This window comes from Lygodium microphyllum, chromosome 29 (assembly GCF_053477565.2).
Source record: "Lygodium microphyllum isolate KBCC chromosome 29, Lygodium_microphyllum_v1.1.10, whole genome shotgun sequence".
Lineage (NCBI taxonomy): Eukaryota > Viridiplantae > Streptophyta > Polypodiopsida > Schizaeales > Lygodiaceae > Lygodium > Lygodium microphyllum.
This window is the reverse complement of record NC_141163.1, coordinates 94,338,261-94,482,439: the sequence shown is the minus strand read 5'-3', so window position 1 is coordinate 94,482,439 and position 144,179 is coordinate 94,338,261. Positions and strand designations below refer to the sequence as shown.

Below are 144,179 nucleotides of genomic sequence, written 5' to 3'. Positions count from 1 at the left end.
AATTTAGCGTGTTTGGGATGTGTGAGTACAACCCGTAAAAGGAGAATTCACTGAAAGTCTTACATGCAAATCTAACCCTAGAAACCGTAGTCGAATGGCCAGGCATGGTGCTGGCACTGATATTAGCATATTTGGTGCACTTAGAGCCACAAGCTAACCCCAGCACAGACCCCATTTTCCCCTAAGCAAGCTAAAGACGTAACACAGACTCTAGAGACCAGAGGAAGCAGCCAGGAATCAAGCCTAGAGTCCCGTTAGGTTGAGTACGTAGAGGAGAGTGCGAGAGCTGCAATTGTCACTTTGTATTCACACTCACATTGTTTTCCAACACTTGAAGTGCACTTAAGAAAAGCTGAAAGCCGGATTTCACACGGTACACAGAAGAGAGCACGCACTCACACACACACACTGAGTGAATGTAAGTTGAGGAATGTTTATAAATAATAAGAAACTCGCTCAGACCTAACAATCAAAATGAACCCACTAATAGGAAGGGTGGATCTACCCGACTTGATCAATCTCATCGACAACCCAGTGGAGCACAAAATCGCAAACATTGCAAAGTCATGCACTAACTATGGGTGTGACAAAGAGCTTGACCTAGGCAATTTCCTGACAAAAATCCAGTGGCTAGTCGCCAATTACAATCTACAAACCCAGATAGACCACCATGGTAGGACATCTGAGGATATCATAGTGGACCTCAAAGAGGAGAGGAGACTAGCGCGGGAAGCTTTGCATGGCATAGTGGCCTACAATTAGGAACAACAAGTCGAAAAGCCGGAAGCTTGCAACAAAACATAGAAATGCACGAGATTCAGTGAGTGCTAGCCCTAGCAAGTAGAATTAGGACAGGCCTTGCACAAAGAGGGAAAGAGCGCTGGAAGACGATGAGCAAGCTTCTTACAAAGAGATACTAGACAAATTGTCAGCAGAGAGTAGAGCACCTCTGCAATGGCAACCTCGTTGCTTGCAGGTTTAGGAGTTAATTAGGGCTCTGAGAGCTAATCATCAAGAATCCCTATCATGGCTAAGTAACTAGACAAGTACCAGCCAAACGATGACACATATAGCTTTGTATAGTAGTTTGAGTAAGTCTGCGAGGCCAACAGCCTCACCAATCTTACTTTGCACTCACAAGCTTTTGGTCTATGCTTAGGAGATAAGGGTAGGACCTAGTACACGAGTCTAGACGCTGCTGAATGGATTGACTTTAACAACCTCAAGAGTCTCTTCATTAAGAGATTCTTTGAGCATGGGTACTCCGATAACCTTCTAGTCCGACTAATGAATGTCAAGCAGAAAGACAAGGACGACATCAGAGACTACGTCACCCATGTGTGAAGTCTCTTCCAACTAGTGAGCAGCCCACTAAAAGAGTGGTCTCCACCACAGTCTTCATCAATGGAATACGTAGTGAGGAACTCTATAAGGCCTTGGCAAGCAATTCAAGCTTGCATAGACTCAAATTATGTAGGACATGCAAATAGTAGAAAGCCCACCTCTGATTATGTCTTTAGTTTTACTAGAGGTGTTGTTTCTTGGATGTCTGGGGTGCAAAAATTCATGGCCTTGTCTACTACCAAGGTTGATTATATTGTTGCCACTAAGGCTTATAAGAAGGCCATATGGTTAGGCTACAAACCTTGGTATGACTATGACTCCTACATTACATTCAAACTCTATAAGTTTCATTCAATTGGCATGTAATCTAGTCTTCCATACAAAGACCAAGCACATTGAGGTCCTACAAGGGTCCTACTTCATCAAAGAAGTGATTGAGGATGAGTAGAAAGAGCTTGTCAAGATCTCGATTGATGAGAATCTTGTAGATCTACTCATTAAAAGTCTCTTAATGGAACATTATGCCTTCCTAAGCAAGATGATGGGTATAGAATGAGATAACATCTATTCTTGTACTTTATCACTTTTTTTCTTATTTTTGCCACACTCAAGTATATTCACCTTTAAGTGGGATGTGTTGGGGATTAGAGACTGCATGTGCCTAGTCGCTTACATTTACTTGTACTTACTACATACACACTTGTACATTGTAGGTGGCGACTACTATTATAAGATCCGAGATACATGCTCGACCTTCTTATATACTTAAAAGATATATGGTGAATATTATGCTGATGTAGAGAAAGAACAGATGATAGAGAAGAAATATGTAGAGAGAAAGAGAGATTGATAACACACTAGGGAATGGAAGATGGGCCATTCCCCCCCTCATGGAGTTATATTATTGACAACGAGCAAGCTCCTCCATTACACATAAACCAATTCTTAACTTATAGATCTTGGGAACAAGATCATGATTCCTTGCATGATATACAATTGGCTAACACTCGCAAAACTTGGAAGCTGGCACCTTTTGATCCTTCTTGAGTCTCTCCTTCTCTCCTACACAATATGTGTAGGGATCTCCTCTTGGAGCTTGATTTCATCAAAGCTTTCGTAGCACTTACACAACTTGAGGGTTGGCAAGCTTGAACTTACACGGATCCTTGTACAGTATACAACTGATGAGCACTTGCACAACTCAAAAGTTGGCTCCTTTGATCTTCTTGATTTCTCTTCTTCTCTCCTACACAATATGTGTAGGGTTCTCTTCTTGGTGCTTGATTTCAGCAGAGCTTCTGTAGCATTTTGTGAGCCTCGAACCGCCTTCTCTCCTTCTCTTGCATGTATGCAAAGTGATGCTTCTTTCACCTCCTCCACACCCAAGTAGAGCCTCCCTTTTATAGGCTCCAAGAGCTTCTCTTCTTGGAGAGAGACTTGAGTGCCAAGATTGGAAAGGTTGATCATCATGCAAGATGTGGCTATTCCAAGACCTACTCTACAACACCAATTTTGGAATATCTCTATGTGCATTGCTCGGATGGAAAAATGTCCAACACAAAAGTTGTAGATCTCGTCGTTTCTAATAACCTTGAAATACCATTTTAGAGATTAGCTTTCTATCGCAATATATTTTAAAATTTGTTTCATCGTGTCTATTATAAGATAATCAACTTTTTAAACTCTATTCTTAACTTATGGTCCATGCAACCACCTTGAGCCATAGATAAGGAGAGTTCATTAGATTTCCTTGGGCCTCAACCTTAAGATTGACTTCCACACAAAAGCTTGTGTCATATTAGACCTTAGAAAGAGAAAACTACTTCTCTCCTCACTTCCAGAGGATCACATCTCTTGTCTTTCTTAGTGAGAGAATTCACTTGTTTTTCTTAGTGAAAGAATTACTTCTCTCCTTAATTCATTAAGAGAGAAAAGACCTTAAACCTTGACTTGTAAAGGAGAGGATGACCGCAAATGAATGCAATGCTCATTACACACAAGTAAACGTTCCCAGGCGTCCCCGAATGTACACATAAATACATATACACAATGCTAATGCACTTCCTTTTCTTAGAACTCAATCCATCTTCATTTATGTGTAACTCCTTGGTTCTTGTATACACTCTTACACTTGGCAGACACTTCCTTCCCCCTTCATAACTTGTACTGCATGTACTAGATATCCCCGTCACAATGCTCTAATCACCCCATTAAGTGATACACTAGGAATACTAGAAAAGTGAGTCATTAATTTATTAACATAAATTTACTGAATAGAGAATGTGTAATAAGCAATCAATTTAGTAACAACTACTAGTCACAATCATTTTATTCATTATTCTTTACATGAAAATAGAATGGAAATGTAGGTTAGAGTTTTCACATACTATCTACCTCTCTCTTGTTTGAATCTCTATAGCTCTTTCTTCTCTTTTGCTTCTGCTTGTGCTTCCACTCGTGATCCACCTTTCACCTTATGAATATTTTTCTTACATTACTTCATGAGAGCTACCATCTTCTCTAGCTCTTCTTTAGTTTGAGGATCCACATCATCATGTAAAAGAGCTATATTACTTGAACCTTGTAACAATAAAGAGATTTGACAAGCGGAGATGAAGATGGAGCTAGCCAAATTAGAAGAAATGATGAGACGACCAACATGCCCTCACAACCTTGTTTTTAGCATGTCCTGTAGTGGAGGGGGTGGTGGTGAGGCTTTCATAGTCATTGTTGTTTTCTCAAAGTTGCAAGGGTTCTGGGTGAGGTCTATTGTGCAGGAAGGCTGCAATGTAGGTCCATTTCCTTGTTCTACAAGATAGTCTTGTGAGACCAAGGTGTCTAGAACATATACCTATCTAGCCTTATGGTCATTGCTACAATGGATTAGTGTGCTTTGTATTTGACAGTTCACATGGGTGATAGCAAGAACATGATAGCCATTGCCATTGCAAATGTCTTGCTCCTTCAACATTAAGAGTCGACTACTTGTGTAGTTCATAATAGGTTTGACAGAGAGGGAGGCCACATATATGTGGATCTCTCTCTCGATATTTGGCATAGCACTTGATGATGGGCCCATTTTCCAAGCTATCTACACATGTACATATATACATGTTAGATATGGGTGACAGTGAGAGATAGTGTAGGTGTGGGTATCAGATATGTGTGTGTGTGTGTGTGTGTGTGTATGTGTGAGAGAGAGAGAGAGAGGATGCGGGTGCTAGATATGAGAGAGAGAGAGGGGGAGATGGATAGAGAGAGGAGGGAAGACGGAGATAGAGAGAGACATGAGGATATATAAAACATGAGAGAAGAGTGAGAGGCATATGTACTTGTGGGATTGAGTAAATATTCTATAACTTGAGGGGGCAATGCCATAGGGGGTGTATGGCCTTATATAACCACATTGAGATAGTGGTGTATTAAATGCATATCAAAGATGAGAAAGAGAGAGAGAGAGAAGGTATGCATATAGAGCCTCGAGGGGGGGTGTTTGAAATATTTTTACTCACCAGATATGGGGAGATTGGCATGGTGACAAAATGATCCCATCCTATATGCACTCTCTCTCCCATCCCCCTCTATTAAAAACCCAAATAACTCTGCATCACATTCTCTCTATATCTCCCCCCTCTCTCATCTACCGTCTCAATCCCTGACATTCCATAAATCTCTTCAATTGTTGATTGTCCCCTTTTGTAATGCATGAAGAGAGAGCTATTGGGTAGGGGGTGTGTTCGACATATTTTTCTTTATCAGATATGGGGGCACTAGCGACCTCTTCGTCAATGACACAATAATTCTAGCCCACACAGACTCTCGCTCCCATCCCCTCTCTAAAAAACCCAAATAATGAATATATTAATATACTAAAATATTAATTAATAAATATAAAAATTAATTTATACTATAAATTAATATTAATATACTAATGAAATTGATTTATACTAATTAATATTAATGTATTAATTAATATCATAATTGATTCATACTAATTAATATTAACAAAGATTCACAAAAAATGTATTAAAAAAGCCACCAAAAAGCTTTTTTAATGGTATGTGAGAGAGAGAGAGAGAGAGAGAGAGAGAGAGAGAGAGAGAGAGAGAGAGAGAGAGAGAGAGAGAGAGAGAGAGAGAGAGAGAGAGAGAGAGAGAGAGAGAGAGAGAGAGAGAAGTCATTGGGGGAGGAGGGGGTAAATTTTTTTATTGACGCCCTCTTCTAGGGGTAAAAAAATTTGCCCCATCCCCCTCGCCCCTAATATTAACTAAGTAATATCGTACCCCCTTTTGGGGTGAAAATTTTAATATATCAATTGACTAATACTAATACTAACTAACTAACTTATAAATTATTAATATGCTAGTAAATTATTAATACTAATACTAACTAAATAATTATTTAATAACAATACTATAAATATATTATAACTAACTAAGTAATATTAACACATTATTAATATATTAACTAATTAATACCAATACATTATTACTACTAATACTACTAACTAACTAATAAATTAATTATTTGGAGAGGGGGAGAGAGAGAGAGAGAGAGGTGCTTTTTTTTGTCGAGAAGGGATTGATGATAGTCTCTTCTTTGGTGAAAAATGATTCCACAAGTCCCCTCTCCTAGACAAGGGAGGATATGTGAAATTATCATTATTTATCGATAGTCCTTTCTCAACAAAAAAAATACCACAAATCCTTCGAGAGCAAAAGGATGGGACTTGTGGAAATTTTCTTTGTTGAGGAGGGATTGTCAGCAACCCCCTCCTAGGTGAAAAATAAATTTAGAGGCAACCTCTTTTATATAGTGGAAAAAATATATACACATTGCTCTCTCTCTATTTATCTCTCAACCTCTCTCTCCTCTGAGAGATGAAGGATTGGACTAGTAGAATTTTTATTCACCAAGAAGAAGCCACACTTTATTGTCTCTTAGTAAAGAGACTATGGCCGATTTACGAGAAATTAATACTAGTAGTGAGGTAGTTGAAAAAGGAAAATAAAAGAGCAAGAGAACACCTGGTGTTATCAAAGAAAGGACAATAGATCGGGCCTCGTTGCCAATTAATTTGGTTTCTCCACATTCCAAAGGTTTGATGTTTTAAAGTACTATAGTCGAGACATCTCTTGTATTCCTATAGTGAAAATATATTACTAAACATGAATCATAACCACATGACCATGTAATCCCCATGATTGGTACATTGAAGAGCATATCACAATCCTACCGATGCAACAAACAATGCACTCAAGTACTAGAGATATGAAGATAATTGGAAGTTGTAAGTTTGCCATCTATTACATATTCATCCACATTATTCCAAAGGATCTGTATTATTCCAGCTCTTGACTTGCTTTGTAGTGGAAGGCACTGCGTTGAGGAAGTCTGTATAGTTGTCATGGATAGAAGAATAGAGTATGTTTGTTTAGATCTTGTGATGGAGAGGCTTTCCTTACATGCCATTGTAGAGAGACACATGATAGTGTGATGGAAAGCAACAAGGGGATAGCCAAGGACACAACATCACATCCAACTGCAACACATACTTCAAAGCACTGAGATAGTAAGATTGCTTATGTAGCAAACTTGTGATGTGAAAGCATTTATACCTTCTTTATCATTGAAGTAACAACAATAATGTTTTGTATTGTGTAGATGGTGAAATAATTGAAGGTCTTGAATTTGTAGTGATAGCAAATGTGGCATGCACACATAGAGGTAAAGAATGATGCTCATGAATTTCACATGCTAGGATCAAATGATGTGAGAGCTTATAAACATTCTATAATTACATGATATCAATAGTGATATTTTGTCCTATGCATGGAAGGAAAGAATGTAAGAACACGGACTAGCAGTGCTAAGGGATGTGGCTATCGATAAACAGGTCTGACTCATGGGTTTTTTTTTCAATGTTGCATTATGTGAAAGCTTTTGAACCTTCTCCCACAATATAATGTCAATAAGGATGATTTGTCTTTTGCAAGGGGGGATACAATTCAAGATTATGAACCTACAATGGTGGTGGAGGATATGTCGGCCACACATATAGGTGAAAAAAACATGTCTCAAGAATATTATCTATAATAACATTCAGAAATGAGAATATATTGGTAATAGTGAGGCCTCTTTGTAGAGGTCCATATTGACAATCATGTGGAAGCCTCCTTGCAAGACATTATCTCCCATCCTGGTACGATAGCAAAGGTGGAGTCGCACGTCATTCTCTACCACCCATTCAAGACAAAAATTTGCATTACAAAGTGATAAGTCAAGTGAGGCATTCTCTCAATTGGTAGAGGCTTTAGAGGAGGTCAACCAATACAAAATGATCGAGGTTGACAAACTAACCTGTTAACCCTCAAACGAACGAAGGTGGAAAATCTGGAAAAGCTAAAGCAGAAGACAAAGACAAAGGCCAAGGCAAAGAGAAACGGAAGACAAAGACGCACAAGGAGAAGAGTCCTAAATAAGGGAGAAAGGCACACAAGGAAAAACGCAAGTCAAAACTTTTGTAAAAGAGCACAACCGCATCATGTTTTAATTCAAGCAGCACCGGGCTCTCACCCGTGCAATTTGTAAATGTAGACGGGCAGTGGAAAGGAAGCTAGGAAGATAGAAGGACAATGGGAAAAAGGGCCTAGGCTATGGCCGGCCATGTAAAAAAGGGGAAAAGGGGATGACCGCCCAAAAGGGATTTAGGGTTTTGTATATAAAGTTGAAAAGTGAATGAGAAGCTCATTCTTGTGTGTGGCCAAAAGTAGCTCTCCTCCTCCTCTTCTTCTTCTTCTTCTTCTTCTTCTTCTTCTTCTTCTTCTTCTTCTTCTTGCTTGCTTGAGCTTGTGCTTGAGAGAGGGAGTGTGAGAGTGTGAGGAAGTGAGTGTGTGAGGGTGAGGGACCATGGGGTGGAGAAGCTCTCCATCTTCTTCTCTCTTCTTCTCTTCTCTTCTTTTCTCTTATCTTGCTTGTGGTGATGGAGCTTGGAGCTTGGAGTGGGAGGATCGAGCTTGCTTGAACCTTGCACTTGGATCGTGGAGCTACCGAGGTGTGTGAGAGAGGAGGCAACTCGTATCGGCATCAAGGTAAGCTCACTACACTCATAGGATTGACGGCGCGTCGGCTAGGTGAGAGATAGCCATTAGAGCTCGCTTGAAACGCTTGAAGCAATAAGCGGTTTATGGGTCTTGGCGGTTGAGCGTAAGCTCCCACTACATTTTGGTTCCATTGCCGGGACCAACGGATTCAAGCTTGAGCACTTGTGTGCCTCATATCGAGCATCGAAGTAAGGGATTCATCCCCAAAATGAAGCTTGAGATAGGTAGGAAGTTTGGGTGTTTTTTATCTTCAAAACAAGTAAGTATTTTGGGATATTTTCTTTGTTTGATGATTGGGAAACATGGAGAAATTATTTCAGTTTTTCTCTTTCGATTCTTATTGCATTTAGTGTAGATTAGGATTAGGAAATCACATTAGAGAAGGTTAGGGTTTACTGTTGCAAAACATAGCAAAACAGGGCAAAGATCGTGCAAAAAAATGGTATAAAGCTCGCTTGCAATGCCTAAGATCAGCAAAAGTCCGTGATTGGGGGCATCAACACCATACCCGGGAAGGGATATAAGAGCCAAGAGGTCAAGGAAGAGCTCATTTGTGACCATTTTAGTGAGAGAGAGAGAGAGAGAGAGAGAGCCATCGCACGATTCGATCCGATCTCACCATCGACGAGCCTACCGCTCTATTCAGGTATATGAATCCCTTCCCCTATCCCCCTAGATAGGATCTGGAGGTTTATGCTTGCTATGATTGATTAAATCGCAAGAATTGAGAAAAATCGACCTCTCGCTGTCGTCGTCGTGCCGCGTTCGGCCCGTCCGAGTGGTCGCTTCTGGGCCGAGTCCCAGAATCGACCCTCGGTCTAGACCTACTCGGCCCATTCGAGCCAAACCGTCCAAGCCATAGAACTTGGCCCGTCCGAGCCAAACCGTCCAAGCCATAGGAATCGGCCACGTGTCATATTCGGCCCTCGACCCAAGTGCCTCAGCCCGTCCAAGTGACCTCGCCCGAATTGACCATTCGGCCCGTCCGAGCCAACCTGTGCGAGCGACTTTGTTCAAGTCTATGACTTGGCATGTCCGAGTCACAAATTCAGCCCTCAGCCCATGTACCTCGGCCTGTCCGAGTAACCCACTCGGACCTTGCAATTCAGACCAGCTGGGTCGAGTGTAAATTTTTATCAAATTCTCATAAATTTGACCTGACCCGGCTAGAGCTCAACAATGCAAATTGTCGAAAGTCCTTCTGACGCTCAAAACTTGATTCTGGCACACAGAATAGATGAAATCGTAAGGAGCAGTCGCTTAGCAGCTTGAAGTAGGCAGCAGCGAAACCCAGAGACCTAGACGCAAAGCGCTGAGCAGTTAAAACCTGATTGGCCAAAAATAAACGAGGCAACATATTAGAAAAACCCTGAACCCCGAAATTGACCCCAAAGGGTACGTAGAGCTAAAGGCACATCACAAATCCATCACTGGGCTGAAACTTAGAGCAAGTAGTTCAAAATTTGGCTAAAGAGTCCTCCAAATTGCGTATGGTGTTTATCGTAACGGCCCTTTGGGCCGGCGGGGATTGCCCCCCCGGACCCCCATAGAGGGGGCTCTGCCCCCTGCCCCCTCCGCACCTCCCCCAAGTAGGTTGAAGATAAAACGTGCGCCATGACAGGTCCTCCAAATTAGACCCTAGTGTAGTAATGGCTCTACATGAACATGGATTCTCACTGACAAAAGAGCAACCAAAAGCCCATACCCGAACCAAGAGAAACAAAGACCCTAGAACCTCAATGGGCCAATCTAGCCAACAAGGGCAAAAAGGCCACGCTGCAAAAACACATATGTGTTGCATTCGGACTGCATCTAGTCAAAGCGGAAAGCAACAATATCAAGCTACAATAACGAGAATGACTAGATATGACAGTCCTGACAATAGATGCTCCTTGAATAGCACTGCACTAATGAGCCAAGACATCAGTGGTGGAGAATCCACATCTAGTTGTGCAGTTGGGGACTCAAGGGCATTTGTCAGAAGGCTTAAATTTACAAGCCAAGACCTGGAAGATGAAGACATAGTACCACCCGCTTAACTTAGGGTCAAACTCACTGCAAAAAGAGAGCATACTATCGATGCTCTGATTGATGAAGGAGTAGATTTTAATGTCTTGACCTCTGAGGTATGGACCCTACTAGGCCAACCAGAGCTAACATTGACTAATGCAACTCTTAGCCCTTATGGGGGACCTCCACAAGCACTCATAGGGAAGTGCAATATCCTTGCAAAAATTGAAACTGAAAGCTTGCCTATCCTATTTCATGTTCCTCCAAATAGTGCTAAATATGGTAAGGAAACCCTCCTAGGAAGACCCTTCAAAAGGGTGACCAAATGTGAGGCTGACTATATAGCACAGAGGATACACCTGACACTACCGGGTGTGAGGATAGTCACAACCTTTAGCAAGGGTGACCTCATTGAACCTCGAAGGAAAGGCAAGGAAGGTGCTGACGTAACAGTCAAGCCTACTAACAAGAGCAAGGACTTGTTGGAAGAGATGACACAAGCACAGGTCGAACAACGAGAACCAATGAGTGAGGCCATTTTTGAAACAAGAAGGTCAAGAGACAATGCCAAGGACGGGATTTGGACTTACAAATATCGTAGAAGACCCCAAAAGAAGCCCAAGCCTTATAGACAAAGTCATCAATGGAGGGTCAGCACAACGCAGCGATGGATATCCAAAGCGTTGCTATGTGCTCAAGGGTATTACGCAGGTAATCGATGGATTTGGGTACCAAAATCCCCTGTTAAACCATCTCTATCAGCTGAAGGCAAGATTGCATCAAAAGCAATGAAGCACAGGAGGAAATCTAAGAGAAACTCTAGGTCTCGAGGCAAGAAACCAGACATGAGTGTTCGAAAGAAAGAGCCTCAGCCTAGCATGCTTAATAAGCAGATGTCATATATAGCCATTGAGCGTGCACAAAAGCCATTAGTGCCCAAAAAGCCTTTGATTTTCCAAGAGGATAACAGGCATCATAGGCACAACATTGCTCATGGCAAGGCCGATTGCTCAATAAAACAAATGGCACAATCGTCTAATAGTCTTAAGCAAATCATTCAGCCAGTGCCAAGTCCACCTAAGAGTCATGGATCTCCTAGATCCTCTTTTTCCAAACGGACACAGGAAGCACAACAGCGGTCGTCAATGGCGGTTGCTCACTCCCAATCTCTATCTCCATCAAAGCTTCCAAATATCCAAGAGGGGGGACATGACACTAGCCGTAGCTCTCGGCCCAAGGATATGCCTGTGCAACCCAATGTGACTAGATCAACTCATGTTCAATCTACACAGATGAATGCTCAAAGGGCAACAAAAGACGCGACCACTTCCGATCGCCCTAGGGACCTGACACTGCAATCCACCAAGAGTAGCCAGCCCACTGGACTAGCCACTACTACTTCCAATCAGGGATCACAGCAGTCACAGCCCTTGGCTGTGACAATGCCCCTTGTGGAACGTGTCCTTAGTAGTTTACCTAAGAAGGAGGTGTCACAACCAACTTCCTTGACAACTCCAGCACTTCCAAAGTTCCTAAAGCCTAGGTTGGAGGAGTTAAACACATGGGAATTGGCTGAAGAGCTAGACTCTCCCAAAAGGGAGACAGTTGTACCCTCACAACCTGGCGAGGCTATTCAGCAAGCCTCGACTATGTCCCATGAGGACACACTAGAGAAAGGAAATGTTGAGGCCCAACCAGGCACATCAATAGTTGACCTAGTCCAGGGTCCTGAGTCGTTGAGAGATGCACCTTCACTGACCAAGAAAAAGAGGAGAAAACAACGAAAACAACAATAGTTGCAGGTGGTTGTGGACCCCAAGAACATTGAGACGAAGAGCACTAGAGAGCTGATGAATAAAGCATCGAGTCCATCCACCAATGAACCCATTAATGCCTCTCCTAATAGCAGTGAAACCTCAGACACATCCATATGCTTTAAAAAATCAAAGCAGCCGTTACCATCAATGGCTGCTTGCAAGACTCAATCCACCGACAATAAAACTTGCATTGACAATCACGAGTGGATATAACGCTGTCACAACAAGGAGAACCATGACTCAATAACGAAGCCTCAGGAGAAACATGGAAACCCCAAGAGCATAAGAAATCCTAGCATTGGCCAAACTTTCGTGTCTAGGCCTGAGCTCCCAGCTACGCTAAAGCCCAGGCAAACTCCTAGAACCTTGCATGAGATAGCAACCGAGCAAGCCCTCGTTGAACATAGAAGTGTCATAGAGTGCTTAACTGAGTTGGATGCTAAGCTCAAAGTGTTTGCATGTGTCTATGTCCTGGCAGACATGCGCGCATTACCTAAAGAGCAGCTCGAAGAATACTTGCCATTTTCCTTAACTTGGGAAGAGCAAGACGAGCACTATAACAGGCTCCTATATGAACGCATGAGACTCATCTCTGGCAAGGAAACCGACGAACTGCGCTTAGCTGTCACATTCAATGATGCGCTCTGCCAACCAAATCTCTTAGAGATAGAGCAACTAAAGTGACTATGAGAGGGCCAAAGTCAATTTGAACAGCATTGGTGTAAAAACCGCATTGCAATGGCCGAACTAGGAGCCCAGATCATGACAGTCGCAGAGGAGCGATTGGCCAAATGGCAGTCTCAAAGAGACCCAACCTATGTGGCACCAACTTCCCTTCGAGTGCTAAGTGCCATTCGGGATACGAACTTAGCTGAACCTAGCCAAGAGAACTCTCTGTTTGATAAGGTTCTCACTGAGGAAGAGTTACATGTTGCCAATAGACTCGGACAAGGTTCCATGCTACTCGATGTTGCAAAATATCTATCAGTATTGAGTAAGCTGCCACAAGTACTAGATGTGTGTGCCATGCTCCACTACAATCCAGAGTTCTACAATTGCCTTTTATCCTCATGAAGTGACATGGATTCATGGATATGTATGTAAATAAACAATGACTTTTGTGACCCTTTATAGACACTATCAAAACACACAAGCAATAATAGTCAAGCGCAGGGAGAAGAGTTGGGGTCAACAGGCTAAGCTCGTCATGTCCTCCTCTCTCCACATATTTAGAAGTTGTGTGACCATTTCCACCTCCGGGCGGAGGGCATGCACCCCTCATTACCACCATAGGAAGCCCTGACCAACATCTCTGATGGTGTAGACAGGGTGCAGTCCCTTTCTATACACCTTTTTCCCTTTCCGGTCTATCCTTCCAAGGATGAGCCCTGCCCCAATCCATGACCACCAATCCACATAACTTAGCATGAGCCAAGATCTGCTAATGGCTGGAGGCTAAATGAACATCATCATGGGGGCCATCCCTCTACAACAAGCATTGCATGCCTCACCCCTCCCCTTCTTACCATATGCGCTTGATAACCCACACTATAATCCCTTACATGCGAATGGTTTTATCCTGCATCAAGGCCTAATCCTTGGTTCGCGTCTTGCATGTCCCCCTACGAGGAAGACATGGAGCACCTAGGGCAGCTGGCTTGCAAAGACACTCTTCGCTATCGACGGGAATATGCAGCACACGCCCCTTCGCTGGTACGTTATGTGCCTACCCTCAAAAGGTATGCAAAGAAACGAGGTCCTAAATGACACCACCCCGAATGTAGGCCGAAGAATCCATAGGTCAGGGGAGTAGAAGCTCAAAGAAGCACACAAGGTGTGGCAACACCGATTGTGCAAGCCGCCACCAGGCGCTCAGGCACCAGGTGCTCAAAGGCTGAAAGGGCAGCTCGAGACAAGGAAGAATTCGATGCATTGTTTAAAAGCATCTTGGAAACGATTGCGGCAAGGGACTACACCATTCAGGTCCCAGTCGACATCTTCCCTGCCCAACCTCACAAGAGCCCCTCACCAGTAGAGCCTCAGTCGCCTAACCACCCGGACTCACCCCGCCTTGTGCAAATCGAGTAGCCCCTATGATATACAAGCAGCTTAACAAGCCATCCTACCATAAATTTTTGTCTTTTGATGATTAAAGGGGCAGGCTCCCCACTTGTACACACTTCCTTCACCTATCGTTAATATATGCCACGTCTTTAACAAGCACTAGAATAGGCATTGCAATCAGCATCATAGCATTTTGAAAAGTTATATCTTAATATGATTGCATTTGTTCATTGTGCTTGATGCATGCAACTTGCATATACTCTCATGAAGTGACAAGTGGATGCAGGATGACACAGGTCTTCGTGCAAACGTGTTCAATGCCCAAGTCATCGCAAGACCACCAACTACACAAAGAACCTCGACAAAGCCACACGCTGCTGAACACGAAAAATCGCCATTGCGAGTGCCCACATCGCATGAACCAAAGCATAGTCATGGGCTAGGCTTTCTTCTTGGGTCAAGCTCTACAGTGAGCTCACGACGGTTGTTACCTCAATCGTACCAACATCACAACAACGGCTTCTCTAACAATGAGGCTAGGGCACAATCATCACTGTCATATCCATTTCCTGAGCCTTCGAAGCTTGACATTCCCAACCCATTGAAAGGCTGATAGCCTCAACATATTGCAATGGTTGTACTCATGCAAGTCAAAAAAAAAAAGAGAGAGAGAACGAAAAGATAAGAAGCACCCAAAATCACAGCACCGCACCTCGAGGTCCTCAAATTAGGTGCGTCCAATGACCTTGGTCGGCTGGCTCCGTCCCTAGTCCCCTAGCCCCCTATCATCACCCACAATAGTTCAGGGCACATCAAGGGCAGGACAGACCTAGGGAGCTTGTCTCGCCTATGGTTAGACCTATCACCCTGACCCATTCATACAATTCCCTCTTGCAGAGGCCTTAATACCATTGCAATCAATTGTGGTAAGTACTACATGAATGGCCATGAAAAGTACACTGTCCTCATTGCACAGGCCCAATGTCTATCAACTACCGATAGTGCAGTATCCCTGTGTTCTATTATGTTAGTCGTGCAATCACAATGCACAGGATGCTGCATACGCCTTCACGTGTACTTATTCCCACCATGGACGACTTTGCTTCATCCACACATCGTTATGAGAAACCAGCCCGTAGTCTTCTACCTACATAATATCTAAGTATGCATGAGCACTCATATAATATCTGCACCAAAGTATATACACAGTTTGGGTCCTCAAGTGCAGGACAATACTCTCAGCTTACTTAGAGTTCGACCTATCTCCCAAACTAATTAAACTATGTCTTGTGCACGATAAAGAAGACTAGCACTACCCTAGGAAGAAACCACCTATGAGATGTTTTCAATTGCAGGTATTAAAGACTCCAACAAAAGTGTCATTCGCTCTTCATCAACACTCAACTCTGAATTCCTAACCTTATCACCCTATAAGCCTGCCAAGAATCATCATGTATAGAATCCCCAACAAACCACCACTTGTACTCCATCAGTGCAACCCCCCCAAAGAACAGCCCTACCACCAAATTCCATTGCCCTACCACCTACTACTTAACCCACCAATGTGCCCCCAACGACCTTCCTCCCCACCATTAGCAACACTATGCCATGGCAACCACAGACGTCCTTGCCACCTACGTCTTCGGTGCATGCTAACGCCTGCTACCTACAACGGTGAGTGCCATGGGACTGGCACTCGTCTAGGAGGGGGATAATGTTAACCCTCAAATGAACGAAGGTGGAAAATCCAGAAAAGCTAAAGCAAAAGACAAAGACAAAGGCCAAGGCAAAGAGAAACGGAAGACAAATACGCACAAGGAGAAGAGTCCTAAATAAGGGAGAAATGTGCACAAGGAAAAGCGCAAGTCAACTTTTGTAAAAGAGTGCAAGCGCATCATGGTTTAATTCAAGGAGCACCGAGCTCTCACCCGTGCAATTTGTAAATGTAGACAGGCGGTGGAAAGGAAGCTAGGAAGATAGAAGGACAATGGGAAAAAGGGCCTAGGATACGGCCGGCCATGTAAAAAAGGGGAAAAGGGGATGACTGCCCAAAAGGGATTTAGGGTTTTGTATATAAAGTTGAAAAGTGAATAAGAAGCTCATTCTTGTGTGTGGCTAAAAGTAGCTCTCCTTTTCTTCTTATTCTTCTTCTTCTTCTTGCTTGCTTGAGCTTGTGCTTGAGAGAGGGAGTGTGAGAGTGTGAGGAAGTGAGTGTGTGAGGGTGAGGGACCGTGGGGTGGAGAAGCTCTCCATCTTCTCCTCTCTCCTTCTCTTATCTTCTCTTCTCTTATCTTGCTCGTGGCGATGGAGCTTGGAGCTTGGAGCGGGAGGATCGAGCTTGCTTGAAGCTTGCACTTGGATCGTGGAGCTACCAGGGTGTGCGAGAGAGGAGGCAACTCGTATCGGCATCAAGGTAAGCTCACTACACTCATAGGATCGATGGTGCGTCGGCTAGGTTAGAGATAGCCATTAGAGCTCACTTGAAATGCTTGAAGCAATAAGCGGTCTGTGGGACTTGGCGGTTGAGTGTGAGCTCCCACTACATAACCACAAACACAGTATGCGATATCATGGTGGCTTGTCTCCCCAAAGATAGTGCCATGCATAGATTGGGGGATGGAATCCTGTCATGGAATTCCCATGCTCAACTGGAGTAAGTTGATGCCATGCATCTAGTTGATTGCATGCTCAAGGACATAGGGATATTTATTTTCCTTGCCACAATACACTCCATGGTAGAGCTCATCAAGCAGATTGTGGAGTATGGACATCGACAAATAGAGTTAGTGTAGAAGTATTGGGCCTTGCATATGGTACAAGTTGTCCATTATGAGACATCTATCTATGTCATTGGAGGTAGAGAGGTGAGAGTTTTAAATTCATAATATGGTCATACCAATTATTATTTATGTATCACACTTGTTGTTGCTCCATTCAACAAGTGTAATTGCCAAAATTAGTATTTATGCTTCAATACATGTATATGTGATATATATTCTAGTATACATGAGATCAGATGTTAATTATAGTGGAATTATTCCATCAAAATTCACAAAAGATGACATTACAATAGATGAACGGATGCGTGATACATCAGGATCCCCAATAAGACGTCAATTTGAGATCCAATATTATTATTCTACTATATAGTTGTTTTTTAGGCATTTTAGTATATTCCTAATATCTTATATCAATACCATGTACTATAGGTTGCATGTAATGTGGTAGGGCTTTTTGGAGCTTGTTTTTGCAAACTTACACAAAAGAAAGGGACACCATATTAGATTGCAATGTAGATTCCAATAGACAACTTGCATGTCTGCATTGCTTTGCTAAAGATGGAAGATTTCTAAGAGCAAAGATAATATGTTTACATAAACTTGTATAGTATTTGACCGTAATGTAGTTCTCTTTTTCATTGTACTAATGAATGTATGCTCACCTTTCCATGTGTGCATGTAGAGCTTCCTTCCACAACCCAAAAATTAATTGTGTTCGATGTGAATGGGGTGCTTTTATATAGACAACCAAAGTAGAAGGGATCATTATCAATGAAACCCTTGGAAGTGGGCAGATATTGGGTGATTTTGTAGACAAAGCTTGCTAAGCTTTTGAAAGAAATATCCATATTGTTTGACATTGCCATTTAAAGGTCAATGAAGGAGGACAACCTGAGCAAGCTACTCCAATTGGTTAGAAGTGAATGTGTGAAGTCATCAAAGCAAGCGCCAAGCTTTGTATTTCAATATGGACAAGGCATGTGCAAAGCAACTCCTACAACCATTTCTTCCAAAAGGAGTTACATGAAACCCCTTTTTTTGAAATGTTTTGATGACATTGATTGGCCACACTTCAACCCAATAACGACACTATTTGTGGATGATAGCATGGAGAAGATGTAGAGGAACTCACCCAATGCCTTTATATGCCTATTCCCATTTGAGAAAAACTCAATGGGCACTATCCTTTTGGAGCACATGCTTCCCTACTTGACTAAGCTAGTGTGTTTCCATAGTTTAGTCTTGGACTTTGTTAGGGATTACCCATTCCACCCTCCAACAATGGAACTCGATTGATATTTAATATGCACAATGAATACGCACTTTCATAATTATTTCTTTGTATCAAATTACTAGTGTAATGAAATGAGGATGAGAGAGAATAGGAAAAAGAGAGGAATGTGCAAGTGAAGCAAATTGTGTATGTGGTTTCGCTCAATTGTAGTACTACAAGATGTGTATATAAAGCACATGCAAAGAATCTAGGGAGTGGTGAATTGTAGATGTATGCATGTATGTGAATATATATATGCGCAATCGATTGAGTAACAATGAGATAATATTATTGTTGTGATATTAAATATTTGAATAATTTGAAAAACGATAGATATCATATATTTTTACAATACATGTAATAAAATATTTGATATCATACTCTCTTGTAGTAAGTTCACATAATAATGTACAATTGAATGTAGCGAAAACATATCCGTTGTAGTTTCACTCATATGTACACAATTGAAGTATTAGTATATCGAGATGTGATTACAAAATATGCACATAAGAGCATAGAGGAATGTGAATGTATATGTGCATGTGGGAGTATTAATGTGACATTCTTATTGCCCTAATATTAACCGCTAAAAGTACCAAAGACAATGGATCTCGTGCAGGCCCTTAACCCTTGTAAAATTAATAGGATAGTGAAAAATGGATGCATAACATGAATTTGTGTCTGAGACTAAGCAAATAAGGATGAGAGAGAGAGATAGAGAGAGAGAGACACACACACACACACAAACACACACAGGGAGAAGAAAGAATAAATAAATTATATATAATACATACATATATACACACACACGCATACACTTGAGGTACTTAACATGGGGGGAGAAACATGGGTGGGGATGGTGGTGGTGGTGGTGGTGGTGGTGGAAGCAGTGGAGATGTGGTGGAGGTGGTAGTGGTAACAATGGTGGAGGTAGTAGTGGAGGAGGAAGTGGTGCTGAAGGAGATGGTAGTAGAGGTGATGATGGTGGTGGAGATGGTCATGCCTATTGACATAGAGAGAGAAGAAAAATGGCAAGTGATAAGCCATCAACTTCAAGAGTAGAGAGCCCTCATTGTCTCCCATATCGCACATCAATAATGTATCATACTTTGCTTAGTCACACACAACAAATAGGAGTGATACATCACAATTGACCATACTAAGTAGTATGGTTAAGTCACTATACAATCATGGTGGTGGTGGTGGTGGTGGTGGTGGTGGTGGTGGAGATGGTGGTGGCTATTGACATAGAGGGGGAGGAAAAATGACACAGTGATAAGCCATCAACTTTGAGAGCAAAGAGCCCTCATTATCCCCCATATTCCACATCACTCAATGTATCATGATCTTGTCTAGTAACATTTGATGTAGTATTTAAATGTTTAAAGCAGTATCAAATATTCATACTACTTTTTTTACAGTAGAATATTAGTTTTCTAAATTTTATTTGAAATTTTTAGTTCATTTGTGTTGCTTGATGTAGACATTTAAGCAAATTGAGAATCTTCATGATGTGTGATGTTTAAACATTAGAATATAACTTTTCAAAATAATTACTAGAGATTGTAAAAGTATAAGCTTTTGCATCACATTAGGTGGCATGAAGCATCTTATATTTTGCATACAAAGCATATGATTTCTTGTTTTGTGAGTAAAGGGAAGTGGCCCCCTTTACTCACAAAAGCGCAAAGTGAATGAGGCAAAGCCTCATGAGCTTTGCAAGTCCACCAATCCCATATCACGTGGTTAGTGGATCTTGCTAGCAATGCTAGCTAGACCAACTAGTAGAAATAACCATCAATAACAAAAGAATACACACACAAAAGGAGACATAAACAACAAAAAAGAAGAAACACACAAAAAATAGAAAAAAAAAATTTACTATTTCTTTTCTCTCTCTCTCTCTCTCTCTCTCTCTCTCTCTCTCTCTCTCTCTCTCTCTCTCTCTCTCTCTCTCTCTCTCTCTCTCTCTCTCTCTCTCTCTCTCTCTCTCTCTCTCTCTCTCTCTCTCTCTCGTCTTGACTCCTATCCCACCCCACCCTCCCCTCTCTCCTTCCCTTTCCTTCTCCCTCTTCTCCTTTTCTACTATCCTTCTTCCTCTCTCCCTCCCTCCCTCTACCCCCCCTCTCTCTCTCTCTCACCCTGCCTCACCCACGCATAACATCTTTTTGCTAGCCTCGCTAGGCCTAAGTGCCTTGCCAAATCTCATTACCTTCATGCCCTCCTTTGCACTTGCCACCTGCTCTTTCCACACCACCTATTGCATTGATGTCCCCTCCTACATTCCTTGCATGCACCTCCTACTCATTTTTACTGTCAACATCTCCTCCCATCGCCCCCTCCTCACGATTCTACCTCCACCTCTCTTCCACCCTGCCTCCATCTTCCCTCGCAACATCTTATCCTCCTCTCCTCCTGTATCCCTTTCCAAGTCCCCCCTTTTCCACCCCTTAATCTCACATTCCTTGGCCCCTTGTCTACACAATTTCTCCCCCCAAAAAAGCCCCTTTCGCACCCACCTCCAACCTTATGTTGGTTTCATTTGTGAATTTTATGGGTGTTGTTCTCGTGGCCTCTACAAGTTTCTAGTGTCTATTTGTGTGGAGCCTACTTTTGCAATTTTTGGCCTATTTTATGATCATTCTCACATAGCTCTATTCCCCCCTTCCCCTTTTTTCTCTTTTTGAATTCAATTGCCTGTTTACCTACAATCATGTGTTTTTGCTCGTGTGGATTTTGGATTGAATGTTCATACACAATCTTCATTTTTTCAAACTCTCTTTGGCTTTTTGCTTTGTAATTAAACACATATACATCACTAATTAAATTTATCAAACAAATAAAAAATTTAAAAACCATATATTAAAAGCCAATAATAATCAAATAACTTACAAATTTGAAAAAACAACAACAATTAAAAAAAACACGCATGGAAATCTCCACAACCACAACCACCTCAAATCCAAACCCAAATAAACCAAAAAAAAAAATCAATTTTCTTCACAACAAAAGAAAAATATCCACCCAAACCAAAACATAATAATAATAATAATCAAACACTAACAAAAAGTTTAAAAAACAAATACAACCCACACACACCTCCCCCAAAAGCATATTGAAAACCACCAACATGCAGATACCTACACATGCTCACCCCCATTTTATAGTTAAGAAATGTAAAAATAATAAAACATAGCTAAACATACTAATCAAATACATTTTTTGGGTTGAGTTTTTTTATGGTGGCCATGTGTATTATTATCCATTCATCTACAACTTGCCTTTTTCATAGATATTTGCATGTTGGAGATGCCTCTATCATATTGTTTGTTTTCATGGTGGTCATTAGATTTAGTGTGTATCCACATCTTCATGTTTTTTTCTATCCTTTCTCCATCACATCCAAACACACACAAATTTTGTAAAATGAATTCTGGATACATTTGCATGCATATCCACACTCAATGCACCCTTTTAATTAATTTAAGATGAAGTGTCTTCACTTTTGCATGTGCATCCATGCTACACACATAACTTAATTGATAAAATAAACACATGATCACCAACGTATGCACAATAACACTAAATGCACTTGTAATTTATTAATTAAGGAACCTTGCATTTAGAGACCAACTAATTGTCATGAAGTCCAAGTTACAATAATGCATCACTTCATATGTAATAAATATGTAATGGATTAATTAGCAAATGACTGTTTTCTTATTGAGGTTTATAACCTCCTAAAAGTCTCATCCATTTTTAGTGTCTTTTTCCAAAATAAACCCTCAACAATTGACATTAAGTCAACCCACTATGCCTTGCAATCATTTCATTAATCAACGCGCTTCAAGGTTCTAGTATAGTGTCTTCCTAGTGGTCTCAACGTTGGTTTAATTGATTTTTTGTTGAGGCCCCCAACTTGTCTTGTTCACTTATGGTCTTCACTGCCTTTATGGTTCATGATTTATGGTTGTTTTGCATCACTACCAGGATACAAAGTGCATGGCTTTTATTTTCTTTTATATGCTATGAGGGTGTTGTTTGTCTACATCGCATGAAGCTTTGGTGGCACATATGCATAGGTCATGTAAAAAATTATTCATAAGAGTATGGACTACATAGAAATATTATGTCAAGTCTTATTGGTTGTTCGTATCTTTTATAATTACTTCTCAGTCATGGTATTGTTTCCACTCTTGCCTAAGGATCCTCATATTTGTAATGCCTTTTGACTATAGCAAGTGCACTGGTCCACTTCATGATACCAATATGACATTGACTTTGAAAGGTCTAGAGAAGGCCTTGTACTTACCATTTAGTGGTGAGGCTATTCTAATAGCTTTCAATTGTTACATGTGAAGATATTGTAGAGACAAACCTTTGAGACTTTGGTTATGAACAATGTCATCACTACTTTTGGAGTCTCTATTTGAATGATTTCATATCTCCTCTAGAGATAGTTGTGTTAGTTCCTTCAAGATAGCTGCATGCCTACTAAAGACCCTAGCAATTGTTTATCAAAAGAGCTACTCATTGCTTCTCACCCAGTACTAAAGGGCCATGTGATTAATTGGAGTGCATATCTTTGCTCTAAAATAGACTAGAACATCATGAAAGTGACTTGATGCAATGTAATGATACCTACGGTTCATATTTGTATGTCTTTCTTACTTTCTCAACTCGTTCAGAAGGTTTGGCTACCCTAGTTGTGTGGATCCTTTTGCAACAACTCTTGAGTATTCTAATATTATTCAAGTGGATATTGATATTGATTCTCCACTGTCTTCAATGGTTCTACTAACCAAACACTTAAAATGCCCCTCTGATTCAACATTGTTGTCATCCCTCCTGTTTCCATATCATGTTCTCCTCCTGCCTTTCTTAACTACCCAAATTTGTTTTTAGCATAGTGTGAGGGTATAATTAATGTGATGCCTCCCTCCCTCTATTGCCTTATGGTTAGAGATTCTATTCTATTTCTATGCAGTGATATCCAAACCTTTGTTCAATTAATAGTGTTAGACTGTCTTCAGTAGTTATACTCTTCCATTTAGGATGAAATGTGAAATTCCACTAATGTGCTTCATGCTGATCCAAGTCATGCTTTGACTTGATTGAGTTCCACTTAGGAAACTTTAACATATGTTACTCTTTAGATGGTCAATTGTTATTATCAAGGCTTAAGGGCACATAAATGGAATCAACAAGGTACAAACGGTTGGCATTGCGTAGTCAGAAATCTTAGATTACAACTTAGTTGTCAACAAATCAATGAATATGGCAATCAAGCAGTAAAAAAAGTGCCAAACACAAAAAACTACTCGGACAAAAGTAACGAGAGGAGATTAAAAAAAGATAGAAAGCATTTAAGTAGAGCAATTTTCTATAAAATTCTCTCCCGCTCTCGTAACAACTAGAAATCAAAGAGAACTAGATTTAATAGATTTAATGAATCGAACAAAAAGATACCAAATAAGGATGTGATATTAAAGATATAATTACATATGTACTTAATGCCTCCATTAATTGTGTACAAATAAAAAACAAGTCCAAATAAAGCAAAGGTTTGGCCAGTTTTAAAAAAAAGCTCTTCTGAAAACATATAAAACATAAACCATATCAAACTAAAGCATATCAATATCCAAAAGCCATGAATCCTCAGTTCTTCTACGATTATTTCAGATATAAAATATTTCATCTATTTTGAAAGAATTAATCGATCTTATAGCGATTTTGGCATAATTTTATCTCAAAAGCGTCAAATGGATATAAACTTCTTAATTGTTGCCCACATATGCAGAATATTGGACTTTTCTTTTCAGAATATTCATAGTTTTCATGTGCTTTCGCCTCTATCACAAAAAAGAGATGCAAATTGAGTAACCTGTGTAAATAATAAAAGGTATTTAATTGACATTACTTTATTTCATTCCATTTGCCATGAAAGGATATTTACGGTATTTCTCCAACCAAACCACATATTATCAATTTTTGTGCCTTGGCTAGTATATGGTAATTGGCTTTGTTACAAGCCAAGCTGTGCTCATGATTGCCTAATTAGCCATTCTATATAGAATAATATGACAAGCTAGGCATAGTGAAAAAAGGCTCAATTCAAAGTGCTTTAAAGACAAAGATTTTGTCACCACCAAAATAGTCGAAGTTTCGTCAAGCTAAATGCTAAAGCACACTTTTTTAAAGGGTAAAGAATCCTATTTCTTTACATGGAAAAAGGTAGAAAGTGAACTGTATTAATTAAAGGAAGTTTCATTAAAGCGCTTCTAATTGAAGACATAAAATTAATCAATTTTCAACATTCTTTAGCATCACATGCTGCAATTATTTCATACATTATTGGTTACATGTCTTTAGGTTCTGTTTTTCATGTTTGTCTATTTCATGATTATATTAGTTTTGGGTTAAAGTAAGAAGTTTTTAAGTTATAGTCAACAAAGGCTTCATAATAAAATTGAAAACTAAAGCTAGCAAAACGAAGTGCACAACAACCCATTGACTGCACCTTGCCTTAATCGGCTAAGCAAATTGAGTAGCGAATACCTATGGTTGTCTCTCACTTAGCCGATGCACCTTCGATCCTACCGGGGTGTAGTGAGCTTACCTTGATGCCCAAACGAGTTGCCTCCTCCCTCAAGTACACCAGTAGCTCCACGAATCGTGATGCGAACTCAAGCAACCTCAAGCCTCCACCTTCAAGCTCCATCCTCCATAGCCGCGTGAGACAAGAGAAGAGAAGAGAAGAGAAGAAGAGAAGAGATGATGGAGAACTTCTTCTCCTTGATCCCTCACACTCGCACACTCACTTTCTCACACTGTCACACTCCCTCTCTCAAGCACACACAAGCAAGCAAGAAGGAAAGAAGAAGAGAAGAAGATGAATCCACTTTGCCACACACCAAAGAATGAGCTCCTAATTCACTTTTCAACTTTATATACAAAACCCTAAATCCCTTTTGGACAGTCATCCCCTTATCCCCTTTTTTACATGGTCGATCATGGCCTAGGCCCTCTTTCCCATTGTCTTCCTATCTTCCTGCCTTCCTTCATATCACCCATCTACCTTTACAATTTACACAAGAGGGAGCATGGCACTCTTTTATAAAAAGCTTTAGGGGTGCCTCACATTTAAAAGTGCACTTTTGCCTTTGCCTTAGTTTTTGAGACTACCCTTGCACTTTCAGCCGTTCCATTCCTACTTCTTATGTTGTGTCCAATTTCTTTCTAGGCCGCCACTTTTAGGTACCAGCTTGTGTTTTTTCACTTTTTTCCCTTTTTCTTTTGTTGTGGTTAATATTACACCCCTCCTAGCCTAGTGCTAGTCCCATGGCATGGATGGGTAGTAATTGGAAGGTGGGATGCGTGTAGCCAAATGGCTTTTTTGAGTTTGTATACAATCCCTTGCGGAGGATGGTGTTGGATGGATTGGGCCTTGAAATTGAATATGGTGTTGGGGCCGATCCCTTCTTGACACTAATGGTGGGTGGATTGGTCCTTTGGAATTGCAAATGGTGTTGGATGAATCCCCTTGGGAGATTGGTAGGTCGATGGATCCGCCTTTGAAATTCATGATGGTGTTGGATGGATCCCCGTGGGAGATATGGACCTGTCTTTGAAATTTAAGATGGTGTTGGATGGATCCCCCTCTCGCCCTCCAAGGTTGCGATGACATGAGCGTAGCATGGCTTTTCCCTATTCCCTTTTAAGTTGCCTCATCCCTTCACCTATGTCCGTTTAGAGTTTACCACTTGCACAGGAGGAAACCTGCACCTCTTATAAAATGAATTACATTGTGTCTCGCACTTTCCTTGCGAGAGCCTTCAGAGGTTCTCCCTCATCCTTGAGAGAGCCTTGCTAGAATATTTGGTGCTTAACTCCATCCTTTGTTAACACCTTGCTAGAATCTTTGGTGCTTTCCATCATCCTTGAGAGAGCATCCTTCATCCTTGACACAGCCTCCCTCATCCTTGAGAGGACCTCCCAAAGTAGTTGGAGCTCCCCCACATTTCTACTAAGGTTGCCATCTCCTTCACTTGTCTTGCTTGAGTAGAATGAGATTCTTCATTCACTTTTTGACTCTGGCTTTCTTGGTCTTCATTTGCTTTGTTTCAACTACATGGTGATACACTGGGCGACAGTGATCGTGGAAGTCGATAATGATAGGGTTTCATGGGGATCGATCTTGGGGGTTGAGAGTGAATTGAGTGGATGATGGGGCCTTTGAAGTTGGTGGGTTGTATAATTTGTATTAACCTGAAAAGAAAAGAAGGTACACTATCTAGGGTTTCATGGGGATCGGTCTTGGGGGTTGAGAGTGAATTGAGTGGATGATGGGGCCTTTGAAGTTGGTGGATTGTATAATTTGTATTAACCTGAAAAGAAAAGAAGGTACACTATCTAGGGGTATGTGTTCCTTACTGTGTGGTGCATTGTGCTCGTACTAGTGGAACTAGGAGTTGGGTCAAACCACCAAGCCTAGGTGTTGTTCCATACTTGAGGACCTAGTTCATGCATCATTAGAGGTGTGGTGCCCAAGTGTAAAGTGGGGAATCAAAATGGCCTTGGGGATAGGCCGCCGACTGAAGCCACCGAGCATTTCTAACTTAAGGACCCCTAGGTGCAGCGACTGTGACTTGCATGCTTTTTTTTTTTTGCCACACATTAATCTAGCTATAGCATAGATATCTTTGCCAACATTTGAGGTCAAAAGAGTGGTGGGGGTATCGCTGTTGTAAAAACCTCCCTCTAAGGAGCCACAGCTTGCTGCCCCCTTGCAAAACTTGGGCATGCGTCTTTAGTCGGCCTTCACCGATCTTCTCCCTTGTGCTTTGGTGGTTGTGCTTCTGTGGACCTTGCAATTTGCATTTGGAAGTGTAGCCCATGCCTTAGGGCTCTACATGTGATTTCTAGCTTTTTCCTTAAGGACTCAATGGCCTCCTCTTCCTCAGATTGTGTGGAGTCCAAGAGAGTGTGGAGGAAGGCATGTTGTTGGGCTTCTAAGGTCACTTGTGCAACCTCTGCCTGGTTCTCTGCTAACACCTTGTCGCCTTTTACAAGGGCTAGTCAGCGTGCTAAGGCATTCGCTTTTTCTTGTTCACCCAATCATATGCTTTTGTTGTGCCTGCAGGCTAATGCCCTTAGCCTCCTCTCATGTTCTTTGATTTCTCTTTCCAAGTGCTATTGTTCTTCAAGCGATGAGGCTAGCCTTTGTTCCAGATTTGCTATATGCTTTTGGTGTTGTCGGCTTCTCTCTTCTTCTACCGCTGCTACCCACTTTGCAGCATCTCAAATATTTTCATTTTCTTTTTGTAGATCTTGTACAGTGCCTCTTACTCATCAAAACTGCATTGTAGGCTCATGAGGCTATGTTTCCACCACGAGTTTTGCTTGCCATCTCTCGTCTTCTCCTCCCTTAGCCTCGAGCTTCTCTTTTAACTCCTTGATCTCTCTTTGATAGATAGCCACTTGATAAGATCTCTCTAACGGAGAGACTGCCATCGTCTCCCTTTCATCCTTGAGCTTAGCTATGGCTATCTCCTTGTCATCCTTCACCCGTTCAAGCTGTGATAGGAGTTCCTGCACATAGGCATCGTAGACAGTAAACAACGGTAGTGTAGAGGGACCAGTGGTTGTAAATGTCTCTATCTTTGGCAGTTTGAGGTTCCGTCTAGATTTTGCATTTGTAGCTGCTTGTCTTTTTGCTCTCGTCATAGAGGTTTCTGTACTTGCAACTTGATTTGTCTCTTTGTTGACTAGGAATTGCACCCATGCCACAAGATTGCTAGCATCTATCATGGTAGAGGAGTCTTGGGTGGGTGCAATGTGACTAGGGTGGCAGACGGGTGGAATAGGGTTGATCAAACCCTTGCCCTTTCCCTTGGTCACTAGGGGTGGTAGCAGGTTTTTGGGTGTCTTGGAGCTTGTGCTTGGACCTTCGTGTCAAGGTGAGCTCATGGCCACCAACTCTTCTTGCCTTGAAGGTTGCTTCACTGAGAGGCAGATAGCGAGAGCTATGTCTTCTTCCTCCTTCTTCCTAAGCTTCGCCTCTTCCTCCTTGGCTCTTCTCTTTGGATTTCTTTTTTATTCTCTTTGCCTCGTCCCTTTCTTCTTTCTTTTGTTGTTCTTTCATGCTTTTGAACTCACTTTGTGCTCTAGTGTAGGTCTGTTTTCTCCTTCTTCCCCCTCTCTTCTTTTGCCTTCTTCTGGGAGTCTCTTTCTTTGACTTCTTGGCCCTTCCTTGCCTAGATTGTGCTTCTTGCTCTCCTTTGTCCTCACTCACGGTCCTTTCACTGGATTGCTTCTATCCTTGGTGCAGAGGGGACCTATCCGGCATCTCATTGACTACCTCATCGTCTTGTGCTTTCTCTTGTGTCTCTCTTATGATGGCTATCAAGATTCCTCTGAAGACAATGGTGGAGGCCTTTGAGGACTATAATTTCCTAGCTTTGGAGGCCAGGGGCTCTCCCCCCAAGGGTCTTTTGTCGATGGCTAATGCTTTTGCCAACGTCTCTATCGTCTTCCTCGTCGAAGGATTGATCGGGTAGCAATGCTCTCCAGCATTGGTACATTGATTCTATTCATCAATGCATTATATTGTTGATTGGAGAATAGGGTGTGCACCATCTTGGCCTGGATTTGAACCTCGAGGTTGGGGATGTCAACTAGGCTGATGCCATTATTGGTGTGGACTATCACTTTGTCCATCCCCAACATGTCATACACATCTCGTTTTGGCCATTCTTCCACTTTGTTTGGTAGGCCCAATGCTCTTTGTACTAGCTTAGGGCTCAACTTGATTTCTACTTGGCGGGCTTCATTTTCTAGGTGCATTGTGATAGTGCCCCAATTTCTATTGAAGGTTTGAAGGAACTCGATGCACTTCTCATAGTCGATGTCTTGGATCGCCTTCTCCATGTACCTCTACAACTTACACTACTTCACCATTTGTTGGATGGCTGGTTCTTCGATGACTATGTCTTCTAGATTCAGGATATGCTTGAATTTGAACTTATTGTAAGCCCTCGTCTCCAACGAGAGGCCGTACTTCGCCTGCTTCTCTTCCGAGAATGGAAGTTTGCTGCTTTTCTCTTTACATGCCATAGTGGGTACCTGTCATAATGCCATAGTTCACCATTAGTGTCCTCAAGGTAATTTCTTATTACTAAAAGGTAAGCATGAATTAATTATGCTTTCTAGGGAAGAATAACATGCTTAATTACAAAAAGGAGCATTTTTTCCTTCAAACAAGCCATTCATTCCAAAAGTTTTACGACTTTCCATAAGTCACAAGTTGATTTTTATTCGCTCTCTTCCACCCTTGGACATTGATAGATATTTTATCTATGCATTTCATTCACATTACCTATTTACATGTTTGATTTCACCTTACCCCAGAATCCTTCCTAGCATTAAGTTTTGAGAGATCAAGGGCATTCAACATTAGCTTGTGGTGTTTTACTTTCGCATGAGTGAATCATAGAAGTTCAAATTATATTCTAGATTGGCACAGTGGTCCATATCGAAAGGATGGATGCCGACTTGAGTGATGTAGGTGAGCACATCCATGAGGAAGTCACCGAAGTTGATCTTGTTGGCAATGTGTAACTCTTTCTCAGTCAAAATTCAGTCTAAATGTGGGTGGATCACGATGTGCTCTTCTAGGGGTCGGTTATGAATGGTGGTAAAAACTCTATAGGAGGTTTGGAGCTACATAAATGGGATTATACTCAGAGATCTTAATGGCACGTCACTGCTCAGCATTGACCATGATTTGGCAGTGTTCTTGTTCCCACTGGAGTGTGAGAGCATACCTCTTTCTCAAGAAAGATGAGTCATTATCGGCTAGCCGCATAGCTCGTCTAGCTTTTGGCTTGTGGCAATAACTCTGCTCTTGCTATTATAGGAGGTGATCAATCGTTGCTTGAGGTTTTGGTCTCGAGATATCTTGGCATTAGCGATCAATTCTTCCATGACCATGGGGGTTTTTATTATCCTGAAATCATATTCCTCTCAGGCGCATGTCATGGAGCAGACCTTCGATGCTAAGGATGGATCAAGCATGCCTAGTTCAAAACACTCATAGCTCGAGTAGGGTGAACATGGCATCCAAGTGCTTGATGCAGGTGATCAAGTCATCTCCTGTCTTACTAGGTAGGTCTTTAGCCAATGCGAGACGGCTACTAGTGGGTAAGGTTTGACTGAACTAGACAGTTTGGTAGCTAATGGTTGCATCTTTGGTTGCTTCCAAGAGTGTAGTTGGGCTTCTTGTGTGAGACGGGCTTGATTAGAGTCGGGGGTGCCACGCTACTAGACGCTAGTGAGGTCTTAGGGGTACTAGTAGGGCTAGGTTGAGGCAGTGTGTGAATAGAATGGTTTGATTTTGATCAATAGACTTGTTTAATCTCTACGAGCTTCTACATTTGAAGCTCTATGTCTTTTGCAATTTGAGTCATTTGTGGCATTAGTGCCTTTTCTATCACATGGCTTGGTGTGGGTAAGTTTGGGGGTGTTATTGGAGTGGTATCCTTGGCCATCTTGGTGTGGGGGAGCTTTCACTCAACCGCCAAGACCCATGGACCGCTTATTGTTTCAAGCGTTCCAAGCCGAGCACTAATGGCTACCTCTCACATAACCGACATGCCATCCATATCTACGGGTGTAGTGAGCTTACCTCCGTGCCGTTCGAGTTACCTCCTCTTCCGCACACTCCGGTAGCTCCACGATCCAAGTGCAAGCTTCAAGCAAGCTCGATCCTCCCGCTCCAAGCTCCAAGCTCCATTGCCGCAAGCAAGACAAGAGAAGAGAAGAAGAGAGGAGAAGATGGAGAGCTTCTCCACCCCACGGTCCCTCACCCTCACACACTCACTCCCTCACACTCTCACACTCCCTCTCTTAAGCACAAGCTCAAGCAAGCAAGAACAAGAAGAAGAAGAAGAGGAGAGCTACTTTTGGCCACACACAAGAATGAGCCTCTCATTAACTTTTCAACTTTATATACAAAACCCTAAATCCCTTTTGGGCGGTCGTCCCCTTTTCCCCTTTTTTACATGGCCGGCCATAGCCTAGGCCCTTTTTCCCATTGTCCTTCTATCTTCCTAGCTTCCTTTCCACCGCCCGTCTACATTTACAAATTGCACGGGTGAGAGCCGGCACTCCTTGAATGAAACTATGATGCGCTTGCGCTCTTTTACAAAAGTTTTGACTTGCACTTTTCCTTGTGTGCCTTTCTCCCTTATTTAGGACTATTCTCCTTGTGCGTCTTTGTCTTCCGTTTCTCTTTGCCTTGGCCTTTGTCTTTGTCTTCTACTTTAGCTTTTCCAGATTTTCCACCTTCATTCATTTGAGGGTTAACATTACCCCCTCCTAGACGAGTGCCAGTCCCATGGCACTCACCGTCGTAGGTAGCAGGCGTTAGCATGCACCGAAGACATGGGTGGCAAGGACGTCTGTGGTTGCCATGATGGAGTGTTGGTAGTGGTGGGAAGGAAGGTCATTGGGGGCACGTTGGTGGGTTAAGTGGTAGGTGGTAGGGCAATGGGAGTTGGTGGTAGGGCTATTCTTTGAGGGGGTTGCACTAATGGAGTACAAGTGGCGGTTTGTTTAGGGATTCTGTACATGATGATTCTTGGCAAGCTTACAGGGTAATAAGGATAGGAATTCAAATGAGTGTTGATGAAGAGCGAACAACACCGTCGTTGGAGTCTTCAATACCTGCAATTGGAAAACCGCTCATGTGGTTTCTCCGTAAGGGGTAGTGCTAGTCTTCTTATCGTGCACAAGACATTTTTTGATTAGTTTGGGAGATAGGTCAAACTCTAAGCAAGCTTGGAGTATTGTCCTGTAGTTGAGGACCCAAACTGTGTATATAATTTGGTGCAGATATTATATGAGTGCTCGTGCATACTTAGATATTACATAGTTAGAACACCGCGGGCTAGTTTCTCGTAACAATGCATGGATGAAGCAAAGTTCTCCATGTTGAGAAGAAGTACACGTGAAGGTATATGAGACATCCTTTGCATTGTGACTGCATGACGTAGCATAAGTGAATACAGGGACACCGCACTTTTGGTAGCTGGAAGCTATTGGACTCGCTTGATGAGGACGGTGTACTTTTCATGGCCAATTGTGCAGTGCTTACCACAACTGATTGCAATGGTACTAAGGCAGAGTGCAAGAGAGAATTGTGCAAGTGGATCAGGGTGACACGTCTAACCATAGGCGACCAACCCCATGGGAGCCCCGCACCAGCAGAGCCCCAATCGCCCGACCACCCAGACTCGCCCGCCTCGTACAAATAGAGTAGCCCCATGTTGTATAAAGGCTTATTAAAAGCTACCTAGCCAGGACTCTTTGTCTTCAAATGGTTAAGTGTTAACATGTTCCCCAATTGTACGAACTTTTCATATCTGCATTTAATGTATTTCACGTCTTTAGCAAAAGAAAAAGCTAATCAAGCACAGGTGATAAATATCTAAGTCAACACCATAGAATTTAGATAAGTGATGTCTCCTTGCATTGCACTGGTTTATTTTAATTGCGGCATATACCATGCATGTACTCTCACGAAGTGATGAGTGGATGCAGGATGATACAGGTCTTTGTGCGAAAGTGTTCAATGCCCGATCACCGCATGACCATAGACCCCACAAAGAGCCGCGGCAAAGCCACATTGCCGACAGCAAAAATCACCCTTACAGACTGCCCACATCGCATGGCCCAAAGCATATTCATGGGCTACGCTCTCTTTCTGGGTCAAGCTCTATAGTTGGCTCACGACAGTCGTTACCTCAATTGTACCAACATTGCGTGTGTCGCAAGGAGGTTTGCAATATCTCAAGTGTATCTCCCCATCTCAACAACTGCTTCTCTAACAACGAGGCTAGGGCACAATCATCATTGTAATATCCATTTCTTGAGCCTTCGAAGTTTGACATTTTCCAACCCATTGAAAGGCTACTAGCCTCAACATATTGTAATTGTTATACTCAGGCAAGTCCCAAAAAAAAAAAAAAAAGAGAGAACAGAACGAAAGAAAGAAAGAAAGAAAAAAGCACACGAAAAAGAAACAAAAAGAAAGAATGAATGAAACAAATAAATAAAGAAAAAACAAAAAAAAAGCACCCACGATCACAGCACGGCACCTAGGGGTCCTCAAATTAGGTACGTCCAGTTACCTTGGTCGACTGGCTCCGTCCCTAGTCCCCTCGCCCTTTAGCATCACCCACAATTGTTCAGGGCACATCAAGGGCAGGACATATCTAGGAAGCTTGTCTCGCCTATGGTGGGCAAGGAACATGTCAGCCGGGACATGAATGGTGTAGTCCCGGGCCACCACCATTTCCAAAATGCCTTTAAATAGTTCATTGAATTCTTCCCTGTCCCGAGATGCCCTTTCTGCCCTTGAGCATCTGGTGCCCGAGCGTACGTTGGGGGTTTGTGCCACTGGTGTTGCCACATTGTGTGCACCTCCTTGAGCGTCCGCTCCCTTGGCCCGCGGATTCTTTGGCCTTCATCCGGGGCGGTGTCGCTTGGGGCCGCGTTTCTTGGTGTACCTTTTTGGAGTGGGCACATAGCGCACCGGCAGAGGGGCGTGTGCTGCATGTTCCCGTCGACTGCCGAGAGCGTCCTTGCAAGCTAGCTGCCCTTGGTTCTCCATGTTTTCCTCACGAGGGGCCTGTAAGATGTGAATCAAGGATTAGGATTTGTTACATGATAAGACCATTCATATGTAAGGGATTATAGTGCAGGTTATCAAGCGCATAGGACGAGAAGGGGAGGGGTGAGGCATGCAGTGCTTGTTGCAGAGGGATGGCCCTCGTGATGTATATTTAGCCTCCTGCCATTAGCAGATCTCGGCTCATGCCGAGTTACATTGACTGGTGGTCATGAATTTAGGCAGGGCTCAACCTTGGAAGGATAGATCGGAAAGGGAAGAAGGTGTATAAAAAAGGGGCTACACCCTGTCTACACCATCAAAGTTGTTGGTCAAGGCTTCCTATGGTGGTAATGTGGGTTGCATGCCCCTCACTTGGAGGTGGGGATGGTCACACGGCTTTTAAATGCGTGATGAGAGGAAGACTTGAGGAGCTTAGCCTGTCAGACCCAACTCTTCTCCCTGCGCTTGACTATCATTGCTTGTGTGTGCTGATATTGTTTATACACGGTGACACAAAAATCAGTGTTTACTTATATACATATTTATGAATCCATGTCACTTCATGAGGATAAGAACCAATTGTAGAACTCGGGGTTGTATTGGAGCGTGGCACACGCATCCAGCACTCGTGGCAGCTTACTTAGTACCGATAGATATTTTGCCACATCGAGTAGCATGGACCCTTGTCCGAGTCTACTGGCAACATGTAACTCCTCTTCAGTGAGAACCTTATCAAACAGAGAGTTTTCTTGGCTAGGTTCAGCCAAGTCCGTACCCCGAATGGTAGTCATCACTCGAAGGGAAGTTGGTGCCACATAGGTTGGGTCTCTTTGAGACCGCCATTTGGCCAATCGCTCCTCTGAAACTGTCATGATCTGGGCTCCTAGTTCGGCCATTGCAACGCGGTTTTCACACCAACACTATTCAAATCGACTCTGGCCTATTGACAGTCGCTTTAGTTTCTCTATGTCTACGAGATTCAGTTGGCAGAGCACTTCATCGAACATGACGGTTAAGCACAGTTCGTCAGCTTCCTCGCCCGAGATGAGTTGCAAGCGTTCATGTAGGAGCCTGCTATAGTGCCCATCAAGGTATTCCTGCTCTTCCCAAGATCAAGGGAAGGGCAAGTAATCTCCAAGCTTCTCCTTGGGGATTATGCCCATGTCCGCAAGGACGTAAATGCATGCGAACACCTTGAGCTTAGCATCCAACTTAGTTAAGCATTCTGCGACACTTCTATGTTCAACGAGGGCTTGCTCAGTTGCTATTTCATGCAAGGTTCTAAGAGTTTGCCTAGGCTTTAGCATAGCTGGGGGTTCAGGCCTATATGAGCAAGATTGGTCAACACTAGGATTGATCATGCTCTTGGGGTTTCCCTATTTCTCTTGAGGCTTCGTTATTGCATCATGGTTCTCCTTGGGTGTGACTGGTGTGAATTCGTCATCTCGTCGTGGCAGTGTTGTATCCACTCTTGATTTGTCAATGCGAGTTCTATTGTCAGTGGATAGAGTGTTGCAAGCAGCCATTGATGATAACGACTACTTTGATTTGTCGGAGCATACGGATGTGTCTGAGGTTTCACCGCTATTAAGAGAGGCATCAGTGGGCTCATTGGTGGATGGACTCAATGCTTTATTCATTAGATCTCCAGCATATACTGCCCTCTTGCTACATCCAAAGGGCGTCTCAATCTGACACAATGCACTCTTGCACTTTCCGGCTGTGCTACCTGCAAAGACTTGCTCCCTAACTTGAAAAATGATAGCAACACTCGTCCTCTTACCAAAACACCGCGAACTTGGTTTGCTTTCTTGAGCTCCTTACCACGAACCAGGCTCTGATACCATGTCAAGATTGTGGGAGAGAAGGAAGGAGTCTCACTTGTAGCTTTCTCACTTACACAATGGGAGAATACACACAAAGGTGGAGGCTGAAAACAGTTTTCCTCTTCTTAGTTGTGTAAGCCAAAAGAACTCTAGTCCAGAGAAATAGAAGAACCCTATATATGGGTCTCAAACCAAACTCAACTAACTAAGGTGGCATACTAACTGAGCCACGAACTAGAGTAAATAAGGATAGCTATCATCTAGCTATTATTCATGGGCGGTGTACCAACCGCATCTGCAGCTAACAAGTCAGTGACATAAATGCACAACGGTCACCCTGGCATATTACGAGTGGAGCTCGATATCTCAACAATAGTCAGCTCCCTCGTCAATGAGCGTATTAAAGATGTGTGTCTTTTGGGTAGTCACTGACAAGCGTAGGTAGGCAGGTACCACCACTTCCTCATCTTCATCTTCTATTTTCATAATAGCGGCCACTCGTACCTTGACAGGGCTGGGTTGTCTATGAGAGCTCCTTGCCATCATGCAGGTTGGTACTAGGGGTATGTAATTGCTCTAAAGAACTCTTCTACTTATCAGATACGGAGTACATTCATAAAGTCCTTGAGTGGCTCCATATATAGAGTGGTAAGCCCATTGGCTGCCAATTACCTTTTCATGTAAAGGTCAGGTAGATTGTCCCCAATTCAATTATGAGAAGGCCGAGATGACCAAGATCATGTATGCATCCATAGTGGGTAACTTTATGTATGCCATGATAGCCACTAAGCCTAACATAACATTTGCAGTGAGAATTGTGGCTCTTATATGGCAATACTTAATAGGTGACATTGGAATGCCGTGAAGGGTATCGTGAGACACCTTAAAGACATTGCATATATGTGCATTTGCTATAGTGGCCAAGATACTAGATAACTTTTGATAGGTAACTTTGATCGGGGTCTTTGACACATAGAAACGGAGCTTACTTCAAGTACTTCCAACAGCTTGGAAAACAATCATAAAATGGAAAGTACCCATATATGGCATTAAAAGCTGTCCATAATTTAGGATCAAATCTAGTTGAAAACAGAGAACTGTCTACAAGCTATCTGAACTAGGAGGCTGCTTGTTGACTACATTTTAGTCAAGTTAGTATCCATAAGACGAGGGAACTCTTCCATGATTGAAGCTGCTCCACAAGATGCCTCTTCAAGGGGTAATCCTTGCCATTTGATCAAGTATTCCATGATTGATATTGAGTACAGTTTCTTTTCCCTTTGCATCCAATCCCACTCATCTTCAGGACAAGGGATGTACTTGGTGAGTGGCTCCTACAATTTTCTAATTTGTGCATCGCCCTTAAGTATGGTGGAGATAGCATCTAGGTCATCTGGAGTGGTCTTCCATGTATCCATCTCTACTTTTACTGCCTCTGTTCTACTACCTAAGAAAATATTAGACTGTTACCCTAGTCTTCTATAACCCATGCATTATGCATCTAGGACCAACCTAACAGGATAGTCCACTCCCTTTATGATTATAAAGTCAACAGAGAATTGGATTTGTGCGATCTTCAATGTTGATACTCTAAATGGCCACACTTTCATTCCATTGGCTAGGGTGAGATTGAACCTAGCATTCTGAAAAGGTGGGTTACCTTGATTTTTAGCGCGACATTCGCATCATCTTTCTTTCTCCTTTGCCTATGGCTCTTCCTTCTGATTGAGCCTGCATCTAAGTTATTGGGTCCAGACAGTGATATGTCGGCATGCTATGTCTATGCATGGGTTGTGACATGCAATGGGATGGTTGTGTTCCCTCTGTTAAATGTCTCAACTCCAAATAATCCCAATGGTACAAATGGGTCATTTGTAGCACTAGAAGGTGGCCTTCATCCAGGGCATTCAACAATAGGTGAGTGATTCAACACTCTAGGCATCTAAGATAGGAATTTTCTCGATTAGCTTGCTCCCATTCAGGGCAGCGTGAGGAGATGTATCCGAGGTGACTACAATTCTAACAAGAAATCGGTTCTTGGGTCTGCCCCTGAGCCTCTGCCTCTACACCTACCTAACGCCATCACCGGTACAAGTCCATAATCCATAAGGATGCCCTCTTTGTCATATGATACGTAGGGGTGCACATAAGGCTCTTTACTATTCAGCTTCTCCACATAGTGGACTGGAGTGTCGCGCGATGGATGGGTTACATAGGCTCCAGGTGGTCTAGGTATGCCTGTGGGTTTTATCTCCATCCTAGGAATGGTTGGTTTGGTGTCATTAGGTGCCAAAAGAGATAATGGGGCTCCCATTATGAAAAAGTTTTGTGGCCTATTCGCTAGGTAAGGCTGTCCGTATGGTTGCAAGTACGAGAGTCTCCTTAGTAGCATGCAATGCAAGGTATCATGGACAAACCTACCGCAATTGGCGCAAGGTCGGGACCTAGGGTCCTAACACTCAGTTGGCAAGTGGTTTCCACCACAATACATGCATTGAATTCTTAATCACACTTGATGTGGAAGAGGAGGGGATAGTGCCATCCTATTATGTTACAAGTGTTGTTGAGTACATAATGTCTTCAAGAGGGTGACACCAAGTGTTATGCCGATTGTTGTAGAATACAAGTGTTATTCAAAGAGTGGAGAAGATCCCAGTTTTGTATGATGGCAATGTGACATATGAGCTTCCTCCAATAGTATATAATATGTATCCTATGGAGGGTATGGAGCAAAAATACAATAACCATTGCTAGACAAAGCCCACATCAACATTGATGGCATTCCCTAGTACCATTCATCGAAGCAAATGCATCAAAGAAATAGAGTGTCTAAATAGAAATTGTGTTGGTCACTCAATTTCTGGATCACCAAACCAAGTGGCATGGATAGGTATAAGATTCTTCATTTGCAAAGTCATTAAAAGCACTATGGGATAGCATGTCTTGGTTTTTGTGTCCTATTATGATAAATTATACTAATTAAATCCCATAACATGCCATGTAGGAAAACTTAAGACCAATATATCAACTATCAAAATGTTAGTTGATGGTCTCGGAAGCCTTGGATACTTCTATTGTTAGCATCCCCCCATCCTACTCTCCAAGTGTGAGTGTGTAATGCATTACGTGATGTCAACAAGCACAACGCCAAGACTATTTATCAATTGAAATGCACATAACCATGAGGTGCAAAGAGGCACATGGAGAGCTAATGTCAAAGAGGTGCAAAAGATAATAAAGGAAATAAATAAGAGACATTAGTGCAATTGGACCTCGACACTTGCAAATAACTATGGCTAGAAGACTAGTGGTGATGTCACGAGGCATATTCCACGGTGGATTCCGTGCCACGGTGGATTCCGTGAGGTTTTACGGTGGATTCCGTAAACTTAGATGACCGGGGCTCATACACAAAGAGGATTCTTTGTGCGAGAAGTTGATGGGGACACCTGTCCTTTTCGGGCGTTTCATTAATTTAGTGTGTACATGGGTGATTCCATAGCGGGTGATTCCGCAAAATGCATATTAAATTAATAAACGTTTATGAGTTTAGAGTGCGCACTCGTAATAAATTAAGGTTAGGATTTATTTCTAACCAGTTGATTTATTTATGTAGCTGAAAACTGCTAGGTATTCACTTTTGTCGGTTTAATTGTATTATTTTACTAACGATTGTGAATGCTTCAGTTGATGTGTAGAGATAGCAACAGTGGCGGAGGAAAGCATTGGAGTCTAGCGGGTATTCGACATTTGGACTATATTTTGATAGGCGCCACGCCTATATTTTGTTATGTCTATAGAGACATTGATTATTGATTATTATTTTGTACGCGCTTATGCGCCCGGATATGTTATTTCTATTTGGACATTGAGATTGGGCGTGCCAGACTCTATGGGCACCTTCCATTAGCTTTATTTTCCTATTTTTGTAGAAAGCAAACTCAAAAGCTAAAAAGCTTGTCATATTTTTGTAATTGGGCTATTATTGAGCATGAAGATTGGAAATATACATTAAAATACATGCTTTGTGAAGCGCTCACACAAGGCATGGGGGAGATTGAACCCAATTTGTCTCTTGCCTCTTGTCGTGCATGCTTTTACATTGTTTTTTGTGCAAAAAGGTAGAGTTCATTGTTCTTGGGGACCTTCAGGGATTCACTACGTGAGCTATCTGCGACCGATCTGTGCACTAGTGGTATCAGAGTGGAGCAGAGATCAAGAGCTTCCAATCGCTACCAATCTCGGGCGAAGGCGGAGCTCCAGGAACAAACGGGCTCTACAGTCAATTTCATCGCGAACCGTCGATACAAGCAGACTTCTGGCGATCAAGAACCCCTGTTTCTACTATCAGATCGCGAAGGACCAGGCTCTGCAGGCGGAGGACCACTCCTACATCCTCACATACAAGTCGTCAAAAACCAGAGCTAAGTTTCATGACTATAAGCCTAAAAGCTTAAAAAAAATCAAAAGTTATAAAGCTTAGTTTTAAGCTTTAATAAGCTTAGCCTCACAAATTCAATTTCGGGCGGCGTCAGTATCTTCTCGCCGGGTTCAATCGCGACGTCAACATACCGCGATACCTCAAATCCACATTGGGCTTACTAAGCCATAAGTTCCATAATCAAACTAAGTCACAAGCTACACAGGTCACACACATTCAGTCAGATTTGGCAAGTTTATCAAGTTGAAGTACTGCAAGTTCCATAAGTTGGCCTAAGTTCTACAAGTTCCCTAAGTTCAGCAAGTCAGCAACTCTGCAAGTCTGCTAAGTCTGCAACTCTGCAAGTCAGACTAAATCAGAACTGACTAGTGCTTAAAACTCCTAGAAGACTTGTTCGTATGCAAAAACTCTGAACTGGAAAGTTGTTCGCAGCAAGCTGTTCTACCTATCTACAAGTTCGTTGAAGTACTTTCAGCAAACGGATACAGAAATATTGCAGAATTTCTGAAAATTGAAGAAGAAATACCTACAAATACATAGCCTTGTAACCCCAAATTTGAGCTACGCTCATCCCGCTAACCTGATTTTGAGAGAGAAAGGTTTGTTGAGTTTTACAGGATGACTACCCCACATATGGATGATCCTATGGCTGAAGACGACCTACCTGAGCCTACCATGGAACAAAAGCTGGATCTTATCATGCTGTAATTGGAAGAAGAGCGAAGGGCTAGGCAAGCATTGCAAGCGCAATTGACAAAACTTCAAAGAGCGTCCACCGATAAAGAAGAACCTCAAGCTGAAGATTTGATTCGCCGTACCATCGACGCCACCCTTGAAGCACAAACCATTCTCAAGGAATCCAAGATAAGTAAACGAAGTTTCAAGTTTCGCACTTTCAATGGCATAAGAGAAGGAAATACTGTTTTATCATTCATTAGCCAGTTTGATGACTATTTCCATGAGGAAACTTATCCCGAAAAAGATAAAATCAAGTGTGTTACTAATCATCTGATAGACAGAGCATCACTTCGGTGGACTGTAGTCCGCAAGAGCATAGAATGTCCTGCTACTTGGGAAGATTTCAAGAAGAAGTTCATGCAAAATTTCCTTCCACCGCAATTTCATGAGAAGGCTATCAAACAATGGGATTTACTTCAACAGCGAGATCGTGAGCCTATTCCACAGTATACAGAGCATTTTTGGAATGCACTCCTACAGCTACGCATGCTTGAAGACGTACCAGAGATGACACATAAGCGAAAGCATATGTCTGGACTTCTTGGACATTACTACGCTGAAGTGAACATGTTCAAGCATGCTACCCTTGAAGACGCCATCTCCTTAGCTCACGACACTGAAGATAAGTTACGCGGAAGAGACAGACGACCACAGCAATTCCAAGCCAACGGTAATTATGGATCTAAACAATTCAATTCCAATTTTAGAAGGTTTAATCCAGGTCGTTTCTCATCACCATCTTTCTGCAAGAATTGGCCTAAACCACCTGCATTACCATCCACTGTCAATCCAAATCCTAAGCCTATTCCACAAGCAAATCCAAATGTACCCAAACTTCCAGCCATTGCAAATAATGTAACCAAAGCCAAGCCAATAGTGTGCTACAAGTGTCACCAGCCAGGGCATCTCGCAGCAAATTGTCATTCAAAGAAGCCACCAGCACATATCAACTACCTTGGAGCTATGGACAAAGACGAGCATGAGGATATGCCGGATTTCACTGAAGATGAGGATGATCCTACTACTACTTCCGACACTTTACCAGGTATGCCTACTCCACATTCATTGTTGACTATGAAATGTATGGTGCATGGAAAAGAAAGAACTATATTACATGATGACGGTAGTACTCATGACTTTATTTCAGCAAAATTGGTAAAGGAATTGAAATTGCATACAGTACCTACGCATTATCGCATAAAAGCTGCATTTTTAGGCACTAGGTACAATGGCACACAAGAAGTACAAGATTTAGAAATTCAAATTGGTCCATATATTGAAAGAAGAAATTTCTTAGTTGTCCCATTACAGTCAAGTGACATTATTTTAGGAATGCCATGGAGACACCAGCATAATCCAAATATAGATTATTCCACGCACACAATGAATATTAATTTTCAAGGAAAATCTATTACATTATATGGTATGCATGCATCTCATATTTTTCCACTGCTTTCGCATACTCAAGCAAAACGTGCACTACGCAAGAATACTAAATCATATCTCATTTGGGTGAATGAACTGCACGCAAAGGAAAATCATATACACCCTAGGCATAAGGAATTTCTTGCATATTTTAAGGACTGTTTTGCAGAAGACCTACCACCAGGTTTACCACCTTCACGTCCAGAAGACCATAAGATTGATCTAATACCTGGCACACAACCACCTTGCAAAGCACCATATAGGCACAATCAAATAGAGCAAAAAGAAATCCAGAGTCAAGTTGAAGAATTACTAAATAGAGGCTTAATTCGACCTAGCAGTTCCCCATTCGGTGCACATGTACTCTTAGTCAAGAAAAAGAATAATATCTATCGTATGTGTATTGACTACCGAGTATTAAATAAGATCAGTGTAAAGAATAGGTATCCTATACCTAGAGTTGATGACCTTATGGACAAACTGCAAGGATCTTCTATATTTAGTAAAATTGACCTTAAGTCTGGATATCATCAGGTGAGGCTAGATAGATCCGACATATTTAAGACTGCATTCAGGACACAGTTTGGCCATTACGAATTCTTAGTCATGCCATTCAGATTAACTAATGCACCTGCTACTTTCAGTAGAATGATGAACCGTATTTTTTTGAAATATCAATATTGTGTGATTGTTTTCTTTGATGATATTTTGGTGTTCAGTCAAAGTGAAAAAGAGCATTATGAGCATTTATCATTAGTTTTTCAATTACTAAAAGAAAATCAATTGTTTGCAAATCCTGAAAAGAGTGAATTCTTTAAGACAGAAATAGAATATTTAGGTCATATTGTATCAAAAGAAGGAATTAAAGTTGATCCTAAGAAAATTGATACAATATTGCATTGGCATGTTCCTAAAAATGTACATGAATTACGCTCATTCCTTGGTCTTGCTAGTTTCTATAGGAAGTTTGTACGTAATTTCTCATTACTTGCTTTACCATTGACCAAACTTCTTAAGAAAGGAATTGTTTATCAATGGACTGAAACTCAACAGAAATCCTTTGATTTACTGAAACGTGCATTAACTAATGCCCCTGTTCTACAATTGCCTGACTTTAACCGACCATTCTTTCTAGTTGTGACCGATGCTAGCGGATCAGGAATAGGAGCCGTATTAATGCAAGACAACCATCCAATAGCATATTCTAGTTCTAAGCTGAAACCCTCTGAGCTCAAATATTCCACTTATGACAAAGAACTATTAGCAGTTGTACAAGCATTAAAACAATGGAAGCATTATTTAATGGGTTCAGAATTCATAATAAAGACTGACCAGCAAAGCATTAGACATCTACTTAGCCAACCCCAAATTTCTGGCCGTCATATCAAATGGGCTTCCTTCATTCAAAGTTTTCATCCTATCATTCAATATCAACCTGGAAAAGAAAATGCAGTTGTTAATGCATTGAGCAGAAGACCTGCAATTCATAATATTTCTATCATATCTTTTGATTCTTTGATTGCTATGAAAGATACATATCACCAAGATATTACTTTTCATTCTGATTGGCAAAAATTAGTTCAAAATAATTTCATTCCTATTGATTCATTATCATATAATGATGGATTTATGTTCTTTGAAAAGAGACTGTCTGTTACTATTCCATTCCGATCTTTTGTTTTGAATGAAATTCATTGTCCCCCATACCAAGGTCATAGGGGTATCATTTCTACATTACGCATGTTAACTGAAGATTTTTATTGGCCGCATATGGATGGAGATGTATCTAATTTCGTTTCTGAATGTTTGATTTGTCAAAGAATAAAGAGACATCATGGTAAACAGTATGGATTATTAATGCCTTTGTCTATTCCATCTAAACCTTGGGAACATATTTCTATGGATTTCATTACTGGTTTACCAAATACTAAATCTAACCATGACATGATTTGGACAATTGTAGATAGATTTAGTAAGCAAGCATATTTCATTGCATGTAAGAAAACTTTAACAGCATTACAAGCAGCACAGTTATTTTTGAAAACTGTTTTTACTAACCATGGATTGCCAAAAGTGATTATTTCAGATCGAGATTCTAGATTTTGTAACAATTTTTGGATTACACTGTTTGCAAATCTAGGCATAAAGATTGATTTCTCATCTGCATTTCATCCATAAACAAATGGACAAACAGAAGCCACAAATAGCACCATTCTAGATCTTTTACGTGCATATACTATCTCTAAACCTCAGACATGGGATACTCATTTGCATTTATTACAGTTTGCATATAACAATACACCGCACACATCTACAAAGAAAGCACCTTTTGAAGTCATTTATGGATATAGATTATCTACACCTGTTGCATCTTTGTCTAATAGAGTTCAGAGTGCTGATGATATCGCTACTATGCACAACAGTATTTTTGATGAAGTTAAGGATATGATTGCTAAAGCCCAACAATCATATACCAAACAAGCCAATAAGAAAAGACAAGCCATGAATTTCAAAGTTGATGATTATGTTTGGCTTAGAATAGAAAAGCGTAGACTGCAAAGTGTAGATAGACATCCAGTTGTCAAATTAGCTCCTAGATTCTATGGACCATTTAGAATTATTCATAAGATTAATGACAATGCCTTCAAGTTAGAATTGCCGTCTCATTGGAAAATTCATAATACATTTCACATTAGTTTATTGAGACCATTTAGAGGCCAATTACCTATCCACCCTGTTTATGAAAACCCATCTTTACTAGAAGAAGAAACTGAAATACTTGAACCAGAAGCCATCATAGATACTGACTACATGACCACTAGAACTGGCCGAAGGTATTCTAGATATCTAGTAAAATTTAAGAACCATCCTGTAGAGGAAGCACAATGGATGCACGCTAGAGACTTAAATGCTTTCCCCACTCTGTTAGCTCCACATTGAGCTAATAGCAATTGAGGTCAATTGCTATCCCACCCCGGGGGTATGATGCCAGGAGGCATATTCTACGGTGGATTCCGTGCCACGGTGGATTCCGTGAGGTTTTACGGTGGATTCCGTAAACTTAGATGACCGGGGCTCATACACAAAGAGGATTCTTTGTGTGAGAAGTTGATGGGGACGCCTGTCCTTTTCGGGCATTTCATTAATTTAGTGTGTACATGGGTGATTCCATAGCGGGTGATTCCGCAAAATGCATATTAAATTAATAAACGTTTATGAGTTTAGAGTGCGCACTCGTAATAAATTAAGGTTAGGATTTATTTCTAACCAGTTGATTTATTTATGTAGCTGAAGACTGTTAGGTATTCACTTTTGTCGGTTTAATTGTATTATTTTACTAACGATTGTGAATGCTTCAGTTTATGTGTAGAGATAGCAGCAGTGGCGGAGGAAAGCATTGGAGTCTAGCAGGTATTCGACATTTGGACTATATTTTGATAGGCGCCACGCCTATATTTTGTTATGTCTATAGAGACATTGATTATTGATTATTATTTTGTATGCGCTTATGCGCCCGGATATGTTATTTCTATTTGGACATTGAGATTGGGCGTGCCAGACTCTATGGGCACCGTCCATTAGCTTTATTTTCCTATTTTTGTAGAAAGCAAACTCAAAAGCTAAAAAGCTTGTCATATTTTTGTAATTGGGCTATTATTGAGCATGAAGATTGGAAATATACATTAAAATACATGCTTTGTGAAGCGCTCACACAAGGCATGGGGGAGATTGAACCCAATTTGTCTCTTGCCTCTTGTCGTGCATGCTTTTACATTGTTTTTTGTGCAAAAAGGTAGAGTTCATTGTTCTTGGGGACCTTCAGGGATTCACTACGTGAGCTATTTGCGACCGATCTGTGCACCAAGTGGCAAGTGCCCTAGTTAGTGAACAAGGTATTCCCATGTCTAACACTAAACTCTCAACATTGTTTGGGAAACTCCAACCACTCATTCAGAGGAATAGGTAACGTATTATTCCATTCACAGATACCAATTGTACCGTAAATATCATTAAAAAACCCTACATATGATGTTTAGTATTCCGTGCATATAGGTTCAAACACATGTCCATGCAACATATGCTGAGGGTGATTAAGGGATGGAATAATGTCTTATAAAGTTAAATCAATGTTGTGTATACAGATATCTCCATGGTAGCCTATTTCCCAAGCAAACCGTTGACGATGATAACAAGTGCTTTATATTCAAAATGTCAACAATTGGGGCAGCCTCGGGGGTTGACTTAGTGAATCATATGCAAAGGAATGGTATTGGGGACCTACACAATAGTTGGGTATGCTTTGACCATGTTTTTGTATTAATTATTGGACCACCATGGCAGCACATGTGTATGACCCAACGTACTTTCTCTTACACGATTTACCATCACAATACAAATGTAATGAACATAGTTTTTCTTAAACTTCAATTTCTATATTGTGTTTATGTAGTGTATAAGAGTCAGTGACTTTGGCAATATGCAAGATAAAGAAAGCAAATACAAATGCACAAGTCTTATTCTGGTCAAAGTTAAACAAAGTGATGGAGAAGTATGGCCACCCAAGCATTGATTTTTGAGGATTCATAATAGATGAGGCGCCCATCAATTGGAGGTCCATCTGCACAATGTTCGATGATGTTTAGAATCACATGGTGTAAGGAAGGGAGAGATCTTGCTTATTTCATTGGGAACAAAGTCTCCAAATACACACATCACAGTATGTACATAGGAGTTTTCAAGACGAGCATAAGCATTTATGCCGCATATGGAGGTATGCAACCACGAAAGGTGATGCGACAATGTAATATTGATTCATTTGGGCCTAGTGGGCCTTGAGGAAAGTTGTGGATTGCAATATTCCAACAATGGATTGTTGGTTTAGTTGGTGGCACATCAGATATCTGCATTGGAGATAACATTGTCGAGGTAAGACTAATCCATAAGAGTAGGATGTGATGTGCAATGCAATTGTTTTCTCATGCTCCATATGCTCTCATACTAGTATTTGTCCAAGTGGTAGAGGACATTGCGTGTATCCCAACCACAAACCTAATAGAGCCAATGCATGCAAGCTGGTTGGTCAAGGAGGGATTCAAAGGATCTATCAACTTGTATGATGCATATGTTAGTGATTTGGCCAATGCTCTACTATAGGGCACAAAACGACATGCATTCATTGGTAGAAAGTTGCATGGCACATGACCCAATGCAAAGAAGCTTTTGAGTTGACTACAATAAGGAGTTAGCTCCACACCTTGAGCAGTAGTAAGGATGGTTGAGGAGATGCCAGCTAGAACTGAAACGTATCAATAACCTAATTTTAGAGGGGACAATGTGGTCATAGCAAGGAAATGAAAGATTGATGGGAAAGTGGGTTCAAAGGAAGCAAACACCTCTCACTGGCCCGAGTATGTGACATAAAACATACCTAGAAGAAGGGGCACAAGAAAACTAAAACTTTGAGCATCCTTTGCCTTCCAACAAATTAAGGGCACTATCGCTACATTCTTTGGAGGAAATGGTGGTGGAGACAAACCTTCATGATATTGTTTGGGCTATAAGAAGGATTCTAGCTCATAGTCAGGTGTAATGTCAAGGTTGCTTTGGGAGCTAGATATGGAAAATACAAAAAACCAATCAAAAACATGATGCATAGGGCGGTTGTACCTTCATTTTGGGGCATCTTGGAGTGGTCTAGCTCAAGAGGAGAAGCTAACAATTAACATAGAATGCGGTGTCAATCCATATGGTTGTACAATGATAGTGTGGACCATACATGGAACATTTATTATTCCATTCATCAAGCACCCCCCAAAGTTCCACAAGTATGGCAAGTGACACAAGGCATAAATTTAACTATAAAAAAATCCACATGTTGGAGAGTGGTGGGTTTGTTTTGCAAAAGGTGGCACAACAAGTGGGTGCTATCGAGGGCTAATGTAGATATCACAAAGCTGTCTTACAAGCTGTAGGGAAGAGAATAAACTCAGCATTAGCTCTAGATGCAACTGTGAAGGGCCACACAATGGTGAAGCCCTTGAAGCATAAGCTTTTCAAACTAGAGACACTTAGCTCAAGTATCTTGTAGGAGTGTTATGATGTGCACGTTGCAAAGAACCCAACATGTAATTGCCAGGATTTCATGGATTGTGTAGTAGAAGGAAAAGCATATTTGGTATGCAAGCACCTGTACTATGTCTACCTCCAAGTGTTTGAAATGGATACAAATGTAAACATATTTATACACTAACCAATGCTTACTAAAGAAAACTTGCATCTCATATTTGGAAGCATAATAACTTTTCTAGCAATGCCCATACTATGACCAATAAAGCAATACCAATGCTACCTCTTACCATAATCTCATTTTATTTTATTGAGAGAATACTATCATTACGATTCACTTGGCTGGCTAATGTTAAATTTTTCACAAGCTTTTGGTGACCTTCTCTCTCTCAGTTTTAATAGCACTCTTACTAGAACTCAAAGCAATATAAATGTACATTTGGATTGCTTGTATGAATTGTATTATAAAACCGTTGCAATTAAAGTTCTAACAATCCAAGGTGGTTGCATGAGTATTCACATTATGCAAACAAAAGAGAGAGAGAGAGAGAGAGAGAGAGAGAGAGAGAGAGAGAGAGAGAGAGAGAGAGAGAGAGAGAGAGAGAAGTATTTGTTACAATGTATTTCATAATCCAAAGTGAGGCATTATCATACAATGTGGATTGATCGTACACGAGTGTATATGTGTATGAGAGAGAGAGAGAGAGAGAGAGAGAGAGAGAGAGAGAGAGAGAGAGAGAGAGAGAGAGAGAGAGTTGTTTACACAACACAAAGAGAGAGAATATAGAGAGAAAGAGAGGGGGAATTTACAAATAGAGGGAGAATCTGAGAGAAAGTGATGGGGCAATTTGAGAGAGAGAGAGAGAGAGAGAGAGAGAGAGAGAGCTCTTACCAGTAAAGAATGTTAAATTTGATGCAACACATTTCGTACTTGTACATAAGATAGGTTCTATGATTCTAGAGAGAACCATGTGAGCCATGATCTACCATTTTGGAGTGATTGTTTCCATGTTGCATATGAGAGAGAGAGAGAGAGAGAGAGAGAGAGAGAGAGAGAGAGAGAGAGAGAGAGAGAGAGAGAGAGAGAGAGAGAGAGAGAGAGAGAGAGAGAGAGAGAGAGAGAGAGAGAGAGATGTTTACATGACATAGAGTGCTATTTGAGCACACACACATGCAGGGAATATATACATAGAGAAAGAAATCGAGAGTGAAGTGATGGAGTGATTTGAGAGAGAGAGAGAGAGAGAGAGAGAGAGAGAGAGAGAGAGAGAGAGCAAAGGAGAATGAGAAGAAGATAGGTGAGGAGAGAGAATGAGAGATGAGAGAGAGAGGGGAAGAGGGGAAGAGAGGATATAAGTAATGGAATGGAAAAAGAGAGTGAGTGAGAGGGAGATTGAGAATGTGTGTGTGTGGGGGGGGAGAGAGAGAGAATGTGTGTGTGTGAGGGGGGAGAGAGAGAGAAAGAGAGAGAGAGAGAGGGGGAGAACAACATGTTGTTTATAGCAGATAGATTTAAAGAGAGAAAGATAGATATTAGCTATGTCCAGGTAGACACAGAGAGAGAGAGATACACAGAGTGAAGGTAGTGGTGGCAGTGGTGGTGGTGGTGGTGGGGGTAGTGGTAGTGGTAGTGGTAGTAGTTGTGGAGGTAGCGGTGGTGGTGGAGTGATCGTGAAGGCGACATCAATGCTATTAGTGGTGGTGTTGGTGGTAGAAGTGGAGGTGGAGGCGAATATATCTAGGAGTAGAATAAGCCTAACTATGTGGAGGAAAATAATAGAAGTGCCCAAAAAAGCTCCCTCAAATGCTTACTTCTTCTTGCTTTTCCTTTCATGGCCCAAGGACTTGATATCCTTTCAAGTCAACACACAAATGCACTTTTTGTCCCCTCTAGTTAAGACTTTCATAAAGGGATCTCACATAGGGCACAATTTTACTAGTTTAAATTGAATATAATAATCATAGACAACCTACGACATGAATGTGAGAGAAATAGAGAGAGATAGAGCATGCCCAATAAGTACCATCATGTCAAAAAGCCTAGTGGTTTCCCTTCTCCAATATGTGGATTGAACCATTTGTTATCCATGAAGTGCATTAATTTTTGTGAGCTAGAATGTCATTGTTTTCACTATTTAATATGCCATGTTCATGTGACTCAAATGTCATGTTGATAGTGATGGGGTAAATAAAGAGAATGAGTGGATAGTTGAATGATCGCACACATGGACTTTTTCTTATGAAAACCATTTTTCTAACTGAAAAGAAAGCTACTAATTCAAGCTAAATATTGTGCTGGCTGTAGTGATAATGCTAAAGACCATTGTTTACAATAGTGTTAGAGCTTGTGTGTGCTTAACGTGGTCTCCTTTATCATTGCTTAGATCTACTTGCTTTGAAAGTAAAGAGAGAGAGAGAGAGAGAGAGAGAGAGAGAGAGAGAGAGAGAGAGAGAGAGAGAGAGAGAGAGAGAGAGAGAGAGAGAGAGAGAGAGAGAGAGAGAGAGAGAGAGAGAGAGAGAGAGAGAGAGAAGGGAAGGAGGGGGGGAGGTGTGTGTCAAAACCATGAAGCTATCCAATTCAAAGGGGTTTATAATGCACCCACACATGTGAGGCTCTCTCTCTCTCTCTCTCTCTCTCTCTCTCTATATATATATATATATATATATATATATATATATATATATATATATATATATATATATATATATATATATATATATATATATAGTTAGTTAGTTAGTTAGTTAGTTAGTTAGTTAGTTAGTTCTTCAAACTAAAAAAGTATTGTTATTTTCATTTGATAATAACTTTAATTCAAAAGCAAACTCTATATGAGGCTAATCCTACCTCATGTGCATTGTTGTGTGTTAAAAATATGTGCACACACATAGCCCGCATATGTACATACGAATATACATATAAAAATATACATTTCCATGTGTATGTTGAAATGAGGGTCATTTTTTATTATACCTTAAGGAGAAGCACTTCTTAATTGGACAATTCATCTCCTGATGATGCATTGAGAAATCCACATAACATGGTGTTGGGGGTAAAGGCACTTATGCCTATGTCACCCTGTATTTACTTTGCATACTATGATCACACACCAATACACTATAGGTGGTGGGCACCCATCATTATCACTTTATTCTTTATTCTTTTAGTGACTATTGAATAAGGGAAGGTTGGTCACACATTGTGATTGTTGGAGTTCCCACATATAGTCTCTCTCTCTCTCTCTCTCTCTCTCTTGCTCTCTTGCTCCATTTGCCATAGCTCTTGCTTTTGCTTGTGTGCTTCCACTTGAGTTCTACCTTTTCAACTAGTCTCAGAGGCAACCATTTGAGGAGCTTTTTCATCCTTTACTTCAGCCTGGATTCAAAGCTTCAACTCAAGGTTTCATGGCAGCCATTGTTTCCTCCTCCTGAGGTATACATTGAGTCTTCTCTTCTTTTGTGGCTTATTTTACCTTGCTCCTCACTTATTGAGGAGCTTCCCAAGGCTTAGCCAAGCCTTGTTGAGTGCTTATCGAGCCAAGAAGAAGCATCTAGTTTATCCATTTTGAGTGGATATAGAGTATGCTATCGAAGTCATTGACAATTATGGTAGCTTGATAACATTGTCGTATTTTGGCTATAACTTTTGCATACAACATTAGATTCAGGCATTCTATAGCTAGAAACAAAGAGTGTGACAAGAGCTACGAATTGAGTACTCATAGAGTTGATTCTTTATAATTTTCTATTCTCAATTTGACATAGAACAAAATAGTTTTGATTTGGATAGCAAACAGTAAATTCCATAATGCATGTTTGATACTTTGGGGATGCTATTTTAGTTCTGTGGATGGGATAGTTATACTTTAGGGATGCTATTTGGATCACTTAGAGCTTGATTAGCTCAACTTTATAGAGGTTTATTATTGTCATAACAGTTTGGAGAGCAAGAATACAACAATGAGATTCATGCTTTGAATATCTATTGTGCTTACATGGCATTTCGAGTATGCTACATGTCTACGGTGATATCTAACATTCACGTATGAGCTTGGATATGCTTATGACATGCTTTGGCACTTGGATTTGAGCTACATTTGATGCACTTAGACTTTTGTCAGTTTCTTTGAGCTTTTATGCTTACTCACTTATTTCGAGTATTGAAGCTTAATTTGACACTTATGCTCCCAATGTATTTGTGATGTACCTGGGCTTTTAGAATGCTTTGATGTATATGTCTTGAGCTTTGCTTACTCAGATTGCATATTGGATTTACTTTTGATTGAAAATACTTGTACTTACTTGGCAAAGCTTGGTTCTTGAGACAATGGAACTCTTGGTTCATGTGTATGCTATTGGATGTAGCTACCTCTACTTGTGGGCTAATTTGACTCCATACGCTGAACATCATCTTTGGTACCAGTGGTTGATTTCTTGGATGTTTGCCCATAGTTGGATTGACATATACCATTGTCTTTATTTTAGCATTGTCTTAGAGAGCAAACTATTTCGCTGCTATTTTGGCTAAGTTTTGGGGACTGATTTGTTATCATTTACATCAACCAATTCTCTTGGATTTTACATTGGTATATTGTCATTATGGCCGGTTCTTCAAATGATAGTACTATTTCTAATATTAAAAATCTTGATGGTACAAACTTCCCTTATTGAAAGACTTAGATATGGTGGGTATTGGTTTAAAAGAAGTAGGCTAGGCCTTTGAAAACCAAAGAGTGTAAAGCCTAAATGCATTGATCAAGATACTTGGGATGAGTTGAATAAGCTATGTAAATTCACTATTATGTTGCCAATGTTAAAACATGTTTATTTCAATGTTATGGCACCTGAGAATAATGCTTGGTAGTTATGGTAGAAGATATGTAATCTTTATGATAAGCAAAGTACTACTTCATAGATGTATTGGCTGAAACAACTCATGGACCTTTCCATGAAGGAAGGGACTAGTGTATTCATGCATTTGCATAAGTTTCACTTGATTTTCAACCAGTTGACTTTGCAAGGGAGTGAGTTTAAGAATAATCTTCCTCCCTTGTTATTGCTTGTGACACTTCTTGAGGCATGGGACACTTTTCATATTGCCATGTGTGTGATAATATGCATAAGGATAGTTTGAAACTCCAAGATGTTGAAGGTGCCTTGCTCAAAAAGCAGATAAATAGAATGAATATAGATATAACACATACTTCTCATGCATTGGCCATTAGGGGTAGACATGATGTTAAGAGCAATAACGATCATCTATAGAGACTCACGGAGGTCTTAGTCTCATGAGTAGTCGTGCAATAAGTCCATGGTCATAAGGCTTCTCTTATATGTCATTATTGTGGGAAGTAGGGTCATATTAGGCCACAATGCTATAAGATGCATGATGATAAGTGCAAGGAGAAAGGCAAGGGCAATGTGCAAAATAAGTCTAATGATTATAGCATTGTTCCTAGCAAGTAGTATCTTCCACTCCTTGACTGTAAATGTTTTGATTCATGTGATCATTGTCTTTATGGTAGGCAAACACATAGTTCTCATAAGAAGTTTGGTATTATATGCATGGGTGAGACTCTAGCTCTTGTTCATTCTAATGTATGTGGTCCCATGCCATGTCAATCATTAGATGACATAAAGTACATTGTAACATTCATTGATGATTATTTACATAAGGTTTGGGCATATCCTGCAAAGAAAAAATTGGATGTATTGGCTATCTTTTAGCATTGGATTACTCTTGTTGAGAACTAATCTAGGTACAAGCTAAAATGCCTAAGGTCAGATAATGGGGATACATATGTCTCTAAAGAATTTGAGCTGTGTTGTGATAAGCAAGGTATTAAGTGTCAGTTAACTCTCTCTTACACCCCACCCCAAAATGGTGTTACAAAGCATATGAATAGGGAGATTCAAGAGAGAGTTTGTAGTATGCTTACCACTGCATTCTTGGCTGAGGCAATTACTATTGCCGTACAAAACAAATTCCTATGTACTACTATTGGTTGTCAAGTTATCGAGGAGATATGGTATGGGAACTCTGTGGAGAACCTCCATCATATGATGATTTGTATGTCTTTGGATGTGAGGTGTTTTTCCATGTTTCCAAGAATAAATATAATAAGTTGGATCCTAAATCAGTGAAATGCATCTTTCTTGGTTTATGGGGAGATAGGTGAGATGGGCTATCGCCGCTTATGGGATCTGTAAGCTAAGAAGGTCATCAGTAACCATGATGTTGTTTTTCATGAAGAGAAGATGCATAAGCAATCTAAGATGGCCAAGATCCCACTAAATCCAACTATGTAAGACATGTAGATAGTAAGAAGTCCACCTCTGGATATGTATGTACTTTTAATGGAAGTGTTGTTTCTTGGATGTACAAGGTGCAAAAATGCACAGCCTTATCTACTACTAAGGCAAAGTATATTGCAGCCACTAAGGCTTGCAAGGAGGCCCTATGGTTAGATTGTAGACCTTGGTATTACTATTATTCCTACACTGCACTCGCATTCTATGAGTGCTATTTAGTTGGTGGTCAAGAATCCAGTTTTCCATGCAAAGACAAAGCACATCAAGGTGCACTATCACATCATCGGGGAGGTGGTAGAGAACAAGTCTATTGAGCTTATCGAGATCTTGACTGATGAGAATCTTGTAGAGTTGCTCACTAAAAGTATCTCAATGGAACATTTTGTCTTCACTAGGAAGATGATGGGTATAGGATGAGATGATGTCTATTCATCATCTAGTTGTACTTTATGTACATTTGTACTTTGTCACCTTTTTTTTGTTCTCTCCTCGCTAAAGGCACATTATTCTTTAAGTGGGAGGGTGTTGGGGGTAAAGGCACCTATGCCGACGTCACCTAGTATTTATTTCACACACTATGACTGCACATCTATATGCACAAAGTACAAATGTACATTATGTACATTTGTACTTTATCACTTTTTTTTAAATTCTCTCCTCACTAAAGGCACATATACTACATGTGGCAAGTGCCCATTACTGTCACTCTATTCTTTACCATTTCAGTGACTATTGAATAAGGGAAGACCAATCACACATTGTGACTGTTGGAGTTCCCACATACAATGTCACTTTGAGGACATTGATTAGTAAAAAAGAATCCATCATCATTCCATCTATCAAAATAAGTATCTTTAGCTACTAAGGCAACTATAACTTATTCATCGTGAGTATCTTCTTCTAATTGTATGGATTCTTCCTCATTACTTTCAGAATCATCCTCTTTAGACTTTAGTTCTAAAGGGGCTCTATAAGAGAAGAATAGGAATTTTATTTCAAATTCTTCTGTTGTTTCTGATTTTAAGATGGATATAACAAGGGAAGTAGTGCATCCATGCTTCAATCTCTATGTTATAACTAATTTCATAAGTCACTCCTAGATCTAGCAATAGATATTCACCCATTGCTAGTTACTTTGCTTGTTTAGATAATTGTCTTACAATGCCAATTGTCAAGAATTGTGACTCTGTTTTCTTTGGAAATACTTGTTTTATGGCTTCTTCTTCAACCAATGTTCCTTTTCGGGTTTCCTTGGCAGAGAGGTGGATCCATTTCCTTTTCTAGGTTTGTTTACCTTCATGACTACTTTTTTTTGTCCCTTACCTGAGGTTAGGGTTCCTTTGAACCAATCAATTCTTACACGCTTCAAACAAACCATGGGTTTTCCAATAGCAGAGGATAAGAGGTTCCATATGTTAGGTTTCACCACAAGATAAGTTGACTAATAATATATTCTTGCTACCAAAGTTGTCTTGACATAGGGGGGGATACCTAGAGGTTTTATCCTACTTGGTTTGCTAGTCGGATAAGCCATTGGGTTGGCTATATACCTTGTAATCCTAAATCTTTCATCGTCACATTTATCATTATGTTCACAAAGGAGCTTCCATCAATTAGTGTATTTTCAATAAAACACCCTTCAATCCACATGCCAGTCTCTAGAGTGCCAGGATCCAGGAAGTCGTTAGCCACCTCCACCTCCTTCACAAGCATTAGAACTTTATTTATCTTTAGAGTACTTGTCAAATTAGAAATCCTCAATCCCCATCTTCTTATTAGGATACTTTTGAATATTTTTCTATGAATCAGGGGTAATATCAATTAGCTGAGATAGATTGTTAGATTTGGTTGGAATATATCTAGTTTCTCAATCAAGTCATACTTTCTAATAGGTTTCACTAGCTTTTCTAGGTGGCTTGGAAATGGAGCGACTTCTCTCTTCCATAATAGATTGCATTTCTACCTCTCACAAGGTGGAAGGCATCTTCACTTCTATTTCGTGGGCCTCCTAGTCCACTTCCTTAACTATCTCTAGAGTCCCCTATTGCACTAGAGTGCTCTGCACTAAAATCTTTTGTATTGTATTGTTATGTGGTTCCATTGTCGGGAGCTTGAATTTTATTATATTTGTTTGGAAATGTTCTATTTTGGAACAATTGCATCTTTCTTCTTGGCACATATAATAGTGGCTACTTCTAGTTCCACCAAGTTGGATCTAGATTCTTATACCTTTGATTGATTGTCAGAAACACATTTGTTGCACAACAACTTGTAACCCATTGATCGTCTGGGATTAGAACAATTTGGGAAAATATAGTCTTTTTCTCCACATAGATAGCATTCTCGCACTAGACTATCGACCTTGGTAACTTTGAGATGGGAATCTTATGATGCCAAACTTAGATCCAAACTCGCTAGGGCTTTGGCCAAGGCTTTGACCCAATCTCTTGAGTTGTCGTTTTTCACTCTACCAGATTAAACCTTGCTTCCTCTTCTTTCTTTCTCCTATCGTGCATCTCCTTTAGAGAGCACACATCTTCTATATGGTTCTTTCTCAAGTAGCAAGAACTAAAGGCTCCTGGAATTTTTGGTTTTTGGTACATTTAATGGCTAGATGTACAACTTGATGGCATTTTTCACACCATGTTTGATCTAATGGTATCTCTGGCTAATCCTGTGACATTGGAAACACTAGCCCTATTCACTTTCAAAGTCTACAGTTATTGTGTTATCACATACATCAGCTCACTTTTTATATTGGCCATCGAGTTTAACAAATAATCCTTTATGCCTTCTCTTCCCAATGTACTTGCGGTGGAGTTTTGAAGTGCCTCCATGATCATCGCATAGACACAAGCTAGGATGATGTAAATTGGGCCCTATTTTGATTTTGATTTGAAACTCCTTGTTGGGCTGGCTATTGACTCCAATTGGCAGGGCTCCAAGGTTGCTATTGTTAATTACTCGTTAATGGAACTGATTGAGACCACTATTGCTATGGTTGAGTCATCATTGGAGATATTGTTTGTGGCCACTGTTGAGCTAGAGTACCATATTGGGGCACTATAGGCACTTATGGATAGAGATAGTGTATGCAGATGTTGATAGGGATAGGGTATAGTCCCTATGATTCAACTAGGTTAATACATCATTCCTAGCATTAGGGAAGGCAAAACTCCTCTTTCTTGATTCATGGCTAATCTAGCCTCCACTTCATCATAGAATTTAGCACCTTCCAATGCAGCTTGTAGATTGGCTAGCCTTCTTAGTTCCACAAACTTTCAAACCTTTGGTTGCAATCTCCTAAGGAGCACTCCCTTTTGAATTCCATCATCTAGGTTATAGTTGGACCATCTCGGATTCAATTCGTTCTCCAGTCAACTGACTTAAGTTCACGAACTCCTCTCTCATATGCTCTTCAAAGCCTTCACACCTAAACTTCGTGAGAAAAGCCTACTTTAGTTCATCCCATGTGGTTTGCTATCTATCTTTCATACAATTGGTTGTTCCTTTGAAAGTGATGAGGAATATTATTAGTCAATGCTTTGGGTCTTAGCATTGTTTGGTCACACGTCCTACCATGAATTTTCCAAGACGTATTTGGTTGGAAAGGGGACCTTGATTTGGTTGGTACTTTTGTAAAGAGTGTAGCAAAGGTGTCAAAGGATTCTTCTTTTGCTAAATCATTTTTGGATGTAGCCTTAGCTTTTTGTCTTCTCATGCACCTTTGGATACGTTATAATACTTGTCTCTTCGTTAACTCATTCATGGGAGACTTGGTACCACCAAACTTATCACTTGTTCACAATAGAAGGAAACAAGAGGCTTTTTACCTTTCTTAATCTCTAGAAGATTGTCTTCAACTTCCTTTCTCACACTCTTGCAACATGATTGTCTGCAATAGAGTCTTCATAATCTTCTTGCAACATGATTGTCTACAATAGAGTCTTCATAATCTTCTTCTCACAGTACCATGATCTGTCAAAGGTGCAATGTATTGATATCAGATGGATTTCCCCTTCACAAATCCCTCTCTCAAATACTCTTTTACAATGGTACTATAGAATAATGACCCAAAACCCTCTCTTGATTGTGGAGCCACCCTCCAAAGGGTACATTTGATAGTCATCAAAGCCACTACAACATCTTTTCATAGTGTACTACTATCACTATCACTTCAAGTCTTCAACTCAAGTCTTTAGGTGTTACTTTTTTCCACTCAAATGAGATAATAAGAGATTTTATTCTCCTCTTTCCTAAGAAGAAAATATCTCCAAGCTATTAACCCATCCAATAGAATCATTGTAGACATATATAGAACGCTACAAAAGCTAGAAAAAGCTAATAGAAGGTAATAAGAATCAATACAAAAGCAATATCAATCAACCAAAAACAATCCAAGAGTCCCCAAATCATATTGAAACACATTCATCCATAGGCTAAAGTCCTCAAACAAAACAAAAATAGTGCTTCATCATAGAAGCAAACAAAAGTGTACAAGACCAACAACCAAGACACATCAAGACATTGCAAACTAATCAAAAACCGCACTAAACTATCAAAAGATATTTGATCAATCCAAAATTATAGAAATACTCTCAAAATCACTCACTAACAATGCCCCATGACAAATTGATGAATTGGGTTTAATACATAGGAACCCTATATATTTATTGTAAAACTATTATTGAGTGTTAGGCTCACTCTCATACAATTTGTAAGTTAAAATTTGAACTCACATGAAGGTGTCATGCGTGTGTGAGTTAATGGAGTAAAAAGAAATGTGCTAATGGGCCAGAAACCCAATGGCTATGGGATATGGAATATCTAGGCACAATGAAAAGCATAAGAATCTACCCAAATGTAAGAAATTCCAACCATTTTTAAGGTGGAAAAAAAAGAAAGGAAATCATTATTGTGGCAAAAAACATGAACATACCTTATCTCTACTCCTTCTTATTTCTCTATTAAATCATCCAAGTGTCATAGCTTGTGAGAAGAGAGTGGCTCCATCTCTATGGGTGTTAGGAGAAAGAGACTAGTCTTTTCTCAGCTTTCATAATAGAGGAATAAGCAAAGTAGCTTGTTGTCTTGTGTATGAAGGACACAGAATCGAGAAGTGCATAGTTGCAAAGAGGAGCGGCCATTGGAATCAGTGGAGCTATGGAGCTCAATGACAACTTCTAGACTACAATATATTGAGTATCCATTGCCCCCTTTATATTCTTTTTAGTTGTTTCAATAGTAGTTGTGCTCAAGATCTTGGAGTAGCACATTCAATTAAACAACATTAGAGAGACACTATAGGTGAGGGTACTTGTGCAAGGTGAGAGATCGTAAAGCATCGGTGATTCAACAATGCATAAAACAATATGCATTGATCTCTCTAAGTCTAGCATATCTTGGCTTTGAGTCTACACTCATTCTTCATTTCAAATTGACTTGTAGGCTTGACATGGACATGTATTTGCTTTGGACTCACTCTTTAGATGCCTACAACTCCAATATTTATTTGGTGTCAAGATTACATGAGATGGGAATGGATCTTCTCGTAACCACTCATATGTAACCAAATGATAATATTAGACCTAACAATGATTTGGAGTTGATTGATACATGATGCTAGTACTTGGTGTGGCCCCTCCTTTACTGAGAGAGAGAGAGAGAGAGAGAGAGAGAGAGAGAGAGAGAGAGAGAGAGAGAGAGAGAGAGAGAGAGAGAGAGAGAGAGAGAGAGAGAGAGAGAGAGATTGTCTCAATATAAATTTTGTCTATTTGTTTGTTAATCTTTCTTATCTCACTATATATTGTGATGTCAAAGGGCATATGATGCAATCATATGTCTGTCTCAAGAGTTGCAAATGACATCATCACAATTACAAAATCATATGCATGCAAATTGAAAAAAATACTACTTACAATGCTCAAGGTAAAATAGTCATGATTTTGATCATGTATCATAAATTGTAGGAATCCTTGTTCATGTTGTCCCTCTCAACCACAATAGAATTGCTTCACATCAACCCCTATCTCCATGTTAGATAAGTGGAAGATGTAACATAACAATAACATCGGCACTACTTTTGCCACATGCAACTTACTTTACTTGGTATACTCCTCATGCATGTGTGCATGTATCTATGTGCAAATCTCTTACACACATGCAATCGGTCGCTCTCTCTCCCTCCCCCAACCAAGGTGAGTAGCTCTCCATGATGCCACCATGTGCCTATTTGTCCAAGTAAACTATTGATGGGTATCCACCACATCAACAAGTTCATTCATTCCTTGAAAAGTATTCCAAGCTTCCAACTCTAAACTCTCACCATCATGTGACTGGTTCTCATTTAAAACCACATTCCAATCGCATGTGAAAAGTGTCTCATCGATGTCCAAAGAGTCAACCATTATCATCCACAAATCAACCATTTTTGCACTAGAACTCGAGGCATATACACTAATTACTTGCAAACCAAATCCATCAATATTAATCACACTCCTTACAAATTTTCCCAAATCACTACTTGTATATAATCATGATCTATGCCTCATTGTGGATAGCCTGATGAGATTTAGTTGTCTAAGTGCCACTATTGACTTCTTCAAGAAAAGAACATTCAATTCATTCCTATTATAGAGAGATTTCATATCCTTTTCTATATGAGAAATGCAAGCCTTGCACATTCCAAGAAAAATATAGCAATTTTGTGCTTAAGAAAACGATTTAAAAATATTACATAAAGCTTTTAGTGGGGCATATACATTGCAAAAGCCTGGAGTCCTCCTAGTCAACTTTTTTAAGGGAAACTTTTTGTGCGTCCACCTTCTTCTTCACCTAATTTTTGTCCTTCTTTTCTTGGCTAATCTAATTGTTTAAGGGAGAGAAAAATCTGTTTATTATGTGTAGCAACTTCTTTCTTGCTTAGATATTCTTTAGACACAAGGCTAGTCTTACTCAAAAATAAGTCCCCCAACCACATTGCTCCATTGGATCTAGTCCTTTGTTGTAATAGAGGCAATCAACATGTTTTATAAACTAGTTCCTACCCTTCTCTCTCCAAAAAGGCTTTTTGCCTATAGCCATCAGCAATTCATTACGCTCTCTTCAATCAACTTGGATTATCTTTCCCACAACATCATTAAGTTAGTCCAAAGATTGATAGAAGCAAGAGCTATTAAATGGTTACATGTCTTGAAATGCATATATTATAAATGTTGTGATCTTTTGAAAGGTTTACCAAATTGCATACTCTACTTTTGTGGGTTTCACTCAGGTTTTCTTTTGCTTGAAATTACATGTTCAAAATTGGTGTCCTTTATATCCTTTATAATCACCTTGGGCACATGTAGCCCTTTGGATAGACTTTTGGTAAAGAAGTATTGATGGGACCCTTCACATATTGGAGGCTATTCTTTTAGAAGGAGTGGAAAAGGCATTCAACATCTAAACAAATCTCACCACATCTTCCTAACACTCATGATTTTATGTGATCGATTTTAATGTCTTCATATGTGATCCGTTGGGCTTCAGGTTCAGAGGAGGTATGTGTCTCTAGTTGAGATTTGGTGCATTTGGCAATGAATTTGCTGGAGGATGTGAGGCACGCACGGGAACATCACCTTAAAGCCCTTGGGATGGCGTCATGTAGTTACCATCTCCAGACTCTCGGTAGCCTAGTGAAGCTGCATGAAAGGAGGGGGCAGCTTGAATGAGACTGCATAAGTACTCCTGAAAAGCGCGAGAGTGACAAAAAGAATCAGAAGCAACAGAAACGCTCCCACCGTTTCTCCCATTTGATCTCACATTTTTGCCCGTTCATTCATCTCTCAAGGAGCAGGAGTAGAAGAAGAGGACGAGAAAGAAGCAGCACCACTAACAGACGAAGCAGCGCAGTCCATACCATCTCGTCCCAGGTTACGTTCGAGCCCTGCGTCTTCTTTGTCATTCACATATATACATATATATCTCTTGCTCTTCCTCTCTGTGCCGTATTTAGGGTTTCCAGAAGGCCACACTTCCGCAACTCTGCATCCCTGGTATCAAACCAGATCTGAGCACAAGAACTCGTCCTTGTCGCGCGATTTCTTCATCAGATTGGAGCGGTCTGCCGATTGATTCTAGATCTGCCTCGAGGCATTCTCTTCCTCTTTGCTTCTTGCGGGTGGATCTTGTAGGAGAAGCACAAGGTCAGACTTTAAAACGCAAATTAACCGTAGAAAATTAACAGTACAATGTAATTTGTAGGATGTCCTTAAAAGCTGTTCCGATTGACAGTCACCTCGTTTGCCATTTCTCTGTATTGACACTCCGATATCTAGCTTCATTTACAGGTCTGGCAATTCGAGAGGGAGCATTGGTAGTTCTCTTCAAGGCTCAAAGATGAATATCTTTCGCCTTGCAGGAGACATGTCTCACTTGTTCAGCATCTTGATTTTACTGCTCAAGATGCATACCATCAAATCATGTGCAGGTACGGCTGCTTGCTTTGTGCTGCTGCCACAAAAAAAGGCTTTTATCTGTCACATTTTTTGCCTGCAATGATTAGCTCAAGAGGGAGGTTGAAATATCAAGCCATACATTTACAAATGTGGCGTCCTTAAGTGAATAATATCTCTGACGTGGAAGGCAGACTAAATATGCTATTTTCATCAGATATACAGTCATGTTTAGGGGTAAACTTAGCGAAAAGCAAGCTGTTGGAATATGTATCCATTCCTAAGGCTTCATTGTATGCCTGATTATGCTGAAACCTGCTTAGTCAACGATGACCTGCCTTGCAAGAGGGAAGGAGTTAAGGTTTGGTTCACTTCAATTACCACACAAGGGGTTCAAAGCATGTGGACCCCACGGGCTGTGTTGAAAAAGTTGACTTGCACCATAAATCTCATTCACAGTCACAAATTAGTTGCTGAATTGATGCACAACCACAAACTGTTCCACTCTGCATGGCACAGGGTGTGCTCTTCAACAATGTCACAGTGCTGGATAGACCTGCTACTGTGCTATCTGGACTCTGAAGCAATACTGGTACAGCCTCTACTGATTCTCAGTACTTTGATATTGTGGATTGCTGCATAGGACCAGAACTGTTGCTGTAGATGGCACAAGAAGAAAGCCTCATGTAGTCATCAACTTCCATCAGTTGCACCTTCGCCTGAGCATGGAGAAATGGGGCCTCTTTTTAGACTTGGGACAGTCAGATCGCATTCAGATTTTTGTAGATTTGAGTCACATGGTTGATGTCCTGCAACACTGCTTGCTTGCCCATGCTCTATGCTATTATTTAAGGCAAAATGCGGTCTATGTCTTGCACCCCTATTGTGCATGAGGTACCATTGTAGTCTCTGAGAGTTGCTTATTGTGGTGAATGCGAACTCTTGCAGAGGGGGCACACTTTTTTGCTCTGAAGGTAGAGTATTATTGCTGTAGAAGGAATGAGGGATGGTGGTGGAGAACCTACTTGTGTCTTTGCACTCGCAATTTGCATGAAAGAACTAGCTGTTGATGACTAGCTGGAATTGTGGGCTGAAGCCTGAAGGCAAAGGGAAACTGTGAACCCTAAGGTGGAGAATTGGAGTGTCAGCTCATCCTATCGTGTTTGTGGAGCTTGAAACAATGGCTGCAACTGTGAAGTGAGAGGCAGTCAAATATAAGGATAACAAAGTGAGAAGAGCTGCTCCACCATCACACAGTTGTTGGAGCTTCCTGTGCTGCAAATTGGGAAGGCTACTGTATGTAGGCTTAAGATACCTTCTCTCCCTTTTTATTTTTGTGGGCGAGGGGGTGGGTCTGGGGGGATTTTCATATCTATAGACCTTGATCTGTTTCTCGTTTTATATGGCTGGATGTAATCATTTCTCAGTTTTGTGCTTGATGTCACAAAATTCCTACTTCCTCTTTGTTTCTTCAACAGATTTTCAATTGCTTATCATGTTGTATGCAGCACTTTCTTAGGGTTTGTATGGCTAGGCAATCACTCGTGATATCACACATATGCTGCCCTGTTGAGGGTGTAATGCAGCTAAAATATTTTTATCCTCATCATTAGACCTTTTGCGTTTGGAAATCACAGTGGAGCTTTATGTCAGAAGGAGGCACGGACGAAAGGATATTGAATTTGTGAACTCCTCTTTCTCCTCTTTGATTATGTGTGTTTATCACTTTGTATCTAGTTTGCTGTTTGTGAGGATGCCTCTCCGCACTCTTTACTTGTGTTTCTTTCCATGTTCACAGTAGATTGAAATCTGCTCTCAAAATTAGTTGGAAGGTAACTGGAAGTAGGTAGTGGGGAGGGATGGCTGATTCATATGCAGTGTAGGCCATTTACTGGCGTTTGTTTTCAAATGTTCTTTTTGCACAAGATTTGTGCGACAGTCATGCTTGCTGTGTTCCTATCTTCTTTGCAGAGCTACCCTCGTGATTTTGGAGGTAGAGAGAAAGAAAGCTGAATGTCTGTTGGTTGGTTCAATCACCTGCTGCATAAGATTTTCATGCATATGCTGCATAAGCTTTTCATGCGTATGGTGTATGAGGTCATTGGTGTTTTTCTATTGTTGATTTTTTAGATATGATTCAAGGATCCTGGAAAGAGGACTGTGATGTAAGCTGGCTTTCTTTTGGAGCTTGTAGGGCCTCATGTTTGTGTAGATACCCCTGAGACTTTGTACTTTGGACAATTTCTCATTGTTGTCTTGTGGATCTATAAAGAAATAATCTGGCCGGCAAAATGGAAACATTACCGCAGCTGTCTTCTTTTGGAGTGATGAGGGCATGGGAATTCAACATTGTCTCAGTTAAGTGGTGATATTCATACTGTCATGTTTGAATATTTGCAGGGATTTCATTGAAGACTCAAGAGCTTTATGCAATTGTTTTTGCCTCTCGATATCTGGATATATTCACTGACTTTATATCAGTATACAACACTGCCATGAAGTTATTTTTTCTGTGGAGCTCCTTCTCAATAGTATGGTATATGAGGTACCATAAAATTGTTCGACGTTCTTATGATAAAGAGCAAGATACCTTCCGACATTATTTCTTGATTCTACCATGCTTTCTCTTGGCTCTCTTGGTGCATGAAAGGTTCACATTTCGTGAGGTATACTAAAACTGGTTGTTTGTGTTATTTGGAATCGACTGCCAATATTGACTGTTTCTGTTTTAGGAGCTATTTGTATGTGCTAGTTCAGAAATGGTTAGATCGTGTTCATTCTGAAACAGAGCTGGTTGCTTGGAAAGTTTTTAAGGCATTGTTTTTTGCTTGGCACAAGGAAGTCTAGACTTCATAGCGCGTGTGCACAATACACATGTGCATGTGTGCACTCGTGTGTATGTGGGTCTTTTCTCCAGTAGACATAGGTTCAATACAAACAGGAATAAAAATCTGTTAAAGAGGGAGAGGTTTAACTCTACAAGGGCTAACTATCCCTATCTAGGTTAATATTTAGTATTTGGGAAATTTTGTCAAGAAGGGAACTTGACAAGGAAAATTTGTTGAGGAGGTAAGGAGACATGAAGTTTTCAAAAGTAAAGAGTCTAATTGTTGATTCCATATTTTTATATGGCCGATGCTTGAATAGTTCAGCTTTGTTTTGTTTCTACTTGCAAGTGGGAGCTGTTTCAGTTACTTGAACACTTACAGTGCTGCTTGGTACTCACTTCTTGCACACATGCACAGCTTGCTTGTGCATTGTACAGCTCTTTATGGAGACTCTTGTCCCCTCTTCATTATTCACATAGTGCTGCTGCCTGACAGGCTGGGAACAACTACCAGCATAAAAAGTAGTCAGCTTAAGTGCATTAAACACTGGTTATTACTTCTTCTGCTGCATGTCTGCCAATCTAAGAGAGTCACCTGTAAAGAAAATGCAAGGAAGTCTATACCGCCTATTACTGGCTCAAGCACTGGTATTAGTTTAATTTGAATGTGTATGAATGTGCTGGTTTTGGAACCTGGTGCATAGAACTGTAGCAAATGATCCTTTCCGAGATTTTTTGTTTACCTGTTGCTTTGTCTGGTTGACCAGGTAATGTGGACATTTTCCCTGTACCTTGAAGCTGTTGCTATTCTGCCTCAGTTAGTGCTTTTACAGAGAACAAAGAATGTTGACAACCTTACAGGAAATTATGTATTCTTTCTGGGGTGAGACCCCAATTCCTTTAGTTTGTTACTTTAATGTGAAGTATCAACTGTATGAGGACCTATTGCTGTACAAAATCCTTCTCAGAAAAATTTAAAGTCAGTCTGCATAAATAATGGAAGCACTTTGTCACTGATTTTCTAGAGAGAGAGATTTGTTAGCTGGATGAGGTTTTTTTCTCTTGTTCTTTCTGTGTCTCTGCTTGAGTGAACATCTTTGATCGCAAATCGGTAGCTTTGGCTATGAACTAACTGCCTTGATTGATAATAATAATAATACATCACATGTTTTCTATTTGTGCTGGCAGGGCATATAGAGGTTTCTACATATTGAATTGGGTCTATCGATATTTGACTGAAAGCCATTATCGAAAGTGGATCAGTAAGTTTTAGACAAACCTGAAAACAATCATGCAGTGTTTAGTATTGCAACTTCTGTTCTTCCCTTATGGGATATGTTTGCGCCTGTATGTATGGCTTACTCTTACTGTGTGTTAATGGGTGCTAAAAAAGTTGTCTTGTGGATGGAAGAATGAACTTATGTCATATGCACACTTGGTTCTGTGTATCTGATCATCTTCAAATGTCTTCATATACATATTTCTAGCTCACTGGATTATATGTTGCTTTTGAGAAGACACATTAGAGACCTCAAATCTGATAATGCTGAATACATTAGAGACTTGAGACCTAAAAGCTTATGTTAACACTTGTTGATGATGGAATGCTTTTTATATGTATACCTTTGAACTGGTGAATGCTAACTGGAGTCAAATTGAAAGGATTTTTTAAATTTATCATTAATGCTTTTATGTGCACCTTCGAGCCAGTGAATGCTTACTGGAACAAATTGAAAGGATGCTACCATCTTGTAAATTGGAAGTGATGACTGTATACACTTCTCAACACGAAAGTGTTCAGGAATGCAGGCATGCGAGCATAGTAAAGGATTAGACTGCTTCTTATAAGCTTGGAGGTCCCAAAAAGGCTGTTGATTTAAGGAGTCCGGCCTTGATATATTTTCTCTAACTGTACTGAAATTCTGTCCACCAGCTCCTTGTCTACTGAGCCAGCTGACTGTTGTCATTACAGGTGAACAGTGCTTGCACTATTTGAAGGAAGTCCTCTCAACAGGAGCCTTCAGCCTAGCTGGGCCCAATCCTATCCTCACATCAGTGAGGGTTTTACAACAATTAAGAGCCATCATGCCAATGAGTGGTGCTTGGCAAGCCCAACGAGCTTAATATTTGTAGAAGAGACTTGTCTAGTCACATGATGGTAGATGACCACCTTCATGGCCTGAAACTTATTTACCTAGCTGATCATGCTTACCTATTAAGATATGCTAGGATTTGCACAAAGCAAACCCTTAAGAGTGTACAAACATGACTAAAATGTAGTGAACACAGACGAGTGCAAAAGGAGCATGAATGTAATGAATGAATGGTAAGAATATGATACAGATGGAGCTCAAGGAGCAGAGATGACCAACAGTCATTATCTCTCGTGGGAGCAGGCTGAGGGAGAGTGGCGGAGGGTGTGTCACTATCTGCAAACAGATCCATATTGCAAGAATACAACCAACGATGAGCTAGGAGCAGTGGATTGAAGTTGAGGGTGATGAAACACAGCAGTTGAGGGCCAGTCGATGGCAGTAAATCTGATGTAGAGGGCCAAGGACAGCAAGGCAGCAGTCTGGATGTCGAAATGCAGCAATATTTGTTACTGGAATGGCAAAGCACAGCAGTGTAAAGACTGGTGACAGCCTTTGGATGTGTCCAAGTGATGTTGGTGATGAAGAATCTGATGTAGAATGGCAGAATCAGCCAAACACTGATTGGCTGATGATAATGTGAGCAATGCAGCAGCTCCAGATGAAAAGACAGATCAGGCTGCTGATTGTCCAGCTGGAAATTAGGTTGCCAGTGCTGGAAACAGGTCACGAAGGCTGAGAACCAGGCTGCCTGTTGTTTGGAGGAGAAGGCGAAGCTGGAAATTAGGTTGCCAGTGCTGGAAACAGGTCACAAAGGCTGAGAACCAGGCTGCCAGTTGTTTGGAGAAGGCGAAGCTGGAAATGCGGTCATGGCAGCAGCTCCAACAGGGTAGGACAGCCTTGGGACTGCAGCAAATCAGGTTGTGGAAACTGGCAGCAGTCAAACACAGCATATGGATGCCATGTGGCAGCTTGCGGTGGTAGGATTTGACACATAGATGAAAGATACGTCTAGTGAGAAGAGCTCTTGGGCAAACCATGCAAGGGGTGCGTGACCAATCTGACCATGTGCAAGGTGCTTCCTCTAGTGGGCTTTTCAATAGGAGAGAGAGTTTGCACCTGCCTTAAATCCTAGAGCTTGAGATGGAGGCAACGATTGAGGTATTACTACCAATGGATGACTCCTCCTTAGAGCCATTGCAGAAGAAGGGCTTCATGGCTTTCTGTGACATGTGGCAAATGTTGGGTGTCATTTGAAGATACTTTCTATGCTCCTTAATTTGCTAGCTAAGTATGGATATAGTGGTATAAGTATAATTGAGCTATTTAACTATTCAATACATTTGCCTTGCCATTTTACATGATTATATTTGCAGAACTTGATAAACATACACTTGACTTCTAAGAAGGGTGTTCTTATGGAGTTGGCCATATCTGTGAAGTTTGGATGATGGTTTTTGGGACTTTGTTCATACTTTAGCGAATTCATTTGTGATTTTATAGAGATTTCTCTATCCTTTGATGCTTTGTAGAAGAAGGGAGTTGGTTTTTAGTGGCTATAAATCAGATTGCAGCATTTAATAGGTTGAAAGAGAAGCTTTGTTTGGAGCTAGTGTTGATCTTGCTAGATCTCTGCAAAGCTTTTATTGTTTAGTGTGATGGATGTGGCAACAATGTTGGTGCCTTCCTTATGCAAAAAGGATGGATAGTGATATAGGAGAGTAGAATATTGTAGGGTTTGAAATTGCAGGTATATGAGGAAGAACTTTTGCCTATCATACATGCTCTCTCCACTTGGAAATATTACTTGCTAGGTGCTGATTTTGTGGTATAGACAAATCACTTGACCTTCCATTACTTCCTTACTGTGACCAAGTTGCTTGAGAAGCACATAAGACCGGCAAACTTTTTTTTTGTGCTTTTGTTGCCCGATCTAAGGAAGTCATTTGTGGTTTTAGTGTGATGCTTGTGGTAATAGCTTATGAGTGCTAAATTCTCCATGGTGTAGAGAAGAATTTGCAAGTCTATGAGAAAGAGCTCTTGGTTGTAATTCATGCATTGTCTACGTGGAAACATTATTTGTTGGGGGCTGATTTTATAGTATAGACAGATCATTAGACTTTGAGATACTTTTTGACATTGATGGTAAAAAGTGGCTGATGCACTATCGCGTATAACCCACAAGTTTTAGCCATTAGCATGGTTTATTACATTGAGTTGGATGCCATGAAAAAGCAATATGTTGTTGAATCGGACTTCGGTAATGTTTATGATCAGCTTTGCAATGGCTAGAGGTATGAGCACTTTGTGCTTAAAGATGGATTTTTAATGATGCATGTATGATTGTGTGTCACAAAGTAGTTGGGCCTAAAGTTATTGTTTAGAAACCCTTCACCCTTTACTCGCAGTTTGCTTTTTTGTGTTTTGCGTTTAGGGTTTGCAGCCCTAAAAAGGGGCGCCACCCTAGATTGACTATGCCTATTTATAGGCCACTCTCTCATTTATTCCTTATGGTTGATTCATTCAGTCCGTCACATTTTCTCTTCGGTCTCTTCACTACCCTTACATCCCTTCAGGAAGACATTGCGGTTCATGGTTCGTGGCTGTTCTCATCATCTTCCTTGTGCTACGGTACCCTTGTTCCCTTGTATCACATTCACTCCATGATTCAGAACTTCATCATTCCATTCTCCAGAGTTTCTTCTCTCTTCTCTTCTCTTCTCCATGTTCGGGTTCCTCCTCGCAAACCCTACTATCTTGTTGGTATGTTATCTTTTGACATGGTATCAGAGTTGGATCTACTCAAATAGCAGCAAAGATTCTCCACTCCAATGATAGCAAAGACCGGTGGTGGGTTTGGCATTCCATTCTCTTCTTCTTTCATTGCATCAAAATCTCGTTTTTGCAGGTTTTAGGTGCTTTCAGCTTGTTGCCCACATGCCTTTTGCGGAGGACATCGTAGTCTCAGCTGTCCCTTGTTGTCATCTACAGTCAAGCGCTTGTTTCTAGCCCTCCACCTCTTGTTTGCAGCTATTTACAGCAAAGTGGCTGTCGCTGATCACTCTCCACTCACAAAACAATCTCGTTTTTGCAGATTTTAAGTATTTCAGTTTGCTGCCCATACCTCGGATGCGGAGGACACTGCAGTGCAAGTTGGCTATTGCTGTCTACAATAGTCTGGTGCTTGTTTGCAACCTATCACACTGTTTGGAGCTGATTTCGGCATATTGATTGCTCTTGTTGGCTTTTTTTGCGTTTTTAGCCTCTCTCTTCCATAGCTTGCATTTTAAGTTTCTCTCTTCTCACTTGCGTTTTTCTATTGGTTGCAACCTCTTACTGTTGGTAGCATCTTCCTCCCACTGGCAGCTCACTTTCAGCCCTTCCACTGCCCGCCCACCCCTTGCAATGGACATTGCAATTCGTGCTTCACACTGCCCTCACACCCCTTGAGGTGAACATTGTGGTTCGTGGTTCGTGGTTCGTGGTTCGTGGTTGATCTCTTCCATGTCTTCCTTCTTCAGTAAGGCACACTGGTAACCATGGCTTCTTTACCAACAGATGACTAGACTACTGTTTGCCTCTATTGTGACATCATTGGACACACCATCGATGCTTGCCGACTTCGACCTTTACTTCCTACTCTCTCGGAGTATATGCGTCTTTTACCAGGCACTCCTTGTGCCACCTCTCCTTTTTAAGCCATAGAGATTGTTCTACATTGGCTATCAGAGTACTATGCTCAAGGCAATGAGATGCATCCGATGTGCACTAAGTCCTTTCGAGCACACGGAGGATCGATTGGCGCTACGACCTCTTGGAGATCATTGCAATGCTAGCGGCAATTTTTTTCTACCTATTTTCAGGTACAATGGCTACCATGGCCCGTGGTTCTGCATTCCGCTCTATCGAGAGACAATGATTGTTTGATATCGTCTCCTCGTTAGTCCGCTTCTTTGAAAGACAGTGGTTGCTCGACTCCTTCCACTTCTTCGGCTTCCCGGTTTGCTCCATTGAGAAGCAATGACTGTTGCCCACTCATTGCTCAGTTTGAGCTCCACCCTTTATCCTCGTCTACTCAAGTTTGAGAGGCCACTTCTGGGACTTATTCACCACCTTGGATACCTTTGGCACGATTGATGGCACTTCCTTCATCCTCAGACATTTCGAAGTCCGTGATCCATGAGTTTTTGGATTGCCTATCTACCTCGGAGGGGGATTTAGAGGGGGTGATTTTTCTTTGCCCTGTGAGGGGGCATCTACATCTATTGTAACTTTAGAAGGGACTCCTATTCCTCTAGTTTCAGAGGGGGTTTTCACCCACCGCTCAATTCTTTGCACATCCTGGCAGAGGCCTTTTACCTTCTTCTTCTACCCTTGGATGGGGTGGCTTCCTTCCAACGGTCATCTCACTTATTGATTCTTAGGATCTGGAGGATCTACCTAGATTGGAGCCTTGAAGGTTCAACTACGACTTGGTGACAAGGCCTTCGTATTCCTTCTTGCATGGATGCACGGAGCTAGTGGCTTCTCTCCCGAGGTTGAGTTTCGGGTTCTCGAGTTCACTTTGTCTATTGTTATTTACTGCAGGTTATCTTTCATGTGGAAATCTTGGATCTTAGGAATTCTCTACATTTTCTTTCTTCTCTTCTTATTCCCTTGGTCACTTGGTTAGCATGGAGCTAACTCCCAAGATTGAGTACAGACATATCCTTATGGTTCTCGATACCACACAAAGTCCGACATTTCTCCTATGCACTGCATGTTTTCATTATCTTTATACTAGAGCGCTTGGGCAAGTAAACAATTTTTCCATGAGGGACATTGTCCAAGTGACACTTGCTGTACGAGCATTCTTCAACATGTAGCATTCCATCCCCACCTCACTCTTTTCTTGTTTCTCTTTTTGGGCTTGCGAGGGGGTGTTGATTCACTCTTCACTCGCAGTTTGTATTTTTGCGTTTTTGTGTTTCGCGTTTAGGGTTTGCAATCCCATAAAGGGGTGCCACCGTAGATTGACTATGTCTATTTATAGGCCACTTGCTCATTCATTCAATCCATCATCTCTTCTCTCTGGCCTCTCCAGTATCCTCACACTCCTTCAAGAGGACATTGCAGTTTGTGGTTTGTGGTTGTCCTTATCATCTTCCTTGTGCTACTACACCCTTGTTCCCTTGTATCACATTCACTCCATGATTCAGAACTTCATCATTTCATTCATCAGAGTTTGTTCTCTTTTCTTTTCTCTTCTCCATGTTTTTCGAGTTCACTCTGTGTTCCTCCTTGCAAACCCTACTGTCTCGCTGGTACGTCATCTTTTGACAGGTATTATTGAAAGTCATGCTCTTCCATATGTACGACAGGGGGGTTTTGATGCCACAATCAAGGCAGTGGAGCATTTCTTTTATTGGCTAGCTTTGAGGCATGATAAGAGCAGTTTGTTAGGACATGCATTATATGTTAGAAGGTAAAACATGATAGGGAAAAGATGTTGGGTTTGTTACAGTCCTTGCCTTTTCTAGATAGGCTTTGGCAGAGCAGTGCAATGGACTTTATTTTTGAGCTTCTTAGGACACTTACAATGAATGATGGGATACGGACTATCATTTGCAAGTTTAGCAAATAGGCCTATTTTATTCTCGTGAGGAAGAATATAAAGGTTGATCATATGACGTGCTTGTTTTTGCAATATATCTTTAAGTATCATGGTATACTATAGTCAATTGTTAGTGATAGAGACCCTTGGATAACCAATTTATTTTGAAAGGGGTTGCTTGAGAACATGGGTGCCATGCTGAAATTCTCCTTCTTCCTTCCGTAAATAGATGGTCAGATCAAGGAAGTAAATTCCATAGTGTTAGATATTTTGAGATGCTATATCTTAGATCACAAGATATAGTGAGAGTAGTATTTGCCCTTAGTTGAGTTTGCTTACAATAATACAATGCCTAGTTCTACTGGCAAAGCTCCATTTGATGTGGTTTAGGGTGGCTAGAAGATACTACCTATATTGCAGACTAAGGATAATATCTTTAAGGTTGACCGTTATGTGGAAAACTTGGTTGTAGCTATGCAAAGATAAAGCGAGATTGAAAAAGATGGAAAAGGAAGAGAGAGATTGTATCTGAAGTTAAGTATGAGATACTATGGGTCCTTTCAAGTGTTGGAAAAGATCAATGATGTGGCATATCGATTGAAATTACTTCCACATTGATGGATACACAATGCCTTTCATGTCAGCTTGTTGAGGCATTTTTGTGATGATGTGCCATAGGATAAGTCTGCTGAAATTCAACCTGAGGTTGAGGAGCTGGATGAGATTTTGGTACGTGAGTAGATCTGAGCACATAAGGAAAGAAAGGCTAGAGGTAAAGTTTCCAAGAGATATTTGGTGAAGTTTTAGAATTATTCATCAATGGATGTAAAATGGATGGAAGAGGATGACTTGGTAGATCATCCTTAGTCGTTGCAGCTTTATCTAGATGCCTTTCGGCTAGTGTTGAGCTCAGTCAAGTTCAACTTGGTAGAGCATCCTTAGTTGTTGCAACTTTACCTAGATGACTTTTTTAGTTAGAGCTGACTTAAGTTTTGCCTTATGGAAATTCCAGTGCAATATGCTTTTCTTTTGGCACAATGTAGTGCAATCAGTTTGTAAGAGGATGATTGTAGGGTTTTTAAGGGGGATGTTTATTATGGGGATGTAAAATTTTAAGATGTTTTATTCTTGTGGATAATATTTGATTAAGTTATTAATGAAATGTGCAAGGTTATTTAGCACATGTGATGGATATAGCAGTTATTTCATGGTAACATGCCAAGGACCTGGAGGATGCAGTGGGTGTCAAAGACAAAAGTCGTGATAAGTTATGGCACTTGGGCTTTGAGGGTCAGTTGGTATCAATTTTGACCCTAGCACATTTGTTTGGTTAATAAGTGTCAATGGTGACATTAGGGGAAGAAAATTAGATTTCTCTCTTATCTTGGCTTTCTCTCATCTTCTCCAATAATCTCTCAAAAGATCTCAACATTTCTTAGTCATTCTTAGCAAATCTAAGCCAAATTTGGGGGATAGCAAGAGGATTTCTGTTGTAAATCCTAAATTTTTACGGAAATTAGGTTTTGACAGTCACCTTGGGACCCATGCCAATAGGAATAGGCATTGTACATTGAAATCAGTACATGAAATTCGTGGAATTGACAAGGATTTTAGATGCCAGGTCATCCAATGTAAATTGGAATAGCATTTGGCCAGTTGGTGGTTCCATGTGTGTTATTCCTAGGTGAAAATCAAGGGTCAATTGGCCCAACTTACTTGTTGATTGTATGTACATCAAGGGGCCTTTGGATCAACAAAGGAGATTGTGGAATCTGAACTTGTACATTGTCCATTAGCAATTAAAGATAAATAAATATTGAAAGGGACATTGGTTTTGGGGCCAACCGGGTGTCTATTGTCCAAGATTGAAGGTAGTGAGTGCATTTCAATTTATGCGCAATTGTTAAATGCTTTAATTAAGTGCTTGATCAGGTTTTACCACCCTTTCCAAGGAGGAAGGCTAGTTTCACAGCTAAATGTCATCGTAGAGCATTAAAGTTTGTAGAGGGTAACTAGGTTCCTTTGTGCTTTGAAAAGGGTAGGCTTAAGAAAAGGAAAGGCAAAGAGAGCTTGTTTCTAAGCTCAATACACATTGTTTGGGGTCTTTTCAAGTTCTAGAGAAGATTAACGAGGTGGCTTACATTCTTAAGCTACCTAATCATTGGAGGATTCATAATGCATTTCATGTGAGTCTCCTTAGTCCCCTTTGTAGAAATGTGCCAAAAGATGTTGGTGATGAGTTTTAGCTTTATGTTGAGGAATTAGATGAGATTTTAGTTTTGGAACATATTCTATTGGCACGGAAGGAAAGGAAAGTGAAAGGTAATGTGTCGTGTTGCTATTTGGTAGAATTTCAAGATTATTCACTAATGGATGCGAAGTGGATGGAGGAGGGTGATTTTGTAGATCTTGGCTAGAACTCTCTCTTGTGGTACATAATTCATTAGAGTGTGTTGAGCTAAAACATGCTTTACAGTTTAGCATTTTTAAATAGCCCCAAAACATGCTTAATTAATGAAAAACACACATTTGGTGCGTGGTTCGAGAGAGTTTCAATGGTTTCCCAAAACCCTAAATTTTGGGGCACCCTTCAACATCTATAAATAGACAATCTGCCAACCATTTAGTCTTATCCTTTTATGCAGGTTTCTCACTCTACCATGCAGGTTTCAGCCATCAGCCACCTACAATTTGCTGTCCAGCCATCACAATTGCAGCTCATCACTATCCAGCCCTTGGTGGCCTGTTTTAAGCCATTGCCCTGTTGTTTGGAGGTCTTCATTTGTTGTGCTATCATAGCATCTGATCAGCATGCCTTTTCAACATTTGGTGCTAGGTGATGGGCTATTGCCATCTCTCCCACCAGGCGATTGCTACAGCACCTTCCTTTTTGCTATCTAGCAGGCTGTCTACATTAGGAAACACTTTCCTATTATCGCCTGACAGTTCTCTGCCTCGGGTGATCGGTTTTCAGCCTTCCTTTGGTGATACACTGTTGCGTCTACTAGATTTCAGCCTCTGATTGCTGTGTTTTGGTGACCAGCTTGTTGTGCTTCATTATCCAATTAATTTTTCTAATAAGATACATCTAGTATTTCATGGAAGTATGCTTAGGGGGAAATGGAAGTACACTTAAGGGAAAACTGGATGAAATACATAAGCTTGTATTGAGGAATGAGATAGTGGAATTCTTTGAGAAACAATCAGTTTCATATGAGCTTAGAGGAGTTTTAGATGTTTGTAATGATGAACAACAGATACAATCGATTAGAAATACCCTTATAGTTAAACAATTGTTTTGAAGAGAGTTCCAATATGGGAGTGTATATATACTATTCAAAAATAGTTTCACAACTTAGAGTTGGACCTTCAATTTTGTTTTTGGAGATGAAAATATTTCGGAAGGGCGAGGAATTGCAACGTGAATTATTGTGACACAAAGGGAAAAACACCATTGAGAACTATGACTGTCCGTGTATTATCAAATATGCATAGGAGGCATGATCAATTATGCACATGTGAGATCTGTGTGAACAGGGGATAATATCTAATAAATTATGGGAATTTGCCAATTAGGATGTTTGATTAGGGGCTTAGGCCAACTAAGTTGGGATGATGTGGTGGTAGACATGCACCAAACTTACTATGGTTCAATTAATCAATCATTAATGGGTTGTACATGGCTGGCTGGAGAACCACAACTCTCTCGTTTTCTGATTTCTTTCTTTCTCCTCCTGCCTGTTAACCCTCATTATTTGATCAGACCAGCAAGGTCTACTGACAGCCTATCATTGCAAGAACCACCATTTCCTTCTCAACATCACTGCCATATATCAGATCCTTCCTTAGCCTTGTAGCAAGGAATTTAGATCATCAGATCAATATCAAAAATCTGAAATCTCATGGCTTTGGCCACCCTCTCATACTTTGAAGGATGCGTGATAAGGTCCAAAATAGCTGGAAGTAAGAGTTGTCCCCATGTGAGCAAGTGATCATGGATAACCTTGAACCTCAACAGAAATGATAGCATGGAGTTGCCCAAATTAAACTTAACATACACCCATAATTACCCTGGACAAAGAGAGTAGCAAAGGGAGTGTGTTAACAGCAAAAAACCTTAAGCAGATGTTTGGTTCAAGTCAAATCCTATAAAGCAATCCAATTGTCACATACATGAACATGCATTGGAAATGTAAGTAAAGGTTTACCATGGGAACGCCAAGATAGCACCATGATGCAAAACCAAGCAAAAGCATCCCTCACATAAACAATCTCAACAGGACTATACGAATCTTAAACATGATGTTTTAAGTTGAAGCCTAAAAAGTTAATCCCATCATCAATGCACATGAACAAGAGTAAGGAACACAAACAAAGGCTTAACATAGGCAGCACACATCAACACAGATGGTGGAGTGCTTAGAGCAGCTGGATCATCACATTGTGTGGCTTGTGCTTCAATAGCATGCACACACTGCTTTCCATGCTCCAAGGTCAACAGCACGAAAAGCAGCTTGACACACATCTAATACTAAGGAATGCAAGAATTATTCACCTACCACGGCAAGAATTTACAAGCAAAAAGAATGCCATGATATCAGCATACAATTTTGAAAACATAGGCATCTCTCCTTCAAGCTCAGCTCTGATATCATGTTAAAAGAGCAATACCACAGTGAAACGATGAAAGTGACAATGCACAGATGATAAACATGAAGACAAGTAAATGGGAATGGAAATCCAAGATGAGAGTCAAAGAATACAATGGTTGGAGTGTGGCTTTACATAGTCCATAGGTTTCCTCTCTCTGCACCAAGGATCTGCAAACACAAGTGTAGGAATGCGGCCAGACATCCTCTTTTTGTAGACAGGAAAGTAGGACAACCTGTAAGAAGATGGTCAGCCAGAAGTCAAAAGGAAGCACCTATGGATCAGGGCTTGGGCACCTGTGACCCTGTGAATGACCAGTTCCAATACACCTTCCTTTGTGTACATCAAATATGTGGACATGTATCTATGCATTGTTACATGCTCGTGATTGTTTTGTTTGCTGAATGTAGGATGAGTGGCAGTCCATATGTACTATTGTGAACTTAAGTTGTGGTGTGGGTTTGACACACGTGGCTTCTTTTGTACTGTGCAAGTTTTAACTCCTTTTCATCTTCCTAGTGGTAGGATGTTTTGTTTAGTTGCCTCCTTGCATGACATTGCATGTCCTGTTTTGAATCCTGCCTTTTCTTTTGCAGCTTGGGTGTCAGGGCTTGTACAAACAGCACTTTATGCAGATTTTTTCTATTTCTATCTAAAAAGGTACATCCTTGATGTATTGATTAAGTGTTGTCTTTATTTTTGGGTCTGAAACTTGATATTAATTCTTACTAATGTGCAGTAATAGCATAGCAGTCAATAGTAAAATCTTTTTGGAGCTTGTTCCAGCTTTGTAAAGTTTTTTAAAACAGTTTCAACTTTCTACTTATCTATTGGGATCATTTTCAATGGTTAAAAGATGTATGTGAATAATAACAGTTGTCTGAAAAGGTTTGATGTAAAAGTTCTAAGTCATGGCCGGTTGGATATTAGGAATTTGAAGCAGAATATGTTTGCTCTTCTAGTTTTGAGATATCTACAAAATTTCTCATGTAATTACTTGCTCATTTGTTAGTGGGCCACATTGAGAGAGAGAGAGAGAGAGAGAGAGAGAGAGAGAGAGAGAGCTCTATTGTACATGCTTCTGGAAGAATGCCATACAAGCATTGTAAGAAATATAAGTCTTAGAGCCAAACAATCTCACACTTGAGCATATAGCCATTAGCATGTTCGGCAAAACTCCCATCACAATGATGTCCCATACCAACTACATAATCCTGTCACCAGGATGGAGCTAACTAAGGTATTAAACCTAAGAGTGGCTATCGCAAGAGATTTGACATGATGAGCCTTGAGTCCTCTTACAAGGCTCCTCCACCTAGCCTTGTTCCGACTTCAAGACCCCTTCGTTGTTCTATAGGCTGTACAACCTTCATGCTTGGTGGCCAAGCGTTTAGTGGTAAATAGCCAATGATGCAAACATTGGAACCCTTTGTGAACCAAAGGACTTCGAACTTTAACTTGCAAGTACTTAATACTAAAACAGAAATTGAACAATAGAAAAATACATTAAACAATGGAGATAGAATGCCCCTACATATGATCACAAAGAAAGATCGGCCCCAAAGCCTAGTGCTCCTTGTGATATTTCTTTATGATCATTGAGTCATCAATACAAACCTTACAATTGGGAAAGCTTTGACCTTGGCTTTCCAAAGCCCTCAATAGGCCAATCCTACACAATTGTTGATGGATCTGCTTGTCTCCAATTGTTGTTACCAGCCAAGACCAAGCACAACAAATTTGAGCAAAACAACTATGATTTCATGCAAGCGTGTAAAGACCAATATGCTTGCCACCGCATCTTTGTAGAAAAACCCTATTTGACAAAATTTGTCAAGACACATCTCCCAGAATGTTTCAAACCATAGCAAATATCTAGCTTTTTTGGAACCTTTTGTGAACCCAAGGACAATGAACTTGAACTTGCAAGTACTTCATGCTAAAAATAGAAATTCAACAACAGAGAAACAAATTAAATAATGGAGATAGAATGCCCCTACATGTGAACACAAAGAGAGATTGGCCCCAAAGCCTAGCGCTCCTTGTGATATTTCCTTATGATCATTGAATTGTCAATACAAATGCTGCAATTGGGAAAGCTTTGACCTTGGGTTTCCAAAGCCTGCAATAAGGCAATCCTGCACAACAGTTGATGGATTTGCAATTCTCAAGCATTTGTCTCCAATTGCTGTTATCAACGAAGAGCAAGCACAACAAATTTGAGCAAAACAACTATGATTTCATGCATGCGCATAAAGACCAATCTACCCACCATTGCATCCTTTTGGAAAAACCCTATTTGACAAAATCTGTCACGACACATCTCTCAAACGTCTCAAAACCATAGCAAGTATGTAGCTTTTCCTTGCATTTTGTTAGTTTTTACTTGAATAAACAAATATAATACTACAACTTTATTATACAGCCATTACTTTATTAAATTTAAGTGTCCTAGTCCAAACCTTTGGCTCGTGCCAAAATCTAATAAATTAAGCAAAACTTTTGTTAAGCTTCATTCATATTAAACTAATTAAATGTTTGCACAAACTTACATCTTTAATTTGTAAAACCCTAGTTACTGATGGATTTACCCATGCCTAGCACAACTCATCCTTGTAAACTTAAAAGGTAGGTAGCCTTTTCCAAGAGGGCAATATACACATATATTGACAATACATGCAATTGAGTGTTCCATGTAACACGTGAAGTTGTTATTGCAACTTAAGTCATGCCCATGTATCTCAAAAAGAAAGTAACATTTTCTTGAATCTTAACTAGTAGTTGCTAATATGGTACTCATAGTTGCTGTAAGTATGCATACTAGTTGTTACAATTGGAGTGTCATGATCATTCATGATAGAAGTCCCAAAGTAGATAAATTGCTAGCCAAAAATACCAAGGATGAGGGTAAAGCATCAATGCTTGAGCTATCCATCCAAAACATGCTTTTGAACATAATGATAATGGACTTTGATGCTTTTTGTGTGAGCATGAAAAATGGGTTCTTTGGATGGCAAGGACACTTTGCTTATTGCACCAAAGAAGAGTGGGGTTTTCCTTGTAGGAAACCAAATGTTTGCTAGTATGTATTGAAGCTAGAGTGCTTTCCTCTTGAGTGGAAGAGCACACAATGTGGTACTCTTACCTTTGTTGAAGAAAGAACGACAATCGGTTGCTTTTACTAATCCAAGAGATCTTGTTGGATCTAAGGGAAATGACATAGCTTGTGGTAAATTTGTGGCTATTGATGTCACTTGCCTGGTTTGAATTTGACCACCCTAAAAGAATGACCCTCTCTTTATAGAGAATCCCACATGAACGGGTGTGTGGTAGATACTGCCAAAACATGCATGGCAATGTACCAATGGGAAAGAAGAGATTTTTACGTCAAAGAAGAAAGAAAAGCCACAATATAAGAGATGTTGGGTCAAGTACAAATGAGCCAAATTAGTGACCCAAGTAGATTATAGTAGTGGAATGCTACCACAAACTTTGTACCACCCTCAAAGGAAAGTTCGCCCTTAGGGTCCATGAGGCAAGAGATGCATGGCAATGTACCAATGGGAAAGAAGAGACTTTTACATCAAAGAAGAAAGAAAAGCCACAACATAAGAGATGTGGGGTCAAGTACAAATGAACCAGATTAGTGACCCAATTAGATTATAGTAGTGGGATGCCACCACAAACTTTGTACCACCCTCAAAGGAAAGTTTGCAATATGGGTCCATGAGGCAAGAAATGGTCTTGCTAGCAGCCATGCAAGATGTGGTAAGCACCTTGATGATGTAATGCTAGGTTGAGATGAAATTTCCTTGAGGTAGTTGGTATAAGAAAGAAAGTTTGGAGTTCGAGGTCGGTCATATTAAACTTGGTGTTGAGTCTCTCCCATGTATTCTCAACTTCTTGTATATGGCTCCTTACCAAATCAAATCATAAATATACAACATGATGAGTACAAAAAGTTCAACCTCCAACTAATAGTAAATGTTGGGTTTAATATTTGATCTGTGAAACCATGTTGAAGGAAGAAGCGGTCGATTCATTGATACCCAGCCCTAGTTGCTTGCTAAAGGTCATATACAACCTTTTGTAGGTATTAATCATGGTCTTCATTGAAACCTAGAGATTGATCCATGTAAATAAATCTCCTCCTCTAAGACATTGTTGAGGAAGGTTGACTTGTGCATGTGATGCACTAACCAATGGTGATGGGTTGCAAGTTGTTGGGTGTAAAGGCCTTTATGCTACTCCCGTGTGTATATTACTTTACACATGTGAACACACCCTTGCGGATATAAGTGTACCGAACCCTAAGTATACGTACATTCTTTTATTCTTTGTGTGTACCACATTGGTACACACTTATCCGTCGACTCTCACTCTCATTCACTGTTCACTCAATTGCTATTGCACCTCAACTGACACGCATATTTTGATTGCTTTCTCTTGCACTCTTCAAATTGGTGTCAGAGTACGAGAATCGGTGCAAGCAGTGGTGACCAGCAATCGGGTAGTCATGACAGGCAGGCAAGACAGTTTTTGTAGGCGACAATTGTCGTGAGCAGCTCGCAAGGCATGAACTGCAGCTGATGGGGCATGTAACAGCCAGCATAGCAGGTGACCAGCTCAAACAACGTTTGCAACGATTGTGCATAGGACTGGTGACGTTTCCAGCAGGTGATAGGCGCAGGCGAGACATGCAGTATTTGACGGAATTGACGGGCGGGCCCAACAATTGATGTGTGCAGGTTTTGCGAGACTGATACGGCTTGGTCAATATCACGACATGCACTTGTTTTTTCTTTTTTAAAATTATTTTGCAGTTTTTCTTCTATTTCCTTTACTGGGTGCACACGCAAGCACAGGGTTCAGAGCTGTGCGAATTTACACCTGAAAATTTGGGCCTTTTTCCAGATTTGGTACTAGACATGCATTACAGTGATTGTTGACCCAAAAATTGCAGACATTGGGTGCACATGCCTCAGAAATTTTTGGGCTTTTCATTTAAAAGTAAAATTTTACTCAGTTGAGCCAATTTCATTAAAATTTGTGCACAATTGGACTTAGAAATCTGGGGGTTTTGCTGAATTTGTGAAATTTCTGCAACGTTTGCCCTATTTGATGCTTAGGAGGATGTATTGGTGCAATTGGGGCAGAGTCACTGCAAAACTTTTGGGGCTTTTCACATTGGTGATGCATTTTGAGCCGATTTGAGCTTTGATAGCGAAATTACAGCAGATACATTGTTGAGTGGGAGAAATTTGAACTTGGGATGTTTCAAATGTTTCTCTTAGTATATGTATAGCTGAATACTCATTATGCAGTAAAACAATGGTATATATAGCACTTGGGTTATTGCATTTGGGCATTATGGTGATGTATTATTGAAATGGGAGTTGTCATTAATGCAAATGTATCAGATTTGATTTGTGTATATGTTGTAATCGGTATTTGAGATTGAAATTGCAGCAAAACATCTGCTTCTTGGACACCTTTGAAGTACAAGTGTGTGTACTTGCTGTTACATTCAGCAATCTTGCTACTGGTTGAAAGTATACATCATTTTATTGTTGAAGATGGTTGGGAGTGCATCTACATTTGACACAAAGAATCTCTTTGGGATTCGTAAATTTGATGGCAATGGCTTTGATCTTTGAAAATATTGTATGTAGGATATACTTTTTTAGAATAGATTGTATGTAGGGTATACTTTTTTTAAAGGATTGTGATGATGCTTTGGCAGATGAGAATTGGGCTAAAATGAATAAAAAGACCATTACTTACATTAAAATCGTTGTTACGGATGATATCTTGGTAGATATCAAGGGACTTGCTATTGCTTATGCAGTTTCAAAGAAACTCAAGGCTGCATATGAGAATACAACTCTTGTCAATCAGGTACATCTCATGCAAAAGTTGGTCAACTTCAAGCTTGATGAGTCTAAGCTTGCCTCAGAGCATTTGAATGCCTTCATTGGTATTTTGAGTCAGTTATAGGATGTAGGCTTGCCAACTTTTGATCCTAAATTGAGGGCTATCTTCTTGCTCATGAATTTGTCAGATTCATGGGAAGTATTGGTTGTGTCATTGAGCAACAACCCCAGCTTGACATGTGGATCAGCCTACAATATAAGAGGAAGAATGCATAAATGTGAAATGTTGCAAATAAGAACAAAAATCGCAGCAAAAGCAAGGATAAACAGCAAGATGTCACGTGTTATTAGTATGGACGTAAAGGGTATAAAAAGCTTAATTGTAGATACTATAAAAAGAAAGAACGCAAGAAGCATGCTAATGCGAAATGCAAAAATAATGAAAAGGATGGCAGCTCTACCTTGAAAGGAACAAAAAAAGTAAATGTGGTATCTAATGTTATTATTGAGGAGATAGAAGAAGATGAAGATGTTGATTTATTGGTTGCATCTTCAGATCCACATGCTATGACAGTGGAGGACATGTATATTACTAAAGAGATGTGATAGATGCCTTATTGTTTGCTCATGATGGTTTGTCACAATCGTGGATTGTTAACAGTGGTGCTTCATTTCATGTAACTCCATCTTTGGAGTGTTTTTTTTCTTATGCAACAAGTAACCTTGGGAAAGTTTACCTAGGAAATAACCTTGCGTGTGATATTGAAGGAGTAGGCACCATACACTTAGCTCTTGAAAATGTCCAAGAATTGATTCTTCATTATGTCAGGTATGTACCTAGCATTAAGAAGAGCTTGCTTTTGGTTGGGCAGTTAGACAATAGGGGTTACTTTACTACCTTTGGTGTGGAATGTGGAAGATACAGAAAGGATCCATGCTAGTCACTAGAGGTGGTAAAAAGGGAACTCTATATTATCTTCATTGCAAAGCACTTCCTGGAAAGTTTGTTGTAGTTGTGTCACACATGGAGTTATGGCATAAGCGTCTTGGACACATGAGCGAAAAGGGGTTTACATGCACTTTCTTCACTTAAAAGAGTCGATATGAAAAACTCAAAGCTTGACTTTGGTGATGGCTGTGTTTTGGGAAACATGTAAAGAGTTCATACTCTCATGGAGCCTCTAGGAAGGCATGTATTTTGGATTTAGTCCATTTTGATGTATGTACCATGCCAATAAAAACTCATAGTGGTTTCTGTTATTTTGTGTCTTTTATTGATGACCATTCTAGAAAGCTATGGGTTTACTTGCATAAGCGGAAAAGCGAGGCATTGGACGTTTGCCTTTAAAAGGTTTTATGCATTTGTTGGTACTCAAAAGGGTTTAAAATTAAAATGCATAAGAACAGACAATGGGGGAGAGTATGTATCTAAAGAATTCAATAAGTTTTGTGATGTTAATGGGATTAAAAGCTCCTTATAATCTGTCATCTAATGGTGTGGTGGGCTGAGCGAGTAAATTGCACTTTATGTGAGAAGATTCGTGCATGTTGTCCACAACTAATCTCCCCCAATCGTTTTGGGGAGAGACACTTAAAACTGTGGTGCATGTTTGCAACTGATTTTCACATCGTGCACTTGAAAGTGGTATCCCTGAAGAGGTTTGGTTTGGCAAACTTGCTTCATATGATCACTTAAGGGTCTTTGGTTGCGAATGCTACGTACATGTACCTGTTGATAGCAAAATCGAACTTGACATGAAATCCCATAGAGGCATCTTCATGGGTTATGGAGATGAATGTAAAATGGGCTATAGAGCTTGGGTTCCAAGCATGAAAAAGGTGCCACATAGTTGGGATGTGGTAGTTAATAAGTCAAAGCTGCTGAAAAATGTCACATCTAATGACTTAGACAAAAAGAAAGTGAAATTTCAACATGATCAGCCACTTGAACAGCCGTTAGCCATTGAAAATTCAGCTGCATTTGATGTTGGTTATGATAGCCAACATATCATCATTGAGCCAGATGAAAATGGGCAGCAAAGGGATGTTGAAAACCCGCTTGGGTAACAAAATCAGCATGCTGAAAATGAATTACAGCAACCTGAAAATGTATTACAGCAACTTGAACATGCAATTCAGCAGCCAAATAATGAGGTTATTTATACTTCTTTGGATGTGGATCCATTACTTGATAACACAGATCATTGGGTACGAAGGTCTACTTGGTTAGGAGACCTATTCAAAGATTTGATCCCTCTTTGGACTGCATTTTACTCGTAGACAAAGGTGAGTCTCTTACATATAAAGATGCATTATCATGTGAGTTAAAAAAAAAGTGAGAGCTAGCTATGCAGGAAGAAATGAAGTCATTGTATCATAATGATACTTGGGATTTGGTTCCATTATCCAAAGATAGGAAAGCTATTCCTAACAAATGGGTCTATAAAATCAAGTGTATGGATAGCAAACCAAAATACAAAGCCAGGCTTGTGGCTAAGGGGTATACACAGAAAGAGGGGATTGACTTTCAGGAAGTCTTTTCACTTGTTGTCAAAATGACCACTCTTTGGGGATTGTTTGCTATTGTAGCATCTATGGATCTTGAACTTGATCAGATGGATGTTAGAATTACATTTATGCATGGTGATTTGGAAGAAGAGTTGTACTTGAAGCAGCCAAAAGGCTTTGTTATACAAGGAAAGGAGCATTTGGTGTGTAAGCTTAAGAGAAGCTTGTACGGTTTGAAACAGGTTCCTAGACAGTGATATGAAAAAATTAATGCCTTCATGCTCTCACATGGGTTTAAAAGAAGTAATGCAGAGCATTGCTTATATATTAAGAAGATTGATGATGGAAATCTTATTATACTTGTGCTTTATGTGGATGATATGTTTATTGTTGGTAAGCATAAAAGCCACGTTAATCCATTGAAAAAAATAGTTGAAGTCAACCTTTTCCATGAATAACTTAGAGCAGCTGAACACATTTTGGGCATGCGTGTAATGAGAGATAGAGAGTAGCAGCTCTTGTTTCTCTCATAATAAAAGTATATCAACAAAGTACTTGATCGTTTTTCTATGGCTTATACTAAGCCACTTGGTGTTCTTTTACCATCATATCTTAAACTTAGCAAAGCGGATTGCCCAAAGGATGATAAGGCTGCCAACTCTATGAAGGGTGTTTCTTATGCTTCAGCTTGTGGTTTACTCATGTATGCTATGGTTGCCACTATTTCTGACATTGCTCATGCAGTGGGAGTTGTGAGCAGGTTTATGTTGAATCTTAGCAATGCACATTGGGAAGCAGTTAGAATGTATTTCCTATGGAAAGGATACGTTAGATTTGCAGGGGTATTGTGATGCAGACGTGGTAGGTGACTTGGATACTCGGAAGTCTACTAGCGGATACATATTTACCTTGATTAGTGGGGCAGTTTCTTGGTGCTCTAGATTACAAAAGATACTAGCACTTTCTACCACTAAGGCTGAATATATTTCAGCTATTGAAGCTTTGAAAGAAGTTGTTTGGCTTGGTTGATTGATCAAGGATTTTGGGTTGCCCATCAAAATACCTGTACTTGGATGTGATAGCTAGAGTGTTGTATGCCTAGCTAAGAATGCCATGTTTCATGCACATACCAAACATATTGATGTGTGGTATCATTTTATCAGATAGGTTCTAAATGATGATTTAGCCACATTGACTAAGATCGAAACATAGGATAGCCTTATAGATGTTTTCACTAAAAGTCTTGTAAAGGCTCAACATGAGCATTGCATTTGACTAGTGGGAGTTGGTTAAAGGTTTGCTTAGGACCTTTAAGTGGGAGGTTGTTGGGTGTAAAGGCCTTACGCTACTCTCATGTGTATATTACTTTAAACATGTGAATACGCCCTTGTAGGTGTAAGTGTACCGTACCCTAAGTATAACTACATTCTTTTATTCTTTGTGTGTACCACATTGGTACATAGTTATCCATCGACTCTCACTCTCATTCATTGTTCACTCAACTATTGCTGTACTTGATCTACGGACATATTTTGATTGCTTCCTCTCATACTCTTCACAAGTGAGAAGACCCTCGTGATGGTAGACATTGGGTGGTTGAGCCAAATTGTCTTGGCATAATTCAAGCTTGGGTTGTGTGCGAATCCCTTGGCAACAAGCCTAGCCTTATATTTGTCCTAGGATCAAATGACACAATACTTAGTCTTGTGGATCCAACACATACCAATGATATTCCTCTTGGAAGGATGCATAGCTGATTGCCAATTTTGATTTCGCTCAATGAAATCTAGGTCCTCTTATGACTCAATCTCTCTCATGCAAGAGCCTCCTAAGTGGTAGGCTTCTCATTGTCCATAAGATATAGTTCACACACAATGAATACCCTTTCTCCTATTGAAGCTACTAGAGGTGGGCTGATCTTTGAGGTTCATTGGTGGGCTTTGGAAAAGAAGTAACTCTAGACTCCAAAACAAGCTTTGGGAAGTATCATAGGGTAGTGGAGGACTCATCCTATAAAGAAGGCCATGAAGCCTTAGATGCACAAAATATCTTGAAGTCCTCATCTCTAGAGTCTTGGTCCCCCTTTGGAGGAGGACATAGAAGTGAGACTAGAATGACCTGTGAAGAAGGTGGTAAGGGGTGGGGTGGAGAAGAAGCTAGGAGAGTAGGGAGAAGGGGAGGTAATTTAGAAGGAAGGGGAGGGGCATTAGTTGCCAATAATGTAAGGAAATCCGATGATGAGGAGCCGTTGGTGATATTTCATTGAGGGAGAAGAGATAGGAGGAGAAGAGGAGGAAGAGGATTCCTCATGAAACACCATATCTCGACTCACCACCACCTTTTACGAATGAGGGTTGAAGAGTTGGTAGCCTTTGGTTTGCTAGGTGTAGTTGAGGAGAAGATATGCCACTTGGATTTGGCATCTAAGTTCAGAGTTACTCGCCTTTTTCGTTGGCACATGGACATAGGTATCACATTGTAAGTGAATACAAGAAAAGGAGGACTTTTGCCTCAAATAGGGTCTTTCCAAGAACGACAATGGTAGGGGATCAAATGTGGATATGCACAACTATAATCACAACCTTAGCCCAAAGGGTATGAGGAAGCCCTTTGTGCTCAAGCATGGACTAAGCCATCTCCAACACAGTCTGTGAAGATATGCTAGGGTTTGCATTGAGGAAACATAGCATTGTTGGAAAATGATAGCCAGCTATGGAGGAGAGAAAGGAGAGACAATGAGAGTGTGTTGAAGCAAAAGAGTAAAGTGTACTTATTGAATTGAAAGAATGAGAATGAAAGGTACAAAATAAGTCTAAGATAGACCTAGCTCTTACTCAACTAGAGTTAATTAACTTAACTCTAACTCTAAGAGTGGTGACAACTTATAACTTTAGTTTTGTTTACACAAAGAATTAAAAAAAAACTAAAGACTAAAACATTGGGCATTGCCCATAGAATTCGCAAATTTTAATACCCCCTTGCAGTGCCAATGTGGTAAAGTACAGGAATGATTAATCACCAAAGGGTAGCAAGTTTAAGGACTTGCGAAAAGATTCAAACTTCTCACGAGGTAGTGCCTTGGTGAAAATGTTTGTAACATTTTTCTGTGTAGGAACATATATTAAGCTAATCTCTGCTGTATAGCATCTCTCTTTGATGTAATGGTAACGCATCTCAATATGTTTCATGCGAGCATGAAACACATGATTTCGTGCCATTGCAATAGTACTCCGACGGCTAGAAAGAATGCGTATAGGACCCTCCAATGGTAAATGTAGATCAACCAACAATCTGTGTAACCATATACATTCCATTGTTGTCGCGAAGGCTGCCATGTACTTAGCCTCATAGGACGAGGTAGCCAGTGCAAATGCATGAACGACCCATAAAGAAATAGTGTCTATTACTAGATTGCCTAGTGTTTGCGTCACCAGCCCAATTTGAATCATTGTAAGCCTATAATTGCAAAGCCTCTCCTTCCAACACACCCCACACCCACAACAACACCCCCCCATCCCCCCCCCCCCCCCCCCCCCCAAAAAAATGCATGTGACAAAGTACCTTGCAAGTATTTGAAGATCCGCTTAACAGCTTGCCAACGTATAGTTTGTGGGCTATGCATATACTTGCTCACTTGAGATATTGCATACCGAATGTTAGGGCGGGTGTTGCAAAGATAAATAAGACAGCCAACAATCTGGCTGTAAATTGCAACATTAGACATCTCTTCACCATCATGCATAGACAACTTTAAGCTTGGCTCCATAGGAGTACACATAGGTTTGCAATCTTCCATATTAAACCTATGTAATAGCTTATCCACATACTGTGAGTGTGACATGATGATACCATGCTGATTTTGGATGAACTGAATCCCCAAATAATAGTGTAGACAGCCCATGTCAGGCGACTCAGAAGATGAAGCAGAATTCTTGAGGAATACAGTTCGACACTCAAAGGGCACGAGATGCGTTTCACCTCCCAGCCTTGCCTAGTTAATTGCTGGCCACCCTCATCGTGATCCGATTGCCAGCCGTCAAATCTTGGTGAGTCCTACTATTCTTGGACTCTCTTTACTCCTAGGCTCCCCTAAACCCCGTTCGGGCGCCCAAGGCCCCGGACGGTCATGCCTCGTGCATGTTTCCCTTAATTTACCTTATAAATATAACATTTTCTTCCTCTTAAGAATTGGTTTCGTCCTCAAAAACAATACTTGGAAGGTCTAATTGTAAATTGGGAAACCTTTTCTTTAAGGTACTTACTCGCTCCCATGTTGAGCTTTCTTCTGAACAATCTTTCCACTTAACCAAACATTCTTGATAAATAGTATTTCTTGTTCGTCTATTACGAACATTTAATATTCTTTCTGGTTCATGTGGATTAGATTGGTCATTTAATAGCTCCTCAATATTATTATTTAAAATTAAATTATCCAAATCACCCAGCTTCTTCCTTAACTTACATGAAAAACTGGATGTATTTTACTACCAGCAAGTAGTTGGAGCTTGTAAGCCAGTTCTCCCATCTTTTTAAGTATTGTGAAAGGACCACAATACTTGGGTGAAAGCTTTGGACATTGTTCCTTTTTCATAGTTTTAGTCTGTTCAGGCACCTTAAGATAGACCAATTCTCCTTCTTTAAAGGAGATGTCTCTTCGGTGAGGATCTGCATATGCTCTAGCTCGATTTTGAGCTTTTTTAATATTTTCTTGAGCAAATTTTAACATACTATTCATATCCTCCAAAAAATCCTTAGCTGCCTGAACCTTTTCCTTATGCAATCCTGCTGCATAAGGAGCTTTGGGCTGAAACCCATACATTAACATAAATGGACTATATCCAGTGGAAGAGTGCTTTGCACTATTATATGCAAACTCTGCTATCGGTAGATACTCTTCCCAATTAGTTTGTCTTTTACTTACATATGCCCTAAGCATATCTTCAAGGATTTGGTTAACCCTTTTAGTTTGCCCATCAGTTTGCGGGTGATCCGCCGTACTCATGCTAAGTTTAGTATCTAACTTCCTAAATACCGTACGCCAAAATTGACTATTAAATTTTCTATCCCGATCAGAAACTATATTTGCCGGAAGGCCATACAATCGGTATATGTTCTCTACGAACAATCTAGCCAATTCTGGTGTTTTAACATCAGTTGAAGTTGGAATGAACCTAGCCATTTTGGTTAACCTATCCACAATCACCCACACGGAGTCGTACCCTGTTTTGGGTAAAGCAACAATAAAATCCATGGAGATACTCTTCCATTTTCCCGAGGGAATCTCTAGTGGATGGAGAAGTCCTCCCATTTTCAATCTTTCAGCTTTATTAACCTGGCATTTATTACATTTGACCACATAGTCAAGGACGCCCTTATTCATTCCAGGCCAATTGAACTACCTTTTAATAAGACTATAAGTCTTATTAACTCTTGGATGTCCCGCGCTATGGGTATCATGACACTCAAAGAGTATCTGGCGCCTTATTTCTGTATCTTTCGGGACACATACCCTACCCTGTAGAGTAAATAACCATTATCAATGGTAAAATTCTTCCACTTGAATCCGGTTTGAGCAACCCCTAATGCTCTGTTTCCTTGTTGAACATCCTCAGATATTCCTTCCTCAGTAGAAGCACTTTCATTTGGATCCCCATTTTTTATTGCTTCCCATATGTTGGAATATGCCGGATCAACCTGGCATTTTCCTTTTAAAGATTCAAGCAAGTTGGAAGTGAACTGAGTAAAACTCAATTCATTTATGATGGGCATTTTGCTGAGTGCATCAGCTACTATATTATACTTTCCTTTTCTATATCTTATCTCATAGTCGAACTCTTGGAGGAGTTCGGCCCATCTGGCTTTACGCCCGTGTAAATCCGGTTGATCATTAAGCCACTTAATGCTTTCATGATCCGATAAAATCAAAAGTTTGGCACCGTACAGATAGTGCCTCCATTTCTTCATTGCATGTACTATTGCATACAACTTCCTCTCATAAACATAATAATTCTGTTTTGCACGGTCTAATTTCTTGCTTTCAAAAGCAACTGATCGATCTTTTTGTAATAAGACCGCGCCTATCGCCTTATCACTGGCATCAGCTTCAACCACAAATGGTTTATTGGGATCCACTATTAATAATACTGGAGCTGTAGCAATAGCTACTTTAATTTTTTGAAAACTTTCATTTTGGTCTATTTCCCAATTAAAGCTCTTTCCTTTCCCTTTAAGTTGGTCTGTCATTGGAACAGCTATTTTGGCATAATCTCGAATGAATCTACGATAAAATCCAGATAAAGCTAGGAAGATTTGCAGCTCTTCCAGGTTCCTTGTAGATGACCATTCAATAATTGCCCTAACTTTTTCTGGATCCATTTTGATTCCCTCTTTCGAGATAATATGCCCCAAATATTTGACCTCTTGTGCAAAGAATTCACATTTAGTTTTCTTAGCATAAAGGGAATGTGTTCTTAACAGTTGGTTTACTAATTGTAAATGTTCCAAATGTTCTTCTCTTGATTTACTAAAGATCAAGATATCATCTAAGAAGACTACTACAAAATGTCCTAGATAGGGCTGTAAGACACTATTCATCAGCTTCATAAAGGTAGCTGGTGCATTAGTGAGGCCAAAAGGCATCACCAAAAAATCATAATGGTTGTATCTAGTACGAAATGCTGTCTTAGGAACATCTTGTGCCTTAATTCTTACTTGGTGATAGCCTGATCTTAAATCTATCTTTGTGAAGAATTTTGCCCCTTGTAATTGATCAAAAAGATCTTCCATTCTGGGCATAGGAAATTTATTCTTCACCTTATTTATTAAGTGCTCTATAATCAACACAACTTCTTTTTTCTTTACTAATAAAATTGGCGAAGCCCAAGGTGAATTACTGGGTTGTATAAATCCTTTATCGAGGTAATCCTTAATTTGTCTTTCAACTTCTTGGTGCTGCGTTTCACTTAACTTATAAGGTGGTTTAGAAATAGGGTGAGTATTCTTATTTGTGTCAATTGGATGATTTATATCACCCCTATCTGGTGGAAGGCCACTTGGTAAATCAGAAGGAAACACATCTTTAAATTCATCTAACAGACTACTTAATTCATTATTTACATTCAACTCACAGACATAAGAAAATTGTTGCTTTATATTATAAAAAGTAAAAGTGTTTTGTACAGGAAGAGACCATAACATGTATACCTCACAAACTTTCTTCTTTATTAGCTTCTGAACCTCAGTGGAACACATCAAAGGATTATCAGATACTTCATGTTCACCTTGAATAACAAAAGTCTTACCATCCCTTTCAAATTCCAGTGTATTATGATGGTAACTACGTTTTAAGGATGGTTCCAATCCCCATAGCCACTCCCTCCCTAGAGCAATATCAGCTCTTTCCATGTTCATAATTTGGAAATCAAGTTTATCTTTATATCATTGAATCTCAATTTCCAAATTGGATACCATTGTATCCCATATTTTATTATCTTGACGTTGCATCATACGAAGAACATATTGGTGCCGACTCTTTTGTTGGGGAAGTTGCAATTTTTTGACAAGTGCATAATTTATAAAATTATGTGTAGCAGAGTCATCAATCATGACTCTAACCCTCTTTCCAGCTATCAATCCATGCACTCTAACTAAATCATGTGAACCAAAGGTAGGCTGCCACATAGAAGTTGACATACAACACTTGTGTTGTACATGCATGTGTAAGACCTCTAAAGATTTATACCTTTCATGCCCCTTTAATTCTAAGGTCTGCACTACATGGATTTGTTTTTCTTTTCTCTTGCCCTTGTCCTTATCCTTTCCCTTGTCTTCCCCCTTTTTCCTTTGAGGGCAATTCCAAGCAGCATGGCTAGGAGATAGGCAATTGAAACACAACTTTTCTTTTTTGGCCTTATCAAAGTCGTCTGGACTTAACTTTGACCTTACATATTGTTTCTTCTCAAAAGGTTGTTTTTTACCCTTAAAAAATGGCATTTTCCTTTTAAATTTGCCCACAAATTTTGAGGTTTCCAATTCCATAGACTTGGGCTCCGTATCAGTGAGACTAGTGAGTGTACCTGGACGCATACTATCTTCATTGATTAATGCAAATTTAATTGCCTCTTCCAGCGTCTTAGGTGAACTCCTTTTTACTTCCTTTTTACAGGCTTTATCTAGTCCCCTAATGAATCCTCTTGTCTTTTGAAATTTATCTATTCCTTCAAATTTGAGGATTATCTCACGATATTTCTTCAAATATGTCAGTAGGGGTCTTCCCTTTTGTCTGACATAATCCCAATCTTCCCAATTTCTTTCCATTTCATTTTCAGGAAGGAATTCTTTCAAAAAGACGGATTCAAATTGAGCCCAAGTTTCAGGTATTTTATTTGCCTCCTTTAAAGTTCGCCACCATTTATACGCTTTGGGTCCCAAAGTTAAAAGATTGTATCTTTATTTCTATCTTTTTCCTCCCCGTGAAACTGAGGGGGTTTCATGTCTTTTAAAAGTGGATTATCCCTCAACTTGTGCTGGGGTTCCTTAGGATCTCGCATAGTCACATCTAAATCTTTCGATGAAGATGGGATATCTGAGGTTTCTACCTTATTTTTATCCCTTTCTAACAATAAAGTTAATTGAGATTTTATTTCAGTGAGTGTTGGGGTTAAAAATTCCATTTGAACCCCCTGAGCCTGCACACGAGCAGTAAGATCATCAAATTGTTCTCGTGTAGCAAAGAATTCTTCCCACTGTTCTTCTTGCATCTCCGTTTCATGGGGATCTACCATAGGGTGATCCCCAGAACTAGAACTTTCCATTACTCCCTCTTTCTTTTTTACTGCCATTAATACACTGGAATTGGAAAGCAAAGATAAAAAACTTGCATACAAGGTAAAGCACTTTCCTGATTATAATGGCAGGCAACTGTTGCTGGTTTTGTAAATAAACCCGAAGAGTAAGGAACAAATTTTGCCTTCCCGGACTAAAGCAGTAAACCAGTCATGCTGGAAATGAAGTTCTGTGGTAGAAACGGAAGAATCACGGGAACGACCGATATATCTTCTAGGTATAAAGCAGATTTGACTGACTTCAGTCAGCTGGTAGCGATTTAAGTCCTGACTTCAGTCGGGTGGAAATGATCCTATTGTAAAACTGCGCCTGGAAGACAGCCGTGTGATGTGTATGGCCTGAAGTACCACGACGTGTAGAACCTGAGTACTATTTGACGCTTTTCGTCACGACTTACAGCAGGCGTGTCACTCTGCGCCTCACGCCTTTCGTCTCCCTACGGCGTGTCACACTTTCGTGACGTCACACAACCGCGATTTACAACGTCGTGTGGTGACCTTCAACGACTGACGGACGACGGGCGGCGACCTTAAACGACTAATAGATGACGTGTCGTGGCAGTCGAATCGCCTGGCCCTTGCGCTTGTAATCGCCAGAAAAAAAAACTTCACGAATGACTAGCAAGATGAAGACCCAACAGCTCCAACAAGATGCGATGGCGGCTCTGATACCAATGTCAGGCGACTCAGAAGATGAAGCAGAATTCTTGAGGAATACAGTTCGACACTCAAGGGCATGAGATGCGTTTCACCTCCCAGCCTTGCCTAGTTAATTGCTGGCCACCCTCATCGTGATCCGATTGCCAGCCGTCAAATCTTGGTGAGTCCTACTATTCTTGGACTCTCTTTACTTCTAGGCTCCCCTAAACCTCGTTCAGGTGCCCAAGGCCTCGGACGGTCATGCCTCGTGCATGTTTCCCTTAATTTACCTTATAAATATAACAGCCCATATTGGACATTGCAAATGCATGTATTAATTCGGTCTTGAAATCTGCAATTTTTGCTTTTGAAGGTCCAGTGAGCAGCATGTCATCTACATAAAGAATGATAATCAGCAAGTCTCCCCCTTCATTCTTAATGTATGGAATGGGAGTAGCCTTTGCTGGCCAAATATGCATCAATTTTAGAGTACCATGCACAAGGAGCTTGTTTGAGACCATGAAGAGCTTTGTTTAGCTTTCATACCATGTGATCTTTCCCCTTCACCACAAGCCTTGGAGGTTGCTACATCCTCGTGCAAATCCGTGTTCAAGAATGCTATCTTATTGTCCAATTGATGTACCTTCCAACCATAATTTGTAGCCATAGCAATTACACATCTCATCGTACTCATACGGGATATAGGAGCAAAAGTCTCTTCATAATCTATGCTCTTCTTCTATGCATAACCTTTTACTTCCAATGACGCTTTGTACTTGTCAATGGTACCATTAGCCTTGCTTTTGAGTTTAAAAACCCATTTTGTGCCAATGGCCTTCTTGCCAAGTGGTAAATCCACAAGGTCCCATGTAGAGTTAGTGGCAATAGGTCTAACTCATCCTGCATGGCCTACATCCAATGTACGTCTTGCTGAGCTTTGTCCAAGGAAGTAGGCTCATCATCATCCAACAGTGAGCTCATAAATACATGCTCATCACAATTATCTACTTCTGTAAAACCAGCCGAATGGGCTTCCTTGCATCATGTGCTGCATGTCTAGCAGCCCTTCTAGTGCTTTGAGCTAAAGGAGCATCCATTTTACTCTCCTAGAAAGTTTGGAACAACCATCTCGGGACTGTTTTTACTGCATTTACAGCAGCCCTTCTATGCTGTACTACATCTTTCAATGCATGCGGCAAACCATCATCAATACCTTGCTGTTCAGGTGCATATGGTGCAGCAACAGCTTGTTGTATTATGTCTGTCCAGTCATTTACAGCATGCACAGACTCTAGAGAAAGTGGCAAGAGACCCTCAAAGGCATCACCGATATCATGGGTGGCTGGCATTTGAAACTGATTATGTGAAAATGCAGCATTTTCAGCAAATGACATCCCTACTAACAAAAACTTTCTTTGTGCGTTGGTCATACAAGCGATAGCCATAAATTATGCATTTTATAGCCTTGTCATCAAGCTTCCCACAAAGCTCTTTCAGAACATGTGCACAGGCTGTGCCAAATACCCAAAAGTAGTTAACCTTGGGTTTCTTGCCATGCCAAACTTCAAACGGGGTGTTTGTCTTTAGTGCCTTAGTGGGTGCACGATTCAACACATGATTTGCACTCTGAAGACCTTCTAACCACAATTTATGAGGCAGCCTCTTGCTTTTGAACATATGATGGGTCATCTCCATAAGAGTGCGATTCTTTTTCAGCAATACCATTCTGCTGAGGAGTCATTCTAATAGTGGCTTGATGCGTAATGCGATGATCAAGCAAATATGTCTCAAAAGCATGAGACATGTACTCCCCCCCTCTATCTGTGCGATGTGTCTACACTTTCAAGCCAGTTTCAGCCTCAAGCTTTACAACAAGATGTTTAAAATGCATAAACACATCATATTTTACTTTGAGCCTATATACCCATGTATAGTGAGAGTTGCCATCAATAAATGTAACAAAGTAAAGATGACCTCCAAGTGCACATGTCCTCATGGGACCACAAACATTAGAGTGAATAAACTGCAATTTCCAAATAACACGCATTGCACCATTCTTTTTAAAGGTAAATTTGTGCATCTTGCCCAAAATACATCCCTTGATGCATGAGGACATGGAGTCTCCATTGGAGGCAATGCATCTATCATATGACACCTTTGAAGAAATCCCAAAACTCATATGTCCATAGTGGGCATGCCATAGCTCCGCATTTTGTATAGTGAGTGATAGAGTAGTGACTGCCAGAGCATCATTAGACTATGCACCATAGATATCCAACAAAAACAACCCCTTATACAGGGTCCCAAACAGCGTGAGTGCATAATCCATCTCCTTGTCTTTGACAATGCATTTGTCATAATCAAAGATGACTTGAAGGCCACGCTTGTTAAAAGTAGAGATAGATAACAAGTTCTTTGTAATGCCATGCACAAACAAGACATCTAGAAGCATGAAGTTAGAACCATTTCTAGCAGTAATAGCGATTGTCCCAATACTACAAACATTATAAATTGTTTGCACGTGTAACACGCTTCCCAGCAGGGGCTCAATGCAAAGAGGAAAAGAAACACTTCCTACAAGTGATGTGCTTTGAAGCTCCACTGTCAAAGTACCATGTTTGCTGCGTTTATGCAACATTAAATGTTGAATCAGCCATTTAAGAATCATAATTGCAAGTAAAAAATGCGTAGTCCTTCTCCACAAAGTTGGCTAAAGCATCACCATCAGCAGATTTGTTGGCTGATGTCTCTTGGATAGTTAAACCAGAGTCCTTCTCTTTGGCTATTCTCATATGACATTCAAATATAGTGACTCGACTTCTTACAATAATGACATGTTTATTTCTTTTTGGACTTTTCTATGTCTTGGACAGCCTTATTTGATGGTTGCCTAGCATCACCCTTTTACTGGAATTTTTTTCATTTTGTTGGACTTTTCCTTTGCCTTTGAACTTGGAAAGCATAGCCACATCTCGTGAACGCAATGCAACATTCTTTCAAGTCTGTTCCTCTTGCAACAAGAGGCCTTTCAACTCCACAAATGTAAGGGGATGTTGCCTCCCCCTCAAAGACAACATCAAAGTGGCATGGAAACCAAGATATGACTCTGGAAGAGAGTTTAGTGTGATGTTTATCAATTCAGCATTCTGAATGATTTCATCCACATTGAGCAATTGCTCACGTAAATCTTGTATGTAAGGTGATCCGTCATTCTATCACCCTCATTCATGTTCACATTGGCCAACTCTCTACGGAGATGAGATATTCTAGCCTCGTTACGTACTGCAAACATATGATGAAGTACATCCCTTGCTGATTTTGAGGTCTTACAAGATTGGATGTGTGGAATGATCAGTCTTTTCATTGACAAGGCAATCAAAGAAAGTACATGTGCATCTTTTGAGTCCCATCTCCTTAGATCCTCGGTAGGAGGGACAACAGTACTAGCCGCCTATCCTCTAGCGTTATGTTGAGGTGCAAGATCTCCTAGTCGTTGCAAATCACCTGTAACATAGTCCCACAAGTCCTTCGCTACAAGAAGGTTGCGGACCATAAGACTACTACACGAGTAGTTTGATCCATCAAGTTTGTCCTCTCAAGTGAGGACACCAAGGATGTTGCTTTGATCATTAGTCCCTTGACGTGCCATATTGTTAATAGTGGACAAAAATCTGTAGCCAAATACTTTTCTACTGAAGTATAGATTGTACTCCTTAGAGTACCAAAATTCCCCTTGGGATTATGCAACAAGTACCAAATTGTCACAAAAATGCCAAAGTGTGTCCAATTTGATCCAAATTAGCACTCAGCCAAGAAATAACAGCAATGCTCTGTTGTACCGCAATTGCCTCGTAATGTGTGTCCTCAAAAGTACAAATTTCGGAACCTTAATGCTGATTCTTATCGAAATTTATTGTAAATTTTCAAAATTTTTCATTCAATCTAACTGTAGCACCAATTAAATGCTTTTGTACCGCTTGTTTGCTACCTTCAAATGCATGTCAGGCAAAAGCCCCAAATTTCTTTCTAAAATTTCAAAGAAATTGAAAAAAATTGTACCTTACAGCTTGAATTTTTACAATAATGTCACCTTGGGATGCATGCCAACAATGAACAGTAATTGGAGTTTGCCTTGTGATGTGTGCCAGAGCCTCTAGGACAAAAGCCTCAAATTTGATGCACAAGGATAAAATTGTGCAATGTCGGCATTTCCAATGAAGATTCGCATGTGGGATTGCAAATTGGGCAATAGTCCCTTATTTTTTGGCAGGAATATCAAAGAAATTGTAAAATTTCTTCGAATTGGTGGTCAATTTGAACTCTAGGAGCAAAAATTGACAAAAGTCCCAAATTTTGGGTGGCACGAGCCGAGATTTGGAAATAGATGGCCAAAATGAATGGGAAATTGCAGAAATTTTGGAAAAAATCCCAAATCTAAAAATTAGAGTTTTTGTACTTTTTAGGGTTCTCAAAAAATCGTAGGCAGGGCTGAGAATATGGTAGGCAGAGGTGAGCAAATAAGGGGCAGAGCTGAAAACAGTAGTAGCACCTCCAAAACAGCAGCTCCTTGGGCTGCGTATGGGATTGTGTGTAGGGTTGCACGTAGGCTGAAAATAGCAGCAACCTGTCCTTCTCTTCCTCAGGTAGAGAGTTGGTTAACAGCTATAGGATCTTAGGCACGGTGGCACCAGTTGACGGTGCTTGAATTGAATCCGCGCATAGAACTTGCTTTGATACCAAATGTTGGAAAATGATAGACAACTATGGAGGAGAGAAAAGAGAGACAGTGAGAGTTTTTGAAGTAAAAGAGGAGAGTGTACTGGTTGAATTGAAAGAATGAGAATGAAAGGTATAAGCTAGGTCTAAGATAGACTTAGCTCTAACTCAACTAGAGTTAACTTACTCTTAACTCTAAGAATGGTGATAGAACTTATAACTTTAGTTGTGTTCACACCAAGAATTAAAAAATAACTAAGGACAAACATTGGGCATTGCTTATAGAATTGGTAAATTCTAACAAGCATGTAGGACCAAGATTGAAACCCAAAGACTCAGACAATGACAAGCAAAACTCAAACCTTGAACGCAAAACCCAAAACTCAAAACTCAAGCATAGAGACAAACAAAGAGAAAAGAAACTTAGAAGTGAATGAATGCTGTAATGAATGTTGCCAAGGGCAGAGCAATGCAGTGTCAGAGAGTGATGTGTAGTGACCGGGAGGCACGAAGATCAAGACAGTCAGTGTTCGTTTGAAGCAGTGAGACAGAGTGACAGAGAGCAGAGTAGAGAGTGTGCACAATTTGTGGGTACAATGATGAGTGTATCACTTTAGGTTTATATATATATATGTAAGTACAAGTGCTAAGGGTGTGTTCACACCCGAGCACATTAAAAGGCACGATATGGTATCTTGGCCATTTCAGCCTTCTCATCGTCAGATGTAGGGTTGTCCTTTGCACTGAGTTTCACATATGAAGGCAATGGAACGCCAATTGTTTTCCCCTCCTCCATATTGAAACGCTGCAAAACCTTGGAGATATACTCTTACTGAGATAGATAGAGCAATCCTTTTGATCTATCTCTGAGTATTTGTATGCCAAGAATGTGATTTGCATCACCAAGATTCTTCATGTAAAAGCTGCCATGAAGACTTTGCTTCAGTGAGTCCAAGGCATGAGTATCTGCCAGCAATCAGCATGTCATCAACATACAGAACCAAGATAATTAGACTGCCATCTGCTGCCTTCTTAGTGTACAAGCAGTGATCCACTTGACTTCTATGGAAACCTTGAGACTGCATGAATGTATCAAACTTATGATACCATTCTCTTGGTGCTTGTTTTAGTCCATACAAATTCCTTTTGAGTTTACATACCATCTTCTCTTTCCCTTTTTTCACAAACCCTTTAGGCTTTTGCGTATGCATTTCTTCATGCAGATCACCATGTAAGAATGCAGTCTTTATATCCATTTGTATGAGCTCCATATCTTCAACTCCAACCAAGCCTAAAATGATTCTCAAGGTAGTCATCTTGACTATAGAAGAGAAGATCTCATCAAAGTCAATTCCATGTTTTTGCTTGTACCCCTTCGCAACCAATCTTGCTTTGTACTTTGGTGAGGAACCAAAAGTGACCTTCATCTTGTAAACCCATTTGCATGGAAGTATTTTCTGCCCTTTAGGCAACTGCACCAAGTCCCAAGTGCCATTTTTCTCAAGAGATTCCCATTTGCTGTTGTCCTGACTGTCCATCGCTTCCTTGAAGCAAGACGGTTCCCCACAGTCTGTCAACATGACATAAACAGCCACATTGTTTGCACCAGGAACAAATCTATCAAGTTGTCTAGTAGCCCTGACTGTCCTGATTGTCCATCGCTTCCTTGAAGCAAGACGGTTCACCACAGTCTGTCAACATGACATAATCAGCCACATTGTTTGCACCAGGAACAAGTCTATCAAGTTGTCTAGTAGCCCTAGACGATCTCCTAACCCAATGATCATTGTTTGCTAGCTGTTCCTTCAAATTTCCATTTTCAGCATGCTGTCCTAGCATTTCAGCTTGCAAATCAGAATTAACAGTTTGCTGTCCTGGCTATTCTTGCACATGTAGTGGCTCATTATAATGGGCAATAGCTGGCTGATCATTTCCAGCATTATTTTCTGCATTTATAGGTTCATTTACAGCAGGTATTTGTTGCTGTACAGCGGGCACATTTTGTTGTCCAAAAGGAATTTCTTCTCGGAATACGACCCTAAGGACCTCCTTAGTCTTTTCGGGGTGTCTATGCATGCGATCTTCCTGGAAGATAACATCATTGCTGCGTACTACTTTCCTTTTCTCGGGATTCCATAATCTATACCCCGTTTCACCCTCCTCACTAAATCTTAGGAAAATGCATTTATAGGACTTTGGCTCAAGTTTGTTGCGTTTTTCTTTATTACGAATGTGCACAAAAGCCTCGTAGCCAAACACTTTCAGGTGAGCATATGAAGGTGGCTTTCTCGACCACACTTCTTGGGGAACCCCACACCCCCGCCCCCCCCCCCCCCCCCCCCCCCCTCCCCCGGCCTCCTCCCAAAAAAAAAAAAAGACCTGTTTGGTGACCGATTAATTAAGTGTACGGCTGTCATAATAGGCTCTACCCAAAAACCATGGGGTAATGCAGCATGAGACAGCTTCGTACGGACCTTTTTGTGTATGGTCCGATTCATACGCTCTGCAACTCCATTTTGGGGTGGATTATGAGGGGCAGTGAGCTCCCTCTTTATTCCTTTCTTGTCACAAAATATGTGAAAGGCCTGGGACACATATTCCCCACCATTGTTAGAGCAAGCCCGTTTAACTCATCCCAATCGTCCTGTTCCATATCTGCGGGCTTTGCCCTTTGGTCCTAATCGGCTTTGCCTGCTTCTTTTGCAACAGGATATTGTAGCATTGTTTTTGTCAAACTGCAAAGTTTTGTGCTCCTTCGAGCTTCTTTATGTGCATGAGATTATTGTTGTCACTGCTGCCAGCCATGATTTTCAGCCCAAATTTGACCAAAAAATCCAGCAAATGCAGGCCCAAGCTATCACACAAGTGACCAAGGTATAAACAAGTATCAACCAGCAATAAATGACCACGTAGAACTAGAGATTTCAGATCTTTAATTAAATTTTCAGAAGCACCAAACCATGTACTACAGCATTCCACAAGTGATTACAGCTGTTCCAAGGGCAAATGCATCACATTACATGAGAAATCCCAAAATTTAGCTGCAATTTCTGTTGTATATGTACCCACGAGTATAAAATTTAACACGTACCGTCAAAAGCCCTAAAATTTTTGTGCTCAAAGCATCAACCACACATTTGCATTGTCTTTGACATGTATAGAACATGCCAATTTTACCAAAATAGAGCAATTTCAGAAAAGGCCCCAAATTTTTCCAAGTGTTAGATGTTCAAATTGCATGGAATTAAATCCGCATGTACATATAATGACCAAATGATGCACAAATTTTACCCAAAATGCACGGGGTTCAATGTGCATAAATATCGAGAAATTGGGTAAATTTTAGTCCAATTTTTGCATGTACATGAAGAGCTTCAAATGTCGGAGGCAAAATGTTACAAATTTGTGCAAATTTTGAGACATATTGTGTCTTGCTCTCACCAAATTTGGACAAATCCCCAAATTTCTCAGGTCCGGTGTGAACAAATTTCAGTGAAATTGAAAAAAAATCATTGAAATGTGAAAATCCCCAAAATTCCCAGGCAAATATGTACCGATTTTTGCAATTTTTGAGTTAGATGGTCCAGTTTTGCATTAAGGTTTAGAGGAAGGAGTTTGAATTTTTTTTTTCTTAAAAGAAAAGAATTTTGGATGACGGGTTTGTCGACCCGTCAGGACTGTCCTTGCCCCGTTGGTCTTGTCCCTCATGCGTCCCGTTGAAGTCGCCCATTGGTCGCCGTCTGTGAGCCCGTGAGCCTTGCTGGTCCGTCGCGCCTGCTGTTGCCCGTCACGCCTATTAGACTGTGCCGTGTTTGTCGTCAGCGCCATCTTGCCATGCCTGCTCCCTGCTCAACTGGTGGTCGCCTTGTGTATTAGACCGTTGCCTATTCGCCCAACCTCTCGTACCACTGCCACACATGTGTGTCTCTTGAAAGGCCACCTGCTGGTCCGTTGACTGCCTCTCCTACACTTGCTGGACACTGACGACTGGTGCTTGAAGCTCTTGCTCGCCTGTCACTAGCTTTTTGGAAACGTGCGCAGCCTGTGTGCTCTATTATCAGTTTGTAGTGACCTGGAGATACGAAGATCGAGACAATTAGTGCTCGTTTGAAGCAACGAGATAGAGAGTGAGAGAGAGTAGAGTAGAGAGTGTGCATGATTTGTGGGTACAATGACGAGTGTACCACTTAAGGTTTTTAGATAGATATATATATATGTAAGTATAAGTGTTAAGGGTGTGTTCACACCTGAGCACATTAAAATGCACGAGGGCCTTTATTCCCAACATGATGTCCACCAGAGATGGATCCCAAGTATTGTGATCACCAATCGAATTGTCGGAAAGAGGGAGATTGTCAAACACAAATCCCAACAGATGCTGGTGACAACTGTGGAAGATGGAAGAGGAGGGTGGTGAAAAGGTGACTTCAAAAGATTGTAAACATAGCTGGGTAGGAGACGCGTGGATGAGGAGTGTCTCCAATTGCCGCTTGGAGTGGTGAAGGCTAAGCACAAGCAACGTCATGTCATTGAAAGGTATGGGAGATCATTGTTAACTGTTGCTTGGTGGAGTGTCCAAACGCAAGATGGAGGAGGCAGATTGTGTGTTGGGGATGACAAAAGAGTCCAATTATAGTAGGGAGGAGGGCTCTAGACAGTGGGTGATATCTAGGGAGGAAGGCACTAAGCATTGCAAGGGCTGATGGAGAAGTAACAATAGTCATGAAGGGTATATCACCACATGGGTGAAGGTCGATGGTTGAAATTTGCATTGCAAGAACGAGAAACCTGCACAAAAGGATAAGATTGAATGGTGGGCAATTTGTCTATTTATAGACATTGAAGGGTGCCCCAAAAAATTAGGGTTTTGGTGGACCATTGAAACTCTATGGAACCGCACATCAAATTTACATTTTTCATTAATTAAGCGTTTTTTAGGATTGTTTAAAAATGCTAATTAGTTGTAAAGTGTTATTAGCTCAACACCCCCTCTCAAGCCGAAATTTAAGAGGCTTGGAATGTTTACCCCAAGGTGTCCCACCCCAAAGCAGCGAAGGCATTAGACAAAGGGTGCATGCCGGTTGCCGTGTGGCCGACCAAGACTATAGAGACGACGATTATTTTATACCAAGAGAGTCCAAGTAGTCACCCCTGAGAGTCAAGGTATTAGACAAAGGGCGCACGTTGGCTACCCAGTGGCCTACCAAGCCCAATAAAGGCGGATAGAATCACATTGAATCCTTTTAACAAAAAGAAAAAAGAAAAAAAGAGGGAAAGTTAATTTCAGGAGTAGCGGTCGATCAAGTAATAGCAATCCAGAAGACGGGAGTAGGGATGGTACACCCAATACATCACAAAACAGTACAAGCATACCCATCCACTTGAGGATGTCAATGACGAGGGAAAGGTGAGTCTTCGTGTGGTGTTAAGAATCATGTGAAGGAAGATGATAAAGCATTCCTACCGGAAGTGCAAGGATAGAAGACATTGCCGTGTTGGCGTCAAGAGAGATTCTTTTTGATCCACCTTAGGAGGGAGCATCTCCATATTGGTAGAAGAGCAAAAGTCCAAGCAGATGAAACCATGAAAGGAATGACGTGCGTCTCTTGTCTCCAGCTCAGAAAGGATAGGTGCGAACTTGCATATTAGCCCTACACTGAAGCACAAAACCTTGCAAAAGAGATCAAAATCTGCAAGCCCAGAGTTCAGTAGTGAGATGCTCCAAAAAGCAAAACTGAAAGTAAAGGAAAGCAATGTGAAGTGCAATGCAACGAGTATATAAGTATGCAACGGAAGTCAAAAAAGAGAAAGGCTAAGTGTGTGGTTGCCATTGTCTACAGCAAGTTGGGAAAGTGGTCCTAGAAGGTACAATGGGTACCCTAGGAATGGATGCATAAAGTGCAATAGGTGAGTCACTAGCAGACCAATCAGCGAAGCCTTCAGGACTAGTGAAGGAGACAGGTTGTTGAGGCTGTCCACGTGCCATATATCCAATAGCTGCTGGGATAGCAGATGGAGCAGATGTAGTAGCAATGGGAGGCGTAGCCCCATTGGATTGGCCAGTTGGAGTGGAGGCAATCGTAGTAGTTTGTGGTGGTTTTCTAGGAGGAAGATCTTGGGCCTCGGTAAGGCACTCCTCGTCCACATGGCCCAACCTCTGGCAATGTTTGCAAAACCTATTTTTCTTAGGAATTTGTTGCCAAAGGGGTTGTGTTTTTTTGGTTTCCTTGGAGGAAGGGGTGTTCTCTTTGTTTTGGCTTGCCTTTGCATCTTACGAGTTCTTGCCACTGTTGGCTTTTCCTCTCGAAGAAGATGCAACCAATCCTCGCCTCTCTGAATTTGTGTTTGTGTGGAAGACTTATTGTGGACTCGATTGTGCAGCCTCACGTAATGCAAGAATTGACACTCAAACTTATAGAAGGTCAGCAATCTAGATAGTGAGATGTGACTAAAATAGAAGTATTTATTGGCATCTTGTTTAAGAAGGACATGACTTGATTGTTGTTTGACTTCGGGGAGCCAATAGTGGCAAACTTGGCGAGTAATTGTCGATATTCAGCCAACTTGACTTTTAGATCATTTCCTTTTTTAATGGAAAGCTCTTGAATCTCAAAATCAAGATTGATACGTCGAGTACAATCTCGTGCCGCATAGTGGTAAATGAGATGACTCCAATGTTTAGATGCAAGGGAAAAATGCTGTAACTGAGAGTGGAACTCAGGAAGCAATCCCTGTACCAACAACGAGGTCACAAAGTTTGTGAGATTCAAGCACTTATTGTATGAAGTTCGACCAAGTTGAAGTGATGGGTGCATAGTGATGTGATGTTCAGCGATGGCAATGGTGGAGAGAGAGAGAGAGAGAGAGAGAGAGAGAGAGAGAGAGAGAGCAATAGTAGTGAGTGAGAGTGAGAGAGATGTATGATGTGTGGGTACAATGAGTTGTACCTCTTCTAGGTTTTTGTTATAGTTATATGTAAAGTATAGGTGCTAAGAGTGTGTTTACACTTGAGCATGTATAAAAGGCATGATGACTTTTTATTCCCAACAAGCTTCCACCTAAAGACAGAGAGTCTTAAGGTTGAGAAAAGAATCAACCAATCGTAAGTATGTACAAAGCTGAAATACATATACTATCCAACTCCCATCATTTGTCGACAATGAGCAAACTGCTTTGTTGGAAGACCCTTTTGAGAAGATTTAGCGGACTATCATTTGTATGTATCTTGACAAGCTGAGCACTTTTGCTGTCAAGTAAATCCTTGATAAAGTGATACTTCACTTGTATGTGCTTTATCTTTGCATGAAAGGTGGGATTTCGTGCTAGCATGAGCCTCCTTGCATGCCTCAATGTCAGACACATATTTTGCCTCTGTAGTAGACAATGCAACACACATTTGTAGCCTGGAGATTCAGGAAAAACTTCCCCTTGTGTGAAGATGAATACATACCTTGAAGCAGACTTCTTGCAGTTAGTATGACAAGCATAATTTGCATCCGTAAAGCCAACGTTAGATGCCTTTTGCTTTCCAAAGCAAACATACAAATCCTTTGTGCCCTTAAGATATCTGATGATACCGTTCACTGCTTCCCAATGCTTTCTACCAGGATGTGCCATGTACTTGCTAACCACTCCCACCACAAATGCTATGTTAGGACGTGTAGCAACCATAGCATACATCAAGTTAACCACAGCTAAAGCATACAAAATCTTGGCCATTTCAACCTTTTCATCAATAGATGTAGGGCTGTCCTTTGCACTGAGTTTCATATATAGAGACAATGGTACCAATTGCTTTCTCCCCCTCCATATACAAATGCTGCAAAATCATGGATACATACTCCTGCCGTGACAGATAAAGAAGACCTTTTGATCTATCCTTGAGTATATGCATGCCAAGCATGTGATTTGCCTCACCAAGTTCCTTCATGTCAAAATTGTTGTGTAGGTTGTGCTTTAATGTGTCCAAAGCATAAACATCCCTATCACCAATTAGCATGTCATCTACATACAAAACCAGCATAATAAGGATGCCATCTAATGTCTTCTTGGTATAATATATATAAGCAGTGATCCACTTGACTTCTTTTAAATCCTTGAGATTGCATGAATGTATGAAACTTATGACACCATTCTTGCGGTGCCTATTTCAGCCCATACAAGCTTTTGTTGAGTTTACATGCCATTTTTTCTTGTCCCTTGGTCACAAAACCTTTTGCCTATTGCATATATATGCTCATGTAAATCACCGTGTAAGAAAGCAGTCTTGACATTTGTTTGTATGAGTTCCATATCCTCACATGCAACCAAGTCCAATATGGTTCGCAAAGTAGTCATCTTGACTATAGAAGAAAAGATCTCATCAAAGCCAATCCCATTTTCCTGCTTATACCCTTTTGCAACAAGTCGTGCTTTGTACTTCGGCGAAGAACCAAAAGTGACCTTCATCTTGTAAACCCATTTTCATGTTAGAACTTTTTGTCACTTGGGCAAATGCACCAAATCCCAAGTACCATTCTTCTTTAGAGATTCCATCTCTCACAGCATAGCTTTATGCTATTTCTTGCTGTCCTCTCTATCCATTGCTTCCTTGAAGCATGATGGTTCATCACAATCTGCCAACATGACATAATTAGCAATATAATTTGCACTAGGATTAAACCTATATGGCTGTTTGGTACTTCTGGTTGACCTATAGACCTAGTGATCAGTATTTGCAGGTTGTTTAGCCTGTAAATTTGCATTAATAGCTTGGTGCTCAAATGGTTTAGCATGTTGTCCTACTTGTTCCGGTTGTTCTTATGGCACATTTTCATGTTGAAACTTTGGTATATCATGGGCAACTACTTGTTGATCAATTTCAGCAGTATTTCCTACATTTAGAGGGTCATTTATAGTAGGTATTTGTTGTTGTACAGTGGGCACTCTTTGTTGTGCTACATGTATTTCTTCTCAGAATACAACTCTTTTGACTTCCTTAGTCTTTTCGGGCTGTTTATGCATGTGATTTTATTGGAAGATAACATAATTACTTTGTACAAAATTTCTTTTCTCGGGATCCCATAATTTATATCCCATTTCACCCTCGCCACCATATCCTAGAAAAATGCATTTATAGGATTTTGGCTTCAATTTGCTGCATTGCTCCTTGCATATATACACAAATGCCTTACAGCCAAACACTCTCAAGTGTGCATACAAAGGTGGCTTGCCCGACTATACTTCTTGAGGGACTTTTCTCCCCCGAAGACTTGTTTGGTGACCGATTTATCAAGTGTACGGTTGTCAAAAGAGTCTCCACCCAAAATCCATGAGGTAATGCTACATGAGATAGCATGGTATGGACCTTCTCCCAAATAGTCCTATTCATACGCTTTGCAATACTGTTTGGGGACGGATTATAAGGGGACAATGAGCTTCCTGTCTCTTTGCTGTCACAAAAGGCTTGAAAGGCTTTGAACATGTATTTCCCACCATTGTTAGAGCAAAGACACTTTAATGTCTTGTTGGTCATATTTTCAGCACGTGTGAGTAATTTTTTAAACTTATTTAATGCCTTGTCTTTACAACGGATTGGATAAACCCATACCTTGCGTGTGGCATCATCAACAAATGTGATAAAATATTCATTTTTCCTTAGAGAGAACCCGAGCATCTCACATACATTTGAATGTACTGACTCTAAGGATGAATATTTTAATGAAAAAGACTTTTTATGTGATGTTTAAGCATGCTTACGAAAATATACAATGATCACAATAGTCAAAGTCACTATGCCTCAAACACGGAAAATAATCCAAACGAGAAAGCACTTTCATTCTAGTTTGACTCATGTGTCCCAATCGGCTATGCCATAAAGACACACTTGGTTGCTCGGTTATGTCGACAATGTGATTACTCATACTAGATACATGTAATGGATATAGTGTCACTTTTAGAGCCTTTAGCAACAATCCTAGATCCCGCATATATCTTTCATTTGCTATCCCCAAAAGTGGTGTGGTAGCCTTCATCATCTGGTTGCCCTGTGCTCATCAAGCTTTTCTTGAGTTGAGATATATGCCTCACATTATGCACAGTGAATACTGAACCATGTTGATATGCCAATTGCACACTATCAATCCCAACAATGTCACATGTATAGTTGTCGCCCAGGCAGACAACACCATGTCTATCACCATTGTAATTAGAAACCCACTCATGGTGTGGTGTTACATGGAATGAAGCACTTGAATCAAGAATCCAAGTATGCATGTGGTCATCAAAGTTTGCAATCAATGACTATGTACTAAAAGAAGAAGCAAAGAGTACATTATTGTCACTATCACTCTTGTGATTGACTACATCGACTTTCTCCATCTTCACACTTTTCTTCTTTGCATGTTGGTTGTCCTTTTTCTTATCTTTGCTATCATCAGTGCTTTTTTCCTTGCCCTTCTCTTTCTTCCACTTAAAGCAATCCCGCTTGAAATGCCCTTTCTTGCCACAATGATGGCACTCTACATTTTTTCCATGAGACTTGTTGTGTGCTTTCTTTTTAAAATTACCCTTTGGTTGGGATTCACCTCTAGTGTATAGTGCATTGGAAGACTTGTTTGTTGAAATATTTTGTCTATTCAGCTCTTCCATGAGTAAAGAGCTCTCCAGATTTGAATATAACAGCATGGCATTGGAGTTCTCATTGTTGTCCTAAAAGTGTTCCAACTTTTCAGCAAAGTGCATAGCAAAAATGTTGCCTTAACTTCTCATCAATGTGGGACTCCAAAGCAATCAATGGTTGAAATAGAGTTAAATTCATTCAAATGTATAGACATGGATGTACCTTCCTTCATATGAAGGTCCATCAAAAATTTCAACTAAAAAACTTGCTTGCTACACTTTTTTGAGCATATAATTTTTAAGTCTTTGTCACATATCATAAGTAGATTTCAATTTCTCTCTGTTGAAGAGCAAAGTGTTTGACCTTGAAAGCTCTATGGTAGAGTGTGCAAGCTCATCCCACTCATTTGGATCCATGGTTGTTGGTTTTATCCCTTTCGTCTTTATGAGCTTCACTTGTTTCTTTTGCCCCAAGACATTATAGCACTACTTTTGCCATATAGCGAAGTTGTGTGCACCCTCAAGCTTCTTAATTTGCAAAAGATTGCTGCTATCACTTCTGTCAGCCATGGTTTACAGCTCAAAAGTGACTCAAATGTCAAGAAATGTGAGCAACTGTCACTCAAAGGACCAAGGTACAAAGGAAGTATCAACCAGCAATGGAAAAACCAGTATGGCAGAAATTTCAGATCCGCAAATCAATTTTCAGAGTCATAAAATGTGTGACAACAGCACACCACTTGCTGTTGCGTCACGGATTAATACATCAATTGCATGGGAAAGCCCCAAATTTTAGCTGCAATTTTTGCTCTGAATGCATGCATGGGCATAAATTTGACTCACATGGTCAAAAGACCCGAAATTTCTTTTCTCAAATTGCTCAAATTACATCAAACATAACTCCCTAGTAGATTGCATAAGCCAATTTTGCCAAAATTTCACAAATTTTTGCAAAAGCCCCAAATTTGTCCATGGTCCAATGTGCTCAATTTGGATAAAAATTGCACTGCAAGACTCAAGTACATACCAAGACCAAATTTAATACATTTTGCAAATTTTGCAAAAGCCCTAATTTATGTGGGGCTCAATGTGTTAAAATTTCAGGAAATTGTACTTATTTCACTACAATTTTTACAATTACATGAAAAACCCCAATTTTTGAGACTCAAATGTGTGTAAATTCCAGAAATTTTGCTCAGTCGAGTAAAATCTTCAAGCATACGTCAAAAGACTGAATTTTCAGGAGTAAATGTATGTCCAATCTCTCAGATTTGTTAACTTGTGCTTAACATGTATGATAGCCCATAGAATTTTAACAAACGATAAACCTTTTTAAAAAACGTGATTTCTTCAACCAAAAAAGGTTGACTCCGTGATTGCCCGATAACCTGCATGCAACGTGCGCCAAAACCTGTGGCCTGACTGTCCCATAACTAGTTCCTTGTGACTTGTGACTTGCGCTTGCACCTTCTGTTTGATCCAAGAATTTGAAGTGATAGGTGCATAGTGGAGATGTGATGTTTAGTGATGGCAATAGTGGAGAGAGAAAGAGTGAGCAACAATAATGAGTGAGAGTGAGAGAGATGCACGAAGTGTGGGTACAATGAGTTGTATCTCTTTTAGGTTTTTGTGATAGTTATATATAAAGTAAGTGCTAAGGATGTGTTCACACTCGAGTACATATAAAAGGTAGGGTGGCCCTTTATTTCCAACACAAGTGGTAAAATTCGACCTGTTAAAATGAGTCTTATCCATGAAGGCATTCTTGGCCGTTACAACAGAAGTGGTAGTGCTAAGAGATGGAAAAGGTATGTAATGAGGGTAGGGTGAATAGGGGGGATAAGGTAAGGGGAGCGGAGTATACTTGGGAAGGAATCCTAGAGTGTCCACCATGCATATGAGAAGTGTGTACAGTGGATCCAAATGTGGGTATGGTAGACTAGATATGGGCATGGTAACCACACGAGGAGCCCAAGGTGGAGGGATAGGGACATGAGAAGTAGAGGTGGAAATCCCTGCATAGGAGTGACCTAAGGGATGCGTGACAACAATCTAGAGGTAGAGGATGGATATCCTTGTGTTTGAAAGGTTGTATTGGGGGGTGGTGAGTGTTGGGGGGTAGTGAGGGGGATACCCATGACGGTCATTTCAAAGTGTAAGGATGTGGTAAAGTGGGGGCATGGGGAAGGTATAGTTTTAAAGAGCGGCATTCCCCCTAACGATGCTCAAAGAGGTGGAGTGAATGGTAGGTAGGTAAATGATGGAATGGGGAAAGAGAAAGTGCTAGGAGCAGAGATAGAAGATCTAACCTCTAGTGTGCTTTGAGCGGAAGTGGAGTGTAATCCTAGGTTTTGGAATGAAGATGTGAGTAGATCAGAATATGAAGACGTAGTGATGGGATGGGAGGGAGTTGAGAAGTGTGGTTTACTTGCTCAAATGAAATGGATGGTAGAGATGTACGTGATAAAGGGTGTTTGCTTCGAGAGCCTCCTCTACTAAAGTTAATATATTGAAAATCATTTGGATGTTGCACAACTAAAGAAGAAGAAGAAGATGGTTTTGGCTTATACGACTCAAAAGGGTTATATGACCTTGACACAAGGCTTGGCTGAGATAAAGGAAATGGATCGCTAGACGCATTGAATGTCATGGTTCCTTGAAGATCAAAGAGGTGGCCAATCTCACCAATTGGTTTGGATATTGTAGCACTCGTTGGAGATGTGCAAACCGAACTATACACGTGCACACGTACTCCTCAAACTCTTCATTTGTAAGATAACCAAAACGAGAAGAAGAAGATGGTAAAGGTGAAGGTGTGTCTATCTTCTCCTCGAGACCATAATACTTTCTTAGAGCCTCCAATGATGGAGAAGCTTGATAGGGCGTCATAAGATCCCCAGAAGAAGGTGCCTGAGACATTATGAGTCAGAATCTAGTCGCATATGAGTCTCACACAAAGACTAGCCTTCACAATTGCTGCATGATACTCTTTAGAAGAGTACTAGCTCTGATACCATGTGAAGATATGCTAGGGTTTGCATTGAGGAAGCACAACATGTATGACCAAGATTGAAACACAAAGATTGAGACAGTGACAAGCAAAACTCAAACTTAAGCGCAAAATACAAAATGCAACTCTCAAATCTCAAAACTCAAATATAGATACAAACATAGAGAGAAGAAACTTTGAAGTGAATGAATGCTATTATGAATGGTGGAGTGTACAGAATGCCCAAGGGCCGAGCAATACAATGTCAGAGAGTGGTGTTCACTAGAGACAGATCCCAAGTGCTATGACCACTAGTCGGAGTGTCAAAGAGAGGAAGACTATTAAATGTAGATCCCAGCAAATGTTGCAGATGTTGGCGACAACGGTGGAAGATGGAAGAGGAAGATGGTGACATACCAGAAGGTCGCAAACATAGTTGAGTAGGAGATGCTTGGATGAGGAGTGTCGCCAGTTGCCGCCTGGAGTGGTGAAGGCCAAACACAATTAGTAGCAAGTTGCAAGAAGGTGTGGGAGATCATTGCTAACTGTTGCTTGGTGGATGAGTGTCCAAATGCAAGTTGGAGGAGGTCCAAACTTTTGTAGTTAACTTGTGGAAGGGAGTTGAAAGTAAGTTGATCAGATTGGGCATGCCATTATAGTCACAACTTTAAACAATGAGTGCTAGAATTGTACACTTGTAGAGCCCACCCTGATGATGATTGGTCAGAAGGGTATTGCTTGATAAAACATCTTCCACCCTAACCTCCTCTTGTGGGAAGACAATTGGAGTGCCACGTTGATTTGAGGCCAATAATGGCTAGAAGATTGAAGCTCAGATTTGGTGCATAGAGGATTTAAGTTGCGGAACATGGATCTTGGTGGTTGGGAAGAAGAGAAATAATTTACACTCTATGAATAGTCACTCGTGAATTGCCAAAAATGTAATGGAGCCCCTATCATGGAGATCTTGGAGTCAATAGTCTCAGAAGCTCATGTAACTAGAAGCACCGCTTTTCACAAGCCAAGTCTTTTTTGATGACAAAGCCAATGCAGTGTCATCCATCTCATAAAAATGTACAAAGATGGACTGTTGTCATGGCCAATGTAGCTTTGTACTTAGTTGTTACTTCCTTCAAACCATTTGGAAGAATGTGAGTGTGCTTCTTCCAACACTTTTCCTCTAGATTAATGGTCTTCTCATAGTGAGAGCACTTGGGATGTCTATTGGGTTTCTCATTTGGTCTTTGTGAACATGCTGCTCCTTTGATTTTTCTTCCTTTTCTTTTGCTCTTGTCCACTTCCTGATGCGCTAGCTGTAAAAGTACTACTAGTGGTATTTGCTCCATTTGAACCTATCTCCTTCGATGAGCATCTTGCTGTAAGACCATTGGTAGTAACTCCTCCCGAGTTATGCTATTCCTCACGTGTGATGTGAGGAGGCATCTTTAGAAAGCATCGTACTTGCACAAAGGGGAGATGTGACAAGACTCTCACAACCATGTCCTCTAGCTGGATGCATAGAAACAGGGAACGGCCGTTCCGGCTTGTAGGAACGGCCTAACGCGTTCCAAACCCTCCAAAGGTGAAACGGCTAGGGAACGTTCCCTGCCGTTCCCTACCGTTCCCTGTTTGGAAAGGCCGTTCCAGGCCTGTTGACTGAAAATTGACGCTTTTTTCCGCTTTTTTTTTTGCTTGGGTCACAGTCTTTCTACCACATATTCACCCATCTCCATTGCCTAATGCGCACACACTAATCTCTCTCTCTCTCTCTCTCTCTCTCTCTCTCTCTCTCTCTCGTGTTGAAGATTCAAAGTGTCAAGACAACCCACAAGCTAATTACGAGTCCATGCAAAGTTCAAATTTGATGCATTATGAACTCTTGCAAATCAGAATCAAATTTCAGCCGATCCTCAATTCCAAGGTATTCATCCATTTATATTGTCTAATTTCAAGGGAAATTGGGATAATTGGGGCAATTCAAGGCAATTTGGAGCTATGGGGGTAATCGAGTCAATTTTGGGACATTTGGGTCAATTTCACGCATTGACAGGTATTAGGGCAATTAGAGGGACATTCTTTGGGGCAATTTGGGTCACGCAGGGCATATTTGGGGCACTTAGGACATGTGCCGTTCCCCCTGTTCCTGTTCCCCGACCTTGGACGTTCCCCCCGTTCCAGGGGGTCCCGTTCCCGTTCCCGTTCCCCGTTCCAGGTAACTATGGCTGGATGGCCTTCCAAGAGATGCTAACTCATCCCAAATTTCCTCCATCATATTGATGTAGTTCTTCATGGTGGAGGAATTTCCGACAGAGGGTTGCCATAGCTATTGTTGGGATTGTATCCAAAACCTCCATTCTAGAAGGGGCAACATCACCATCGGTGACAATTCATCGGTGGTTTGTCCAGCTCGGCATTGGATGATATATCTCAATTTTATGCTACGCTTATGGGGATCCAAATCGGTGTGTGGGCATCCCACTCATTCTTGGCTGCTACCATGTCACCTTGCTGTCACCTTCATTCTCCTCCTTTGTGGCCTCATTTGAGCATAACTTGCTTGTTAGCCCTTCGCCCTATGGCCACCCTCAGACCACCTTCCTTCTTTGCCATGCAAGATGTGCACTATTAGCTCCACCTCTTCTAACTCGTCTTCCTCTTTTATATGTATCCATACCCCACTATCTTTTACATGCAACGAGTGTGGCGTCGCCCCTACCAGCCACCCCAACTCACGCTCTTGTAACATTAAATAAGAATGGGCATTTGCCCAATTTTCAAGCCACTTGGAGAAACTAGTAGATCTGATTACGGAATATAATCTGACAAGGGACCTCTCCTCTCCTCAAGCATTCTTTTCTGGTCTAGAATTTAAGATCTGTGTTTGTTTGCTTGGAAAGTCAGACCATCTTTTATAGGACTTGCTTGGTATAAGTCACCACAGAAAGTATATTGTGGTTGACTGGACAGGTTCCAATCCAGTGCGACATTTGATCAACATTCTGATGCTATCTCTAGTATGCAGGAGATTCAAAAGCATGTTTTTCAAATGCAAAGGAACATGAGGTTGCCCATCTTGAAACTACAAGTCTATCCTAGTTCTAGCAAGTTATCTCTAAAGCTGACTCCCCCAATCTTCTAAGTTGGAGTGCCAGCTCTTGCATTATGCATGGTTGCACCATTGGCCCCACATGAAGGAATCCTATTCTTCTATGCAAGAAGGGCCTTGATTTCCACTTCTTCAAAGGGGAAATTATCAAGTGGCAAGAACTCTATAGATGAGAGAAGGCCAAGAAGGGCAAATCCTATGCTTCCGACAGTCCTAGAAAGAAACAAGACCGGCAGCATTCTCTCTTGAAAGAATTGCTTTTGCATTAAATGTGGAGTGTTCGGCCGTCTTGATAAAGAATGTTCTAAACATGCCAATCAACAAAAAGGGGAGTCGAAACCAAAATTGAGATGAAAAGGGGACTCCAAATTAAAGTGGAGCCCTGTTGATGGTGTGCACGCCTTACACAACAGCATGGACCTTCTTTGGACTTTGCCCTTATACCCATCTGGTCTCTAGAGCATCTGCATGCGTTCGTTGTGCATCCTCATGAAGAGTCCTTGGTTGCATTCTCATGAAGAGCCCTTGATCCACATCTTATGAGCTGCCATATGATCCCCATAGTAGCTGTTAGATGTCCATCTCACCTGTCCATGTGGCCATCCGTTCAAATGGATTGTGGATAGTGGTGACATGCATTATGACTGTGAAGTGATACATTTCAATCTCGTAGAAGCATCTAAGTGGAGGAGTTTGTTGCCACAGTAACTCAATGGCCAAGATTCAGGGTGATATCTCAGTGCTCTTTGATATTCAAAGGCTCAAATTTCACTAGGTAGACACTGTGTTTCTTGTTGCATAATTGCACGTGAACTTGCTTTCTGTCTACCAGCTTTGCCACTGGGTTGAGCTCTCTTCTGTACAAAGACTCTGGTTAATATTATTGATAAAATCATTGGTCTAGTAGTAGTTTGTAGGGAAGCTCAACCAAATGGCCTCTATTCAACCAAAGGGCCTCTATTTAATGTCTCAGTTCTTGTCCAAGCTGACATAGAGGGTTCTGAATTTGATGAGTGCCTTTGTTTCAGTGATTAACCCTTGCCTTGGACCTCAATAATTAGAGGTCAACTAGGACATTGGGAAAGCTCTAGCTTTCTTTTCATGATGGTATGCCCTAAAAGTCCTGATTTGTAATTACTCTAGAACCTGGAAGTTACATAGGTAGAGCAAAGTAATTAGGGTTAGAGAAGCCTTTGGATTGTCTGGGAAAGCAATACACTCGGTTCCAGGACCTAGAAGTTACATAGAATCAAATATGAGTGGATTTCAACGTTTCTGCTGTTTATGATGCATGTATGATCAAATGAAGCTCTTGACCTGAATATGTTTTGTCTCTTTGAACAGTTGGAGAAACAATGAGAAGCTGCAACTTCCAGCTTGATTTGTTATATGAGGGCACAGGACAACATTGTAAGGCAAGTTTTGAGATTGGAAACAGCTGGTGAACCATTTTCTCATGAAGTCAATTGCTCTGCCTGTCTATTGTTGGAGGATCAATGTCTTTTTGAACTTGGAACAGAGCACTTTATGCGAGCTGTGGAAGAGAGAAGGAACATCCAGAGGTTGGTCTAGAGTCATTATTTGGTTAGGAACATGGCTTCACATGACCAGAGGTTCTTAAGACACTGTAGTCTGTGCGAGAGTTATCTGGTTTAGTAGTGCTCATGTGAGCTGATCTCTAGATGTTGTGGTTGATAAGTTTTGTAGTGGATGCTTGCCCCTACATCGAGAAATTATTTTATATAAAGGGGTTCTACTTGTCAGAGTGATTTTGTGTCAGTCATGCCCCATCTGAGCAGTATTTAATATTCAGTTAGGTGTCCCAATAGTTATTTATGAGGAAAAACATGTTGGCGGATAACTTTTGAATCTGTATTCTAGCATTTTAAGGATTATGTGCTGAAGAACCCATGGAAACTTTTTGTTTTGCAAAAAATCCAAATACTGATTCAGTTCATGCTTGAATTGATGAGATGAATTTGTGTGGTATGAGAAATTGGAACTCGGAATGTATCTGTTCACACGAGCATCTTTCTTTGCTATTTTCTAATTTGTGTTGTTAAGAGTCTGAATGGAAGTGAGGGAAAGGAGTGTCATTATCCTTGAATCTGGATATGATAATTTGAGTGTATAGCTTTGGTTTACAGGTGTAAAGCCTAGTGTTGGTGTGTGCATTAATTTATATGTCTGAGAATATAATAAGGTTGACTGTCTATCCTACTCAGTTGGAGTGAATAATAGGTGCAGCCCAATATTGACATGAGGTATCCATGCCAGGACGCTGACCTGTTGGAGTGTGCATTAATTTATATGTTTGACAATATAATAAGGTTGACAGTCTATCCTATTGTTTGTCCTATGTATGCTTAGTTGGAGTGGTAATTGTAGGTGCAGCCCAATATTGACATGGGGTATCAATGCCAGGACGCTGACCTTCATGGGGGTGGGTGCATATGTGATGAGGCCACCAAAACTCCGGTCTCCAACAAATCCACAATTTAGAAGCATAAAAGCTTATGAAGTAATCTTATAACAGTATAGATACTTGTGGAGCTAGAAAGAGAGAAAGCTAGGTGATAAGAACAAAAAATTTGAGGATGGAAACCAAAGAGATGGTAAAGTTCAAACAAGTACAAGTACATAAGTGTCAGAAATGGAAGGCAGCCTACCTAGGGTGATAAGTGTGTTGTGGGAAGATGGATGCTCTTTTGGAAAAGTAACTTCAGAAAATACTTATGTAGGCAATAAACACAAAGTTTAGATATTGATTTGTCGTAGAATCATTTGTCACACTTTGATATTTCCTTGATTTCATCCTCAATTGTTTTTCTAGTTGTGACCACCTTTATTGATCGATTTCCTTTTGCTCCACCGAGTGCATATGCACTTTGACATGCGAGTCTTTCAAAACCACTCTCTGCTTTCATATTGCAAGTCTAGTGATGCAAGTATTCCTCCAAATGGACTTAGCTCTCAATTTGGTTTGGACAATGATGCCAAGATCTTTGAGGTGGACTTTGGCTACATCTTATTATTAGGGCAAGAGCTCAATTCTAACCCTCATCCCTTTGTGTGAAGCCCTTGCATCATAGAGGGAGGTGATTGGGGATTAAACCTTGCTTTAGCTTGCATGCATGAACAAGCCCTTATATGAAAAAGAAAGGGGAAACACAACATAAAAATTGTTAGTGGATTGGAGTGTTGAGAGAGCTGAAACTCAAAGATTGTTCGTGAACCAGTGAGAGAAATTGAGCTAAAAGATGGGTAGATCGTGTCTTGATCTTGAATGTAGTGTAAGTGGACTAGAAGAATGTAAATTATGTCATGAGCCTAGTAAACCAAGAGGCAGGCTATACATATAAGAAGCATGCAATGCTAGGTGATGAGACAGATTGGTGCTATAGACCTAAGACGAGAGGGAGTGGGGGGACCATGGCGGTTTGTCTTTATTGCATTGATGTGAGAGAGAGAGAGAGAGAGAGAGAGAGAGAGAGAGAGAGAGAGAGAGAGGCATGCTCGAGCTCTTGCTAACCTGACAAGCACCTTGCCTCCGTGTGGATAGCTTTCATTTTCTCTCCCCACCACTTGCTTCGGATGCCACCTTGTTGCCTTTTGCATATGTTGTGTAGGACCAGGCAACACTTGAGAGCGTTGCATATTGCCATCTGTGCTACTGCACGATCTATTTGCACTAATGGCTTGCAACTTGCACTAATGACCTGCTTGCATGGCCTCTTGTGACTGGTGGTTCGTGCGCCTACAGATTGCGCTCCCTTTGGCGTTTCTTCGGCTTGTGCTGAAGACCTTGTGCACATAGGGGACATCTTGTTTGGGTTGGAGCGACCGTCTAGCGTGTGACTTGTTTTGTAACAAGAGTAGAGTAGAGTAGATTTCAGGAGTCATGTATGAATTGAGCACCACCTTTATCAATCTGGTGGTGGAGGCCTTGGGATCCAATTCGAATGCTGAAGAGTCAACATAAATGGTTTCATGTATCGAGATGGTGGTCCCTTGTTTCGAAGTTCAACCTAGTCTTGATGTGCAACTGCCTATCAAATGTAGCAAACATACTCTTAATGCTTTGATGAAAGACCTTGAGGAACCTCTACCAGATGATCATCAAATGTGCTCCTATGCACATCATGTATACCATAGAGGAATCACAAGATATAGACTACAAACACTTGTTGGAGATTGGTAATACATTACTAGGAGATTATGTCCAGCACAATCGTGAGACCTTTCATGTCTAGGATCAAGATGATATTTTGGAAGCTGTTGTGGATACAAAGACAGTCTTGTGCTCATTTTCTACATTTTATGAAAGAGGAGTTATCATTTTCTTAACAAGTCGAATCTCGGTGCTTTCTTGAATTTGCCACCATTGGTTGAATTCCCTTTTGTTGGGTGATTGTGTGGAATAGATTTTTGTGGGGTGACATGTTTTATGAAGTAATGCTAAAGTCAACCATCCTCTATGACAATCTCCTAGCCAAAGTGCCCTTGCTTTTTGATTTATGCCTTGTTCATGTTGTGCCTTGGTGACTATGGCTAATTTCTGGTGCTTGCTTGAATAGGAGATCCAGTGTGGGTTGAAGTGGAAGCTTGCCTTGTGTACTAGCCTTTTGCTAAGGGAAGCTATGACAACTATTGGTATAGTCTTGGTGCCTCCCAGTTGAAGGGCCACAAATCGTAATTGTATGTGTATGCAATAGGATACCTCTCGCAAGAGGCCTAATTGGCTAAGGTTAAATTGCTTGGCATGCCATCATTGCATTTTCTTTTGAAATGGGGCACTTTTACTGGCTACAACCTCTTGTGGGCAGTTGAGGCATTTTATGGTTGAATACCTAAAATAGTTATACTGTTTTGATAGAATTGGCTATCTCTGGCTCGCTCTCTCTCTCTCTCTCTCAATAGTACATCATCTCCTCACTACAATACTCTAAAAATGACTCTAAATAATCCTTATTAGATCGTGGATGCACCTTCCAAGGGGTATGTCTGATGTGAAGAGACACCAGAGCCACTACAGTCTCTTTATAGATCACTACTGTCATTGTCGCTCCAGTCTTCTCTTCAGTCTTCAGCAGTTGCGTTTTCCATTTGTTTTAGCTCTTTTGAACTTAGATTCATCCTTTTCAAAAGTTAGAAAACTTTCCCAAAGTCACACACACATTCTATAGAACACTTACAGAAGATCTACAGAACAGTACAGAACATGAACATAGCAGATACAGAACAAAGACAGAGCAGAGATAGAACAGAGACAGAGTAGAGACAAAGGCTCTACAGAAGGTTTACAAAGGGTTACAGAAGGTCATCAGAGAACATCAAATCCTCATAATTCATACTAAAACCATTCAAAACTATCAAAAACTATTCAATAAACCTTCAAAAGATTTCAAACTCCACCATTCAAAAGATTTCAAACTCCACCAATCATCAATCCATGCTTCATATAGAAGAAAATTAGAACAAAACAGAAGCTATACAGAACCAATCAGAACCTCAACAGAACCTATCAGAATATCACAGAGCTTTATATCTCCACTAAAAATCATCATGAGCTTCCAAAACATAATCAATATCATCCAAAACACTCTCAAACGCTTCCATTAACAATCATACATTACTCTAATTTAATAAAAAATCGATCATTCAGACCTAAAAAACAACAAAAATCAATAAAAATTTCAGTCTTTTTTCACTCTCAACATATACCTACACTTAAAAAGGAAGCGTTCTTGCGACCTAAGGAAAAGAAGAATATAAGTTCACTAAAGAGCTCAATTTTAATCTTCTTCAATATCTTCAATAATCTCGCTAAACCACGACTCCAACTTATCACCTGTATCTTTAGAAAAGAATATTACTAAATGAAAATTTCGTTATTCATTAACTCATCTGATAAACAATTAAAAGTCATAACAAATTTGTAAAGGATATAAGAGGTTCTTCTTTAACGTTCCATCATAGGCTTGCCATCCACCATCACCATCAATAGTTGAAAAGAGCTCTTGAATAAATTATTCAATCGGCAGGAGCTCATCACATAAGATTATTACAACACACACACAAACACAACCATCTGAATGACAGCTCCAAAAAGAGAGATATATCATTAAGAATCATCGAAAATACATTGCAAAGGCATCAATGAAGGTGATCCCTTTTGAAGGCTTGATGATTACAAAAATATCCATGGAAAAAGACTCATCTACAAATGTCTTTGGAGGATTTTGAAAGAACTGAAGGCAACACATCCTTTTTAGCAAAACTAGGTATCTGTTAGGTAGACATAGGGCATGAAAATATAGGACATCCATATGTTGGAAATCAATGTTCATATTGACATTCATACAAAGATTTGGAATGGCCTTTTGATCATTATGGGAATGCCTATGTATATATGCTAGATACCAAGCAAAATGAGCTGTTAATCTCACTGAAGGATTTAGAGATTGTGAATATTGGTGAGAAAAATGGAGGTAATTCTGGTATGCTTGACTAGCAGTTGTCTAGTCCCCTGGAATTAATGGCCAATTAATTTGTGGTCCTGTGAGAGAACCAGTCGAGCTCCATTTTCTTCTTCTCAAAATCTGCTGATTAAATCCTTCGTACCCACTAACCAACTGAGGGGGTCGAGAAATAGAAGTGACAGGAGATGGAAGTGGAATAAGTAAAAGAGGATGAAGAGATGGGTAGGCAAAATCATAAAAGGAGGAATAAGCTAAAGGAGTGGCTGAAAATTTAAGTGAATTAGTTAGGAAATGTGTCAATTGATGAGCAGGAAAAGTAGAAGGTATATGGATAGATGCAGAAGGACATGGTGGAGAAGGGGGAAAAACTCCATCTTCAATGAAAGAACAATAGGTAAAAATTGGAATTTGAGGAAAACCCTGAGGTTGGAAAAGGAGAGGTAAGATAGCTCCTGAGTTGGATTGATAAAGGGACAAATAAGTATCATAGCGATGGGCCATTTGCTGGTAGTATAATAGGCTAGGAATAGAGGGACCTAAAACAGATCGTCTATGGTAGGCATCAAAGAAGGATGAATCAAATGGATGGTTCTTGGAAAGATAAGCTAGGAGATCCACCCTTAGTTGGTTAGTGCTCTGCACATAAGTAGAAGCTGTATTCTGACGTTGATTCAAGACCACAGAATCAATCATTGAATGCCATGAAGTGTCAGGGCAAGTAGCCACTTTAGAAGAATAGCACTGGAACATGTCATCTATCCTCAACTCCAAATAGTTGACATATAAGATAGCTTGCAAAACCACATCCCCCACATACCAGGCCAGATCTACATCATCTGAAATCAACAGATCACCTCGTAGATACATGTAAGACAACATGGTATCCGTTGTCACAAAATCTTCAAAAACCATACTGACAACTTGTGTCAGCAAATCAGAAGACCAAGCCCCACTCCAACCATCCTCTAGAAGAGGGAGATCCATAGTTGAAAGCTTCATATAGAAGGCCAACTTCTGCATGGACAAAGAAAGAATGGTCCGGAGGAACGTACTCATGAAAGTGCTCAAATGTAGACCATAACAAATCCATCTGGGATTGCAATCTTTCCACTTTATCTTGAAACAACGGACACAATGTGGCATGTCTCTGGAGAACTGTCAAGTCCTGCTGAGATATAGAAGGAATCATAGGGACATTGGGGCTTGGAGGAATGGACCATGACTGTGATAGTTGGTCCTGCAACTGCTTAATTTGGGAAGCTTGTGATTCCAATGTATTATGAGCAGTGTGCAAAGTTGACAGTTTTGCATCTAAAAGAGTCTAAAACACTTGAGCTTCTTTGGATATTCTCTCTTTCTTTTTCAAAACTCTAGTGACCTCTGATTGAGCTTTTGCTAACTAAATATTCAAAGAAGATATTTCTTCTCTCTGGGTCTCAATCATTTGGGTTTGCTGCTCCATCTACTTAAATAGATCAGCAAGAGTGTCTTTAGTAGAGGCTAACTCTGTGGTTGCCTTATGCAATTGGTCTTTGGACTGCATCAATTCTTCATAGAAAGAAGCATATAACTGTTGAGCACAAGCTGTCACTGAGAGTTTAATAGAACTCTGGATGTCATTACAAAGGAATGGAATGGCATCTCCTGACATTAAACTGTTCAGTGAAGGGACCAATATTTCCAAAGAACCCTCTCTATGTGCCCTGAATAAATTGTTACATATGAGACATACAGGGAGATCACTGTCAGAAGTAGCAGGAACTGGGGGAGTTTTATCTACCACACGCTTCAAGCGCTTATACTGAATGACCAACGACGGAGGGGAATCAAGATCCTCTATGTCAATAGGTTCTGAATGCTCTGAAGGTGGAGGGGGAGGAACTGGATCAGATGGAGGAGGTGGTAACACACCCTTCTTAAGGCCGGAATATGTCAAGAAAGCATATAAATAGGAACCATAAGTGACATTTGTGACATTTTCTCTGGTCACTTTGACAAAATATTGGTCCATCTTCGTAAGTAGGTAAGTACTCCAATCAATGGCAACCCCTTTCAACACAATCCTGGAAGCTGTAAAGAGATATTTGGACAAATAATGAGATGGTGTTTTGGCACGCGTAAACCTGTCTTGGAGGAATTAATAGACTAACTTCCAAAGAGGATCAGGATCATGGAAAAAGACACTCCTGAAGAGTTAATCACCTTCTTGATATCCAGAATCTCTTTGGTCTGCTTCTGTAACAACTTGAGAATCTCATCATTGGAGAATAATTGTGTGGCCGTAACAAAGGATTCTCCTTTATAGGGAAGAGATAAAGCCTTCCCTAACCCTCGGGGTGTCAATACCATGGAAGCACCACGAATCAGGCCTGATTTCTTATTGTATGATGCAAGAAATTCATCACACAGAGATGGATCGTCTGGAATCAATGGGAGTGAAGCAGCCACGAAAGTTGTAAGGCCTGCTTTCGCTATAGGCTCAAAAGCTAATAGGGAAGAATAATCCCTACTAATCAACAAGACATACTAGATAGGAGGAGGAGTGCGAGGTCCCATTTAGATGAAAAACACACACACCACAAACACAATCACAAAGAATGCCTGCAAAATAACAAAATAGCTATAAAAAAGAAATCAATCAAAAGAAGCACACGCACAGATGTAACTAACCAATTGACCATCCCAAACAATCCATATCCTAGAAAAAATTCAACATGACCTCTATACATATGTGACGAAAAACTTCATGCGATGCAACAAGCAGGCACCTAAGACCCCGTATTAGGCAAAAAAGAAGAAAAACTACAAGCCGCACTCGTAATCGTATCACACAAGCAAACCATAATACCATAAAAACCTGATCATGACCTAACCATAACTTTGACCAACAATTTCAACTAAGTGAACTATACATGCCCATCCCACGAAGCGTATTTATTAAAAAAAAAAAGCAGTGAGAGAAAATGATTTTAATGAAGGGTTCATTTAAAGAAATTATTAACAACGGGTGAAATTTTATTAGGTTATAAATCTTAATAAGAAAACGACGGTTTCTTATTAAAATTTTAATTACAATTTATTAAGGTGAAGCGGTGCTTAAATTAAACCCGGACTGCGATACCCAGACTGGGGTCTGTAAATGTAAATTCATTAATTAAAAATTAATGGTGATGAGCGTTTTTTTGCTAGCACGTGCTTTTTTGTGATGGTTGGTTTATTTTTTAATTAAAATTAAAGTCTCTGAAGCGCACGTAGCGCGTTCAAAGTAAATAGTGGGTTAATTTTAAATTATTAGAAAAATGTGTGATTAGCGCGAACACGTGTGAAAAAGTGGGTGAATAAGGTTCATTTTAACAATTAATCGTGGTTAAGGGATGACCAAAATGAATAAAGCATAAAAAAATAAATACCTGATAGGGGTGTGTATGCAAGAGACTAAAGGTGCACTGAGTAGTCCCAAATGCAAGGAATTCAGTCAAAAAAGTAAAAACCATTGACTGGAAAAAATAAAGCACCTTAGTGTGTTAGTTTTAGTTTTATTTTTATTTGTTTATTTTATTTATTTTTGTTTTTTAAAAATTTTGTTATTTTTTAAAAAATTTATATTTTAGATGTATTTGTATTTTGTATATTATTTGGTTTTGTTTGTTTATTTTTTTAAATTTTTAATTTTTTTTTAAAAAATAAGTAAAACGGAATATAGGACACATAAATATGTTGTGAAGTGTAAGGGTGGAATTTCAACAATCCAACAAGTGGCAACAATGTGTTTGAATTTATCAATGATTTTTTAGCTGATTTTTGGAATTTAAAATGAAATTTCATGAGACGAGGTATTAAAAGTAAGGTTTTGGCTTCAAATAATACTTTAGCCATTTATGGAAACATTTTCAATTGAGAAATTATTGGCAAAAGGGGCAAGGGGATTTGTGAAATTTTCTAATTTTTTTTGGAAGCATAAATTTTTTGCAATTTATTTTCTTGAATTTTCACTTTAGAAAATAGTGCAAATGATTTCAGTAATGTTGGAAATTTTTTAAGGATTTTTTTTTGCAATCTATTTGGATTTTAAATGAATTTTAATGAATTTTTGAAGTTTTTTGGTGTTTTATGTGTATTTTTATGTGTTTTTTGGGTTTTGAAATTAAAAGTCAATACCCGAGCTGCATGTGAACAGCGGAGGATGACTACGTATGAACAATTGATTGCAACACACTATTGCATGGACAAGTCCAAACGCGCGTCCTCATGCGTGAACGCCCGCTAGCAGCTCACGAACGGATAGGCACACGGCGCATGAACATATGCACACACGAGATTGTCAACAACAAGGAGGCCTGTGTGGAGGGGGTGGTCGGAGAAGATGGTGGGTGCTCGGTAGAAATGGGGGGTCGACAAGTTTGCTGCGGGTGGTGGTGGTGGGAAAAGGGGCTATAAGGGGGAGAAGTGCGAAGGGGTGTAAAAGGGGGCTTGGGTAGGGGTAACGGGGGTTGGGGGGTGGGTTAGGGTAATTGGGGTGGGTTAGGATCAAATTTAGTGGGGGGACCAAGGAGGGTACGGGTGGGGTGCGCAAGGGAGGGTGGTGAGGAGGTAGGTGGTGGGGAGGAGGCACCGTGGTGGCCGAGGAGGTGGCGTGGTGGGTGAGTCAGGGGGGAGAAGAGGACGAGGGCGAGGGAGGCCAAGGCTATGGGAGAGTGGAAGGGTGCATGGAGGACAGGCGAGGAGGAGAAAAGACGAGGAGGAGGGGGTGAGAAGACCAACTAGCGGGAGGGCGAGTCGGGGTGGAGAAGAAGACAAGGGCGAGGAAGGCCAAGGTAGCAAGAGGGTGGAAGGGCGCGTGGAGGATGGGCGAGGAGGAGAGAAGACGACGAGGAGGGGGAGAGAAGACTAAGGCCGCAGGAGGGTGAGTCGGGGTGGAGAAGAGGACAAGGGCGAGACAAGGAGGAACCACGGAGGGAGGCGGCCGCAAGGAAGCCGCATGGAGGGAGGAAGACGAGGAGGAGCCGCAGGTCGAAGGAGGTGGGATGAGGAAGGAATGGCGCGGGTGCGAACACAGGTAAGACGGTTTTTTTTGGGTGTTATTTTTATTAATTAAATAAAATTTAGATTTTTTGGTTTTATTTTGTTTTTTTGTTTATTATTATATGATTATTTTTTTCTTTTTATTTTTTTATTTTTGAATTTCATGTAATTTTTTTTGGGTTTTTAAGTTTTTTATTAAAATATTTGTTGGTTTTTTAAAAATAAAAATATTTATTTTTTTGGTTTTTTGTTTTTTAATAAAATAATTATTATTTTTTTGTTTTTATTTTTTTAAAATAACAAAAAATTGTTATGATGGGTAAATTTTTTTTGCATTGACGAGATCAGACAGGGCGGGGATGGCGACACGTGAGGCACAGAGGCCACGGGGCATCCCGAGGCACGTAAAACCAAAATAGGCGCGTTCACGCACGACACGAGAAACGTGACCACACGGTAAAAAGGAATAAAAGTTAATAAAACCCAAACCGCATGTCGGATTGAAAAATCATAAAAAGGAAAAATGTGCTGGGAGATGAGAGAAAGATGATAGAAAAATACAACACTGGTTTCGAGGCAAAATCAGGGGGTTCACATGGGAAAAACACAAAAAATAGACCCAAAAATACATACGTGTATTATTATCGGGAAATTCGTGCGTTGGAACGAAGTGTGGAAAGAAGAAAAAATGTGCAAAATAACATGCCCAACAACCCTATCATGGCAAAATATAGTTATGATCAAGATAGAACGCTTTCACATGGGAAAAACCCAAAAAACGGACTTGTAATGGACTCAAAATTTAATACGGGAAGAACCAATTGTTGGAACGAAGTGCGAGAAACATGAAAAATGTCCAAGGGAAAGGGGTTCATGGGGCTGGCGCATCAAAACTCAGTTTGGGGGAAGTTGGGAAGGATTCATATGAAAAAAACACAAAAAACACACACGAAAACACTCGAAAAAATTAATAACTAAAAATCTAGCAGAAAAGGAAAAAGTGGAGGAAAGGCTGGCAGGACATGACTGTCAAATTAAACTGAAATTTCAGTGAAAATAGGGCATGTTCACATAGAAAAATATGAAAAATAGGCACAAAAGGGTCCAAAAACCCACAAAAATTAATAGCGAATGAATCGTGCATCTAAATGATATGGAGTAAAAAGGAAAAATGTCAGGGGAATGGGTAGGGCATGGCTGGTACCTCAGATCAGGGTTTCGAAGCAATAAAGGCACGTTCACATGGAAAACTGTCAATTTTACAAGAATTGCTTTAAAAATTAATAACTTGAGAACCGTCTGTCGGAATAGGGGTTGGTAAAAAGGAAAAATGGGAAGTGTGAAGGGAAGAACACGGCTGTAAGGTTGGATGTTAGTCTCAGTGAGCGTAGGATACGTTCACATGGAAAAATCACAAAACAAAGGATAAAGGAAAATGGTCAAGGAACAACTCCGAGGACAGGGTGAAATAGAACAAAAGAGTGGAGAAGGGACCCCATCAGGGTAAAATAAAGTCATGAGGTAGATGCATGATCATAGCAGGGTATATGGATGGGGGAATGCAACATACATGCGCAGGGACGCAAGGAGGGAGCACCCAGGGAGGGAGATGGTTGAAGAAATCACATGAAATTCGTCGAGGACGAGGGATATTGCACTCAACTCACGATTACTCAAATGGAATGAAAGAGCAGTCACTCGTCCCATTACTAACATTACTCGAGAAAATAATGATGAAAACCCAGAGCTCACACCCGGTTTAGGAATCAACAAGGGGATGGTGCTAAGGGAGTATGCCAAGGTACACAATTGATGGTGCATTAGTGTGTCCAACCCATCTGACATATGTGCAAGGAGAAAGGCTAGGGAGCCTTGCAGTGTAGTGTACAGAATAGAGTGACATGTCCTGTGCTGATGGCAGAGACCCATCCCGTGGGTGTATAGGGAAACAGAAACATACCTAACTCCAATGGTCGTAACGTCCATAAATCCTCACCTCTGGATAATTGATTGAAGAAACACCAGTTACACTCAGCCTACCCTCTATCTCACGCTTTGTTGAAAGATACAGAGGGCAACCCATTTCTGAAACCCATTGATGTAATCTTCACTGTCACTTGTGTAGAGCTTGTATGCCTTGTGCGCAATTGATGGTGCAACTGTATATCCCGCTTTGTGCTGGCATACAACGCAAGAAGGAAAGCCAGGGAGCCTTATGGTGCAGTTCACAGGAACAGATTGTGCATTGTACATTGAGAGGCCCAACCTGTGCGTGCAATACTCCGTTCACACATCTCACCTCTCATTTGATATGAAGGGAAAGACGGGTCACTCACCCCACCCTCTATCGCACTCCCTGATAGATACAGAGGGTAGCCCATACTCACGTCCCCATCCTGGTAGAATGAAAGCTCACATCACTCAAGGGGTTGGTGATGAAGATTATGTCGGCTGTTGTTGTTATCAGGATCTTGAAGACGAGGCGTACCGAGGGAGGTAGCCAACAAGTCTGGTACTTCAATGATTTGTAAGAAAGATTGTCTGTTGAGAAGGACAGAGGGACTGATATTGCAGAGACAACGCACCAAGGGAGGTGGCTTCAAATTACTTGCTGGAAAGGTTTTGTTGGTGAGTCAGCTTTCCTAAACCGTGGGGTATTACCACCTTTTCCACAGTCAACTTCCCGCCCAAGGGTGTTTCCACCTTTTCTTGGAACGAGGCATGTTATGACAGGGACTTTCTTCCTTTTCTCCCATAATAGTTTTGTTTGTTTGCTTGTTTTTTTTTTTGCTTTTTTTTCCTTTCTTTTTTTTTGGAAGAAAGAGAATGGTAGAAATACCATGTGTCAAGATCAACCTCGCCACTGTTATTGAATCAGACGAGAAGAGAACAAGGTTGGGTTGAGAGGTATCTGTGAGGGGCTAGCAGAACGACACCACCTCATGAGGAGAATCATAAGGGCTATCAGAAGCACGACGACAAGGACAATGTGACGCCCAAAAGGGAGAGGGTAGGTCGACTGTGATTGTCAAGCTCCCCAGGGAGGAAAATACGTCTTCAGATGATAGCCATTGATCAAGAAAGAATCATTAGAGGCATCAATGGTCTGCACTTGAACAGAGCCATTAGGATTGACAGCAAGTACCTTATATGGGCCCATCCACTGTTGTTGAAGCTTGCTTAATCTCGAATCATAGGCTAGGACAAGATCACCTTCTTTGAACTCCTTGTGCTTTATGAAACTGTCATGATAGGCCTTGCGTTGCGCTTGAGTGGTTTTCATACACTGTAGGGCCATCCACCATATTTCATCCAAGCATTCCAAGTGTAGGAGATGTCGTTGCAGTGACTCATCATCTCCCAAGCATTCTTTAACTGCCACTCTCGCAAAGAGAGAAATTCCAGTTCAATAGGGAAGACGGCTTATGTACCATATACTAGCTGGAAAGGGGTCTGTCCTGTAGCTCCCTTATGGGAGATTTTGTATGCCCGGAGGGCCTCTGTAAGTCGATCATCCTAGTCGCGACGATATGTGGCAATCGTTCTTGTCAGAATAGAGCAAAGGATGCGATTGGTGACTTCAACTTGGCCATTGTCTTAGAGGGTAATAAGGAGTAGACTTGCGATGGCGGATCTTATACAGCTCTGTCAGCTCCTTCATGATTTGTTAAGGAAATGAGTACCTCTGTCACTTATCAGCTCAAGGGGGCTGCCAAAACATGTGATAATATTCTCGTACATGAACAGGGCTACGCTGTTACCATCATCTCGTTTCAGAGCTTTAGCTTCACACACTTTGTGACATAATCCGTATATACTAAGATGTATCTGTTCTGCTTCTATTTGGTAGGTGGATCAATGGGACCCCACAAAATCAATCCCCCACTTCTCAAACGGCTTTAGGGGAAGAATAGGTTGTAGTGGCATGGCACTTGTTTTGGTAGGTTTTTCCATTCGTTGACAAGCATCACATCTCTTGCAGTAGTCATGTGCATCCTTAAGGAGGGTCAGCCACCAATATCCTGCTAACAAAGCCTTCCTGTCTGTTGCTTCTCCTGCGAAGTGTCCACCACATAGTTCATCATGGCATGCTTTCAATATTATGCCGATTTCATCCCCTGCAACACATCTTCGCAGCACTTCATCTTTGCCTCTCTTCTTGTACAATGCACCGCCTAGCAAGGTGTAGGGGGCTGATTCTAATAGAAGCTTCTTCTTCTCATTGCTTGAGATGCTAGGAGGATACTATTGAGTTTCCAGGACGTTGGCTATGTCTGCATACGAGGGAGTAACTGTTTCAACTAGAAACAATGAAGCATCAGGAAGGTTTGGATCATCCTGTTTCTCTTCTTCTATTTGAGGGATCCGTGATAGATGATCGTCTAGGATATGGGAACAGCTAGGCTTAGTGACCACTTCAAAATCAAACTCCTAGAATAGGAGTAACCATCTCATCATTCGTCCTTTGACATCTCCTTTGTTCATCAGGAAGGACATGGCTTCATGATCCATGTAGAACTTTAAATGCATTGATAGTAGATAGTGTTGAAACTTTTCTAGTGCAAACACCATTGCCAAGCACTTAAGCTTTGTCACTGTGTAGTTTCGTTCCCTATTAGTAACCTTCCGACTTGCATAATATATCGATTGATCTAATTTAAATGGGCCCTTTTGACATAGAACAACACCTAGTCCTTCAATTGATGCATCTGTGTGCACATGAAACTCCTTCATTCAATCAAGAGGTTGTAAGATAGGTGCTTTGATAAGGTATTGTTTTAGGGTATTAAAGGCTTCTTCACAGTCATTAGTCCAAAGGAAATCAACATCTTTCCTTAGGAGCTTGTGCAGAGGGGCCGCCTTGGTTGCAAAATGTGCAATAAATTTTCCATAGTAGCCCACATGACCAAGAAATCCTCTTAATTGCTTGAGGTTTGTTGGTGCTGTTAAGGTGGAAATCTTTTCAATCTTCGCCGGGTCTGTTGCAATCCCTTGTGCAGAGACAATGTGGCCTAAAAGAACTCCTAATGAGATGCCAAAGACACATTTGTCGGGGCTGAGAGAAATCCCATACTCTCGGTATCTGTCAAAATATTGCTCTAGGTGTCCCCAGTGCTCACTGATTAAGCTATAGACACAAAAGTCATCAAGATACACCTCAATGAAATCATGCAGATGATTCTGGAAAACAGCCATCATTAGTTGTTGGAATGTGGCATGAGCATTACAGAGCCCAAATGGCATCACTCTATAGGCATAGGTCCCCCATTCTGTGGTGAAGATTGTTTTGGATTGGTCCTCTTCTGCGATTTGGACTTGATTATATCCGTTGAATCCATCCAAGTGGGAATATAGCTCATGGCCTGCCACTATGTCCAATAGTTGGTCGGTAAAAGGGATAGGGAAATGATCATTCTTCGTCTTCGAATTGAGCTTTCGAAAGTCTACACATATTCGAAGTTTCCCATTATTCTTGGGTACAACCACAATGGGCGAAACCCATTCACTGTTAGCCACAGGATAAATGAACTCGACTTCAAGAAGTTTCAATAATTCAGCCTTCACCAGAGCAGAATAATTAAGATTCATACGCCTTTGTCTTTGCCTTACAGGTTTGGCATCGGGCTCTAGGTCAATGTGATGTTGGCATATTGTGGGATCAATCCCCTTTAGATCTTTATATGACCAAGCAAATACGTCTAAGTTCTTCTTTAATAAGTCTCTCAGGATCACTAGTTCTTCTTCTGAAAGATTGAGATCCACTTTCAGGTGACGTTCAGTACCGTCAGTATCCAGGAATGTCACTTGTCTTTCACCTTCCACTTCGCGGATAAATGTCCCACGGATTGCTTCTGAATAGAGGTCTCACTCTTTCAAGAGAGTAGTGCCATCGTCAGATGTTCCACTAGAACCAGTGTCCTCCTTCTGAACAGACGACTCATTCGTCTGTTGGAATTGTTGGAAGGGTATCAGAGCTTTGTTTGCTTCTGTGTGAGTGGTGATTTCTTTTGGACTTAAGGATTCATCTTCAGAGGATGCGTCCAGAAATGTCACATAGCACAAACCTTCTAAAAGCCGAGGCTTTGATAGCTCTAGCTTCTGTTAGCAGGGGGCATCATCATCATCTTTTCTCTGAACTGAACGGCCAGGGCGACAGGAGCTACCAGTGAATTTAATTTTTATGCCTTTGATCCATTGCTTATGCAGATTCTGCATACTTTATGGTCCATTGATAAACCCAAATGGAACCATGGTCATTCAATCTAACACCCCGAGATCTTCAGCCTCTGAGGTCTCTGTAGGGACATCAACAAGATCATCTGCTATCGGAGAAAATTCTTCATTTGTACTTTCATAACTTGCTTCGTTTTCTTTCTCATCATTTTTATCATCTTCCTCTCGAGACTTTGTCTCTGCTTCTGTAGAGGCTCTATAGGAGAAGAACAGATCTTCTGCCTTTGCATCTATTTTTGCTTCTGTCTCTGTTTCTGCTCTATCTTTGTATTTGTTACTGTCTCTGTTATTGCTTCTATGCATTAGGGGAGTTTTGAGGTCTCGAAAATGCCTTTTAGGATGTGGAGAGAGAGTGCTTTAGACCAATAAGAGCAAATCCTCCGTAACGGAACTTCTATTTAAAAAAAATTAAAAAATCATTTTACAAAAATATATAAATATGATAATATTACGAATTTGTATTTTTATTATGTATTTTTAGTCTCTTATATTCGTGATTATGACATCTTTTGCATTAATGGCATAGAGTCTCGGCTACTTTTATTTAATGATGTTTCTAGATTAATGATAATGACTAATGTAATCGAAATTCAAATTGGCGAAAAGCATGGCGCTCAGTTTTTTCCCTCTTTTCTTTTATTCCTCTATTGTTTTTCCCTCCGTTATGATAGCCTAGTCCTCTCTCTCTCTCTCTCTCTATGTGTGCATGTATCTCTCTCTTCTACCATGGATACAGAAATTCGACCTTCAACAAGGCGTCCAAGCTCCCAAATCACATCCATATCAGTGTTTAACTCATTCCAAACTGATGGAAGATGGATTCCTACTATCATTAGCAAAGGTAGTTGGATCACCATGCAACAAGCAAAACGTGGAAAAAGGCAAAGACATGAGAGCTCGTTTATCTCTGCTTGGAAGGGCAGAATCCGAGATTTTAAGCTTGGAGCAAATAAGAATAGTATCAAAGAGGTACTAGTGCAACATGTGTTCATGCATAGAGAGCTGTGTTTGAAACCTGGACCTTCAAAGCTTCCAATGCATAGACCAAATTGTAAGAATTTGATTCTTAAAGTTTTTCCTTTCTTAAACATGGTTTAGGTTTTTCCATTATAATATTTGTTTGTCTTGTAGATGTCTATCCCTCTAATCTTGAGGAATGGCAACCAGTGGAATCTATTATTGATGTTATTGATGTTATACATGGTTCAATTGGAGAAGAAATGTATAGAGGTAGAAAGAAGACAGAGCTTGCAGAGAATGGAATATTCTTTTATGACCATTCTTATGTTATTCCTATGCGGCGTTGCCAATGGGGATCAATAAAACTCATTCCTTTGCCAGATTTTTCAAGCTTTGAGTGGCCTTTGCCAAGTCCAGCTCTACTAGTGAGGGCTATAGATGTAAGATATTTTCTGAGATCCAGAAAGCACTAAAATCGAATATCTCAAGTCGGCTAAGCAAAGTTACTTTATTTATGCCTATTAATATATTTATTGATTTCTTCTCTAATATGGAGATAAGAATAACAAAAACCATGCTTTCAGTGAAGAGACTAACATATGATCATATCATATAATTTGTTGATGAGGGATGGGATATAAGGACAGAAGGAAAAATTATATGTAAGATAGATCAAGACTCTATAGCTTGTAAATATATGATTGCTACTCAAAATTTTATCCTTAGCTTTTACTATAGTCGATGGCATTTTGTTGGTAGTAGTCTAGTTGCTTTAGACCAAAATCTTAATGATTTCAGCAAGGATCCTATAGTGGATCTTGATATTTGGTTCAACGAGGATATTATTGCAATCTTAAAGATCAGAAAATCATGTACGCTACATCAAGTGAGAATGGAATTACAAAATGAAGACATTGAACTACCATGCTCCTTTGTATTCCAACTTGACAAGAAACGAGTAAGTTTTCACATCATATTATATCTACTTAGATGTACATCAAGATCTCACTTTCTAACTAACAAACATTTGCAATTTATTTTTTGCAGATATCGAAAAGAAGAGAAAATAATATACACTGCAATGACATTCAAGAAAAGATATCTTTACTATCAATATAAAATACATGTACAAATTTTGTAGCAGATGTCTATTTGCCATCTCTATGAGATATACAAGGGCTGAAGGGCAAATTTCTATATATGAAGGCTTACAAGGCGATATGGCAAAGCTATTTCTTTTTTGGAGAACTATCCTTTCTAGGAGTCCTTTTGCCTTTCTTTGATATCTTGGGTATAGAAGGTGTTGAAGCTGTGGATTTGCCTTCCGTGGTTATAGGCACTGCATCTCCTTCATGGTGCAAATCCCCACCAATCTCTGTTGTTGGTTGTATACAATTGACCATTATATACTTCAAGAGCTTTGCTTTGATGTACCAAACATGCTCAGATGTATAGCAATCCTTCAAAAACTGTCACACATTTATAGAAAAAAGAGTTTTAGTTCATTATTGTTCTTACAATAGACTATATTTTTATCATCAATGGACTATTTGCAATTAATATCTATCTTAGAGTTTAGCATCTTTCATATTACCTTTACATGTTTATCATCATTAAGATAAACAAAGTTAACCATTCTTCTAGCATTTGCAATCACCCTCTAGCCACAAGAATGGCTATCATCCTGATGGGGACACTGCAACCACCAACACAAAGTAAAACTATAAAGAGGACGAATGGTAGTTCATAGAATAAACTCATGTTTCAATTATTTTAATGAATAACTTACCGCAACTTGTCTATATTGCATTGTTACAAGCAAATCAGATGGCATAGGGGGTCTTTTCTCTAGCTCTTCAATTAATCTTTTGGCACCTTTGTATATAAAATATGTTGAAATTTAGAGTACTTACAAAAAAAAGAATTGAAATATCAAGGAGCCATTGGATAATATAACTTACAATTTAGCATTTCCATGGCTTCCTTTCATAGAGTTGATTAAAAAGCATTGCTTATCCACAAGGTCTATTGCAATCAAGCTCCAATGAGAACTAAAAGCAATCATATCTCAACAAATTAGTAGGATAAAATCTCAAAAACTCTAATAGAATATTGAATCACTTACTTTTCATTATATGGAATTATAAGGAGCTCCAAAGTATCGAAGTCAATCAAATTGAGCCAGTGCTCAATAAACTTGTATCAAGCTCATTCCTCATAAAGAATGAGATAGATGGATCAAGAACCTCAAATTTTTGTTGTATATCCAAAGGAAACTCATGCATTATACACCTAGAAAAGGCATAGAAATAGTGAGTATAAAAAAAAAACTTATTGTTAAAAAAATATCAAAAAGTATAAGTAATTATGGATGGACATACCTTAGGCCAACAAGAATAATACTGTCATTTACTTCTCTTCTTTTATCCTTAAGAACCTGAACACATGCAGCATCAAAGGAGATAACCTCAGTTCTTTTGTCTAAGTCACCAGGTAAGAAACAAAACACACTGAATCCTTTTGGATTAGCTGCTTTAAGAAGGGTGGCTAGCTCATTTTCAAAGGACTCTAGTTGCTCTGTTTCCCTTTCTTCAACCCTTTGCCTCCTATACTCTCTCCATTTATCTGCTTGTTCCTCTTTAGCTTTCTCCTCTTTTTCATGTTGCCTTGTATCCTTCTCATGGGTGACATTCTCAACCCTGAGACCATAATCATCTTTCTTTCTCCTAGCTGGGGGCACATTAAGGATATTAAATGTCTTCATATCAGTGAGGGGAATTGGCTCAAGGACCTTTGAAAATCTATATCTTAGCCTCCTAAGAATTACCATGTCCTTGTCCATGAGTGTGAGCCTATGAGCATGAGCAGCACAAATGTAGGCATCTTGAAAAAAATCAACTAAAAAATCCTATGTGGCTTCTTGTATACAATTAAGAGCTGTTCTTGTCCATCTGAAACTATCCAACTATATCTGCCACAAATTTCCCTGACAAGCCTCTGAAAAGACAACTTTGGAATTGCATTGTCAAGAGCATTTACTGCCTTCCTAATCTCCCTTAGACACCTGACATTTTGAGAAAACTTTTTCCTTGGCTTTGACTTTCTAGAAAGCTTCTGAGGCTTTGAAGATTGATGAATCTTTGATACTAAATCCCTAGGATCAGTCTTCTCTTTTCTTGCTGTTGCCTTAGTCCTAGCCATCTGCCAAAAAAAGACATGTTACTTCTTCTCCAGTATGTCCAATGAAACGCGAGTCCCAGACAAGAGGTATCCATGCTGCATGGCATTTTCGCGTTTCAGCTGAATTTTTCTCGAGGTGTCTAGTGAAACGCGAGTGTCAAGCAAGGCGCCTCCTTGCAGCTGCTTCTTTTCGTGTTTCACGGGACTTGTTGTCCATTGTGTCCAGTGAAACGCGAATTTAAGCCAGAAGACCTGCTTGAAGCACCTTATTTTCGCGTTTCACCGGACAACTCATGAATAGCATAAAAATCGACAAAACCAAGAAAAAAGAGCTTTGATCCAAGGAAAGCTTTTAAGATTACATAAAATATCCACAGAATTAGGGAAGAAATTTGAAGATTTCCTTAAATATCCACAACATTAAGGAATGCTCCCACTGTGGAAAAAATTCTTTTGTAGTGGTCATAAGCTAATAATAACATAAAGAATTAAGGAAAAGTATCAAAAGAATGCATTGAATGGAGCCTGTTATTGAAAAGCAAGATGCAGAAACCATACCTTCTTTTTAGCTTGTTCTTCACAATCTCAGCCTAAAGACGACAATATACTCGAAGGTTTCCTTTGTTGGGGAAGCAGTGAAATGCTTGGAGATTGGAAGGAAATGCTTGGAGATTGTAAGGAACACCAAAGGTAAAGGTGGAGTAGCGATGAAATGCGATGAAAGGTGAAGGCGGTGAATTTGCATGGACTCAACGTTCTTGGCAAAGTGTTAATAACACACGTCTGACGTAGTCTCGCTTACCGGAAAATTTTTTAAACTTGGAAAATGGTTATGTAACACATGTGTGACGTATTTTTGGAAAAAGAGAGTGCGCACGTCTGTGTTAAGTGAGACATGTGTACACGTATTTTTCCATTATTACACAAAGTTTTTCGTTGGAACTATCACCACATGCTTAACTGTCAATATAAAAGCATTTCAAAGCCATTTCTCCGACATTGTCTTCTTTTCTGCCAAAATTTCGTCTCGACTTTCCTTCAAGGTCCTTGCTTCCTGTGTGGAGAGCAATTCAACAATCTTTGATAGGTAACAATTTTTTTTTATTACAAGTATTTTAACAAAATAAATTTGATAAATATAGAAATAATGTTTTATAACACTTGAACAATTAGAGATGTTATGTGCTTTCTATCTTTTAAAAGCAACATAGCTTTTCCAAAAATGATTTTATAATCAAATTCTCTGTTTCCATAGAATTAATTTATAGTTCATGTTTCTCTTCTTGATTTGCATCTTTTGACCAGTGAAACGCGAAACAATGTCTCTGTTAGTGATATTTTGCTAAGTATCGCGTTTCACCGACGAGATATTTGAATAATTTTTGTCAAGGTAGTGTCCGGTGAAACGCGATTTCTTCACAGGCATTTGCCTTGGATACTTGAATTTTCACGTTTCACCGGTCAACTAAAAAAAATTCTTATTTTTTGATTTTTTTGTCTTGGAAAATCAATTTTGGGACCTCTTTCCATAGTTCCATCTTGTTTTATTGGATATTGGTTCTATTCTTCTTTTTTTTTAGTGATAAATATTTTTCTGGTCAAGATGACAAAGAGGAAGCTATCTCTGGAAGGAATGGATGAGAAGGAGATAATTGAGACATCTGATGATAGGCTCTTTGATTTCTTACACACCACTGGAAATTCTTCCAAGTTTGGCTATATCAGGGAAATTTTCAATGTTCCTTTTGATTTGAAGGAGTTCTTGGAGGATCTTGAAGATAAACTTAAGGAGTACAGATGTTTTTATGATAGACATGTGCAAGGTTTGGAAGTCAATGGATTTGTTCATTATAGTGATGTCATGGGGGCCACCAATACATCCAGGTCAACTTTGCTAGGCAGGTTCAACCTCATTGATGAGGAATTCAGAAAGAAAGAAACATGTTGCCCTTTCCACAGGTACCAACACCAATGCCTTCTGATCCACAAGGACGTTGGATTTATTGTGTATCTTCAGTACATGGAAAATTCTTCTCCAGATATAGACCAACAGAGAAAGCTAGAGGATATTGCAAGTGTGGATAAGGAGGTCGAAGAGAAGGAGAAGATGTTCCAAGAAGATGTTGAGAATCAACTTGTCCAAGGTTTTGATGTAGGTTTATTCAAGAGTGACAATATCACAATGGTGGAAGAAAAGGAGATCGAGCCAAGTACACAGGTTGATGAAGAAGGTCCTCTTGCCTGTGTTCCAACATTTTTCACTTATCTTATCAACAAGAAGAGATATGTATTGCTAAATGATATTCAACATCTTTTTGATCTTAGAGAAGATTATTGCTTAGCAATCCTTGCAGGTTGAGGCAAAAATGACATGAATTTTATAGGTTATGAACAAGAATCACTAGCAAGTCTTAATGTTGAGGGAGAGAATTTCCAAGATAGCTCTATAGCCTTACATACATGTATTAATCAGATCATAGAATACGAAAAGGGGGGGCTACCTACAGAAGAAGAGTTCTTGCAGGTCCAGAAGAAACTTCATATTGATGATGTAGGGTATGAAGAGAGATTGAAGTCTCCATCAGATAAGAAGCCCAAGAGTTCAATAAATCTTTATGTTGATAGTCTTCTTGAAGAAGACGAACACCCTAAGGTATGAAATATAAATCAAAGTTACCCATTGAGTTTATGTTAGACTTTATTACGCATTATAGATAAATATCTTATATCTTGTATTGTTGTGGTTTGTTCTATAGATTGAGATTGAAGATCTGGACAACTTTCTTGGAAGGGCCAAGTGCTCTAGGCCAATGAAGCTTGGAAAAAATCAAAGCCTTGGCCATTATATTGGAAACTTAAACAATCAAACAATTGTAATATATCATAGTAGATTGTCAAGCTCTCCAAGTCTACCAATGATGGCTTTGAGAGCTATCTCAAAGGTAATTGGATCTCAAGTTTTCAGCAGAGGTTTGGACAAGATCATTTTGGTGGAGAAGGAAGAAGCCATAAGAGTTTTTGGCTTCATGCCTGGATACAGTGGATCTAGAGCTAGATATTTTGGAGTTCTTGGCTCCTATTTGCTCTCTTATGTAGGAGATAGTAAGAACTTGAAGCTTCTTCCAGGCTATCGAAAATAAGAGTTTTTGAAATACAGAGGTCTTATTGAGTGGGACGAAACAAAAGATTCCTCTAGAGGCCCTGTCGAGCTACCTGAAACCAAGGACTCCTCTGAAGGCCCTGTTGAGGTGCCTGAAACTAAGGACTCTTCTGCAATACAATCAGACTAGAAGATGCCAAAGATTAAGGGTTTCTTGAAACCCATCTTTTCCCAACTCTTTGTTTGGTTTGTAACCATTCTGTAAATCTTTGCTTTGTGCAAGAATTTAAATATCTATCTTTTCTTCTTTGGGTGACAATTTGTATAGTCCTTGCTAAAGATGATGTATTGCTTGATGTGGTTGTATCTTTGAGCTTGAATTTATGCCAAATTTGTCGATAGAACCATTGAAAGACCTCTAATAAACTGTTGGCTTTGTGTCTTCCACCTCCATGTCTTGTGTGTCTGAAATATTTTGTTCTTGCTTGATAATGTGATTTTTCCATACCTTGGGTTGACCAGATAGATAGAGATCCATATTGTTTAATAAAGTATGGAGCATGGTTGTATAGAATATGCTGCATAGTCAACAAATAAAGAAAGTTATTAAAAAACATTATATGAGTTCGACAATGAAGAAACAAACATATACAAACTTCTTACCATATAGTGAGTAAAGTGTTGATCACCCCAAGCTTCTGTCATCGCCTTTTTGAAAAGGTTCAATTGGTTTTTAAAGTCTTTGAGATCATCATCATTCCATTCAGTCTTATCACAATAAAAAAACACTTTGTCTAGTGTTTCCCAAACTTTAGCTTTTCTATTTCGAGCTTGTCCATTATCAGTGTGATCCTTAACTGCATTATGTAGGGATTTTCACTGATTAAATTTAATAGTTGAGCCACCATTTCTCGAGTTTATCTTGCCAAGTCTCCCATGAAAGCTTAGAAACCTTCTAGCCTTCACTTCACCAATAGATGGTTTTTTTGGGACACAATTACCATCCTTAGACTTTTGAAGATCTGGTTCAATAACAACATTGCCACCATGCAAACCAATTGCAGAGAGAACTTTTTCAACCTTTGCTATAGCATCTGTTCTAGTTGATAATGGCTTCAACTTCCATGCAAATCCTATATAGAGATGAACAAGCTTTTCAATTATCCTGCAAAGTGCATGAAGTGTATAAATATGGGCATTCGCTAAAGGAATGTCCAAGACTGGTTTAAACTGTGGATCCTTATTGTGCCTAGAGGGAGCTCTATTCCAATTGCTTGAGTTTAACTCTGTAGCTAGTGACATGCAGTATAAGCAAGGAGATCTCGAGTTAGCTCCCTTTGATACATTATACATACATTTGAGTGTCTTTAGGTCACCAGCTATGTGCCACTCAATCCTGTAGTTCCCAAATCCTTCAACAAATAGCTCCTCCTGCTTGTTGCCTTTGAATAACATTAG

The 144,179-nt window shown here is 40.3% G+C and overlaps 1 protein-coding gene across 2 annotated transcripts; it reads left to right on the top strand.

Annotated features, from left to right (window-relative positions):
- The first annotated feature begins 62,444 nt into the window (after positions 1 to 62,444).
- LOC148010924 (ER lumen protein-retaining receptor-like) lies at positions 62,445 to 119,698 on the top strand. 2 transcript variants are annotated; one of them, XM_087671350.1, is made up of 8 exons: positions 62,449 to 62,785; positions 62,869 to 63,058; positions 63,203 to 63,342; positions 65,708 to 65,973; positions 66,902 to 67,017; positions 67,323 to 67,396; positions 79,067 to 79,130; positions 119,088 to 119,698. In XM_087671350.1, the coding sequence occupies exons 3-8, from the start codon at positions 63,252 to 63,254 to the stop codon at positions 119,122 to 119,124; spliced, it is 648 nt and encodes a 215-aa protein (XP_087527476.1). In that variant the 5' UTR covers positions 62,449 to 62,785; positions 62,869 to 63,058; positions 63,203 to 63,251; the 3' UTR covers positions 119,125 to 119,698. The 2 variants fall into 2 exon arrangements, with proteins under 2 accessions (XP_087527478.1, XP_087527476.1); XM_087671352.1 differs by having other exon boundaries at positions 62,445 to 63,058; positions 63,191 to 63,342.
- The last annotated feature ends 24,481 nt before the right edge of the window (positions 119,699 to 144,179 follow it).

Coding starts and splice junctions, on each gene's coding strand:
- LOC148010924 (XM_087671352.1), top strand. CDS start 63,252: ATGAATATCTTTCGCCTTGCAGGAGACATGTCTCACTTGTTCAGCATC. Junction 65,974..66,901: donor AAAGGTTCACATTTCGTGAG/GTATACTAAAAC, acceptor CTGGTTGACCAG/GTAATGTGGACATTTTCCCT. Junction 67,018..67,322: donor AATTATGTATTCTTTCTGGG/GTGAGACCCCAA, acceptor TTGTGCTGGCAG/GGCATATAGAGGTTTCTACA.